This window comes from Anomaloglossus baeobatrachus, chromosome 4 (assembly GCF_048569485.1).
Source record: "Anomaloglossus baeobatrachus isolate aAnoBae1 chromosome 4, aAnoBae1.hap1, whole genome shotgun sequence".
Taxonomy (NCBI): domain Eukaryota; kingdom Metazoa; phylum Chordata; class Amphibia; order Anura; family Aromobatidae; genus Anomaloglossus; species Anomaloglossus baeobatrachus.
The window spans coordinates 648,637,482-648,781,660 of NC_134356.1; the positions used below are offsets into that span (position 1 = coordinate 648,637,482).

A 144,179-nucleotide genomic window follows, 5' to 3' on the forward strand; every position below is an offset into this window, starting at 1 on the left:
TTTTATTATGAAAACACATATCTGTTCTGGGTAGGACGACTATATAGACAATTACACTTGCTACCTCTGCACTGTCAAATGGTCACGTACAGTTTAAATCATAGAGGGACAGCGACACATGTTTGCATTGAATGTTGAATTTCAATATTTACATGACTGTGCTGCAAAGCTGTGTGGTTTGCATTCACACTGTTATCATCTGCCTTATCTGTGAGGCTTCAGCTAACAAGGGTATTCAGGGTGGGTGATATGTTTTGTCTATGTTTAGGTAGATAACTTGGAAGCTCTTGTGATGCGCCACTAGTAAGTTGTCTTCGCACACACACACACACACACAAACACACACACACACACAAACACACAATTACTGCTGCTACGCAGAGGGCTTAGGAAGCAGTAGGCAACTGAATAGATTGTTCTATTATTTCAATTTAATGCATGGTTCTTATTGTTTGTTTTGGGAAAGTGAAAGAATCATTTATGAACCCAACTGCAAACAGTGCTTTTCATGTTGCGTGGTTTTGCTGCATACTGTGGATCCCACCAAATACAAGACTTAAAATGAAGCATAAGTCGCAAAGGGAATTTCACTGTGCTACAATGCGGCCTAGCGGGGCTGTGCAACCACCGCCTGCCCCATCACGTGCATCTGCGTGCTCTTCATCCTCTGTGACTGTGGGGACAGCAGTCACACATGCTTTTTCACACTGAACTTTCACCCCGTTACCCGTAAGCGGAAGTGTGATTGGCAGGTCGTCACTTGTTTTTTAAGTGCAAACAGATGGTATTGTTGAGCTGTCAGACATCGAGAGAACCACCATTGGATGAAGGAAACATTATATCCACGCCTGCACCTTCGTCAAAGATTGGCTGGACTACCTGCAGTTAATTATTGCGTTCCAGAAATGAAAAGGAGTGTAGAATGCACAGGTGCTGTACCTTGCTTGGCAGCAAAGGAACAATATCTTAGTATTCCAGACAATTTTAGGATGGCAGAAAAAGTGTTAGCTCTTTGGGCAAATTAAATAGCGTGGCAAAAGTGGGCAGGTGGGTACAGTGGCCGTGTTCTGTGTGTACCAGGACAGTAAAGGAAGCCTCACTTTCTATCCCTCCTAATGACGAAATGCAGTAAGGAATTCCCTAAGTTTGCTACAAAAATAGCGTTGCAAAATGTGCATGAGGGTGTCATGCAGAGGTGCTAGAAATAGCTTGGCACCAGTGGGGCACAAATGGAGTACAACAGCCACTTTTTGTATGCCACTAAATGGCAGCATTTTTTGCTATTATTATAGCTTATTAAAAACAGAGCAGGAGGGTGTAATGCAGAGGTGCTGGAAATAGCTTGGCACCAGTGGGGAACAAATGGAGTACAAAAGCCACTTTTTGTATGCCACTAAATGGCAGCATTTTTTGCTATTATTATAGCTTATTAAAAACAGAGCAGGAGGGTGTCATGCAGAGGTGCTAGAAATAGCTTGGCACCAGTGGGGCACAAATGGAGTACAACAGCCACTTTTTGTATGCCACTAAATGGCAGCATTTTTTGCTATTATTATAGCTTATTAAAAAACGAGCAGGAGGGTGTCATGCAGAGGTGCTGGAAATAGCTTGGCACCAGTGGGGCACAAATGGAGTACAACAGCCACTTTTTGTATGCCACTAAATGGCAGCATTTTTTGCTATTATTATAGCTTATTAAAAACAGACCAGGAGGGTGTCATGCAGAGGTGCTGGAAATAGCTTGGCACCAGTGGGGCACAAATGGAGTACAACAGCCACTTTTTGGCATCCCACTAAATGGCAGCATTTTTTGCTATTATTATAGCTTATTAAAACAGAGCAGGAGGGTGTCATGCAGAGGTGCTGGAAATGGCTTGGCACCAGTGGGGCACAAATGGAGTACAACAGCCACTTTTTGTATGCCACTAAATGGCAGCATTTTTTGCTATTATTATAGCTTATTAAAAACAGAGCAGGAGGGTGTCATGCAGAAGTGCTGGAAATAGCTTGGCACCATTGGGGCACAAATGGAGTACAACAGCCACTTTTTGTATGCCACTAAATGGCAGCATTTTTTGCTATTCTTATAGCTTATTAAAAACAGAGCAGGAGGGTGTCATGCAGAGGTGCTAGAAATAGCTTGGCACCATTGGGGCACAAATGGAGTACAACAGCCACTTTTTGTATGCCACTAAATGGCAGCATTTTTTGCTATTATTATAGCTTATTAAAAACAGAGCAGGAGGGTGTAATGCAGAGGTGCTGGAAATAGCTTGGCACCAGTGGGGCACAAATGGAGTACAACAGCCACATTTAGGATGCCACTAAGTTTCCTCAGTGTTTGCTAGTATAATGGCTTAGTAACAATGAGTTTGAGTGTGCAATGCAGAAGTGCTGCACATTTGCACCAGTGGGACACTAATGGAAGTCCAACAGCCACTTTTAGGATGCCACTAAGTTTACTCAGTGTTTGAAAGTATAATAGCTTAGTAACAATGAGTTTGAGTGTGCAATGCAGAGGTGCTGCACATAGATTTGCACTAGTGGGACACTAATGGAAGTCCAACAGCCACTTTTAGGATGCCACTAAGTTTACTCAGTGTTTGCTAGTATAATGGCTTAGTAACAATGAGCTTGAGTGTGCAAAGGGCAGGAGGGTACAGTGGCAGGGTTGTGGGTCTGGGTAGAGGAAAGGAAGCCTCACTTTCTATCCCTCCTAATGATGAAATGCAGTAAGGAATTCCCTGAGTTTGCTATAAAAAATAGCGTTGCAAAATGTGCATGAGGGTGTCATGCAGAGGTGCTAGAAATAGCTTGGCACCAGTGGGGCACAAATGGAGTACAACAGCCACTTTTTGTATGCCACTAAATGGCAGCATTTTTTGCTATTATTATAGCTTATTAAAAACAGAGCAGGAGGGTGTAATGCAGAGGTGCTGGAAATAGCTTGGCACCAGTTGGGCACAAATGGAGTACAACAGCCACTTTTTGTATGCTACTAAATGGCAGCAATTTTTGCTATTATTATAGCTTATTAAAAACAGAGCAGGAGGGTGTCATGCAGAGGTGCTGGAAATAGCTTGGCACCAGTGGGGCACAAATGGAGTACAACAGCCACTTTTTGTATGCCACTAAACGGCAGCATTTTTTGCTATTATTATAGCTTATTAAAACAGAGCAGGAGGGTGTCATGCAGAGGTGCTGGAAATAGCTTGGCACCAGTGGGGCACAAATGGAGTACAACAGCCACTTTTTGTATGCCAATAAATGGCAGCATTTTTTGCTATTATTATAGCTTATTAAAAACAGAGCAGGAGGGTGTCATGCAGAGGTGCTAGAAATAGCTTGGCACCAGTGGGGCACAAATGGAGTACAACAGCCACTTTTTGTATGCCACTAAATGGCAGCATTTTTTGCTATTATTATAGCTTATTAAAAACAGAGCAGGAGGGTGTCTTGCAGAAGTGCTGGAAATAGCTTGGCACCATTGGGGCACAAATGGAGTACAACAGCCACTTTTTGTATGCCACTAAATGGCAGCATTTTTTGCTATTATTATAGCTTATTAAAAACAGAGCAGGAGGGTGTCATGCAGAGGTGCTAGAAATAGCTTGGCACCATTGGGGAACAAATGGAGTACAACAGCCACTTTTTGTATGCCACTAAATGGCAGCATTTTTTGCTATTATTATAGCTTATTAAAAACAGAGCAGGAGGGTGTAATGCAGAGGTGCTGGAAATAGCTTGGCACCAGTGGGGCACAAATGGAAGTCCATCAGCCACTTTTAGGATGCCACTAAGTTTACTCAGTGTTTGCTAGTATAATGGCTTAGTAACAACGAGTTTGAGTGTGCAATGCAGGGGTGCTGCACATTTGCACCAGTGGGACACTAATGGAAGTCCAACAGCCACTTTTAGGATGCCACTATGTTTACTCAGTGTTTGCTAGTATAATAGCTTAGTAACAATGAGTTTGAGTGTGCAATGCAGAGGTGCTGCACATAGATTTGCCCTAGTGGGACACTAATGGAAGTCCAACAGCCACTTTTAGGATGCCACTAAGTTTACTAAGTGTTTGCTAGTATAATGGCTTAGTAACAATGAGCTTGAGTGTGCAAAGGGCAGGAGGGTACAGTGGCAGGGTTGTGAGTCTGGGTAGAGGAAAGGAAGCCTCACTTTCTAGCCCTCCTAATGGGGAAATGAAGCGAGGAAATCCCTGACCTTAGCTACACAGGCGTCTGTGTCATCTGTCATCTTGTGCAGCTGTTTTTTTTTTTTATGCCTCTCATTTTTTCTGTGACTTTTTGGGTTATCCCATTTGACCAAGCAACCAGTATTCTTAGTTTACTGGTTCGATTCCTGCTATGGGATTGCCACTTTTTCTGTAATAATTCACGCATTGAAAGGTCGACAGAAGTCATGCATACAATCAGTCTAGCTTGGATTTGCTCTTTGCAGCAAAAAATGTTGCCCACAAAAGATTTTGGACATTCATTCCATTTTTTTGCTCAATAATCCATTTGAATTCATATCACAAATCATTTTTACTTTTGACTTTTAACTATTTGGTTTCAAAGGATCCAAACCCCCCTTCCTTTATATCTGACGTTTTTTGGTACTGAGTGGATACAGTTGTGGCTGTCTAGTCAAGATGGAGACAAAATATCTAAAGCATAGTGCCCTGTGTGAGGATCGAACTCACAACCTTCAGATTATGAGACTGACGCGCTATCTGCTGCGCTAACAAAGCAAGCTTCTAGCAAGGATGTGCCAAACTTACTTACTCAAAGCAATTAAGTTCTTTTTCCACATTGACAACGTCTTGCGAGAACAACAGTTTGCGTATGGTCTAGCGGTTAGGAGTCCTGGTTTTCACCCAGGCGTCCCAGGTTAAACTCACGGTATGGGAATGCTCCTTATTCTGTACTATCTCTCTAATAAGAACTGTCTCGTCAGGTTCGCAAGGTCGGCTGCTGGAGTATCTTGCTCTCTCGACTCAGCAGATATCCACAGTACCAGGTGGATTGGAAGTTTTGTCGAGGGCTCCTCAATCAGTGATAGTTGCACTTCCCTCTCATGTTGTAGCAGGTCCTGCCAACGTGGCCTCTCTGGCTTCTCACCTAGAGTGCGAGGCCCTGCACTGGCTCAATCCATTTCTGGAGAGGCTTAGTCCACTAGTCTCCAACCTGCCCCTCGTCCTGGAGACCTTCTGGAAAAGTATTTGATGAACCTGGCTGCATTGCATCCGCCAACAAAGTGCTGTTTGACCTGCAGCCAGGGGATCTCACTGTAGGTCAATATGCCATAAGATTCCACACCTTATCATCTGAGCTGCAGTGGTCCAATGAGCCATTGGTCGGGGCATTCTGGAAAGGCCAATCCGGTAAGATCAAAGACAAGTTGGCTGGCCATGCTGTCATGCTGGGTGTGGGGAGAGACACCCAGCAAGTGGACTTCAGGGAATAAGGGAAGCTGTAACACAAAGAAAAGGGGGGGAAACCAAGGACTCCTGCGCTGACCCTGACACTGGGGGGCCCTGCGCGTACCCTCAAACCACAGGCACCTATAATGGTTAAGAGGTGTGGCCCGCCAACATGCCCCTGTCTCCTAGCCAGACCCTAGGATTTAATCCCACCACCCACCAATCTACGGGGCTGCTGAGCCTACTGTGGCTTCAAAAACACTAACCAGTTGTAGTCTGGAGATCTGGATACATGCTCAGGTGGAGGTTACACCTGCCATGAAAGCTGTCTGGTTTCCATGCAACTTCCTCGGCCACCTATGAGACCCTCTGACATTTCAGGTCTGCCGTCCACTCACTGGGCCTATACAGATGTCTTTGACAAGAAAGAGGTAGAGACTCTGCCATCACACAGACAGTACGACTGCCCTATCAACCTACTCCCTGGACCCATTCCCCTCTCCATGTTCGTATTTACACTCTGTCTGAGGCCAAGACCCAAGCTATATCTGAACACAAAGAAGATTCTGGCAAGAGGTTTCATTCAAAAGTTTTCCTCACCGGCCAAGGGTGGTATCTTCTTTGTGAAGAAAAAGGACGGGTCTCTTTGTTTATGTATCGACTACAAAGGGCTCAACCAAATCATGATCAATCATAAGTACCCGTTAACACTTATACCGGAACTGTTCGACTGACTTCAAAGTTCCAGGATATTCTCCAAGCTCGACCTCCGTGGTGCATACAATCTGATCGGGCGACAAATGGAGGATGACTTTCATCACCTGTGATGGCCATTATGAGTATCAGGTGATGCCTGTCGGGCTTAGCAATGACCTGGCGGAATTAGTCAACAATATTTTCCGAGATCTGCTATACACAGGTAGTGGTAAACCTGGACGATATTCTCACTGGATCTACTAAAACACAGAACAAATGTTTGTCAGGTGTTGCAGAGGTTAAGGGAGAACCGTCTATATGCTAAATACGAGAAGTGTCTTTTCGAGCAGAAGTCTCTGTCTTTCTATAGCTACATCATCTTGGATTCAGGTCTGAGCATGAATCTGGACAAGTTGTCAGCAGTATTGAAGTGGCCTTCTACTGACAGTCTGAAAGCGATCCAGCAGTTCTTCGGGTTCACCAATTATTATAGGCAGTTCCTCTTGCGGTTCTCGTCCCTGGCTCTTTCCATCTCAGCCTAGAGGCAAATCCGAAAGCATGGACCCCAGAAGCAGAAGACATTTTTATTTCCTTCAAGCAGGCATTCACATCGGCTCTGGCGCGGCATAGACCAGAGAGTAGTAAGCAGTTAATCCTGGAAGTGGATGCTCAATCCTCTGGTGCCAGGGTGGTCCTCACACAGAAGTCAGCTACTAGTAAGACTGTAACCTGGGTATTATTTTCCAGAGCATTCTCCCCAGCCGAGTGTAACTACTCACACCAGGGGGCGGTACATAGGCCCTGAGGCAGGAAAAACAGTAGTTTACTTGTGACAGTGAAGTGGAGTGGAGTTCAAGTGCAGACCTGTGTCCAGGTCTGCCACAGTCTAACACCAGGTGTCTGGGTTGGAACCCAGTCACCTCTGGCAAGGAGGCAGACGGTGGTGGCCACCTGCAGGAGCTGGGATTAGAGCCGGTGGAACTGTAAGGGACCGGGACCGGGTAGTGGCCCGCCGGTACCGAACCGGGGAACCGATTGGAAACCGGAGCACCAGGAGGGGTACTCAGACCCAGTACAAGGCCCAGAAACAACTGGACCAAGTCGAATCAACTGATTGAGGACTGGACTTTAGGTCCTTTCCCATCTATGACCCGATTGAAGACAACAGCCCAACGATAGGGGTAGAAAGACACCGCCCAGGCATCGAGACCCCACGGGCCAGCGTCTGCGGGCACACGGGCTCTACCGGCGCACACAAAGCTGGGGAGTGGACTACCGTTGCTCAGGCATAGGAGTCATCATGTACTACCAAAGCGAGGTGCGGGAGAAAGGCGGAAACCACCAACCTGAAAAGGGGAGCAGCGCAGCCGGCTGCGGGCACCGTCCACCATCTTGTTTGGTTCACCAGAGACTCCAGTGTGTCTGTAATAGTGAGTACCACAGTGCCTTCGGCCCGCGCACCGCCCCGCACCGCACCGACACGTATCCATTACCCCGCCTCAGAAACCCCCTTGGGCCCCCGGGACCATCATCCCCCTACCCACGGAGGGGTCAACACCAAGCTGCGCAACACCGTCCCCGGGAGCCTAGTCAACGTCAGCGGTGGTGTCCATCCATTCGCCACAACCCGTGGGTGGCGTCACGGACTTAATCCCCAAACAACCACCACCCCTCACGTAGCGCCAGCAACTCCCTTTCAGAGCGACGTAACCCCCGGGTCCGTGAGGAGCTCGAGCCACCCACCGACGAGCACGGATTTGAGCGGCTCGGCAGCCGGCCGAGCCCCGGGGCAGTACATGTGCTTTTTTTCATGCCTTTACGCTGCGTTCTGCACCGCAGCATAAAAGCATATGTCCTGTGTCCCCAGCACAATCTATGAAGATTGTGTAAATTCCATCCGCACGTTGCGTTTTAGAACGCAGCATTTCGGCTGCTGAAATATTTTGCCAAAACGCTGCGTTCTAAAAAACAACATGTCACTTCTTTTGTGCGTTCCGAATGCTTTTTCCGCTCTGTCTATGGCAGAGCAAGCATTCAGAACGCATGAATTCCGCATGCACAATGCTTTCAAAACACAGCTTTTCGGCTGCGTTATGAAACGCACATGAAGTGACTTAAACGCTGCGGAATAGAATGCAGAGACGTGCGCACATACCCTTAGGCTGATAAACTGAAGGTGTAGGTGATGCACCCACAGGGTCTTGGGGGGGTTACTTGTCACCGGGCCGGTGTAGGAGAGGGGTTTGGGATGTCACAGTAGCCTGGCTCTATTCCGTGACCCTGGCGGTGACAATAAATGAGGGGATTGGGGATGTGGAGTATGTTTTCGTGACGCCACCTATGGTGTGCGGCTATAAGGGGAGCCACCGCTGCAGGATGTCTTCTCTCTGGGGCGGATGATAACGCAGCTCAGATGGTACAGCTCTCCACAGGCAGAGCTCATATCCCAGGGAGGATGTAGGTGGTAGTAGTCCACTCCGGCTGCTGTGCAGCTAAGGTGGGGGAAGGATTGGACGATACAGGGGTTGCAATCAAATTTCTTTACTCACTGAGATGTCACCGCCATAGGACTGCCAGACTCCACTGTGATGGGCTCCAGCCGATCCCGGATAGTTCGGGGGGGTCACAGCCGGTGTTTCTGTCGTGGGCGGAGGAGGGGACGCCGCGCTCTCCCACTGCTCGGGTCCGGCTGCCGCTGCGGCTGCTGCGGCCTGCTGCTGCTGCTCGGTGGCTCGAGCGATGGGCCGGATCCCGGGGACTCGAGCGGCGCTCCTCGCCCGTGAGTGAAAGGGGATTGGGATTTGGGATAGTTTATTGTCCGTGACGCCACCCACGGTTGTGGTGATTTGTTGACACCACCGCTGCTCTGTATGGGAATCCCGGGAGTGATGGTATGGAGCAGCTAGATGTTAGTCCTCCCCTCCGTGTGTAGGGGGTTGGTTGTCCCGGGACCCAGTGATGAGGTGGGTGATGCAGGGCTTGGTGGGGTGCAGGGACGCGGGGGCAGCGCTGTGCCTTGCGGCACTGTGGTACTCACTCAGCCTGAGACGATGACACAGTTCTCGGTAAAACACACGGCTGGAAAGACGGTTCCCACGGACGGCTGCACTTGCTTTCCCCAGTAGTTGACGGTCCCTTTTTTCTGCACCTAAGATGATGATGGTTGCGATGGGTTCCCACCGGTAACCCGCTCCCCGGCTTGGATAACAACAGATTTATTTACAATCCACTTAACGTTTGTGGTTGCCCTGCAAGTTCACGGGCTTGTCCATAGGAGTTCCTATGCAAACAACTTTTCAAGCGGTCCCCACGGGGACAACGGTGCCGGCAACGGCCGGTTTCCAATCACGGTAGACAATCAGGTAAATCTTCGGTTATCATTCTCATTTTTGCAAAACTTTTTCAAACACACTTAAAACACACATGTTTTCTGGTCCCAACGGGGACGGTGCAACGGTGCTCCGCTGCCATTACTCAGATTCTTCTGTTGAGACGGACCCATCCTCCGCCACCAGCATATCAAACATGCACTGACATGCCTGCTGTGATAGGGGTACCCGGTACCCATTTCCACCGGTACGCGGGGTATGGAAAACCACGGGGTCTCCTACATAGCGGGAACGCTCACTTGCCTCTTCAAACTGAGCAGCGGACCCGGGGCTGGGGCCGGAGTCATCATCTCTTGTTCCTGCGTCAGGCGGGTTACCGCCAGCTGCCGCGCCCTCCTCGCCTCCAGCATCTAGCACTTCAGACCCTTCTGTGGTAGCACGGAGCAACAGATCAGGCGAGTTCACACTGAGGCGCCCCATAAGTAATGGCAAGGGTGATGCATAGGCCGAGACTAGGCCGGGCCCCTCAGCCGCAGCGGCCGGTCCTGGTAGGACATAGGGACGTGGGTCTCCAGTCGACTCTGTTACATCTATCCCCCCCCCGTACATCGGGGCAGTTGCAATCAGCATTTCCACCTCGTTGGTCCACTGCTCCATCATCCTGAAGATCTGATCCTGCTGACGTTGGTGGAATTGAATCACCCGGGCTTTCATCCATGCCACGGTCCCGGGCTCGGGGTCTGGAAAAATCACTGCCGGGGCTTCTGGCACATTTTCATTACAGGGCCGCGGTTCCAGCGGTTCCCCCGGGAACGATTCGGGGATGTCCCAAGTGTCTGCAGCCGGTTGGTCCGCCGGAGCGGATTGGCAGGGTATCGCTACCGGTTGGGTAGGTAGCGGGCCTAGTGGCGGAGCGGCAGCAGCTAATGCGGGTAGCGGGGCGAGAGGCAGGGTGAGCGGAGGCAGGCCGGGCCCCTCAGCTTCAATGGCCGATCCCTTGGGAATACAGGGGCGTGGGTCTCTTACCCGCTCCTCCAAATCCTCTTCCACCTCGCGTCGCGGCATAGCAGCCACCACGTCCGCCATGTCGGTCTCCCACTCCTCCAGGAGGAGTTGCATGTAGGCCTGCAGACGGTTACTCAGCGGGACGGTCCAGTCCCTCAACCACGTCGCCGTGCCTGGACGGGACGGGACGTTCCTCGTCGGGAGTTGGGTTGTACATCTTGGTGACGAGGTCTTCCAGGAACCCAATATCGCTGCAGAGTCCTGGCGTCCCTGCTTTTATAGCCGCGGCTACATGCACTCAGTCGCCATTTCGTCCCCCTTAGCCTCTTTTCGGCCCCTCCTCTATCGGGGCGGGGTTTTGGCCTTCGCGCCTCTACTACTCGAGAAGACGCTCGAGCGGGAACTTTTCGCGCCAAAGATGGCGACTTCTGAAATTTTCCAGCCGGATACCTCCGGCGGTCACAAGGCGCACCTCTACCCAACGGCAGAGCGGTAAGATCCTGTTCATGACGCCAAGTTGTCGCGGGAGGAGGGGACGCCGCGCTCTTCCACTGCTCGGGTCCGGCTGCCGCTGCGGCTGCTGCGGCCTGCTGCTGCTGCTGCTCGGTGGCTCGAGCGATGGGCCGGATCCCGGGGACTCGAGCGGCGCTCCTCGCCCGTGAGTGAAAGGGGATTGGAATTTGGGATAGTTTATTGTCCGTGACGCCACCCACGGTTGTGGTGATTTGTTGACACCACTGCTGCTCTGTATGGGAATCCCGGGAGTGATGGTATGGAGCAGCTAGATGTTAGTCCTCCCCTCCGTGGGTAGGGGGTTGGTTGTCCCGGGGCCCAGTGATGAGGTGGGTGATGCAGGGCTTGGTGGGGTGCAGGGACGCGGGGGCAGCGCTGTGCCTTGCGGCACTGTGGTACTCACTCAGCCTGAGACGATGACACAGTTCTCGGTAAAACACACGGCTGGAAAGACGGTTCCCACTGACGGCTGCACTTGCTTTCCCCAGTAGTTGACGGTGACGGTCCCTTTTTCCTGCACCTAAGATGATGATGGTTGCGATGGGTTCCCACCGGTAACCCGCTCCCCGGCTTGGATATGGGCCAGAGGAGCCCTACTTTGCCCGCAGGCGCTGGCCCTGAGAAACTGGTGCCCTGGCGGTGGTGGTGTTTCTCTGTAACGGTTGGACTGTTGCCTTCAATTGGGACTTGCTTGTTGGGAGACCCAGAGGTCCCCTTCACTAACGGATTTGGCAAATTCACGGCGACTCCTAGCCTTGCCGGGATCCGAAAGGCCCCTGCCACTGGTGCTGACTGCTTTTCGTATACCGCTCCGGTACCGCTGGGCCACCACCCGTCCGCGGGGAGCGGACTACCGTTGGGAAGCCATTGGAGTCAACACAGTACACAAAGGTGCAGGGAGAGACAGCCACCATCACCTGTCCGGGGAGAGACACTGCAGCCGGCTGTGGGACCCGTCCATCCAGCCGTTTGGTTCACCGGAGACTTTGTGCCTCTTTTGCTGAGTGAGTACACCCGTGCCATCCGGCACCGCGCCGCGCTGTCCCTGCAACCCTGCACCTCACCGACCCTGCCTCCCCGTCACACCACCGGGCCCCGGGACCACCAACCCCTACCCACGGAGGGGGAAAAACAACATCCCAGCAGCTCCCTACCATCGCTCCTCGGATCCGGCCCACCGCTCGAGCCACCGAGCAGCAGCGCCGGACCCGAGCGTTAGCGAGCGCAGTGTCCCCTCCGCCCGCGACAACTTGGCGTCACAAACAGGATCCTACCCATCTACTTACCAGTAGAAGTGCGCCTTGTGGTCCGGCAGAAAAATTTGAAGCACCGCCATCTTTGGCGCGAAGATTTCCCGCTCAAGCATCTTCCCCGAGCAGGGAAGGCGCGAAAGCGAAGCCCCGCCCCCAACAAGCGGAAGTGCAAAAGAGAACCAAGGGGGGGGGGGCGGGTGAAAACCTGGCTAATGTAGCCGAAGGCATAAAAAGCAGGGACGCCAGGACTCTGCAAGCCATTTGGTTCCTGGAAGCAGCTTGCAACATGTCCGCACCACCTGAGAGGCCTGAGTCTCCGGAGCCTGCCACTGGGACGGCGGCGTGGCTGAAAACCCAAGTGATGCTGTTGTGCTGTCGTAACCGGGCCCAAGTACGGGACCTGCTGGATCGCTGGACTGCTGAGGTGGAGGAGCTGGCTGCGGTCATGCGGGCGCATGAAATAGAGGCCATGCTAGAGGAGCTGGTGAGTGAACCACGCCCTTGTGTCCCTGAAGGACCGGCCGCTGCGGCTGAAGGACTCCGTCTACCCCTGGCCCCAGCAGGGCCCGCTCCATCGCCTGTGCTGGCCGCCCGTACAGCCCCTCTCAGGCTGCCGTCCCCGATGGAGGTGGCGGAGTCCGTGCTGCCCCGCCAGGGCCCGGAGGCCCGAGAGGACACCAGCCAACCAATAGCTGGAGCGGTTGACTTAGAAGAACCGATGGCGGGCCTCCGTACACCGACTGATGACGGATCGCTTGCCACTGAGGAACCACAAGTCTGGGCTCAGTTAGAAACCGTTGCTGTCCTGCCGGGTCCCGTCGTCAGCCCCTTGGAGTCAGATGCCAGCGGCTCGGGGGCTGACACAGAGCCTGTCTCAGAGGAGGAGGGAATCTTCAGCTTGTATGACATGGAGGCCACTTACATCCCTCGGAGCGGAAATAATGGACATCGGGCGGCCCTTCCCCGTCGCGCCTGCCGTGCGCTGGAGGGGCTGGAACCCGTGTTTCTTCACCTGGAGCTGGGTGAGGAGTACGGAAGTGAACAGTAGAGGCAGCGGTCCACCGTTGCACCCTGTTGTCCCCCGTTGGGACCCTCAGTAAAATGAATCAATCCGAAAAATCACCTGATTACCGTCCGAGAAGAGAACCGTCCCCATTGGGACCGGAGTTGCCCTGTTGTTAAGTTCATTCCCATACCCACATGAGAAACTCCTCATGAACATGGCCGAGAACTAGCAGGCCACCCACGAACTTGTGGGCCTGTAAATAATGTTGTGGGATGGATACCGTTGCCACCTCCGGAGAGGCTGACTTGGAGGATGGGCCTGGAGGAAAATGATGGCCCAGGCCCGCCACCACCGTAACCGGTGGTGATCCTCCGGGGGTCAGGGGTCCCCCTGGACATGGGATCCCCTGAAGTGTGACAGTCGGGTGCGAGTTACCGTACCCGTTCCCGCTCGTGCAGCCTGAACCTGGACTGGGGTAAAGGGGTGCTGCCCACTTCTTAGGGGCAGCATCAGGGCTAGGTTGCTTGGGTGGGAGAGCGGAAGACATCCGTCCGTCCGTTATTAAAAATGTCTATATGTGTTGCAATGTTTAAGAAGACCTAAAGTATGCTCATGCTATGTTTTACCGTTTTTCCATGTTATTTATATTTTTTCAGTTTGAAAGAAAAATAAAACCGGTGATGGACAGCCAGCCCGCGGACGGTCTGCATTTTACCAAGGGGAAATGTGGCGCCCTGGACTAGCCAGGTAGCCACATACAAAACACACACCCCCACCCCCACCCCCGGACAGTTACATTAGTCAGACACAAAACCCTTGTTGCCTCCCTCCAGGGTCTGATGTCCACACCAGGTGGGGCGGAGCCAGGCGGTTGGCCCCACCCCCCGAGGAGTTCACAGGCCTGGAAGCGGGAAAAGTGACAGATCAGTCTTGGAGGTGAAAGTGAGAGGAGTAAAACACTTGAGGTGTCTGGGTAGGAGCCCAGGCACTGACAGCAAGGTTGGCAGACGGTGGTGGAACTCCGCAGAGCCGTAAGGACCGGGGCTGGGTGGTGGCCCACTGGTACCGGACCGAGGAACGGAGTGAAGCTAAGCACACCCAGGCAGGGCCATCGGACCCCGACCAGGCTTGGAGCCGCCGTTAATAGTCAAATCCGAATGTGACAGGAACCCCCGGGGTTCCCTAACAATCAAGTCCCGATTGAAGGCAACCACTCACACCGTGAGGATATACAGCCACCGCCACTGGCTAGAAGTCCAAGGGCCAGCGCCTGCGGGCAAAACGGGCTCCTCCCATATCTATACACCGGGGAGCGGACTACCGCTGGGAAGCCATTGGAGTCAACACAGTACACAAAGGTGCAGGGAGAGACAGCCACCATCACCTGTTCGGGGAGAGACACTGCAGCCGGCTGTGGGACCCGTCCATCCAGCCGTTTGGTTCACCAGAGACTTTGTGCCTCTTTTGCTGAGTGAGTACACCCGTGCCATCTGGCACCTCGCCGTGCTGTCCCTGCAACCCTGCACCTCACCGACCCTGCCTCCCCGTCACACCACCGGGCCCCGGGACCACCAACCCCTACCCACGGAGGGGGAAAACAACATCCCAGCTGCTCCCTACCATCGCTCCCGGGATCCCCGTCACCAGCAGCGGTGGTGCCCATCTTCACCACAACCCGTGGGTGGCGTCACGGACTAAATCCCCAAAACAAACCAACCCCCTTTTCACTCACGGGCGAGGAGCGCCGCTCGAGTCCCCGGATCCGGCCCATCGCTCGAGCCACCGAGCAGCAGCAGCAGCTCCGGACCCGAGCATTAGCGAGCGCAACGTCCCCTCCGCCCGCGACAAATGGTTCTTTTCCCGTCCCGTATAGCAGGCAGCGCGAGTCCGTAGGAGTGAGGACATGTCTGCGAAAAGAAAAAACAAACTGTTCAACATATGGTTGCTAAAAGACCTCCTGTGTCAAGTGTTTCACTACTATGTCTACGATGGGGACCGGCTGTGGGATGATGGGCACCACCCTGAAGAGAACAGTAAGTGCCACAAACCCCGCCCGAAGTGACCCACACACATGGACTCTTTCTGGCTAGCAGTGTGGAGCTGCCACGGCCCGCCGTCCACACCTTCCTACATGGTGACTGACCTGAGTTGCAGACGCGTTTCGCAATGTTCCAGTCAGAGACGCGGCGGAGAGTCACGTGAAAACTGCTGGAGCCAATCAGGAGATAGCCCATTTCAGTGGCACACAAGCTTCAAACATTTAGCAAAAAGTAAAAAAAAAAAATGTTTTTTTTTTCTCTTTTAACCTAATTTGCAGCTGTTTAGCAGAAAATAAAAGATATTCCAAAAAAAAAACAAAAAAAAAACAGGAGCAAAAGCAACACTAAATTGTGCAATGAGCGAGACCATATACAATTATTTATTTTACAAGTAATCGCTATTGTTAGAACACTTGTCATTTTTTTACTATAATTTACTTCAAAAATAGGCTTCAACCAAAATGTAGAGCTCAAAAAAACAAAAAAAAATAAATTCCCTGACCGGGAATCGAACCCGGGCCGCGGCGGTGAGAGCGCCGAATCCTAACCACTAGACCACCAGGGAAGCTGACACAGTGCTCTGCTTCGTGTAATATCAGCGGTCCGTCACTGACAGTGCGCAGTGCTTCGTTACCCTCCCCCTTTTCCCTCACACGTTCTGTCTGTGCACCGCTACATAACAAACCTTCTCATTGGCTCCAGTTCTCCCGCCCTTTGCTTCTTTCTCAGTCGTAACCACGTCCACCGCTCACGCAGCCGTAATAATCGGTCAGCGCCTCAGAGATGAACGCCCAATAGGGAACGCCGATCTAGCTGTGACGTCACAGTAGGCGGGGCACAGCCTAACGCAGCAAGTCAAGATGGCGGACGAAGAGAAGCTGCCGCCCGGGTGGGAGAAGCGGATGAGCCGCAGCTCTGGTAAATGGAGGAAGAGGTGGCGGTCTGGGTGGTGACCACGGCGGCCGCTCACATCTCTGCAGCCCGGTACTGCAGAGCGGGCATCATGCTGCCACCTCCGGGGCTCATTCATTTACCCTGCCGTGGACGGGACCTCATGGCTGCAGGTCGCCAGTGATCACCTCAGGGCCATTTTTCAAATGACTGACTATGGTGGCCCTTATATGCCTCGGCCAGGTCTGACCTTGTGTCTAAGGGGCTGAGAGGTGAAAGGCGAGGACCCCCACCTATGTGACACCTAGTTACCCCACAGCAATCAACACACCTAGTGACCCACCCCCTATTCGGTCACCCCACCTAGTGACCCCCCACCGATCCAATCCTCCCACCTAGGGACCCCCCCCACCTATTTGATCTCCCCACCTAGGGACCCTCCCCCCACCAATCTGATCGTCCCACCTAGGGACCCTCCCCCCACCAATCTGATCGTCCCACCTAGGGACCCTCCCCCCACCAATCTGATCGTCCCACCTAGGGACCCTCCCCCCACCGATCTGATCGTCCCACCTAGGGACCCTCCCCCCACCGATCTGATCGTCCCACCTAGGGACCCTCCCCCCACCGATCTGATCGTCCCACCTAGGGACCCTCCCCCCACCGATCTGATCGTCCCACCTAGGGACCCTCCCCCCACCGATCTGATCGTCCCACCTAGGGACCCTCCCCCCACCAATCTGATCGTCCCACCTAGGGACCCTCCCCCCACCAATCTGATCGTCCCACCTAGGGACCCTCCCCCCACCAATCTGATCGTCCCACCTAGGGACCCTCCCCCCACCAATCTGATCGTCCCACCTAGGGACCCTCCCCCCACCAATCTGATCGTCCCACCTAGGGACCCTCCCCCCCACCAATCTGATCGTCCCACCTAGGGACCCTCCCCCCACCAATCTGATCGTCCCACCTAGGGACCCCCCCCCCCCCCATTGATCTGATCGTCCCACCTAGGGACCCTCCTCCCCCCACCGATCTGATCGTCCCACCTAGGGACCCTCCTCCCCCCACCGATCTGATCGTCCCACCTAGGGACCTCCTCCCCCCACCGCTCTGATCGTCCCACCTAGGGACCTCCTCCCCCCACCGCTCTGATCGTCCCACCTAGGGACCTCCTCCCCCCACCGCTCTGATCGTCCCACCTAGGGACCTCCTCCCCCCACCGCTCTGATCGTCCCACCTAGGGACACCCCCCCCCCCCCCGATCTGATCGTCCCACCTAGGGACACCCCCCCCCCACCCGATCTGATCGTCCCACCTAGGGACACCCCCCCCCCCCCACCCGATCTGATCGTCCCACCTAGGGAGCATCCATCCTTCTGACCTGCTGCTCAGTCAAAATGCTCAATCAAACCTCGTTCCGTTTGACTTTACAGGAGGAACATAAATGATGATCAAGATCCCTTGATCATGTTGGAGGCAGAGGGATAAACCTTCACTGATCTGATAGGATTTATCTTTCAGGTTGGGGAGGGGGAGGTTGGGATCATTACTGCAGCTGGATAAGCCCCATAGATAGAATGGATCCTGAGGAGCCACAACCATGTGGACAAACGAACATCATCTGGGGGAGGGGGGACTCTGCTCTGCACCACCTACTGGAGCCCTCCTCTCACTCAGCCTGGTTTATGCCTTCTGTCAGTAGCAGCAAGATAGCAGATATGAAATAACTCAGTAGTGACGCGTGAGCGTGTTGTTACTCCATCGAGCATCCACGTTTAAAAAATGCTCGTTTCCCATTGACTAATATTATACTAAGTACTCGAGTGGCCCCCCCAGAACCCCGATGCTCAGTGGTAGTGAACTCAACCATCACTTTTAAGTGATACAATTAAGGAATACATAAAACAATGAAGCATACAGAGACTAATAAAAATAAGTATGTGAAATTCTGCCTATTTTCCACTAAAGTATTATTACCAATAGTCAGAAATACACCGGATTCAATAGGCAAATGTAAACTGGACATTATCGCTACGGCAGCTTCACATGGACTCGCGTGCCTTGCGACGTCGATCTGGCCGTCGACCCGCCTCCTTATTAAGGGGGCGGGTTGTGCGACGTCATAGCGACGTCACATGGCAGGCGGCCAATAGAAGCGGAGGGGTGGAGATGAGCGGGACGTAAACATCCCGCCCACCTCTGTCATTCCACATAGCCGGCGTGAGCTGCAGGACGCAGGTAGATGTTCCTCGCTCCTGCGGCTTCACACACAGCGATTGTGCTGCCGCAGGAACGAGGAACAACATCGTACCTGTCGCAGTCGCGTAATTATGGAATTCCCAGACACTACACCGATGATACGATTACGATGATTTTGCGCTCGGTAATCGTATTATCTAGGATTTACACACTACGATGTCGAATGCGACGCCGGAAGTGCGTCACTTTCGACATGACCCCTCCGACATCGCACCTGTGATGTCGTAGTGTACAAAGTGCCCCTAAGGCTATGTGCGCACGTAGCGTTGGTCCCTGCAAAAATTTCTGCAGCGATTTGAACAGCACACATGCGCTTCAAATCGCTTACGAAAAAGTCCGTAATGAAAAAAAAAAGCCGATTTCATGCGCTCTGAGTGCAGCCCCTCCCATAGACAGAGCAGGGACTGCATGCAGAGCGCAGGAAAGAAGTGACATGTCACTTCTTAGAACGCGCGCTTCGGCAGTAGCCGAAGCGCTGCGCTCTAATACGCAACGTGCACACGTCTCCTGCATAATCTTCATAGATTATGCTGGGGACGCAGGACGCATGCAGTTACGCTGCGGTGCAGATCGCAGCGTAACTGCATGCAAATACGCAACGTCCGCATATAGCCTTACCATTGTCACATGAAATATGCAAAAGTTAAAGAGGCTATCCACTACTTTTACATTGAAATCCTTACCGATACCTGCACCCCCACCGATCAGCTGCTCTCGGTACCTGCTGCAGCAGCTGGAAATGCTCCTTTCGGCCATCTTGGTCTTCCTTATTCTGAACCTGCGGTGCATGACGCATCCTACATCATACACACTCGTCAGCACTGAGGTCCTGCGCAGGCGCACTTTGATCTGCCCTACTCAGGGCAGATCAAAGTATTGTAGTGCGCCTGCGCAGGACCTCAATGCCGGCGCTTGTATATGACGTAGATGCGTCAATAAGGAAGACCAAGATGGCCGAAAGGGGAGGCGCCAGTCCCGGAGAACGGAGACACCCATTCGACTGTTGTGCACCAGAGCGACCTTCTAGGTGAGTATTATAAAACGTTTTTTAGGCTCTTCTATGCAACATGTTGGAATGCTGTATATAAGAGCCCAGTGGTGGTACCCGCAGCCTATAGGGCAAAAAAACTGGTGACAGGTTCCCTTTAACATGCTGGTTACACTAAAGCACTTAGTGATTCCTAGTGTGGATCAAGGGAAAGTAATTCTGGTCCTTAATGAATATCCAGTCTGAGTCTCCCAAGGAAAAGGCCGCTTACCACTGCATGGGCCTAATATTATTGTAGTCGGTGGCTAGGCTACTGTATTCACCCTCATTAGTCAAATTGGGAAACACGTCAGGAGACTTATAGACTGCTACATATAGGGTTAATTTGTCCTTGGGAGACTCAGACTGGATATTCATTGAGATTTGGATTTACTTCTTGATCTACAGTAGAAGCCAACAAGTAAGTTAATCGGTATAGTTCATTTGACAATGGTAAAACTGTTCTATTGCACATAATGCTTACCTTTGACTGAATGCAGTATATCACAAAAGTGAGTACACCCCTCGCATTTTTGTAAATATATCTTTTCATGGGACAACACTGAAGATCTGATCGTGTGATACAATGTACAGTGTCAGTGTGCTGGTTGTATAACGGTGTAAATTTGCTGTCCTCTAACTCGGCACACAGCCATTAATGTCTAAACTGCTGTCAACAAGGGAGTACACCCCCAAGTGAAAATGGCCAAATTGTGCCCAAAGTGTGACAATTTTGTGTAGCCACCATTGTTATCAAGCACCATCATACCTCTCTTGGGCATGGTGGTCTCTAGAGCTTCACAGGAGCCGCTGGATCCTCTTCCATCCTCCATGACGACATCACTGAGCTGGTGGTTACAGACCTTGCGCTCCTCTACCTTCTGTTTGTGGAGGCCCCACAGATGCTCCATAGGGTTTAGGTCTAGAGACGATTGGTTAGTCCAGCACCTTTACCCTCAGTTTCTTTAGTAAGGCAGTAATCGTGGAGGAGTTTGGGGTCGTTATGTTGGTATATGAAGGGAGGGATCATATTCTGCTTCAGCATTTCACAGGACATGTTAGCATTCATAGTTCCCTTGATTAACTGTAGGTCATCTCAAAAGAAACATTTTCCCCTTTGTGAGTCTTAAGCCCCCCATACACTATATATGTCTGTCGGCAACTGAGTCTCCCATACACAGCAGTGCTCAATAGGCTGAGCGCTCATGTGATCTCTGAGTGCGCCACTAATGAACATCAGGGGCCGGCTCGTCTCCTGGAGAACAAAAAGGTTGGCAGTGTGAAATACTAAATTATCTGTATGGGGACCCATACACGTTAGACTGTAGGCCGAACTCGATGATATTGATGGGTTCAACCAACATTAAAGGGAATCTGTTAACAGGTTTTTGCTATGTATGCTAAAGACATCATGCTTTACGGGTTAACAGAGAATTTAGGCATGCCTGTCTTGTCAATGTCCCAATGTTGTTTATTTGCTATGCTTGCTTAACCAGCAGGACTTCTCATTGCTTGGACTACAAAGTCAGGGGCACTTCAGTCCAGCACGCCCCCTGCTGTGATTAACACCTCACTGTCTATATATAATGTCTATAGAGAGCATGGTGTGGGGGCAGCTCTCTCAGCTCTGTTACAATCAGAATTTTTAGATTTAGTATTGTGTCAGAACGGCTGCACCCAGTAATCTAAGTGATACATTGTTGGATTCAGGATCTCTTTGCCTACATCATGCTGCTCTTGGATGAGGTAGCAAAAAGCTGCTGACAGATTCCCTTTAAAGGTTGCTGGATGTAAAGTGACCAGAAGAAGGTGTGTCGTCATTGCTTTACTATTCTCCAAGAGCAACGCCATCGTGCCACCTTTTTTTTCCCATGTGTGCAATCATTGCCCTTGCCCCTCCACAGAGTGCACTGGTAGATTCTAGAATATTGTTCCCGCTGCCAGGTACTACAGCTGAGCTCATATTCTTTTCAGTTTGTGCTGTTCTGCAGTGTTATATCACGTGACGGCTGCCACTGATCGGCCGCAGCTTTAAAATTTCTGTCAGAAGGAACTGCTCCGTTTGACAAAACTGTGAGCTTTGCACTGTAATGGTGGCCTCTAAGGCTACTTTCACACATCCGGTTTGAGCCCTGCGGCTCAATCCGGCTGTGAAAACTATGCAACGGATGCGGTGAAAACACCGCATCCTTTGCATACGTTTTTACATGCGGCCGGTCCGGTTTTTTCCGGTTGCGGCATGCTACTGAGCATGCGCAGTGGAAAATACCGCATGCGGCGACCGGATGCGGTTTTTTCCGCATCGCGCCGCATCCGGCCTCCATAGGGATGCATTGAAAAATGCGCCGCAGCGGCCGGATGCGGCGCGATGCGGTGTTTTTTGCCGGAGCAAAAAACGTTGCAGGGTACGTTCGATCCGGCCGCCGCATCGGCTAAATCTGCCGCATGCGGCAAAAACCGGACCGAACGCAAGCCCCTACGGCACAATGCGGCACTAATGTAAGTCAATGCAAAAAAAACCGCAATCGGCGTTACAAAAGCCGGTTGCGGTTTTTCTGCAGAACGCCGTATTGTGCTTTCACACATCCGGATTTTTGCTCTGCGGCACAATACGGCGTTCTGCAGAAAAACCGCAACCGGCTTTTGTAACGCCGATTGCGGTTTTTTTTTGCATTGACTTACATTAGTGCCGCATTGTGCCGTAGGGGCTTGCGTTCGGTCCGGTTTTTGCCGCATGCGGCAGATTTAGCCGATGCGGCGGCCGGATCGAACGTACCCTGCAACGTTTTTTGCTCCGGCAAAAAACACCGCATCGCGCCGCATCCGGCCGCTGCGGCGCATTTTTCAATGCATCCCTATGGAGGCCGGATGCGGCGCGATGCGGAAAAAACCGCATCCGGCCGCCGCATGCGGTATTTTCCACTGCGCATGCTCAGTAGCATGCCGCAACCGGAAAAAACCGGACCTGCCGCATGTAAAAACGTATGCAAAGGATGCGGTGTTTTCACCGCATCCGTTGCATAGTTTTCACAGCCGGATTGAGCCGCAGGGCTCAAACCGGATGTGTGAAAGTAGCCTAATTGACCATATCGATCACCTGACATAAGAAATATAGCAACCTACTGGAATTATGACTCGTACGTGGCTTTGAAAACATAAGGTCTGTATTGATATGCTGTCAAAAAGGGTGGCAGATATTGTCCCACATCACAGCACCTCCTGCTTCAGACTGCTGTCGGCTTCACCACAGATACCCTTGAAAAAGACAATTAGTAGGTGAAACGTTGGGACAGTCTGTCATCCTTTTTGCCAGTCCATCAATAAATACTTATTTTTTTGCAAAGCCACATAGTGTCATAATTCCAGTGCCAAAGGTGCTATATTTTCTACTGTATCACGTTCCTTTTGAGTTTTATACCTTATATTTGTTATTACTGACATAAGAAATGTCACATTTCTGCCAGGAATCACATTGCTGACATCGGAATGACGCCGGTCCAGGAGGTAGGTATATGGTTTTTAATGAAGTATGTAACCCCTGTAATATAAAGTAAAATCAATATGTCCCCAAAAATTGTGTCCTGGAAAAAAAAAAAGGGATAACACTTGATCGCTGAGACTTCCAATGGTCCTTCGAGCTGGACCTCTGAAGAACTGATGGATAGGGGCTAACTTTAGAACGCCCCTTTAAGAGCCAGGCTTGGTCGTTAAGAGTTAGTTTGATTTGCTTTTGTTTTACTTTAGGACGTGTATATTATTTCAACCACATGACTAATGCTAGCCAGTGGGAGCGACCTTCCGCAGCCGGGAAAAACGGACAAGGTGAGCCGGCAAAGGTGCGATGTTCTCACCTGCTAGTGAAGCATAACCAGTCCAGACGTCCTTCATCGTGGAGGCAGGAGAGAATCACACGCACCAAAGATGAGGCTCTGGAGCTCATTAATGGTAGGTAAGCACTGGAATAAGGGGGAGGATAGCCTAGTAATTCATCCAAAGATAGAAACTCGAATTACAAAGAAATCACGGAAATACACTTGGAGTTGTTTTCCCACTTAGTGTATCACATGATAAAATGAATAAGTAGTATTCAAAAGTACAACTTGTTCCACAAAAACAAACCAAAACATTTATTTTTGTTTTTCGATACTCAATTGTGGAACTTATTTTATTCTAACATCTGTTAATTAAAATCTTTGTTCATGGCAAAAACCCATTTACGTTTTTTTCCATAGGGAAAGGTTCATCATTATGGTTACTGATAAGGAAAAACTTCCTCAATTGTAGACTTTTTTTTTTTTTCTTTTAATAAACATAAAGTCTGGCCAGTGTCTATGTCCCACGTGTTTATTTTTGTCCCACTATGTATTAGAGCAGGGATGTCAAACTCAAAGTGCGTAGTGTTAAAAGGGAACCTGTCAGGTGCAATATGCACCCAGAGCCATGAGCAGTTCTGGGTGCATATTGCTAATAGCTGCCTAACCGTCCCTGTATACACTAGCATAGATAAAGGGATCTTTACAAAAAGTATTTCCAAAGATCATTTATATGCTAACGAGCACAGGGACTAGTCACAAGGGCGTGTGCGCAGGGACTAGTCACAAGGGCGTTATATCCCCCGACTAGCTGTCCTCTTAGCATGTTAGCACACCCATGGGGGTGTACTAACATGCAATACAATGCAGCGTCACAAGCGGTGCTACATGTACCTGTATTCGCTGTGACCGTGCTTCTGAAAGCCGGGCACTTCTGGTCATGCCCATGTTGCAAGTACGACCCTTAGTATGTGAAGGCTTATACTTAACATGAGTTTTTCTGGAATCCCAGGGAAATCTTACACAGGGCGACCATTATTCTTCTGTACAGTAAAGGGAGGGCTGGATCTTCAGGCACAGTTATCACGCAATTCAAAAGTGAAAGTAATTATTGCGATTTTTATTCAACTTGTTTCCAATACATGAAATTAGTTCTCTTCATACGACAACTCATCAACAACTCTATACAAAGCGTTTCTCCTCACAGATCAGTCCTCTTCAAAGTGTGTCTAGAACTGTGCAGTCTTTATTCGTCTCATATAATGGAGGTGTGGTAGGAAGAAAATAGTTTGTGCTGTCCTTCTACTCCTATCTTGAGAGATCATACAGAATCTTGTCTGTCCTGAGCCTCCTTATTTATATCGACTGTTTCTCAAGAAAAACACTGATCTAACCCGCTGGTCTGTTCCCTTAACATTTCTCTCACAGATCTTTTTCACCTGGATGTCATGGACACCACTCCATTTTTCCCAGCATTCCCTGTAGTGCCACAACTACTTCCTGTCTCCTTTTCATATTACAGTGGAACCTCTCTTTACGAGTAACCCAGTTAGCGAGTATTTTGCCTAACGAGCAAAGCTTGCTGTAAGTTTGTAACTGTTTACGAGAAAGCTCTGCTGTACGAGCAAAATACACACCGCACACACTTCCGGTTCCGTACATCCCCCGCCCTCTAACCCGCACTTGCAGTCCACACAAACGCACGCACGCACACACATACAGTATTATGCTCACCTTACCTTCTGTTCAATCGCCGGCCTCATGGTTCTTGTAGTTCGCCGATACGGCGAACTACAAGAACCATGAGACCGGCGATGGAACAGAAGGTAAGGTGAGCATAATATGTGTACCTTCCATTCCATCGCCGTCCTCCTGGGTCCTGTAGTTCGCCTGTATAGGATGTGTATTGGCATTCAGCTAGCATCGCGACGAGGCAGGAACTTCCCCTGTCAGCCGCTACTGAAAGGCAGCGCGCTGGCCAATCAGAGGCAAGCGGCTCCTGCCTCTGACGTCAGCGCTCTGGCAGCGGAAGTTCCTCCCTCGTCGTGATGGTTACCCGATACACATCCCGTACCAGCGAACAGCAAGTCCCAGGAGACTGGCGATGGAACGGAAGGTAAGGTGAGCATAATGTGTCTGTTTGTGTGTGTGTGTGTAGAATGGCACAATAGGGGACCAGGATGGGACATTTAACAAGTTGGAACGAATTGTCTGCATTGCAATGATTTCCTATGGGAAATCTTGCTTTGCTGAACGAGTAACTTGGTTAACAAGCACACTCCCAGAACGGATTGTTTTCGTTAACCAAGGTTCCACTGTATTATTCCCGCTAGTTGCTAACTGATTCTGTATCACAGTACAGCTTCTATGGGTCACACGCAGTATATAGGAGTGTACGCGTCCCTTCTTCAGAGAGGGGTCTACTGCGCATGACTGCAAATGCCGGGCATTCAGAAGCATGGACAGAGCGAATACACATACGTTCTGCACCTCTGGTGATGCTGCATCGAATAGCATGTCCCTGTGGGTGTGCTAACATGCTAAGAGAGCAACTAGTCGGGGGATATAACGCCCTTGGGACTAGTCCACGCGCTCATTAGCATAAGATACAAGATGTTTAGAAATACTTTTTCTAAAGATCCCGTTATCTAGGCTAGCGTATACATGGACGGTTAGGCAGGGATTGGCAATATGCACCCAAAACTGCTCGTTGTTCTGGGTGCATAGGGGACCTGACAGGTTCACTTTAAGGCCATGATCACATGTGATCATTGTGCATTTTTTTTCAAAATCTGGGTAAAACTTAATTTATTTTTTTTTTCATTTTCTTTCTTCAAAAGCCAGGGAAAAGTGATGATCTAGAACATAAGGCATCTTATAAACATGTGAGATCAACCATTATTACGCCTTTAAAGGATTTTATTCTATTCTTCTCAGGCTACATACAGAAAATCAAATCTGGATCCGATGACTTTGAAGCTTTAGCCTCACAGTTTAGTGACTGCAGCTCTGCTAAGGCCGGAGGTGACTTGGGAAATTTTGGTCGAGGTAAGTAGGTAACATTTTGTTTTTTCCTCCAAATGTTAATGTTCACTTTCTGCTTCCGTTTTGGCAGTAATATGCACAAAACATCAGGTGACCCGCATGTTTCTGCCACTGGAAAACCTCAAAGATTTTTTTTTTGTGTTCTGCCATAGAGTTCCCACCCTACGGTACTATATGGGCCCTATAAATTGTCTGGTTCTCCCCTCCTCATGTTCCTACCAGGTTCCCTGTGTAGTCACAGTCTGGCCTTGTCTTCTGCCATGACTTTAGTGCAGGAGTTGTACAAGCTGCTATCTTTGCTTCTGCCACAGGAGTGGTCTGTAATCGCATTGCGGGGAGAGATAAAGCTTGATAGTGTTGACTATCACATCCAGATCCATTCTTCCTCCTACGAGCTGCTGAATGCTTAGGGGTGCTTCACACATAGCGAGATCGCTACCGAAATCGCTGCTACGGCACGGTTTTGGTGATGCAACAGTGACCTCATTAGCGATCTCGCTGTGTGTGACACTGAGCAGCGATCTGGCCCCTGCTGCGAGATCGCTGCTCGTTACACACAGCCCTGGTTCGTTTTCTTCAAAGGCGCTCTCCCGCTGTGACACAGATCGCTGTGTGTGACAGCGAGAGAGCGACGAAATGAAGCGAGCAGGGAGCAGGAGCCGGCATCTGGCAGCTGTGGTAAGCTGTAACCAGGGTAAACATCGGGTAACCAAGGTGGTTACCCGATATTTACCTTAGTTACCAGCCTCCGCATCTCTCACGCTGCCTGTGCTGCCGGCTCCGGCTCTCTGCACATGTAGCTGCAGTACACATCGGGTTAATTAACCCGATGTGTACTGTAGCTAGGAGAGCAGGGAGCCAGCGCTAAGCAGTGTGTGCGGCTCCCTGCTCTCTGCACATGTAGCTGCAGTACACATCGGGTTAATTAACCCGATGTGTACTGTAGCTAGGAGAGCAAGGAGCCAGCGCTAAGCAGTGTGCGCGGCTCCCTGCTCTTGCGGTTATGATCGCTGCTTCGGCTGCTGTGTTTGACAGCTAAGCAGCGATCATAACAGCGACTTACAAGGTCGCTGTTACGTCACAGAAAATGGTGACGTAACAGCGACCTCGTTGTCGCTGTCGCTTAGTGTGAACTAGCCCTTAGGGGATATTCATACACTGCACATTGGTTGCAGACGTTTCTGTTTTGTTAAATTAAGCAGTATTGGCAGGAAGAACATGAACAGGTCTTACAAATTATCATATATACTCTAGCATAAGCTGCGTTTTTGAGCACTTTTTTTTTTTTTATGCTAAAAACGCCCTTCTCGGCTTATACTCGAGGGTCCCACAAAAAATTATTCTCACCTGTTCTCCGTTCCCGCGGTATCCTCTTACCTGCTTCTTGTGGACTGCAGGCACATAGACCTCTTGATGATTGCAATGCCACAAAGCATTCAACTGAAGTAAAGTGCAGACGACAACAGCGGCAACCCCATGTACCATCCTCGATCATCGAGGGGTCTATGTGCCTGCGGTCTGCAAGGAGCAGGTAAGAGGACACCGTGCGAATAGAGGATAGGTGAGAATGTTTTTTTGTTTGTTTTTTCTTTGGCGCTCCATTGGGAGACCCAGACGATTGGGTGTATAGCACCGCCTCCGGAGGCCACACAAAGCACTACACCAAAAAGTGTAAGGCCCCTCCCCTTCTGGCTATACACCCCCAGTGGGATCACTGGCTCACCAGTTTTCTGCTTTGTGCGAAGGAGGTCAGACATCCATGCATAAGCTCCACTGTTTAGTCAGCAGTAGCTGCTGACTATATCGGATGGAAGAAAAGAGGGCCCATACTAGGGCCCCCAGCATGCTCCCTTCTCACCCCACTTGCGGTTTGTAAGGTTGAGGTACCTATTGCTGGTACGGAGGCTGGAGCCCACATGCTGTTTTCCTTCCCCATCCCCCTGAGGGGCTCTGAGGAAGTGGGATCTTTCCGGCCACCAAGCCCTGAGGCCGGGCTCCATCCACAGACCCATAGAACCTGCTGGATGTGGAGCGGGAGTGCCGTTCGGGGACAAGGCCCTGCAACTTTCAGGTACTCTGTGTCCCCGTATGGCAGGCCACGCACACTCCAGGCTTGCTGGGTGTGCTAGTGCGCCGGGGACTGTAGCGCTGTGCGCTGGGCTTATAATCCCTGCAGATTACTGGGGGACTTTACGTGTGGGGACCGCCGCGCCGACCGCCCCTGGAGCGGCGGCGCAGCTGCGACTTGTAGTGCGCCGGGGACGCGCCGACCGCGCTTTTACGGCGGCGGCGCTTCTAACTTTAGTCCCCGGCTTTTGCGGCCTAGCGCCGCTTCGTTCCCGCCCCCAACCTGTCACTCAGGGAAAGGGGGAGACGCTGTTCTATAGCAGCGCCGAGGGCTGGAGCCTTATTTGCATTCTCCAGCCCCCTTCACTAGACACAGTGGGCGCCGGGTTCCCGCTCTTGTCTCGGGCACGCCCTCGGCCCGCCCCTCTCCTCTGGACGCCGGCAGCCATTCCGGCACGCAGAGCGGGAAAACGGAGACAAGCGCTGAGCTACAGCACAGGATTCCGGCGCCACACACCCGCTTTTGTGCGGGCGGTAAGCGGCAACTAAAGTGCTGACCCACTAATGCCGAAGTGTCCTGTTGTACTTTTGTACGGTCGCTATTCAGGATGCAGACCTAGAAACAGCAGCACAGGGGTGCTAAAGCACAGACTCTATATGCTGCTTGTCTTGCATGTGCTGCAGTGTCATGTTTCCGTTATGCTTGTATGCTTTACATTGCACTGTAAGGGCTATTCTTGGCTGTCTACCCGCCTAGATGGCTAGACAGCGGCAGCAAACAGCAATGGTGCTAAGGCACAAGCTTTCAATGCTGCTTGGATTGCATGTACTGCAGAGTTTATTTTCATGCTTGTACATTCACTGCATGTCGCTATTCTTGGCTAATGCTCCTTGATGACTAGACAACAGCAGCAGAAAAGCAAGGGTGCTAAGGCACAAGCTTTCAATGCTGCTTGGATTGCATGTGCTGCAGTGGTTATTTTCATGCTTGTATGCTATACATTCACTGTATGTAGCTATTCTTGGCTAATGCTCCTGAATAACTAGACAACGGCAGCTGAAAAGCAAAGGTGCCAAGGCACAGGCTTTCTATGCTCCTTGTACTGCATGTGCTGAAGTGTTTATTGTACTTCATGCTTGTATGCTATACATTGCACTGTACGGTCGCTATTCTTGGCTAATGCTCCTAGATGGCTAGACAGCAACAGCAAAAAAAAAAAAAAAGCATGGGTGCCAAGGCACAGGCTTTCTATGCTCCTTGTATTGCATGTGCTGAAGTGTTTATTGTACTTCATGCTTGTATGCTATACATTGCACTGTACGGTCGCTATTCTTGGCTAATGCTCCTAGATGGCTAGACAGCAACAACAAAAAAAAAAAAAAAAAAGCATGGGTGCCAAGGCACAGGCTTTCTATGCTCCTTGTACTGCATGTGCTGAAGTGTTTATTGTACTTCATGCTTGTATGCTATACATTGCACTGTACGGTCGCTATTCTTGGCTAATGCTCCTAGATGGCTAGACAGCAACAACAAAAAAAAAAAAAAAAAGCATGGGTGCCAAGGCACAGGCTTTCTATGCTGCTTGTACTGCATGCGATACTGTTCCAGGACCCCCAGTGTGTGCAATTACTCAACGGGGTCTCTGCTACAGGTGGCCAAAAGAACCACCTGTGATCCCTGTCCAGGGACAGGGACGGAGTTGCAGTTTTCGCTTAGTCCAGACAGACCTTGGGCAATGTTGATTCAATGCCCCTGGCCACCCTGATTTCGAAACAAATCATGGCTCCAGGAGGGTCCCATGCATCCCAGGGTGCAGGCTCTGACACGGACGACAGTCCCAGACGGCCTAAGCGAGCTCCCTAAGAACGGCCCTCGACTTCATCACAGTACTCTCTGTATGATGATGCAGACGTAGCTGTTCAGGACTCTGATCCTGACACCGCTCTCAATCCGGATACACCGGATGGTGACGCCATAGTGAATGATCTTATAGCGTCCATCAATGGAAGGTTGGATATTGCTCCCTCAGCTCCCCCAGTGGAGGAGTCAGCTTTACAGCAGGAGAAATCCTTTTTCAGTATCTCATGCGTATATTGAGTATTTTTCTGGCCACGCTGACTTCAGAGAAGCAGTTCAGAAACACCACGCTTACCAGATAAGCGTTTTCTCCAAACGTTTTTTAAGGATACACGTTATCCCTTTCCCCTGACGTGGTAAAGCGTTAGACCCAGGGTCCAAAGGTGGATCCCCCAATCTCCAGGCTTGCGGCTAGATCCATAGTTGCAGTGGAGATGGGACTTCACTTAAAGATGCCATTGACAGACAGATGGACCTCTGGTTGAAATCTGTCTGTGAAGCTATCAGTGTGCCGGTTGCTCCGGCATTCGCAGCCGTATGGGCACTCTATCCTATTTCAGCTGGGCTTGCGCAGCTGGTCTTGAGCACATGTACATCTGTGCCGCAGGTGGTGTCCTTAACCTCGCAATGTCTGCATTGCGACTTACCCTAGTAATGCTGTCCTGGAGGGACAGTCGAGGTTGGTCCTTCCCAGGCTCGGGCAGGTCCCAATTGTCCTCGTCCAAAAGGACTCAAAAGGCTCAGAGGGGCTCAGTTTCCGGCCGGGCTCAATCACGCCCAAGGAAGGCAGCAGGAGGAACCGCTACCAAGGCGGTCTCCTCAGGACTTTCAGCTCTCTCTCTCCGCATCCGCGGTTGGTGGCAGAATCTCCCGCTTGGCGACATTTAGCTGCCACAGGTCACAGACCGGTGGGTGAGAGACATTTTGTCTCACGTGTACAGGATAGAGCTCTGTTCTCGTCCTCCGACTCGATTCTTCAGAACTTCCCCCCCCCTCCCCCCACCGAGCCGATGCTCTTCTGCAGGCAGAAGAAGTGGTAATCCCTGTTCCTCTTCAGGAACAAGACACGTTTTTTTCCTCCAATCTGATTGGGGTGCCAAAAAAGGGGTGGCTCTTTCCGTTCCGTTCTGGACCTAAAACTGCTTACCAAGCACGTGAAGGCCAGGCGGTTCCGGATGTAACCTCCGCTCCGTCATTGCCTCAATGTCGCAAGGAGCTTTCCTAGCATCAATAGACATCAGGATGCTTTTCTCCACGTGCCGATTGCTCCAGAGCACCAGCGTTTGCTACGTTTTCGTTATTGAAGACGAGCATCTTCAGTGCGTAGCCCTGCCCTTCGGTCTGGCGACAGCCCTACGGGTTTTCACCAAGTTCAGGGCAGCAGTGGGAGCAGTCCTGCACTCTCAGGGTCACTCTGTGATCCTTACTGGGACGATCCACTTGTCAAGGCACCCTCTCAAGAGGCATGCCGACACAGCCTGAACGTGGCGCTGGAGACTCTCCAGAGTTTCGGGTGGATCATCAACTTTTCAAGGTTACATCGGGCACCGACCCAATCGCTGACATATCTGGGCATGGAGTTCACACTCCCTCAGCGATAGTGAAGCTTCCGCTGGACAAGCAGCGTTCACTACAGACGGGGGTGCAGTCTCTCCTTCAAGGCCAGTCACACCCCTTAAGACGCCTCATGCAGAGGCAGTCACTTTCGCGCAGTTTCATCTGCGTCCACTTCAATGGGGCATGCTTTGCCAATGGGTTGGGGAGTCGACGTCCCTAGACAGGAACGTTTCCCTTCTCAGACGGTCAAGGACTCTCTTCAGAGGAGTCCATCCTTCAGATCAATGTTCTGGAAATCTGGGAGTTGTATCTTGCCCTGCAAGCCTTCCAGCAGTGGCTGGAAGGAAAACAGATCCGACTTCAGTCGGACAATTCCACAGCGGTGGCAGACATCGCCCACCAAGGCGGAACACGCATCGCCAAGCCTACCAGGCAATCCGGCGGATTCTGATGTGGGTGGGGGACAGAGCATCCACCATATCCGCAGTTCACATCCCGGGAGTAGGAAATTGGGAAGCAGACTTCCTCAGTCGCCTGGGTATGGACGCAGGGGAATGGCCTCTGCACCCAGAATGGTGTCAGGAAATCTGTAGCCGCTGGGGGATGCCGGACGTCGACCTAATGGCGTCTCGGCACAACAACAAGGTCCCGATTTTCATGGCGCGGTCTCACGAGCAAAGTGCTCTGGCGGCAGGCGCCCTAGTTCAGGATTGGTCGCAGTTCCAGCTACCCTATGTGTTCTACCTCTGGCACTGTTGCCCAGAGTGCTACGCAAGCTCAGCTCCGCTTGCCGCCGCGCCATCCTCGTCGTCCCAGACTGGCCGAGGAGGTCGTGGTCCCGGATCTGTGGCATCTCACGGTCGGCCAACCGTGGGCACTCTCAGACCGGCCAGACTTACTGTCCCAAGGGCCGTTTTTTCCACTGAATTCTACGGCCCTGATCCTGACTGTGTGGCCATCGAGTCCGAGATCCTAGCGTCTTCAGGATTATCTCCAGACGTCATTGCCACCATGAGACGGGCTAGGAAGCCGGCGTCTGCCAAGATCTGCCACAAGACGTGGAAGATATTCTTATCTTAGCGCTCTGCTCAGTGAGTGTCTCCCTGGACATTTGCATTGCCTACTTTTCCTTCCTTCCTACAATTTGGTTTGGGAAAAGGTTTGTCGCTCGGCTCTCTTAACGGACGAGTCCCAGCGCTGTCTGTATTCTTTCAGAAGCGCATAGTACGACTTCCTCAGGTACGCACGTTCCTGCAGGGGGTTGGTAACATTGTCCCTCCGTACAAGAGGCCGTTAGACCCATGGGATCTGCACAGGGTACTACTTGCTCTCCAGGAGCCGCCCTTTGAGCCTCTGAGGGATGTCTTTTCACTTTCTCGACTGTCACAGAAAGTGGCCTTTTTTGGTAACGGTCACGTCTCTTCAGAGAGTGTCCGAGCTAGCAGCGCGGTCATCCAAAGCCCCTTTCCTGGTTTTTCACCAAGACAAGGTAGTGCTGCGCCTGATTCCGGGTTTTCTCCCTAAGGTGGTATCCCCCTTTCATCTCAGTCAGGATATCTCCTTACCTTCCTTTCGTCCTCATCCAGTTCATCGATATGAATTGGATTTGCATTTGTTGGATCTGATGAGAGCGCTCAGAATCTACTTTTCCCGCACGGCGCCCCTGCGCCGCTCGGATGCACTCTTTATACTTGTCGCTGGTCAGCGCAAAGGGTCGCAGGCTTCCAAAGCCACCCTGGCTCGATGGATCAAGGAACCAATTCTTGAACCCTACCGTTCTGCTGGGCTTCCGGTTCCATCAGGGCTGAAAGCCCTTTCTACCAGAGCCGTGGGTGCGTCCTGGGCATTACGACACCAGGCTACGGCTCAACAGGTGTGCCAGGCAGCTACCTGGTCAAGTCTGCACACTTTCACCAAACATTATCAGGTGCATACCTATGCTTCGGCGGACGCCAGCCTAGGTAGAAGAGTCCTGCAGGCGGCAGTTGCCTCCCCGTAGGGGAGGGCTGTCTTTGCAGCTCTAACATGAGGTATTTCTTTACCCACCCAGGGACAGCTTTTGGACGTCCCAATCGTCTGGGTCTCCCAATGGAGCGCCGAAGAAGAAGGGAATTTTGTTACTTACCGTAAATTCCTTTTCTTCTAGCTCATATTGGGAGACCCAGCACCCGCCCTGTTGTCCTTCGGGATTTTTGGTGGTTTTTCGGGTACACATGTTGTTCATGTTGAATGGTTTTCAGTTCTCCGATGTTACTTCGGAGTGAATTTGTTTAAACCAGTTATTGGCTTTCCTCCTTCTTGCTTTTGCACTAAAACTGGTGAGCCAGTGATCCCACTGGGGGTGTATAGCCAGAAGGGGAGGGGCCTTACACTTTTTGGTGTAGTGCTTTGTGTGGCCTCCGGAGGCGGTGCTATACACCCAATCGTCTGGGTCTCCCAATAGGAGCTAGAAGAAAAGGAATTTACGGTAAGTAACAAAATTCCCTTCTTTGTTTTTTTTTTTTTGTATGTGAACAACAGTATAGTAGGGGACTGGAATGAGGATATAATTAAAACATGGGCACATTACTACCGGACTCTTTACTACAGGAGACAATATGGGCACATTACTACAGGGGATGATATGGGCACATTACAACCAGTAGCTGCTGCAATTTCCACCCTAGGCTTATACTAGAGTCAGAAAGTTTTCCCAGTTTTTTTTGTGGTAAATTAAGGTGCCTCGGCTTATACTCGAGTATATACAGTAGCTCTCTCGCAAGTACCTTCTAGGAGAGGTAGCTTACCTGTTCATCTGACACTCTTGCTGCATGATCTGGGAACATTGCCAAATCAGAACCTTGTCAATAGACACATTGTTTCTGGGTGTTTGCTCGTCGCCAGTGAGACTCCATACTCGACTGGTCTATAAGATGATCTGTGCCGGCCCAGAGGCATCTGATGTCATGGCAGTGGCTCTGAGCGGTGATGTGGCTGTACCAGGCGCGAGCGACAGGCATTTTGTAATGGGGAATAAAAAAATTCAAAAATGGAGAAAAAAAATTAAAAGTTTGTGACGCCAGTTGGGATGTTCAGCTGTGGTGTGGCCGGGCACTGCTGGTGGGCCCCAGGAGTTAGGTGGTGAAGTGCAGTGCCAGAGGGTTGTCCTCTTGCCCCCCCCCAACTAGGTCTGGTTCCTGGGGGATGTGTTGAGGTAGGGATGGCGCAGCAGGGAATAAATCAGCCAGAGACAGGACAGGGAGCTTTTACTGAAGCTCTGCATAACAGTCCGGAACATTCTTTAGGGTATGTGCGCACTAGGCGTTTTTTTCACGCTGCGTTTTTATGTGCGTTTTTGTCTAAAAAACGCACCCGCGGCTAAAAAACGCGGCAAAAACGCATGCGTTTTTGCCGCGATTTGGTGCGTTTTTTGCTGCGTTTTTGCTCACTGCGTTTTTAATCAGTGCACAATGCCATTAAAGATTGTTGATGAAAAAAAAAAAAAAAGGTCTGATGTCATTTCCTTCTTGAAAATGTTCATTGTATGCAGGAGAGCAGACAGCTGCAGAACTAGTGTATGCAGGAGAGCAGACAGCAGCTGCAGAACTACAAGTCTCAGCATCCTCCATTCACTAGTGTATACAGGAGAGCAGACAGCAGCTGCAGAACTACAAGTCTCAGCATCCTCCATCCAGGACTGTATGCAGTTTTTTGCCCAAAAAGAAAAAAAAAATGACGTAGGCTTCGCCATATTTTTGTATGCTAGCCGGGTACAGCAGGCAGGTACGGGCTGCCCCCAACCCCCAGCTGCCTATTTGTACCCGGCTGGGAACCAAAAATATAGAGAATCCCTTTTTTTTTAATTATTTCATGAAATAATTAAAAAAAAAAATGACGTGGGCTTCGCCTAATTTTTGAGTCCAGCCGGGTACAACTAGGCAGCTGGGGATTGGAATCCACAGTGCAGGGTGCCCATGCTTTCTGGGCACCCCCACTGCGAATTGCAGTCCGCAGCCACCCCAGAAAATGGCGCTTTCATAGAAGCGCCATCTTCTGGCGCTGTATCCAACTCTTCCAGCTGCCCTGAAGCCGGGTGGCTAGCTAGGTAATAATGGGGTTAGGGCTAGCTGTATAGCTGGCCCTAAGCCCGAAATTCATGGTGTCACGCCAATATTAGACATGGCCACCATGAATTTCTAGTAATGATAAAAAAAAAACACAACACAGAGAAAAATATTTTTTTCTTCGGCGCTCTATTGGGAGACCCAGACGATTGGGTGTATAGCACTGCCTCCGGAGGCCACACAAAGCAATTACACTAAAAAGTGTAAGGCCCCTCCCCTTCTGGCTATACACCCCCAGTGGGATCACTGGCTCACCAGTTTTCTGCTTTGTGCGAAGGAGGTCAGACATCCACGCATAGCTCCACTGTTTAGTCAGCAGTAGCTGCTGACTATATCGGATGGAAGAAAAGAGGGCCCATATGGGGCCCCCAGCATGCTCCCTTCTTACCCCACTTGTGGTTTGTAAGGTTGAGGTACCCATTGCGGGTACGGAGGCTGGAGCCCACATGCTGTTTTCCTTCCCCATCCCCCTGGGGGGCTCTGAGGAAGTGGGATCTTACCGGCCACCAAGCCCTGAGGCCGGGCTCCATCCACAGACCCATAGAACCTGCTGGATGTGGAGCGGGAGTGCCGTTCAGGGACAAGGCCCTGCAACTTTCAGGTACTCTGTGTCCCCGTATGGCAGGCCACGCACACTCCAGGCTTGCTGGGTGTGCTAGTGCGCCGGGGACTGTAGCGCTGTGCGCTGGGCTTATAGTCCCCGCAGATTACTGGGGGACTTTATGTGTGTGGATCGCCGCGCCGACCGCCCCTGGAGCGGCGGCGCAGCTGCGACTTGTAGTGCGCCGGGGACGCGCCGACCGCGCTTTTACGGCGGCGGCGCTTCTAACTTTAGTCCCCGGTTTTTCTGCGGCCTAGCTCCGCTTCGTTAACGCCCCCCACCCTGTCAATCAGGGTAGGGGAGAAACGTTGTTCAATCGGCAGCGCCGAGGGCTAGAGCACGATTTACATGCTCCAGCCCTCTCACTGAGCACAGTAGGACACAGGCTTCGCGCTTTTTCTCTGTGCACGCCCTAGGCCCGCCCCCAGGCTTGCAGCTCCCCAGGACGCCGGCAGCCATTATACACATGCAGTCTGGCTGGAGAACGGACGCAGGCTCTGAGGGACCCAGGCTAAGGGTTTTCTGGCGACCACACACCCGCGCTAAGCGGGCGGTAAGCAGCACATACGTGCGGCCCCACTAGTGCCACAGTGTTATATTTGTGTAGGCACTGTAAGGTCGCTTCTTGGCTGTACACCCTATATTGCTTTCAGGAGACAACAGCATGTCATCCGCAAAACGCAAGGGTGCCAAGGCACGGGCTGTATACACTGCTTGTACAGCATGTGGGGCTAATCTACCAGCAGGCTCCAACGACTCTCATTGTGTGCAATGTTCAGTCCCAGTGGCACTTCGTCAGCCAGAGCCTATTGTGGTGGTAGCCCAGGCAGAGACGCCTGTGAACCCTACCCCGGTGACGGGGACAGAATTTGCAGTCTTTGCTGATAAAATGTCTGTGACTATGACAAAAATCCTGGAGACCTTGCAGTCCAGGCCAGTTGCTCAGACCATGGACAACGCTGTGTCTATGTTCCCCGGCCCCCCTCAGCTGGAATTAATCCGTAATTCAAGGGGGTCCCAGGCATCACAGGCTGAGGGCTCTGACTCGGATGACAGTCCCAGTCCGCCTAAGCGAGCTCGCTGGGAGAGACCCTCCACGTCATCACGCGGATCAGGGTCTCAGCGAGAGGGGTCTCTATATGATGGCTCAGAGGTGGGTGATCAGGAGTCTTGTCCTGACGCCGCACTCAATTTGGATACGCCAGATGGTGACGCCATGGTAAATGACCTTATAGCGGCCATCAATAGGCTGTTGGATATTTCTTCAGCGCTCTATTGGGAGACCCAGACGATTGGGGTATAGCTACTGCCTCCGGAGGCCACACAAAGCACTACACTAAAAAGTGTAAGGCCCCTCCCCTTCTGGCTATACCCCCCCGTGGTATCACGGGTTCTCCAGTTTTCAAGCTTTGTGCGAAGGAGGTCAGACATCCATGCATAGCTCCACAGATTTTAGTCAGCAGTAGCTGCTGACTATTTCGGATGGAAGAAAAGAGGGCCCATATAGGGCCCCCAGCATGCTCCCTTCTCACCCGTTGATGGTGTTGTAAGGTTGAGGTACCTATTGCTGGTACGGAGGCTGGAGCCCACATGCTGCTTTCCTTCCACATCCCCCTGAGGGGCTCTGAGGAAGTGGGATCCTGCCGGCCTCAAAGCTCTGACGCCGGGCTCCATCCACAGACCCATTTGAACCTGCTGGATACGGAGCTGGAGTACCGTTCAGGGACATGGCCCTGCACCATTACAGGTACTCTGTGTCCCCGGACACACAGACACAGCACACTCCAGACTTGCTGGGTGTGCTAGTGCGCCGGGGACAGTAAAGGGTTACAGTCACTGCAGCTTTGCTGAGTGACTTTGTGTATTGGAAACTACCGCGCCGGACGCTCCGGGAGCGGCGGCGCGGCTGGGACTTGTAGTTCGCCGGGGACTGGGCGCCGACCGCGCTTTTACGGCGGCGGCGCTTATAAATCCAGTCCCCGGCTTCTGCGGCCTAGTGCCGCTTCGTTCCCGCCCCCTCCCTGTCACTCAGGGAAGGGGACAGGCGCTGAGCAATCAGCAGCGCCGAGGGCTGGAGCCTTTTTACATGCTCCAGCCCTCTCACTGCACACTGTCGGACGCCGGATTCCCGCTCTGACTTGGGGCACGCCCACGGCCCGCCCCTCCTCACACGAGCTGGGGAAGACGCCGGCAGCCATTACCGCAGTCCGAGCTCGGACTTTCGGCAACCAGGCAGGACTATGGCGACCATACACCCGCTTATAGGCGGGCGGTAAGCGGCACACATAGTGCTGACCCCAATATATACTGCAGTGTGTACATGTGTATTTTAACTGCATAGGTCGCTATATGCCCGCTTGGAGAGCGACACATCAGCAGCAGGAAAGCAGGTGTGCTAAGGCACAGGCTTTCTATGCTGCTTGTATTGCACGTACTGAAGTGTTCATTTGTATTTATGCTTGTATGCTATACATTGCACTGTACAGTCGCTAGTCTTAGCTATATTCTCCTGGAATGGCTAGACTACAGCAGCAGAAAACCAAGGGTGCTGGGGCACAGGTTTTTTTCTATGCTGCTTGTATTGCATGGGCTGCAGTGTGCATTTGTACTTGTGCTTGTATGCTATACATCGCACTGTATGGTCACTCTTCTGGGCTATATTCCCCTAGATGACTTGTCTACAGCAGCAGAAGAGCAGGGGTGCCAGGGCATAGGCTTCTATGCTGCTTGTATTGCTTGTGCTGCAGTGTTCATTTGTACTTTATGCTTGTATGCTATACATTGCACTGTACGGTCACCATTCTTGGCTATATACTTCTAGATGGCTAGTCGGCAGCGGCAAAAAAGCAACACAGATTTTCAGTGCTGTTTTTACTACATGGGATGCTATTCATGACACCGTCCCATTGTGTGCATGCTCCCCTGTAGCACTTCGTCTGCCGGGGTCTCTAGCACTTCGTCTGCCGGGGTCTCTACTAGTCGTGGCCAAAGAAACCACCTGTCAACCCTGTCCAAGGACAGGGACGGAGTTGCAGTTTCGACAGATATATTGTCATAAGATAGAGACTTGCAGTCCAGACAGGCCATGGGCAATCTTCCTGACCAACCTCATTTGGAACGGGGGGGTCCCAGGAGGACTCTCTGTATGATAAGGCAGCTCTCCAGGACTTTGATCCTGACATCGCTCTCAATCCGGATACACCGGATGGTAACGCCATACGGAATGATCCTATAGCGTCCATCAATGGAAGGTTGGATCTTTCTCTCTCAGCTCCCCCAGTGGAGGAGTCAGCTTCACAGCAGGAGAAGTCCCTTTTCAGTATCTCAAACGGATATTGAGTATTTTTCTGGCCACGCTGACTTCAGAGAAGCAGTCCAGAAACACCACGCTTACCAGATAAGCGTTTTCTCCAAACGTTTTTTAAAGATACACGTTATCCCTTTTCCCCTGACGTGGTCAAGCGCTGGACCCAGGGTCCAAAGGTGGATTCTCCAATCTCCAGGCTTGCGTCTAGAGACATAGTTGCACTGGAGATGGGGCTTCACTTAAAGATGCCATTCACAGACAGATGGACTCTGGTTGAAATCTGTCTAGGAGGCTATCGGCGTGTCGGTTGCTCCGGCATTCACAGCCGTATAGGCAACCTAACCTGTTCAGCTGTTCTTGCGCAGCTGGCCTTGAGCACATGTACATCTGTACCGCAGAGGCGTCCGTAACCCCGCGATGTCTGCACTGCGACTTACCCTATTAATGCTGTCCTAAAAGTACAGTCGAGGTTTCGGCCCTTCCCAAGCTCGGGCAGGTCCCAATTGTCCTCGTGCAAAAGGGCTACAAAACCTCAGACGGGCTCAGATTCCGGCCGGGCTCAATCACGCCCAAGGAAGGCAGCCGGAGGAACCGCTACCAAGGCGGTCTCCTCATGACTCTCAGCTCTCTCTCTCTCTCTCCGCATCCGCGGTTGATGGCAGACTCCCCCGCCTTTGGCGACATTTAGCTGCCACAGGTCACAGACCGGTGGGTGACGGACATTGTGCTCACGTGCACAGGACAGTGTTCTGTTATCGTCCTCCGACTCCATTCTTCAGAACGGCCCCACCTCTCCACCGAGCAGATGCCCTGCTGCAGGCGGTGGACGCTCTAAGAGCAGAAGGAGTGGTGATCCCTGTCCCCCCTCAGGAACGAGGGCGAGGGTTTGTACTCCAATCTCTTTCTGGCTCCAAAACAGGACGGCTCCTTCCGTCCTGTTCTGGACCTAAAACTGCTCAACAATCATGTGCACGCCAGGCGGTTCCGGATGGAATCCCTCCGATCCGTCATTACCTCAATGTCTCGAGGAGACTTCCTTGCCTCAACAGACATCAAAGATGCCTATCTCCACGTGCCAATTGCTACGGAGCACCAACGTTTTCTACGTTTTGTGATAGGAGACGACCATTGTCACAAACCACCGGGGGGGTCACTCAGGAATCCCCCGCGCTGGCTACCAGTACGTCACGATCGGGGGGTAGCAAGCAGGAGTCACCCCTCCTTTATACCTCCCGACCGACAGACAGAGCACGTGACGCGCTCTCTAGCGCCCCTCTTATAGTCAGGCCAATTATGGAATTGCCCGACAATAAGCAAGGAGGCCGCTATACTACTTATGCCGATTATTGAAGGGTCCCCGGTGAGAGTAGGGTATATATTCCCCCGACCTCCGCGGGCGGAATATATAATATCTTCCCGAATCTCACTGGCCTCCCCACAATAATCCTTGGCACAACTCGCTGCCACCAACCGCTTCACGGTAACTATTAGCCGAACACACAGACGTGGGATTCAAGATCGAGATAACAGAACAGCCCAAGATTAATTATATAATTTAATCAGCCTAAAGCACACTAGAAACTACAATATATACAATAGGGAATCTACAGAATATACATATGTCAGAGTACAGTTACAGATAAAGCATGGTTTACAAACAGGTATGTAATTCAATCAGTTACCTTGTGCGTCTGGCCACAGGGGGGCGCTGTAGACCAGGTTTCTAGGAACTCCCACAGATGTTTCCTGCACGTGACCCCCAGCGAAAGAACACTGGAAAATGGCCGAAGTAGGGTTATCAACCTGGGCAAATCCAGGTCCCCTCCTACCTTAGTGACCTCAGAGGGAGCACTGCTCCACCCCTGGCTTGAGTTATGGACAATCCACAACATGGAATATGGGCCATAACTTTGCCTGGGAGCGTCGTAGGCGGACGCCAATGCTCTCATTGTGACAGTTATGAATTTAGCTACAGAACGAGGGGACTCATGACCTGTCTGCCAGTTCCCCATTGGCTGATATCACGCCTGGGGCAGTTCCCAATGTCCTGCTCCCATAAAAAGGGTGTGCCGGCATCGTCCGCATGCGGAGACACCATTTTTATGGTTGCCATATTTATCGGAAATATGGCTTGCGAGATGTGAACCATTTTTTACTGGAGTCGTTCTGTCTGGCTATTTCCATAGCCTTGCTAACTGCTAGCAGCCCCCACTACAGGGTCACGGCAGGGAGTCATCCTGTGTCCATTGTCCTCAAGCCACCTAATTTCCATATCACAGGACATGGCCATGGAGGTGTAAGTGGAACACTGAGAACAAGAAGGGAGGGGGCACTGCCAGGGAGTGATGAGGGATTATGACTGGAGTCATAATTCATCTTCATATCCCGGGATTTGCCTCACAACCATCTTCAGTTCGTAGCTCTGCCATTCGGTCTGGCGACAGCCCCACGGGTGTTCACCAAGGTCATGGCAGCAGTGGTAGCAGTCTTGCACTCTCAGGGACACTCGGTGATCCATTACTTGGACGATCTACTCGTCAAAGCACCCTCCCTCGAGGCATGCCAACGCAGCCTGAATGTTACGCTGGAGACTCTCCAGACTTTCGGGTGGATCATCAATTTGGCAAGGTCAAATCTGTCACCGACTCAATCACTAACGTATCTCGGCATGGAGTTTCACACTCTATCAGCGATAGTGAAGCTTCCGCTGAACAAGCAGCGTTCACTGCAGACAGAGGTGCAGTCTCTCCTTCAAGGCCAGTCGCACCCCTTAAGGCGCCTCATGCACTTCCTAGGGAAGATGGTGGCAGCCATGGAGGCAGTTCCCTTTGCGCAGTTTCATCTGCGCCAACTTCAATGGGACATTCTCCGCCAATGGGACGGGCAGTCAACCTCCCTGGACAGGAAAGTCTCCCTTTCCCAGACGGCCAAGGACTCTCTGCAATGGTGGCGTATTTCCACCTCATTGTCACAGTGAAGATCCTTCCTACCCCCATCCTGGGCAGTAGTCACGACAGATACGAGTCTGTCAGGGTGGGGAGCAGTTTGTCTCCGCCACAGGGCTCAGGGGACGTGGACTCAGCAGGAGTCCACCCTTCAGATCAATGTACTGGAAATCAGGGCAGGGTATCTTGCCCTACTAGCTTTCCAGCAGTGGCTAGAAAGAGAGCAGATCCGAATCCAGTCGGACAACTCCACAGTGGTGGCATACATCAACCACCAAGGAGAGACGCGCAGTCGGCAAGCCTTCCAGGAAGTCCGGCGAATCCTCATGTGGGTGGAGGACACAGCATCCACCATATCCGCAGTTCACATCCCGGGCGTAGAAAAATGGGAAGCAGACTTCCTCAGTCGCCAGGGTATGGACGCAGGGGAATGGTCCCTTCACCCGGACGTGTTTCAGGAAATCTGTCGCCGCTGGGGGGTGCCGGACGTCGACCTAATGGCGTCTCGGCACAACAACAAGGTCCCGGCATTTATGGCACGATCGCGCGATCACAGAGCTCTGGCGGCAGACGCCTTAGTGCAAGATTGGTCGCAGTTCCGGCTCCCATATGTGTTTCCACCTCTGGCAATCTTGCCCAGAGTACTGCGCAAAAATCAGATCCGATTGCAGCCGCGTCATACTCGTCGCCCCAGACTGGCCGAGGAGATCGTGGTACCCGGATCTGTGGCATCTCACGGTCGGCCGACCGTGGTCACTACCAGGCCGGCCAGACTTACTGTCCCAAGGGCCGTTTTTTCCATCGGAATTCTGCGGCCCTGAACCTGACTGTGTGGCCATTGAGTCCTGGATCCTAGCGTCTTCAGGATTATCCCAAGGGGTCGTTGCCACCATGAAACAGGCTAGGAAGTCCACCTCTGCTAAGATCTACCACAGAACGTGGAAGATTTTCTTAACCTGGTGCTCGGCTCAGGGAGGGTCTCCCTGGCCATTTGCATTGCCTACTTTTCTTTCCTTCCTGCAATCGGGGTTAGAAAAGGGCTTGTCGCTCGGCTCCCTTAAGGGGCAAGTCTCGGCACTATCCGTGTTCTTTCAGAAGCGTCTAGCACGTCTTTCTAAGGTGCGCACGTTCCTACAGGGGGTCTGTCATATCGTACCCCCGTACAAGCGGCCGTTAGATCCATGGGATCTCAACAGGGTACTAGTTGCTCTCCAGAAGCCGCTTTTCGAGCCTCTGAAGGAAGTTTCATTTTCTCGCCTGTCACAGAAGGTGGCGTTTCTCGTTGCGATCACATCGCTTCGGCGAGTGTCTGAGCTGGCAGCTCTGTCATCCAAGGCTCCCTTCCTGGTGTTCCACCAGGACAAGGTAGTGCTGCGCCCCATTCCGGAGTTTTCTCCCTAAGGTCGTATCCTCATTTCATCTTAATCAGGATATATCCTTGCCTTCCTTTTGTCCTCATCCGGTTCACCGGTATGGAAAGGACTTACGTTTGTTAGATCTGGTGAGAGCACTCAGAATCTACATTTCCCGCACGGCGCCCATGCGCCGTTCCGATGCATTTTTTGTCCTTGTCGCTGGTCCGCGCAAGGGGTTGCAGGCTTCTAAAGCCACCCTGGCTCGATGGATCAAAGAACCAATTCTAGAGGCCTACCGTTCTGCGGGGCTTCCGGTTCCTTCAGGGCTAAAAGCCCACTCACCCAGAGCCGTGGGTGCGTCCTGGGCATTACGACACCAGGCTTCGGCTCAACAAGTGTGCCAGGCAGCTACCTGGTCCAGTCTGCACACTTTCACCAAGCATTATCAGGTGCATACCTATGCTTCGGCGGACGCCAGCTTAGGTAGAAGAGTCCTGCAGGCGGCAGTGACACCCCCGTAGGGGAGGGCTGTTTTGCAGCTCTAACATGCGGTATTTCTTTACCCACCCAGGGACAGCTTTTGGACGTCCCAATCGTCTGGGTCTCCCAATAGAGCGCTGAAGAAGAAGGGAATTTTGTTACTTACCGTAAATTCCTTTTCTTCTAGCTCTTATTGGGAGACCCAGCACCCGCCCTGTTGTCCTTCGGGATTTTTTTGTTGTTTGCGGGTACACATGTTGTTCATGTTGAACGGTTTTTTCAGTTCTCCGATGTTACTCGGAGTTAATTTGTTTAAACCAGTTATTGGCTTTCCTCCTTCTTGCTTTGGCACTAAAACTGGAGAACCCGTGATACCACGGGGGGGTATAGCCAGAAGGGGAGGGGCCTTACACTTTTTAGTGTAGTGCTTTGTGTGGCCTCCGGAGGCAGTAGCTATACCCCAATCGTCTGGGTCTCCCAATAAGAGCTAGAAGAAAAGGAATTTACGGTAAGTAACAAAATTCCCTTCTTCTCCCCCAGCCCCTTCTGCAGAGGAGGCAGCTGCACAGCAGGAGAAATTCCATTTCCTGTATCCCAAGCGTAAATTGAGTACTTTTCTGGACCACTCTGATTTCAGAGAATCCATCCAGAAACACAATACTTATCCGGACAAGCGTTTTTCTAAACGCCTTAAGGATACACGTTATCCTTTTCCCCCTGACGTGGTCAAACACTGGACCCAGTGTCCAAAGGTGGACCCTCCAATATCCAGGCTTGCAGCTAGATCCATAGTTGCAGTGGAGGATGGGGCTTCACTTAAAGATGCCAATGACAGACAGATGGACCTTTGGTTGAAATCTGTCTATGAAGCTATCGGCGCGTCGTTTGCTCCAGCATTCGCGGCCGTGTGGGCGCTCCAAGCTATTTCAGCTGGTCTGGCACAGGTGGACTCTCTCTTACGTCCAGCAGTGCCGCAAGTGGCGTCCCTAACTACGCAAATGTCTGCGTTTGCGACCTACGCTATTAATGCGGTACTGGACTCTACGAGCCGTACCTCAATGGCATCCGCCAACTCTGTAGTTTTGCGCAGAGCCTTGTGGTTAAAGGAATGGAAAGCAGATTCTGCTTCTAAAAAATGTTTAACCAGCTTGCCATTATCTGGAGACAGACTGTTTGGTGAGCAATTGGCGGAAATCATTAAACAGTCCAAAGGTAAGGACTCCTCCTTACCCCAGCCCAGATCAAGCAAACCTCCACAGAGGAAGTGGCAGTCAAAGTTTCGGTCCTTTCGAGGCTCGGGCAAGCCCCAATTCTCCTCGTCCAAAGGGACTCAGAAAGAGCAAAGGAGCTCTGATTCCTGGCGGGCTCACTCACGCCCCAAGAAAGCAACCGGAGGTACCGCTTCCAAGGCGGCTGCCTCATGACTTTCGGCCGCCTCCCTCCGCATCCTCGGTCGGTGGCAGGCTCTCCCGCTTTTGCGACATTTGGCTGCCACAGGTCAAAGACCGGTGGGTAACAGACATTTTGTCTCACGGGTACAGGATAGAGTTCAGTTCTCGTCCTCCGCCTCGGTTCTTCAGAACTTCCCCACATCCCGACCGAGCAGATGCCCTTCTGCAGGCGGTGAATTCTCTAAGAGCAGAAGGAGTGGTGGTCCCTGTTCCTCTTCAGGAACGAGGTCAAGGTTTTTACTCCAATCTCTTTGTGGTGCCAAAAAAGGACGGCTCATTCCGTCCTGTTCTGGACCTAAAACTGCTCAACAAGCATGTGAACGCCAGGCGGTTCCGGATGGAATCCCTCCGCTCAGTCATTGCCTCAATGTCTCAAGGAGATTTCCTAGCATCAATAGACATCAAGGATGCTTATCTCCACGTGCCGATTGCTACAGAGCACCAACGCTTTCTCCGCTTCGTGATAGGAGACGACCATCTTCAGTTCGTAGCTCTGCCATTTGGTCTGGCGACAGCCCCACGGGTGTTCACCAAGATCATGGCGGCAGTGGTAGCAGTCTTGCACTCTCAGGGACACTCTGTGATCCCTTACTTGGACGATCTACTGGTCAAGGCACCCTCTCAAGAGGCATGCCAACTCAGCTTGACTGTTGCACTGGAGACTCTCCAGATGTTCGGGTGGATCATCAACTTCTCAAAGTCAAATCTGTCACCGACCCAATCACTAACGTATCTTGGCATGGAGTTTCATACTCTCTCAGCGATAGTGAAGCTTCCGCTGGACAAGCAGCGGTCTCTACAGACTGGGGTGCAGGCTCTCCTTCAAAGTCAGTCGCACTCCTTAAGACGCCTCATGCACTTCCTCGGGAAGATGGTGGCGGCAATGGAGGCGGTTCCGTTTGCGCAGTTTCATCTGCGCCCACTTCAATGGGACATTCTCCGCCAATGGGACGGGAAGTCAACATCCCTGGACAGGAAAGTCTCCCTTTCCCAGACGGCCAAGGACTCTCTGCAGTGGTGGCTTCTTCCCACCTCATTATCACAGGGAAGATCCTTCCTACCACCGTCTTGGGCGGTGGTCACGACAGACGCGAGTCTGTCAGGGTGGGGAGCAGTTTTTCTCCACCACAGGGCTCAGGGTACGTGGACTCAGCAGGAGTCCACCCTTCAGATCAATGTTCTGGAAATCAGAGCAGTGTATCTTGCCCTACTAGCCTTCCAGCAGTGGCTGGAAGGGAAACAGATCCGAATTCAGTCGGACAACTCCACAGCGGTGGCATACATCAACCACCAAGGGGGGACACGCAGTCGGCAAGCCTTCCAGGAAGTCCGGCGGATTCTGATGTGGGTGGAAGCCACGGCCTCCACCATATCCGCAGTTCACATCCCCGGCGTAGAAAACTGGGAAGCAGACTTCCTCAGTCGCCAGGGCATGGACGCAGGGGAATGGTCCCTTCACCCAGACGTGTTTCAGGAAATCTGTCACCGATGGGGAAGGCCGGACGTCGACCTCATGGCGTCCCGGCACAACAACAAGGTCCCAACCCTCATGGCACGGTCTCGCGATCAAAGAGCGCTGGCGGCAGACGCCCTAGTGCAAGATTGGTCGCAGTTCCGGCTCCCTTATGTGTTTCCACCTCTGGCACTCTTGCCCAGAGTGCTACGCAAGATCAGATCCGATTGCAGCCGCGTCATACTCGTCGCCCCAGACTGGCCGAGGAGGGCGTGGTATCCGGATCTGTGGCAGCTCACGGTCGGCCGACCGTGGGCACTACCAGACCGACCAGACTTACTGTCCCAAGGGCCGTTTTTCCATCGGAATTCTGCGGCCCTGAACCTGACTGTGTGGCCATTGAGTCCTGGATCCTAGCGTCTTCAGGATTATCCCAAGGGGTCGTTGCCACCATGAGACAGGCTAGGAAGCCCACGTCCGCTAAGATCTACCACAGAACGTGGAGGATATTCTTATCCTGGTGCTCTGCTCAGGGAGGGTCTCCCTGGCCATTTGCATTGCCTACCTTTCTTTCTTTCCTGCAATCTGGGTTAGAAAAAGGTTTGTCGCTCGGCTCCCTTAAAGGGCAGGTCTCGGCGCTATCCGTCTTTTTTCAGAGGCGTTTGGCACGCCTTCCTAAGGTGCGCACGTTCCTACAGGGGGTTTGCCATATCGTACCCCCGTACAAGCGGCCGTTAGATCCATGGGATCTGAACAGGGTACTAGTTGCCCTCCAGAAGCCGCCCTTCGAGCCTCTGAGGGAGGTTTCACTTTCTAGACTATCACAGAAAGTGGCTTTTCTGGTAGCGATCACATCTCTTCGGAGAGTGTCTGAGCTAGCAGCGCTGTCATCCAAGGCTCCCTTCCTGGTCTTCCACCAGGACAAGGTAGTGCTGCGCCCCATTCAGGAGTTTCTCCCGAAGGTGGTATCCTCTTTTCATCTTAATCAGGATATCTCTTTACCTTCGTTTTGTCCTCATGCAGTTCATCGGTATGAGAAGGATTTACATTTGTTAGATCTGGTGAGAGCACTCAGAATCTACATTTCCCGCACGGCGCCCTTGCGCCGTTCGGATGCACTCTTTGTCCTTGTCGCTGGTAAGCGCAAAGGGTCGCAGGCTTCTAAGGCCACCCTGGCTCGATGGATCAAAGAACCAATTCTTGAAGCCTACCGTTCTGCTGGGCTTCCGGTTCCATCAGGGCTGAAGGCCCATTCTACCAGAGCCGTGGGTGCGTCCTGGGCATTGCGACACCAGGCTACGGCTCAACAGGTGTGCCAGGCAGCTACCTGGTCGAGTCTGCACACTTTCACCAAACATTATCAGGTGCATACCTATTCTTCGGCGGACGCCAGCCTAGGTAGAAGAGTCCTGCAGGCGGCAGTTGCCTCCCTATAGGGGAGGGCTGTCTTGCAGCTCTAACATGAGGTATTCTTTACCCACCCAGGGACAGCTTTTGGACGTCCCAATCGTCTGGGTCTCCCAATAGAGCGCCGAAGAAGAAGGGAATTTTGTTACTTACCGTAAATTCCTTTTCTTCTAGCTCTTATTGGGAGACCCAGCACCCGCCCTGTTGTCCTTCGGGATTTTTAGTTTGTTTGCGGGTACACATGTTGTTCATGTTGAACGGTTTTCAGTTCTCCGATGTTACTCGGAGTGAATTTGTTTAAACCAGTTATTGGCTTTCCTCCTTCTTGCTTTTGCACTAAAACTGGTGAGCCAGTGATCCCACTGGGGGTGTATAGCCAGAAGGGGAGGGGCCTTACACTTTTTAGTGTAATTGCTTTGTGTGGCCTCCGGAGGCAGTGCTATACACCCAATCGTCTGGGTCTCCCAATAAGAGCTAGAAGAAAAGGAATTTACGGTAAGTAACAAAATTCCCTTCATTAGAAATAAAACACAACACAATTAGTGACTCCATCTTTATTGAAATAAACCCCCCTCCGCAGTAATCCTGGGTCAGGGTCCCGCGCCGTCCAATCAGGATCCAATATCATCTGATCGGTTTGCTGGAAGGCAAAGCGATCAGATGATGTGTCAGGATCAAGTGCCTGAATCACATCACACATCAGCTGATTGTATAAAAGCCGATTATACAATCAGCTGATGCATCAGTAGAAAAAAAAAAAATAAATAATACTCACTTATGTGCTGTGCTGATTACCGGCAGCTCCTGGAGCGATCGATTGGACAGGAGTCTGATCCTATACGATCGCTGCCGGAGCTGCCGGTAATCAGCTGATGAAGTCCCCTGACGGCAGGATCAGCTGATAGCCGGCCGGGCGCGAAAAAGCCGGCGACACTGCGATCAGCTGATGCGTCAGGTGACTGCATCAGGTGATCCACCGCCAGGTCCTGCAAGCAAGGTCCTGCCCCGGGGAGACTGCACACAGCCAGAGCGGCGGGACCGGGAGGAGCTGGGAGCGGGCATGGCACCGGGACCCTGCGGACAGGTGAGTATATATGACATTTTTTTTTTTTCTACTGTTCACTTTGGTTTTCGCCGCTGCCTCCACCTCCCGCCCAGACATGGCGCCGCACGGAGCTGACATGCACAGGACGGGAGGTGGAGGCAGCGGTGACGGTACCGGGAGGATTCATGCTTCTGTGTTTACCAACAGAAGGAATCCTCTTCCTGTACACGTCACTGTAGTACCCACCCCTTGCGTTTATAGCTGCGTTTTTAGTCATAGAAACGCGGCTATATGCGTTATTCATTGCGTTTTTAACATCTCATTGAATTCAATGAGTGAAAAACGCAGTGGAAAACGCAGAAATAATTGACATGCTGCGTTTTTGTGGTCACCACAAAAACGCAGCTAAAAAAAAACGCTGTGTGAGGACAGCACTTCTGAAAACCCATTGACATTGCTGGGGAAGCAATGTCACTGCGTTTTCAGCACAAAAACGCGGTAAAAAACGCCGCTACAAACGCGGCAAAAACGCCTAGTGCGCACATAGCCTTATAGTCTTCACAATGATGGTGATCTTTCCTGCCCTGATGAGTATTTGGCTTCTCTGCTGTGTGATGGTAATGCACTCTTCCTCCTACTATTTCCCTACCTGGGAATAGCTATCTTATCCTTGCACTTCCAAGACAACAATAATCTGGATTTGTAATCTCTTCTGGCAAGCAGGTGACTGGAATCCTCAGGGAAAGCTCTCTACTTCTAGAAGTTTCCAGACTCACACGTGCCACTGTGCTCCCAGGCAATTGTCACTTCTCCTTCTAAAAAGGCTGCAGTCTCTGTTTTGTCACCGACCATGAAGGCACCGGTCACCTAGGGACTGATACCCTGACAAATGTAGCTGGGCCCTCCAGAGGTTTCCGAAAATCAATCTCAGGACAGGACCTCTCCTCAGTACGCTCTTCACTTCACCTCACACCGGCTCAGACTGAAATTTTACCTCAGAGCTAAGCTCCTCCCCTTTCTCCTTCTAGGGCTCTCCCTCAAGCATTTGTTGTTGCTCAAGTGAAAAACCCCAGTAAAGGGAGTGTATTAATGTGTTTTGTTGTGAGCAGCAAAGAAAACCAAATTCTCACTAAGGCTTAGAATACATGTTATACAGATGGAAATATACATGTAGTTATCTGTGGCAACTAGGCAAGGGCTCCACTTTTCCATACTTTGCTCACGTTGCTTCAAAGGGTTGACAGCCAGCCAGTCTCTGCTCCACACCGATGAGGGGCAAATGCCCTGAAACACGCTGCCTGTACCTGAGCTTTGGTTTGGCTTTTTTTCATGTTGCCAAGATTGATTAAGGGAACATGTCTAAAGTTACATGGCGTGTAATGCTCAAATCTGATGGCTTATCTCCAATTCTACTACTCACATTGTTTAAAAGGGGCTGTCCACTACTAGGACAACCCAATCTCATTGCTCATATAGATTTCCTCCCATTAAAGTAAAAAATCCTGTACTCCTCTCACATCTCTGCGCCGTTTCAGCGGTGTTGGCCCTCTTGTTACCAGGGCTCACTTAATGTTTTGACATCTGAGGCACCCCCTTCTCCAATCACCACCGGCTTCTCTCTCCCCACCTTCGGGCGCAGGAGTAATCTACAAGAAATGAGTGGAGCCGCAGCGCTTACTTCCTTTTGATTAACTCCATTTATTTGAAATTGGGGAGAAAGAAGTGGGCAGTGAATGGGCTCGGGTGATGTCACTACCTCACTTGAGCCCCGGAAATGTGAGCACCGGCACAGGAGGTGAGTATGAGATTTTTTTCAATTTTAATTGGGGTAAACATTAGGCATAAGAGTGGGTTGTCTGAGTAGTGGACAACCCCTTTATTGCTGTTTTAGGCCTTCGACGTAAAATGATGTACATTTGGGTCATGGTGTAAAGCCTCATTCAGACACAAGTTTTTTGCATACACGGTTTTTTTTTGTGGATAGCATGCATATATAGTGATGTTTCCCTATTGCTTCATTGGGCACACAGGAAAGAATGCACTAATATTTATCCACAATACAACGGCCCTAAGGTAGACCACAGCACCCCCTAGCAGAGCCTGTGGCTCAACAACTAGGACTACTGTAATGGGTTTGAAAGTTTCTGGTTTGATCCAAAGGGGGTGAAAAATAAAAGGATTTTTTATTTTTTTTTTATCAGGTCACCGTATCCTCGGGCGAACTAAACATTTACTTTAGCCCCTGGCTTCACCGAGGCCTATTCCTTCAGGTAGCCACACCCCCGGCCAATAGTTCATATGCCCGCGTGCGGGCTTTTCAAACACATTCCCCGCTCTCTGTGTCCCATCCTTGTGCCATGTAGTATTGTGCTATCCTTGTCTCTTGTAGTAATGTGCCCATCCTTTAGTATTGCCCTCATTCTCGTCCTCTTGTCCCCTATTATGCTGTTGCTCACATACACACACACTTTTTTAGGACCGTTGGCACATAGACCCCTTGATGATCGCGACTCGTATACAGAGCAGCCGCTGCCATCATTGCTTTACTTCAGTTGAATGCTTTGCGCGACACCAAGAAGCATTCAATTGAAGTAAAGTGCCGACTAGTGGCTTAAAAAGTTCCTCCGTGTCCGCCATACATCTGCGCATAGGAGACACTGCCACAATTGGGGGTCTATGTGGCTATTAGATGATGCTCTGCCTTACACAAGTAGTGCCGTCTATTATATACAGTATGTGATCAAAGGCTCGGGTGCTCAAGTCTCCTTCGGAAAAATCAAATGTCTCTAAAAAGACATATCTGGTATGCATACGTAGTATTTAACTATTTCAATAATTATATCACACAACAAACACTGAAATAAAGAAGCAAAGCTGAAAAACAAAGCTTTCTTAATCATCCCACCTCACAAAAAATGAAAGAAAAAATAAACTGTATCCTACAAAAATTTACAGGGTTAGTGCAAAAGAAAAAAGTCCTTTTAGATCTCTTTACACGGAAAATTGAAAAGGGTAGCGGTCTCTGAATATCGCAACCCAAAAAATAAAAAGCTCTTTGTTGATGAAGAAAAAGTTAATTCGTCACCTATAGTAAACGGTCAATTTTTCAGTTCATTCCGTCTCCCAGACAATTGTAATAGAAAGATATCAAAAAGTCGCATGCGCCACAAAATGACACCTGAAAATGCAGCTTTTTACACCTAAAATTAGCTCTCACAGCCCCCTTGACGAAATATGGACAGCTAATGGCTCTGAGTATGATTGCCCTAAAGCAAAAACATTTTGCCCCTCAAATAGCTTAGGTATTGGAGAGAACTAATGAAACTATAAATGTATAGTTGCTGTATCCATCCCGTCCCACAGAATGAACTTACCACTATATTTGTGCAGCACAAAAAACAAACCCTCAAAATTCACAAATTCTTAAATCATGTAAAGGGGATTTCACTTCAGAACTTCACTCACAATGTAAATGTATGCTTGGAGAGGAGTAAGTGTTCGTTTACACAGACCGACTGGCAGTACAATACGGCCTCCAATCGGTAAATTTTTACTGATCGGTGCTTGCTTAAATGCCAGTTTAGGCGGGGTGCACACGCTGCATTTTTGCTGAGTTTTTTTTTTTTTCATGCAGATTTTAATCAATACTGCAAGGAAAAACGCATTCCAGCAAAGTCTGTCAGAATTCTGACTTCCTGTGCATGTTGCAGATCTTTTCCTTACAGATTTTGGTGCGTAAAAAAAAGATCTACACCATGTCAATTTTTTCTGTTTGTTCCTGCGTCTGATATAATCCAGTGCAGGATCACTCAGCGATCATGCAGCACTGACACTTTGCCTCACATACCACGCATCTAGCATGGTCTGTGAGGTTCTCCGTAGGTCAGTAACCCGGGGTCATCATGGTGACGACCCAGAGTTGCCATGGCAGTGATCAGGTTGCTGTGATCATATTACAGGGACCCGATCACCAGGTTGAGGTAAGCAATTTCTCTGCCTGCCTTCTGAATGCTGCAATCACGATTGATTGCAACACTTAGGGGGTTAAAATGCCAGGAGCAGCATGGGCACAGCTCTGGGCAATGAGAGCCGGGTCCTGGCTGTAGCATTGCAAGGGCACAGCGCAGGAACCCCACAATCGCCATGGAGTTAAATATGAAAAAAATGCTATATTCAACATGCATTTTTTTTCGGCTTTGTCTTTCCTGCCCAAAGATGTAGTTTTGTATGCTGAAAGTCATCATGCAAATCTGCTATGTGGGCACACACCACACACTGGCAGACCAAAGCAAACTGAGGGATCTTTACTGGATCGCTCAGTGCACAGAGGCTGCCATTATTCTCAGAAGTGCAAGTCCTGTTTACTCAGGACAATATACTGCCGAGAGTGATGATCTTTTAGGCCGGTTTCACACATCCGGCTTTTCGCCGGTTTGCCGGATCTGGCGCTCTCCCATACAGTGACTACAGTACAGTGACAGCGCAACAAGCGCCGGTCACATGCTGTCATGTGACCGGGCGCATGTGACCCGGAAGTTACAGCGCTGTCACTGTACTGTATTGTCTGTACGGGAGAGCGCCGGATCCGGCAAACCGGCGAAAAGCCGGATGTGTGAAACCGGCCTTATGCTACACAAAAGATCATTTCACCCGAAGAATGAACGTTTTGGACTTTTATTGGGCGATCGGTAGCTTGTTTAGGCCCCTTTCACACCAGTTTTTTGCCATCAGTCACAATCCGTCAGATTTAAAAAAAACTAAACAAAAAAAAACGGATCCAGCAACTGATGACGCTCGATCCATTTTTTTTCTCATTGACTTGTATTAGCGATGGATGGCCTCACGCTTCATTCGTCATTTTATGGATCCGTCAAATGTTTGTCCGGACGAGACGACGTCCACAGTGAAATTTTTTTGTGTACGTCGAAAAGGCACAGCGATGAGTCAGTCGGCGTCTATCGTTTTGTAGAATGGAAGCTTATGCGCTCAGGATCCATCGTCATCCGTCAAATGATGGAATCCGGCGACTGATTCCATTTTTTTTAACTCGGCATGCTCCAATTATTGTTTAGCTCACAGCTAGTCGGATCCATCAAAAATGGATTTGTCGCATCAGTTTATCCACAATCTGCGACAGATGCATCAATCCGGCGAGAAAACGTATTGTAACTGATGGCAAAAAACTGATGCGTGAAAGGAGCCTTACATGTCAAGATCTTCGCGAAATTGGTGTATTCAACAATGCTTGTTCATGATTATCTTGCAGAGTAAATTCCCTTTCAAGGCAATCTGTCACCAGGTTTTTGCTCCTCCATCTGAGAGCAGCATAATGTACAGACAGAGACCCCAATTCCAGCGTTGTCTCTTAGGCTAAGTTCACATTTCCGCTAAAATCTATCAGTCACAATCCGCTGCTCTTGTAAACAGCGGAATCAGTTTAGCGGATTCCGCTGCTCCCATAGACTTGTATGAGCAGCGGATTGTGACTGATGATGCTGCGTTGCACCCTCCGCCCGACTGATCAGTCGTGGAACGACTGACCGCCGGGCGGGGGGAACGCAGCATGTAACGTTTTTTGAGCAGCGAGATCCGTCGGATTTCGCTGCGCATGCTCTCTGGCTCCCTGCACACGTCACCAGCTTTGGTTGGTTACCCGATATTTACCCTGGTTACGGTGCAAGGAGCCAGCGCTAAGCGGTGTAGGCCCGTAACCAAGGTAAATATCGGGTAACCAAGGTAAACATCGGGTGCTTTGCTGTTACCCGATATTTAGGCTGGTTACGTGTGCAGGGAGGCCGACACTTCCCCGCTCGGCCCCGCCCCCTCCCGCACTCCGCACATGTATGCACACACACACACACACACACACACCTGTCCCCAGCCATGCAGACAAGCACTGCCACTGACACCCTCGTCTGGCCCCGCCCCCTGCTCGGCTCCGCCCCCTCCCGCACTTTGCATGTACACACACACATACATACTGGACCTGTCCTCTGCCTTCGACACAGTAGACCATTCCCTCCTACTACAGATTCTCTCATCTCTGGGCATCACAGACTTGGCCCTATCTTGGATCTCCTCATACCTAACCGACCGAACTTTCAGCGTCTCCCATTCTCACACCACTTCCTCAGCTCGCCCCCTATCTGTCGGTGTCCCTCAAGGCTCAGTTCTTGGACCCCTGCTGTTCTCCATCTATACCTTCGGCTTGGGACAGCTCATAGAGTCCCACGGCTTCCAGTATCATCTCTATGCCGATGACACACAGATCTACCTCTCTGGACCTGACATTACCTCTCTACTAACCAAAATACCACAATGTTTGTCTGCTATTTCATCCTTCTTCTCTGCACGATTCCTAAAACTTAACATGGACAAAACAGAGTTTATTGTCTTTCCTCCTCCTCACTCACCTCCTCCAACAAGCCTTTCCATCAAACTTGATGGTTGCTCACTCACCCCAGTCTCACAAGCTCGTTGCCTTGGAGTAACCCTCGACTCTGCTCTATCCTTCAAGCCACACATCCAAGCCCTCTTCAACTCATGCCGATTACAACTCAAAAATATCTCCCGGATCCGTGCTTTTCTTAACCAAGAATCTTCAAAAACATTAGTGCATGCCCTCATCATCTCCCGCCTCGACTACTGCAACCTCCTGCTCTCTGGCCTCCCTTCCAACACTCTTGCACCCCTCCAATCTATCCTAAACTCTGCAGCCCGCTTAATCCACCTCTCCCCTCGCTACTCCCCAGCCTCGCCACTCTGCCAATCCCTTCACTGGCTTCCCATCGCCCAACGACTCCAGTTCAAAACATTAACCATGACATACAAAGCCATGCACAACCTGTCTCCTCCCTACATCTGTGACCTAGTCTCCCAGTACCTACCTGCACGCAACCTTAGATCCTCACAAGATCTCCTTCTCTGCTCCTCTCTTATTTCCTCTTCCCACAATCGTGTACAAGATTTCTCCCGTGCATCCCCCATACTCTGGAACGCTCTACCTCAGCACATCAGACTCTCCCCTACCGTGGAAAGCTTCAAGAGGAACCTCAAGACCCACCTCTTCCAACAAGCCTACAACCTACAATAGCCCTCAGCCCAGTAGACCACTGCGCAACCAGCTCTGTCCTCACCTATTGTACCATCACCCATTCCCTGTAGACTGTGAGCCCTCGCGGGCAGGGTCCTCTCTCCTCCTATACCAGTCTGTCTTGTACTGTTAATGATTGTTGTACGTATACCCTCTTTCACTTGTAAAGCGCCATGGAATAAATGGCGCTATAATAATAAATAATAATAATAATAATAATAATACATACATACATACATACATACATACATACATACATACATACATACATACATACATACATACATGCACATACACATACACACACTCACTCACTCACAGATACACTCACCTGTCCCCAGCCATGCAGACCGCAGCACTTCCACTGACATCCTCAGCGCCTGGCCCCGCCCCCCGCTCGGCTCTGCCCCCGAACTCCGCCCCCCGCACACAACGGAATCCGACAAGGAATTCTGTTCTTTGTCATCCGTTGTACAGCGTTGAACAGCGCATCAGTCACATGCGTCAAGCGACGCATGTGACTGATACAAATCAACGGAAATGTGAACTTAGCCTTACTGAGCTGTTTGCGGTCATCTTCATAAAGTCAATGTTTTCTCTGCTGCATGTCTAGCAGTTAGGGCTCTTCACTTGCGTACTTCCGATGCGAGAGCATGGGAAGCGATATGCTAATGACCCCTTGCTGTGGGTGTCAGCTGAGGATCATGCGACTGTGATGCGATCCTGTGATCATATCACAGCTGCAAAGAAGAGGGAGGGAGCACTTTCTCTCATCTCCTCCGCTGTCTGTCTCTGCGTATATCGCACTGCAGTTGCATAACATGCGAGTGCAGTGCGATGTTTCACACGCTCCCATAGGCTTGTATGGGGGTGTGTAAGCCGGAACTCGTTGCAAAATGCACTAATGCAGCATGCTGCGATTGCACCGAGCGCACTATTTGTGTTGAGAAATAAAAAGCAAGAGGACACTGTCCCATAGATTAACACTGGTGCCAGTGCGATCCAATATTTTATCGGATTGCACTCGCACATGAAAATCGAAAGTGGAAGAGAGCCCTTATACAGAGCTCATAAATATACTGAACTACCTGCAGCATCCCAAGAAGTTCTGTAATGATAATCTGCTGCTGATTAAACAGTGATTTTATAAAAACTGCACTAAGCAGCCTAGTAAGTGAGACATCGCTAGAATCAGGGTGTCTGTCCCTACGTTATACTGCTTTCAGATTAGGTGGCAAAAGCCTGGTGACAAACTCCCTTTAAGTTGGCTTAAAAGTTTATCGCCTCCTCACAGGTCTTACAGATGGATGTAAGTAGATATGAGTGGACCTGTGGAAGTTTGAGTGCAGCCGGACTTTGGATAAAGTTCTGTTCTGGACCTAAATTTGATGCAGACGTCATTAGAAGTCACTGATTGGGCAGTGTGGGACTCCGCCCACATACAACTAGGTATAAATAGATCACTTCCGAGGGAGGGGTTATTTATTTTTTTTCTTTGTCGCTCTATTGGGAGACCCAGACAATTGGGTTGTATAGGCTATGCCTCCGGAGGCCGCACAAAGTATTACACTTAAAAGTGTTAAGCCCCTCCCCTTCTGCCTATACACCCCCCGTGCTCCCACGGGCTCCTCAGTTTTTTGCTTTGTGCGAAGGAGGTCAGACACGCACAGCACAGCTCCACAGATTGGTCAGCAGCAGCTGCTGACCATGTCGGATGGAAGAAAAGTGGGCCCATATAGGGCCCCCAGCATGCTCCCTTCTCACCCCACTCTTGTCGGCGGTGTTGTTAAGGTTGAGGTATCCATTGCGGGTACGGAGGCTGGAGCCCACATGCTGCTTTCCTTCCCCATCCCCCTCAGGGCTCTGGTGGAAGTGGGATCCTATCGGTCTCCAGGCACTGAGACCGTGCTTCATCCACAACTCCTGTGGAGACTGCTGGATAGGAGCCGGGTACCGTTCAGGGACATGGCCCTGCTACGTGAAGGTACTCTGTATCCCTGTGGGGACCGCGCACGGCAACACCTCAGCTTTGCTGGGTGTGCTAGTGCACCGGGGACCGCGGCACTGACCGGGTTAAACTGTGCCATTACACACTCAGCGTCGCTGAGTGTGTTTATATGTAGGGGCTACCGCGCTTACCGCCGCTGCCTTGGGAAACTGCGGCGCGGCTGGGACTTGTAGTTCGCCGGGGACTTCGGTGCCGGCCGCGCTTTTACGGCGGCAGGCTTATACTCGAGTCCCCAGGCTTTCTTGCGGCCTAGTTTCCCCTTCTCCCGCCCCCAGCCCTGACAGGCAGGGGAAGGGCGGGACGCTGCACGGAACGAGCAGCACTGAGGGCTGGAGTATGATTTGCATACTCCACCCCCCTCACTGTGCACAGTGTGAGCACCAGTTCCCGCACTTTCTCGGCCACGCCCACGGCTCCCTCCTCTCGTCAGGACGCCGCAGCCATTCCTGTCAGCTCCTCCGACGCTGCAGAGAGGGACAAACCCTGGGAGACCCAGACACGGTCTCTGGTGGCCTCACAACCGCTTTAGGCGGCTGGTAAGCAGCACCTGTGGTGCTAGCCCCATGGTGCTGTAGTGTATTGATACATTATTTGTTATAGTATATACTCTACACTGTATGAGCACAGTTCATTCTGACTATATACCCTATTGTGTTACTCAGGGAGAACAATAGCATGGCGCCCACAAAAGGCAGGGGTGCCAAAACACAGGCTTATTATGCTGCCTGCGCCGCATGTACGACCCCGCTACCGGCAGGTTCCACTGACCCTCATTGTGTGCAATGTTCGACCCCTGTGTCACTTCTTGAGCCAGAGCCTCTGCTAAGAGGGGCCCAGGGGGAGCCACCTGTTGACACTGTCCAGGTGACGGGGACTGAGTTTGCAAAACTCTCTGAGACTATGGCTAAGATACTAGAAGCCTTGCAGTCCAGGCCGGTATCTCAGCAAAGGGACTCTGTTGAATCATTGTTCCCTGACCCCCCTCAGTTGGTACAACATTGTCCTCCCGGGGTATCTCATACATCCCAGGCTGAGGGTTATGACTTAGACCCCAGCCCCAGACCGAATAAGCGGGCTCGCTTAGAATTTCCCTCGACATCATATTGTTCAGGGTCTCAGCGAGGGGAATCTCTGGTTGATGATGCGGAGACAGCTGATCAGGATTCTGATCCTGAGGGCGCTCTCAATCTTAATACTCCAGACGGGGACGCCATAGTGAACGATCTTATTGCGTCCATCAATCAAATGCTGGATATCTCTCCCTCAGCTCCTCCGGCGGAGGAGTCAGTGTTTCAGCAGGAGAAATTCCGTTTCAGGTTCCCCAAGCGTACACAGAGTATGTTTCTAGACCACTCTGATTTCAGAGAGGCAGTCCAGAATCACCATGCTTGTCCAGATAAGCGTTTTTCTAAGCGCCTTAAGGATACACGTTATCCTTTTCCCCCTGACGTGGTTAAAGGTTGGACTCAGTGTCCCAAAGTGGATCCTCCAATCTCCAGACTGGCGGCTAGATCCATACTTGCAGTGGAAGATGGGGCCTCGCTCAAAGATGCCACTGACAGGCAGATGGAGCTCTGGTTGAAATCCATCTATGAAGCTATCGGAGCTTCTTTTGCCCCAGCATTCGCAGCCGTATGGGCGCTACAAGCTATCTCAGCAGGTCAGGCGCAAATTGAAGCGGCCGCGCCACAAGTGGCATCCATTACCACCCAGACCTCGGCAATTGCGTCTTACGCTATTAATGCTGTCCTGGACTCTGCGAGCCGTACGGCGGTTGCGGCCGCCAATTCGGTGGTACTCCGCAGGGCCTTGTGGCTACGGGAATGGAAGGCAGATTCTGCTTCCAAAAAGCGCTTAACCAGTTTGCCAATTTCTGGCGACAGGCTGTTTGGCGAGCGTCTGGATGAAATCATCAAACAATCCAAGGGAAAGGATACATCCTTACCCCAGCCCAAACAGAACATACCCCAACAGAGGAGAGGGCAGTCGAGGTTTCGGTCCTTTCGGGGCGCGGGCAGGTCCCAATTCTCCTCGTCCAAAGGGTCTCAGAAGGAACAAAGGAACTCTGATGCATGGCGGTCTAAGTCACGTCCTAAAAAGACCACCGGAGGCGCCGCTAACAAAGCGGCTTCCTCATGACTTTCGACCTCCTCTAGTAGCATCCTCGGTCGGTGGCAGGCTCTCCCGCTTTTGCGACACCTGGCTGCCACAAATAAAAGACCGCTGGGTGAGAGACATTCTGTCTCACGGTTACAAGATAGAGTTCACCTCTCGTCCCCCGACTCGATTCTTTAGGTCATCCCCGCCTCCCGAGCGAGCCGAGGCTCTTCTGCAGGCGCTGGGCACTCTGAAGGCAGAAGGAGTGGTGGTCCCTGTTCCTCTTCAGCAACAGAGCCACGGTTTTTACTCCAACTTGTTTGTGGTCCCAAAGAAGGACGGGTCTTTCCGCCCGGTCCTGGACCTGAAACTGCTCAACAAACACGTAAAAACCCGACGGTTCAGGATGGAATCCCTCCGCTCCGTCATCGCCTCAATGTCCCAAGGAGATTTCCTTGCATCGATCGATATCAAAGATGCTTATCTCCACGTACCGATTGCTCCAGAGCACCAGCGCTTCTTGCGCTTCGCCATAGGAAACGAACACCTGCAATTTGTGGCACTGCCGTTCGGCCTGTCAACAGCCCCACGGGTTTTTACCAAGGTGATGGCTACTGTAGTAGCGCTCCTACACTCGCAGGGTCACTCGGTGATTCCGTATTTGGACGATCTGCTGATCAAGGCACCCTCTCAAGAGGCATGCCAACGCAGCCTCGACGCTACCCTGGAGACTCTCCAGGGTTTCGGGTGGATCATCAATTTTCCAAAGTCAAATCTGACACCGGCCCAATCGCTGACATATCTTGGCATGGAGTTTCATACCCTCTCAGCGATAGTGAAGCTTCCGCTGATCAAGCAGCAGTCACTACAGAAAGGGGTACAATCTCTCCTTCAAGGCCAGTCACACCCCTTGAGGCGCCTCATGCACTTCCTGGGGAAGATGGTGGCAGCAATGGAGGCAGTCCCTTTCGCGCAGTTTCACCTGCGTCCCCTTCAATGGGACATCTTACGCAAATGGGACAGGAAGCCGACGTCCCTCGACAGGACCGTCTCCCTCTCTCAGGCGACCAAAGCTTCCCTTCGGTGGTGGCTCCTTCCCACTTCATTATCGAAGGGGAAATCCTTCCTACCCCCATCCTGGGAAGTAGTCACGACGGACGCGAGTCTGTCAGGGTGGGGAGCGGTTTTTCTCCACCACAGGGCTCAGGGTACGTGGACCCAGCAAGAGTCCTCGCTTCAGATCAATGTTCTGGAAATATGGGCAGTGTATCTTGCCCTGAAAGCGTTCCAGCAGTGGTTGAAGGGCAAGCAGATCCGAATTCAGTCGGACAACTCCACAGCGGTGGCATACATCAACCACCAAGGCGGCACACGCAGCCGGCAAGCCTTCCAGGAAGTCCGGCGGATTTTGATGTGGGTGGAAGCCACGGCCTCCACCATATCCGCAGTTCACATCCCAGGCGTGGAAAACTGGGAAGCAGATTATCTCAGTCGCCAGGGCATGGACGCAGGGGAATGGTCCCTTCACCCGGACGTGTTTCAGGAGATCTGTTGCCGCTGGGGGGTGCCGGACGTCGACCTCATGGCGTCCCGGCACAACAACAAGGTACCAATGTTCATGGCACGGTCTCAAGATCCCAGAGCTCTGGCGGCAGACGCCTTAGTTCAGGATTGGTCGCAGTTTCAGCTCCCTTATGTGTTTCCTCCGCTGGCACTGTTGCCCAGAGTGTTACGCAAGATCAGGGCCGACTGCCGCCGCGTCATCCTCGTCGCTCCAGACTGGCCGAGGCGGTCGTGGTACCCGGATCTGTGGCATCTCACGGTCGGCCAACCGTGGGCACTACCAGACCGACCAGACTTGCTATCTCAAGGGCCGTTTTTCCATCTGAATTCTGCGGCCCTCAACCTGACTGTGTGGCCATTGAGTCCTGGATCCTAGCGTCTTCAGGGTTATCTCAAGACGTCATTGCCACTATGAGACAAGCTAGGAAACCAACGTCCGCTAAAATCTACCACAGGACGTGGAAAATTTTCCTGTCGTGGTGTTCTGCTCAGGGTATTTCTCCCTGGCCTTTTGCCTTGCCCACTTTTCTGTCCTTCCTTCAATCTGGACTGGAAAAGGGTTTGTCGCTCGGCTCTCTTAAGGGACAAGTCTCAGCGCTCTGTGTTTTTCCAGAAGAGCCTAGCCAGACTTCCACAGGTACGCACGTTCCTGCAGGGGGTTTGTCACATCGTCCCTCCTTACAAGCGGCCGTTAGAACCCTGGGATCTGAACAGGGTGCTGATGGTTCTTCAGAAACCACCATTCGAGCCAATGAGGGATATTCCTCTCTCACGCCTTTCGCAGAAAGTGGTTTTTCTAGTAGCAGTCACTTCACTTCGGAGAGTGTCTGAGCTAGCAGCGCTTTCATGCAAAACCCCTTTCCTGGTGTTTCACCAGGACAAGGTGGTTCTGCGTCCGGTTCCGGAATTTCTCCCTAAGGTGGTATCCCCCTTTCATCTCAATCAGGATATCTCCTTACCTTCTTTTTGTCCTCATCCAGTTCACCAATGTGAAAAGGATTTGCACTTGTTAGATCTGGTGAGAGCACTCAGAATCTACATTTCTCGTACGGCGCCCCTGCGCCGCTCGGATGCACTCTTTGTCCTTGTCGCTGGCCAGCGTAAAGGGTCACAGGCTTCCAAATCAACCCTGGCTCGGTGGATCAAGGAGCCAATTATCGAAGCTTACCGTTCGGCTGGGCTTCCGGTTCCCTCAGGGCTGAAGGCCCATTCTACCAGAGCCGTGGGCGCGTCCTGGGCTTTGAGGCACCAGGCTACGGCTCAGCAGGTGTGTCAGGCGGCTACCTGGTCGAGTCTGCACACTTTCACGAAGCACTATCAAGTGCATACCTATGCTTCGGCGGATGCCAGCCTAGGTAGACGAGTCCTTCAGGCGGCGGTTGCCCACCTGTAGGAAGAGGCCGTTTTACGGCTCTCTTACGAGGTATTATTTTACCCACCCAGGGACTGCTTTTGGACGTCCCAATTGTCTGGGTCTCCCAATAGAGCGACAAAGAAGAAGGGAATTTTGTTTACTTACCGTAAATTCCTTTTCTTCTAGCTCTAATTGGGAGACCCAGCGCCCGCCCCTGTTTTTTTGTGTACACATGATGTTCATGTTGAATGGTTTCAGTTCTCCGATATTCCTTCGGATTGAAGTTACTTTAAACCAGTTTATAATTCTTTTTCCTCCTTCTTGCTTTTGCACCAAAACTGAGGAGCCCGTGGGAGCACGGGGGGTGTATAGGCAGAAGGGGAGGGGCTTAACACTTTTAAGTGTAATACTTTGTGCGGCCTCCGGAGGCATAGCCTATACAACCCAATTGTCTGGGTCTCCCAATTAGAGCTAGAAGAAAAGGAATTTACGGTAAGTAAACAAAATTCCCTTCTTTGTGCACACTACATTCAATAACGCTGTATTTACCCCAGCGCAAGCAAACGGCTCTCACTGGGACGAGCACGGAGCGTACCCGAGCAGAACGATGCTGGTTCAAGTGGTCAGCATGCGTAAAGCACCCGAACTCGAATGATATATATTTTTTTTTTTTAAATATTTTTTTTGGGTGGGGGAGGGAGTCTGTTTGGTATGAACAATGAACTTTGTGTGCTCATCTCTAGATGTAAGTATTGAGCTGAGCTGAACAGGACGGCCCTGTTTAACCTCTTCACTCCCAGGGATACCGTATTTTTCGGACTATAAGACGCACCGGGCTATAAGACGCACCCTTGTTTTAGAGGAGGAAAAAATAGAAAAAAAAAATGAAAGTAAAAAAATGTGGTCATGACACACTGTTGTTTTACTGTTGACAGTGTTATGGAGGTAATAATATCCCCAAATTCTGTATTCATATCCCCCATTCTGGGTACCTTCCAGGTATATATCGCCCCCATCGTGGAATATGTACCCCATCATTACGTGTGTGTGTGTGTATAGTTATATACTGTGTATGTGTATATAGAGTTATATACTGTGTGTGTGTATACATAGATATATATAATGTGTGGTATGTGTGTGTGTGTGTGTGTATGTATGTGTATATAGAGTTATATACTGTGTGTGTGTGTGTATTCATAGATATATAAAATGTGTGTATGTATGTATAATATATATATATATATATATATATATATAATATGATCCAACCCCATACAGGTGTACAGTAATGCCTTTATATACTATATTGTTTATTGCTTTACTTTTACAGATGTGATGCTCACCATGCTTCAGTTTGGTCCTGGCACTAGAAGCAAAGTCTCCCATATCTCGAGGACCTGCAGTGATGCAATGAAGAGGCGGGGCACTGTGCTGCTCTGGCCCACCCCTCTTAATTACATCACTGCAGGTCCTGCTTTTACGGGAGACTTTGTTTCTAGTGCAGAAGCAGGAGCAAAGTGAAAGCAATGTGAGCACTCAGCACAGAGACTGCGGGCTGTGCTGTGACTGTATGCCGTGCTCTGGCCCGGACACTGCAGTGATCTACACTTCCTCCGGGCCAGACATGACTGCAGCGGCCCCCTGATCCTGCCTCATAAACAGCGGACACAGTCTCCCCAGCCGCTGCAGGAAGCCGGTGGCTGGAGCACTTGTGTTTGTCCTCTGTTGACATTAAACAAGTATTGATTTGCTGCTGCTCACACCCGCTTCTAGTCACTGACTGCAGAGAGAGGTGGGCGGGCAGCAGCTAATGAATATTCGTTTACTTTAAGCAGCGGGCACACATGGTTTCTCCAGGCGCCGGCTTCCTGCAGCAGCGACCCTCCCTGCCTCCTGTGATCCCACTGCATAGCGCTGACTCCCCACAGCTTCCTACCCCGCAGGTACCCTGCTTTGACATTGGGACTATAAGACGCAGCTGACACTTTCCTTCCAAATTTGGAGGAAAAAAAGTGCGTCTTATAGTCCGAAAAATACGGTATTTCATTTTTACTATAGCTTTTTTTTTCTTTGTTTTTTTTTTCCTCTCCTTCTTACAAAAGGCGCATTTTTCCGTCTACATAGGTTTTTGTTTTTTTGCAGGATAAGGTGCAGTTTTAAATGACACCAATCATACTTTGTATTAAATACACTTCTATTGAGCTCATCGGAAACCATCTAGTCGAATTCTGCATGGGAGTTTGCATAATGCATTCTCGCGGTCACGTCACTGCAGGTCCCAGCTCTGATGACGGAGAATCCTCACAGTGCGTACGATGTGAGTATTTACAAAAAACTGCATTCACACAGAGGAACTGCAGACTTGTATTTGTGGACTAGATAACCAGTTTACAGACCTGGCAGTATTTTGAGAAAAAAAGGCGAGTGATTCAATTTTTTTTTTCTTTTTTATTTGTAGTATTTTTTTTTTTTTTTTACTTTAGTCCCCTCAGAGAACTTGAATTTGTGATCTGATCGCTTGTAGTATATATAGCCAGAATATTGCAGTCAATAGTATAAATTGTGATCTATTATGAAGCTCAGCCTGTACTTGGGCTTCCCAGGAGTAACGATAAGGCTGGGGCCACACGGGGATTACTGCGATCCCCTTGCATGAGACTCGGCTCGTGCTGGCAGTACAGCAGAGCCGAGTCTCATGCTTGTGTCCTTGCAACTGAGGTCCGTTCGTGCGAGCAGACCTCAGCTGCGGGGGGCGGGCCGGCACTCAGGAGGGGAGGGAGGGATTTCTCTCCCTCTCTCCTGCGTAGTCAGCTATAGCCATTCTCGCATTGCACTGGCAGTACACCGGTGTACCGCGAGTGCAGTGCGATTTTTCTCTCGCCCCATTCACTTGAATGGGTGCGAGAGAAAGAGTCTCGGATTACAATCGCAGCATGCTGCGATTGTTTTCTCAGTCCGATTAGGGCTGAGAAAATAATCGCCCATGTGTGCTGACACACAGGCTAGAATTGGTCCGAGGGGAATGCGATGTTTTATCGCACTCCACTCGCACCGATTTTCTCGCCGTGTGGCTTAGCCCTAAGGCAACCAGATGGGTCTTTAGCCAGTCCTCTGAGTGCCATGATAACACATCGGTGCCCCAAGATCGCTGATGGGAGGTGCTGTGCAGATGCAGCAGCGAGCGTTCAATTTAATTGCCGCTGTCAGAGATTGGCAGCAGCAGCATCTAAATGTTTAATAGCAGCAATCAGAGCTCAGCCTCGGCTTCTGCTATTAATGACAGATGCTGAAATATGGCCAGCATCTACTTGGGGGGGTAAGAGAGGTCTTGAACCCCCTGCGCCAGTCCTATTTTACGCTTAAGGGTTAATATGTAGGAAGGGCTCCCGTTAAAGGAGTTGTCCGACATTAGCTTAACAAAAATTTTTGAGTTTATCTGTGCTGTATTGTCATATAAATCACACCTACATTGTTATTTTCTGTTTTCTAACTTTTGTTACTCTTGAATTATCCCTTTATTCTCTGCAGCTTCTTGTTTACATTCAGATCCAGCAAACATGACCACTTCCTGTGCAAAACCTCAGTCAGAGCTGTCACCGCCCAGCCTCAGTGTCCAGCCCCACCCCAGTGTCCAGCCTCGCCCCCTGCCCGCCCCCTGCACACACAGTCCCTGTCAGTATATTCTTCCCCAGCACCTGACCTGGTATCACTACAGCATTGCAAATAACAGCCTCACATCGGGGTCTGCACCGCACACATATGTCTCTGCACACGCACACACATGGCTCTGCACCGTACACATGGCTCTGCACACGCATGGCTCTGCACCGTACACATGGCTCTGCACACGCATGGCTCTGCACTGTACACGCACACACATGGCTCTGCACACGCACACACATGGCTTTGCACCGTACACATGGCTCTGCACACGCATGGCTCTGCACTGTACACGCACACACATGGCTCTGCACACGCACACACATGGCTTTGCACCGTACACATGGCTCTGCACACGCATGGCTCTGCACTGTACACGCACACACATGGCTCTGCACACGCACACACATGGCTTTGCACCGTACACATGGCTCTGCACACGCATGGCTCTGCACTGTACACGCACACACATGGCTCTGCACACGCACACACATGGCTTTGCACCGTACACATGGCTCTGCACACGCATGGCTCTGCACTGTACACGCACACACATGGCTCTGCACACGCACACACATGGCTCTGCAACCCCCCCCATCCCCATCGGGAACACATGTGGAGTATATACTCACCCGTCCTCGGTCCCCGCCGCTCCTGCACGTTCGTCCGCTGTCTGTGCTCTCTTCAGCACAGTAGTGACGTCACCGCTGTGCTGCAGAGCGCACAGACAGCGGGAGGGACAGTGACTTCTCATCAGCACATTCAAATGTACCGGCATCGGTGATCTGTGATGCCGGTACATTTGAATGTGCGATCCTGGGCAGGGGGCCCGGTGCTGGAGCTGACACTACGGCAGCTGCCGCCAGGCCCCGCCCCCAAATCACGGACCCCACAGCAGTGCAGGGGGAGGTTACTGGAGGTGCAGGGGAATGTGTGGGAGGGTGCAGGGAAGGGGGGCGGTGACTCCTCGCACTGTAGTCGCCCAGCAGGGAGGTGACATGCTGCTCCACATTTGCATGTCAACATGGCCCTGCCCATGTAGACGTGCAAAGACCGGAAGCAGCAAAATCGCGGCAGGAGCGGTCACATGACCGCTCTGAGCCGGGGGAGAGGGGGCTGACAGCGGGGCAGGTAAGTGGTCTCTATCTACTTACCTGCCCCAATGTAGCCCAATAGGGAAATAAAAAAAAAAGTCAAAGAAGCCGGATAACCCCTTTAAATGAAGTTCAAGTTCTCAAATTTACTTCATCTTTGCAAATGCCAAACGTTCCACTGTTTACAATAAAAAATATACTGCCATTACTAACGACTAAAGTCTGAGAATTATTCACCCCCCCCCCCCGAATAGAATCCCACATAACAGCAACATCTGCAAACCCAGAGCTGTCCCACCCATCAAGGGCGCTATTTACCGTACTTGCGTCAGGTGGGCTTGAGATAAAACACATAAATACCTGAACCGGCTGGGGAAGGGGTTTGTAGACTGTCGATGGATTGCAAGGTAGAATTATGGCTAAGTCACCTCATGCAAAAATATTTATTGGATGTGAAGAAGGTAGTTGCAACACAAAAAAAGAAGATTGGGATAAGATTCCTTAGAAGTTGGTGTCTGTTTATACATCACGTTCGCAGCAGGTTATAACAGCCTGGGGGGCTCTACTAAGGACCCTTGTTATGAAGAGGGCTGAATAATATTCAGACTGCAGTTGTCAGTAAAAGTGATATATTGCAATGGATTTGGAGAAATATTGAGATAAGCTATTTCCATTGTTCTTGTTTCATTGATTTATTACAAACCGCAGAAAGTTTGTACAGTTTGCTAATAAACTGAATTTGCAATAGGGGGGTGAATAATAACAGCTGATGTGTGGAAGTGTCAGACCCCCACCAATCTAATATTGATGACTTTTCTTAACTCCTTCCCACATAAGGATTTTGTATTCATGTCCTAAGAAGAGATTGATATGGAGGGGGCTGAGGAGCTGAGCTCCCTCCAAACTCAACAAATAGCGGATACTCTATAGCTGGCACCTATTTCTGAACAGACATGGCTGGCTGCCGCTGTTAAGCATTTACATGCTGCTGTGTGTGACGGCTGCATTTAAATAGAACGTGCTCTCATTAGGTCCCCAGGATGTCATCGCAGGGAGACCGATGGATTGCTATGGCAGCTGGGGGTTTGCTGAAAATCTTTGTTGGTCTTGTGAAGCTTTGCCATGCGAGCAAACACTCACCGCTTACACTTCCGGTTCCGTACTTTAACCGCTCTCTGACCCGCTCTTGCAGTCCACACAAACACGCACGCACACACACTTATTATGCTCACCTACCTTCTGTTCCATCGCTGGCCTCATGGTTTTTGTAGTTCGCAGCTACAGGATGTGTATTTGTCAAACTGGAATTTGTCAAACTACATGTTGACAAGCCACAAAGCTTCTGGGAGAATGTCCTATGGACAGATGAGACAAAAATATAACTTTTTGGCAAGGCACATCAGCTCTATGTTCACAGATGGAAAAATGAAGCATATCAAGAAAAGAACACTGTCCCTACTGTGAAACATGGTGGAGGCTCTGTTATGTTCTGGGGCTGATTTGCTGCATCTGGCACAGGGTGTCTTGAATCTGTGCAGGTTACAATGAAATCTCAAGACTATGAAGGGATTCTATAGAGAAATGTGCTGCCCATTGTCAGAAAGCTTGGTCTCAGTCACAGGTCATGGGTCTTGCAACAGGACAATGACCCAAAAGACACAGCTAAAAACACCGAAAAATAGATAAGAGGAAAACATTGGACTATTCTGAAGTGTCCTTTTATGAGCCCTGAGCTAAACCCTTTTGAGCATCAATGGAAAGAGCTGAAACATTTGGAAAAGGCAACCTTCAAACGCCAGACAACTGTAGCAGTTTGCTCTTGGGGAGCCGACAAAATACCTGTCGAGAGGTGCAGAAGTCTCATCGACCGTTACAGGAATCATTTGATTGCAGTGATTGCTTCAAAAGGTTGTGCAACCAAATATTAAGTTGAGGAGGAGGAGGGTGCCATCATTTTTGTCCAGGCCTGTTTCATGAGTTTTTTTATTTTTTAAATTCTGTGGAAGCAGAAAAGCATCAATGTCTGACCTTCATTTGTTCATTTTCATAGATTTTTTTTTATTTATTATTCTGTCAGATTCAAATTATTTCTGTGACTATTGTGGGCGTTTCTTACATTAAACGAGGGGTACCAACAATTTTTATCGTGTGTAATAAATATATATAATCTAACCTCTCTTCCCCCCCCATAAAAAAAAAAGCGAAAATAATCCTCTTTGGTATCGACACGTTGGTAAAACTTTGTCCAATTAAAATGGAATTGATAAACTTAATCTGTAAACGCTATAAAGAGAAAATAAATTAAAAAGCCAGAATTTTGTGTTTTGGGTTTTTTTCCAGACCACATCCCTAAAAATGTTATTGTTAAGCAATTAGTATTGTATCTTCACAAGATTGGGATCAATAAAAATGTCGGTTCATCATGTAAAAAAAACAAGCCCCATCAACAGAAAAATAAAAATGCTGTCGGTCTTAAAAAATGGCAACACAAAAAAATGAAAAATGTAGAATATTTTTGTCATCACTTAAATAGAAAGAGAAAAAAATCAATTCATGTGTCATCGCAGTAATCGGACAGACCTGGAAAGCTTTTGGATTACTGTATTTCTTCGGCGCTCCATTGGGAGACCCAGACGATTGGGTGTATAGCTACTGCCTCCGGAGGCCACACAAAGCATTACACTAAAAAGTGTAAGGCCCCTCCCCTTCTGGCTATACACCCCCAGTGGGATCACTGGCTCACCAGTTTTCTGCTTTGTGCGAAGGAGGTCAGACATCCACGCATAGCTCCACTGTTTAGTCAGCAGTAGCTGCTGACTATATCGGATGGAAGAAAAGAGGGCCCATATAGGGCCCCCAGCATGCTCCCTTCTCACCCCGCTGGTGGTTTGTAAGGTTCAGGTACCTATTGCTGGTACGGCGGCTGGAGCCCACATGCTGTTTTCCTTCCACATCCCCCTGAGGGGCTCTGAGGAAGTGGGATCTTACCGGCCCCAAAGCCCTGAGGCCGGGCTCCATCCACAGACCCATTGAACCTGCTGGATACGGAGCTGGGTACCGTTCAGGGACATGGCCCTGCACCATTCAGGTACTCTGTGTCCCCGTACACACAGGCACAGCACACTCCAGACTTGCTGGGTGTGCTAGTGCGCCGGGGACAGTAAAGGGTTACAGTCACTGCAGCCTAGCTGAGTGACTTTATGTATGGGGAACTACCGCGCCGGACGCTCCGGGAGCGGCGGCGCGGCTGGGACTTGTAGTGCGCCGGGGACTTGGCGCCGACCGCGCTTTTACGGCGGCGGCGCTTATAAATCCAGTCCCCGGCTTTTGCGGCCTAGCTCCGCTTCGTTCCCGCCCCCACCCTGTCAATCAGGGTAGGGGAGAGACGCTGTACAATCAGCAGCGCCGAGGGCTGGAGCCTTATTTACATGCTCCAGCCCTCTCACTGGACACTGTGGGACGCCGATTTCCCGCTCTGACTTGGGGGCACGCCCACGGCCCGCCCCTACTCACACGAGCTGGAGAAGGACGCCGGCAGCCATTCCTGCAGTCCGAGCTGAGAGATCGGACTCTGGGCAACCAGGCACAGGACTAGGGCGACCACACACCCGCTTATAGGCGGGCGGTAAGCGGCACCTGAAGTGCTGACCCCACTAAATACCGCAGTTGTCCATTTGTATTTTTATGCTTACACTGCATAGGTCGCTATTTTTGGCTATATGCCCTCTTAGATGGCGACACATCAGCAGCAGGAAAGCAGGGGTGCTAAGGCACAGGCTTTCTATGCTGCTTGTATTGCATGTGCTGCAGTGTTCATGTGTATTTATGCTTGTATGCTATACACTGCACTGTACGGTCGCTAGTCTGGGCTATTTTCGCCTAGAATGACTAGACTACAGCAGCAGAAAAGCAGGGGTGCTGAGGCACAGGTTTTTTCTATGCTGCTTGTATTGCAGGGGTTGCAGTGTTCATTTGTACTTATGCTTGTATGCTATACATTGCACTGTATGGTCGATATTCTGGGCTATATTCCCCTAGAAGTCTACAGCAGCAGAAAAGCAGGGGTGCCAAGGCACAGGCTTTCTATGCTGCTTGTATTGCATGTGCTGCAGTGTTCATTTGTACTTTATGCTTGTATGCTATACATTACATTGTACGGTCGCCATTCTTGGCTCTATATCCTAGATGGCTAGTCGGCAGCAGCATATAAGCAACACAGGCTTTCGAGGCTGTTTTTACTGCATGTGATACTGTTCCACGGCACTGAACCCCATTGTGTGCAATGCTCCCCTGGAGCACTTGGTCAGCCGGGGTCTCTACTAGACGTGGCCAAAGGACAACCCTGTCCAAGGACAGGGATGGAGTTGCAATGGGATAGAGACTTGCAGTCCGGACAGGCCATGGGCAATCTGGATCATTGCTCCCTGGCCACCCTCATTGGGAATAAAATCGGTGCTCCGGGGGGGAACCCAGGAGGCTCTCTGTATGATGAGGCAGACGTAGCTCATCAGGACTTTGATCCTGACAACGCTCTCAATCCGGATACACCGGATGGTGACGCCATAAGGAATGATCCTATAGCGTCCATCAATCGCATGTTGGATATTTCTCCCTCAGCTCCCCCAGCGGAGGAGTCAGCTTCACAGCAGAAGAAGTCCCATTTCAGTAGCTCAAACGTATATTGAGTATTTTTCTGGCCACGCTGACTTCAGAGAAGCAGTCCAGGAACACCACGCTTACCAGATAAGCGTTTTCTCCAAACGTATTAAGGATACACGTTATCCTTTTCCCCCTGACGTGGTCAAGCGCGGGACCCAGGGTCCAAAGGTGGATTCTCCAATCTCCAGGCTTGCGGCTAGAGCCATAGTTGCAGTGGAGATGGGACTTCACTTAAAGATGCCAGACAGATGGACTCTGGTTGAAATCTGTCTATGAGGCTATCGGCGTGTCGGTTGCTCCGGCATTTACAGCCGTATGGGCACCCTAAGCTTTTCAGCTGTTCTTGCACAGCTGGTCTTGAGCATATGTACATTTGTGCCGCAGGGGCGTCCGTAACCTCGCAATGTCTGCATTGCGACTTACCCTATTAATGCTGTCCTGGAAGGACAGTCGAGGTTTCGGTCCTTCCCAAGCTCGGGCAGGTCCCAATTGTCCTCGTCCAAAAGGGCTGAAAAGCCTCAGAGGGGCTCAGCTTCCGGGGGCTCAATCACGCCCAAGGAAGGCAGCCGGAGGAACCGCTACCAAGACGGTCTCCTCATGACTCTCAGCTCTCTCATCTCTCCGCATCCGCGGTTGATGGCAGACTCGCTCGCCTTTGGCGACATTTAGCTGCCACAGGTCACAGACCGGTGGGTGAGGGACATTGTGCCCACGGGCACAGGACAGAGTTCTGTTCTCGTCCTCCGACTTGATTCTTCAGAACGTCCCCACCTCCCCACCGAGCCGATGCTCTTCTGCAGGCAGAAGGAGTGGTAATCCCTGTTCCTCTTCAGGAACAAGACACGGTTTTCCTCCAATCTGGTTGTGGTGCCAAAAAAGGATGGCTCTTTCCGTTCCGTTCTGGACCTAAAACTGCTCAACAAGCACGTGGAGGCCAGGCGGTTCCGGATGAAACCCTCCGCTCCGTCATTGCCTCAATGTCTCAAGGATATTTCCTAGCATCAATAGACATCAAAGATGCTTATCTCCACGTGCCGATTGCTACAGAGCACCAATGTTTTCTACGTTTCGTGATGGGAGACGACCATCTTCAGTTCGTAGCTCTGCCATTCGGTCTGGCGACAGCCCCACGGGTGTTCACCAAGGTCATGGCGGCAGTGGTAGCAGTCTTGCACTCACAGGGACACTCTGTGATCCCTTACTTGGACGATCTACTTGTCAAGGCACCCTCTCAAGAGGCATGCCAATTCAGCCTGAATGTTGCGCTGGAGACTCTCCAGACGTTCGGGTGGATCATCGACTTCTCAAAGTCAAACCTGTCACCGACCCAATCACTAACGTATCTGGGCATGGAGTTTCATACCCTCTCAGCGCTAGTGAAGCTTCCGCTGGACAAGCAGCGGTCACTACAGAGGGGTGCAGACTCTCCGTCAGGGTCAGTCGCACTCCTTAAGACGCCTCATGCACTTCCTCGGGAAGATGGTGGCGGCAATGGAGGCGGTTCCGTTTGCGCAGTTTCATCTGCGTCCTCTTTATTGGGACATTCTCCGCCAATGGGACGGGAAGTCAACATCCCTGAACAGGAAAGTATCCCTTTCACAGAAGGACTCTCTGCAATGGTGGCTTCTTCCCACCTCATTATCACAGGGAAGATCCTTCCTACCACCGTCTTGGGCGGTAGTCACGACAGACGCGTGTCTGTCAGGGTGGGGAGCAGTTTTTCTCCACCACAGGGCTCAGGGTACGTGGACTCAGCAGGAGTCCACCCTTCAGATCCATGTTCTGGAAATCAGAGCAGTGTATCTTGCCCTACTAGCCTTCCAGCAGTGGCTGGAAGGAAAGCAGATCCGAATTCAGTCGGACAACTCCACAGCGGTGGCATACATCAATCACCAAGGAGGGACACGCAGTCGGCAAGCCTTCCAGGAAGTCCGGCGGATTCTGATGTGGGTGGAAGCCATGGCCTCCACCGTATCCGCAGTTCACATCCCCGGCGTAGAAAACTGGGAAGCAGACTTCCTCAGCCGCCAGGGCATGGACGCAGGGGAATGGTCCCTTCACCCGGACGTGTTTCAGGAAATCTGTAGCCGCTGGGGAAGGCCGGACGTCGACCTAATGGCGTCCAGGCACAACAACAAGGTCCCAACCTTCATAGCACGGTCTCGCGATCACAGAGCTCTGGCGGCAGACGCCTTAGTGCAAGATTGGTCGCAGTTCCGGCTCCCTTATGTGTTTCCACCTCTGGCACTCTTGCCCAGAGTGCTACGCAAGATCAGATCCGACTGCAGCCGCGTCATACTCGTCGCCCCAGACTGGCCAAGGAGGGCGTGGTATCCGGATCTGTGGCATCTCACGGTCGGCCAACCGTGGGCACTACCAGACCGACCAGACTTACTGTCCCAAGGGCCGTTTTTCCATCGGAATTCTGCGGCCCTGAACCTGACTGTGTGGCCATTGAGTCCTGGATCCTAGGGTCTTCAGGATTATCCCAAGGGGTCGTTGCCACCATGAGACAGGCTAGGAAGCCCACGTCCGCTAAGATCTACCACAGAACGTGGAGGATATTCTTATCCTGGTGCTCTGCTCAGGGAGTGTCTCCCTGGCCTTTTGCATTGCCTACCTTTCTTTCTTTCCTGCAATCTGGGTTAGAAAAAGGTTTGTCGCTCGGCTCCCTTAAAGGGCAAGTCTCGGCGCTATCCGTCTTTTTTCAAAAGCGTCTAGCACGACTTCCTAAGGTGCGCACGTTCCTGCAGGGGGTTTGTCATATTGTACCCCCGTACAAGCGGCCGTTAGATCCATGGGATCTGAACAGGGTACTAGTTGCCCTCCAGAAGCCGCCCTTCGAGCCTCTGAGGGAGGTTTCACTTTCTAGACTGTCACAGAAAGTGGCTTTTCTGGTAGCGATCACATCTCTTCGGAGAGTGTCTGAGCTAGCAGCGCTGTCATCCAACGCTCCTTTCCTGGTCTTCCACCAGGACAAGGTAGTGCTGCGCCCCATTCAGGAGTTTCTCCCGAAGGTGGTATCCTCTTTTCATCTTAATCAGGATATCTCTTTGCCTTCTTTTTGTCCTCATGCAGTTCATCGGTATGAGAAGGATTTACATTTGTTAGATCTGGTGAGAGCACTCAGAATCTACTTTTCCCGCACGGCGCCCCTGCGCCGCTCCGATGCACTCTTTGTCCTTGTCGCTGGTAAGCGCAAAGGGTCGCAGGCTTCCAAAGCCACCCTGGCTCGATGGATCAAAGAACCAATTCTTGAAGCCTACCGTTCTGCTGGGCTTCCGGTTCCATCAGGGCTGAAGGCCCATTCTACCAGAGCCGTGGGTGCGTCCTGGGCATTACGACACCAGGCTACGGCTCAACAGGTGTGCCAGGCAGCTACCTGGTCGAGTCTGCACACTTTCACCAAACATTATCAGGTGCATACCTATGCTTCGGCGGACGCCAGCCTAGGTAGAAGAGTCCTGCAGGCGGCAGTTGCCTCCCCGTAGGGGAGGGCCGTCTTCGCAGCTCTAACATGAGGTATTTCTTTACCCACCCAGGGACAGCTTTTGGACGTCCCAATCGTCTGGGTCTCCCAATAGAGCGCTGAAGAAGAAGGGAATTTTGTTACTTACCGTAAATTCCTTTTCTTCTAGCTCCTATTGGGAGACCCAGCACCCGCCCTGTTGTCCTTCGGGATTTTTGGGTTTTTTCGGGTACACATGTTGTTCATGTTGAACGGTTTTTCAGTTCTCCGATGTTACTCGGAGTGAATTTGTTTAACCAAGTTATTGGCTTTCCTCCTTCTTGCTTTTGCACTAAAACTGGTGAGCCAGTGATCCCACTGGGGGTGTATAGCCAGAAGGGGAGGGGCCTTACACTTTTTAGTGTAATGCTTTGTGTGGCCTCCGGAGGCAGTAGCTATACACCCAATCGTCTGGGTCTCCCAATAGGAGCTAGAAGAAAAGGAATTTACGGTAAGTAACAAAATTCCCTTCTTTTCGCTTTATAAGACGCACCTGATTATAAGACGCACCCCCAAATTTAATGAAGGAAAAGAGATTTTTTTTTTAATGTTAAATGGGGTCCGTCTTATAATGCCAGTGTCCATCTAACAAATCAGATAGGGTATATGTCCCTCATAGCCCCCCCCATCCTAAAATTAGCCCCCTTAATCTGGATATGGCCCCCTTATATTGAATATAGCCCCCTTGTGCTGGCACATGTCCCCCAGTGATGCCACATGTCCCCTATTGCTGGCACACATGCCCTATTGCTGGCACACGTCCCCCTGTGCTGGAACACGTCCCCCTGTGCTGGAACACGTCCCCCTGTGCTGGAACACGTCCCCTATTGCTGGCACATATCCCCCACAGCTAGCACAGGTCTCCTATGGATGGCACACATCCCCCTGTGCTGCCTATTGCCCCCTATGGATGGATATGTCCCCCTGTGCTGCCCATGGCCCCCCTATAGATGGCAGATGTCCCCCTGTGTTAGATATGGCCCCCTATGGATGGCACACCTCCCCCTTTGTTAGATATGGCCCCCATGCTCTTGCCCATAGTAAAATAAAACCCTCTTTCCTTACCTTCTCTATTGCTGTCCTCCCTCGTGTCTCCCTCTGTGCTGCTGATCTCCTGCACTTCCTGGTTCTCGGTGCCGGTCGTGTGATCGGCACAGCAGAGTGATATCATCTCTGCGTGCCTGATCACAGCGGCAGCAGAGAGACCGGGAGATCAGCGGTGGATGAGGTAAGTAAAGAGTTTATTTTACTACGGGCAGCAGCATGGGGGCCATATCTAACACGGGGGGGCGGCATGTGCCATTAAAGGGGGGCGCAGGCAGATATAATATGCGCCGCTGCCCCAGCCCATCACCACGGTGTTGGACAGCAGCAGTGTACTGTGTTCCAAATTATGCAAAAAATATTTTTTCATATTTTCCTAAATTAACTTTATGAATTGCAGTCATTGTTATTTTCCAGTCATCTACTATTCGAGTATAATTGAAATGTTTTTCATCAAACTGCCTATGAAAACAGTACATTTTTAAAAATAATAACACTCAAAATGCATGTTACAAATTATTATGCACAGCAGAGTTTTCAACTTTTTTTATTTTATTTTGAAAAACAAAATGGTCAATTGTGAAATTCTAAGCATTATCAGCTTATTACAAAATGAAATCAAACAGTTTTCAAGTCAAAACTTAATTCCAGGAGATGTTACATTTACACATAGGACCCCTTGTTTGAAAGAAGCTTCTGAACTCTCTCGTCCATTGAATTTGTCAGTTTTTGGATGGTTTGTGCTTCAATTGTTTTGCATGTGGACAGAATACCCTCCCAGAGCTGTTGCTTTGATGTGAACTGCCTCCCGCCATCATAGACACTCCTTTCGATGATGCTCCAGAGGTTCTCAATGGGGTTGAGGTCAGGGGAAGATGGTGGCCACACCATAAGTTTGTCCTCTTTTATGCCCATAGCAGCCAGAGATGCAGATGTGTTATTTGCAGCATGAGACGGTGCATTATCATGCATGAAAATGATCTTGCTGCGGAATGCACGGTTCTTCCTCCTGAACCATGGCAGGAAGTGTTGTTTTAGAAACTCCACATAGATTATGGAGTTCAGCTTTACCCCTTCAGGGATCCTAAAGGGACCGACAATCTCTCTCCCCATGATTCCAGCCCAAAACATTACTGCACCTCCTCCTTGTTGGAGCCTTAGCCGTGTTTTCATGGGGTGTCCATCAACCAGCCATCCTCCACTCCATCCATCTGGACCATCGAGCGTTGCACGGCACTCATCGGTGAACAAAACAGTTTGGAAGTCAGTCTTCATGTATCGTTTGGCCCGCAAGAGCAGTTTCTGCTTGTGTGCAGTGGATAGAGGTGGTCGTCAAGATGGCATACGCACAGCTGCAAACCTCTGAAGGACCCTGCATCTTGTTGTTCGGGGGATGTTGGAGGCACCAGCAGCTTCAAAAACTAGTCTGCTGCTATGACAAGGCGCAGCTGCTCTTTTAACCTGACGCAATTGCCTGTTGGAAAGAGTCCTCAATTTCTCCTTATCAGCACGCTCACGTGTGTGCTGTGAACCAGCTACATACTTCTTGATTGTACGATGATCACGATGAAGTGTCTTGGCAATGTTGATTGTAGTCATGCCTTGACCTAAATACTCCACAATTTGTTGCTTCTCAGCAGCCGACACATCCTTTCTCTTTCCCTTTTTGGCAAAAATGTAGGCTGCTTACTAATGTGGAACAGCCTTCTTTAGTCTTGCCTTTTATTTGGACACACCTTCCAAACTAATTTGTACAGGTATCTGCAATTGCTGTCAGTGATAAAAAGAGCCTGGACACACATCACTATCAATGAGTTTAAATGACAAACAAAAAATTTCTAACCTTCTCACTCCTAAACTCTTTTTGATTAATAATTTGGAACACTGTGTGTGTGTGTGTGTGTGTGTGTGTGTGTGTGTGTGTGTGTGTATGTGTATATAATATAATATATTATACTAGCTGTACTGCCCGGGTTAATAACCGCTGTTAACAAAATAGAATTTATTAACAAAAATGTATTCTGCACACAAAAACCACAAAACAGATAGAAATGTAATTATTAAATTGTTGCCTATATTAACCAATCAGAGCTCAGATTAATTAACTGTAGCAAAATAGAAGCTAAGCTGTGATTGGTTGCTATTGGCAGCCTGAAAAATCTCCAGGCAACAGAAAGCCCTCCCCCTGACAGTATATATTAGCTCACACATACACATAATAGACAGGTCATGTGACTGACAGCTGCCGTATTTCCTATGTGGTACATTTGTTGTTCTTGTAGTTTGGCTGCTTATTAATCAGATTTTTATTTTTGAAGGATAATACCAGACTTGTGTGTGTTTTAGGGTGATTATGTGGCGAGGTTGGTGTATGTGTGGTGAGATGTGTGCTGAGGGTGGTGTATGTGTTCAAGCACGTGGTTGTGTGTGGCGCATTTTGTTTGTGTGTTCATATCCCCGAGTGTGGTGAATATCCCATGTTGGGGCCCAACCTTAGCAACTGTACGGTATATACTCTTTGGCGCCATCGCTCTCATTCTTTAAGTCCCCCTTGTTCACATCTGGCAGCTGTCAACTTGCCCCCAACACTTTTCGTTTCACTTTTTCCCCATTATGTAGATGGGGGCAAAATTGATTGGTAAATTGGAACGCGCGGGGTTAAAATTTCGCCTCACAACATAGCACCCGGCGCTGCCCGGGATAGTAACTGTATATATCTCTGTCTCTCTCTTTCTCAGTCTGTCTCAATCTCTTTCCCTGTGTCTGCCTCTTTCCCTGTGTCTGCCTCTTTCCCTGTCTCAATCTCTTTCCCTGTGTCTGCCTCTTTCCCTGTGTCTGCCTCTTTCCCTGTGTCTGCCTCTTTCCCTGTGTCTGCCTCTTTCCCTGTGTCTGCCTCTTTCCCTGTGTCTGCCTCTTTCCCTGTGTCTGCCTCTTTCCCTGTGTCTGCCTCTTTCCCTGTGTCTGCCTCTTTCCCTGTGTCTGCCTCTTTCCCTGTGTCTGCCTCTTTCCCTGTGTCTGCCTCTTTCCCTGTGTCTGCCTCTTTCCCTGTGTCTGCCTCTTTCCCTGTGTCTGCCTCTTTCCCTGGGTGCATTGTGACACGCCAACATTCCATGTAAGGGCGTGGCTGCGCATTCTTCTGAAGTTCTGGCTGCACTGTGGCTCCCAGCTCCATTCGCTTTAATGGAGGCAGGTTTTTTGGTGAATAACTGTAAAGAGCGGGGTTAACATTTCCCCTCCAAAACATAGCCTATGACGCTCTCGGGGTCCAGAAGTGTGAGTGAGTGTGCAAAATTTTGTGATTGTAGCTGCGACGGTGCGGATGCCAATCCCGGACACACACAGCTATATATATATATATTTATATATATATCTATCTAATATATATATATATATATATATATATATATATATATATATATATATATATATATATATATATATATATATATATATATATATATATATATATATATATATATATATATATATATATATATATTTCTTTATCGTTCCTATGGGAGACCCAGACCATGGGTGTATAGCTACTGCCCCCAGAGGACACACAAAGTTACTACACTCAAAACGTGTAGCTCCTCCCTCCTAGCATATACACCCCCTGCTAGCCAGACCTAGCCAGTTTCATGCCTTGTGTCAGGAGGATCACACACACACATGCATCCTTTTTTGATTTTTCATTTTTTCTAAAGATTTGGAAGAAAAGCGGGTCCACTGGACTCCCGGCATGTCCCTTCTCACCCCCCTGGCGGCGGTGCTGTTAAGGTTGACTTCAGGGCAGGAGCCCTTCATGCCGCGCTCCTTCACCATCCCTTAGGGGCTCTGGCTTGAAGTTAGAGCCAACACGGTTCTCACTGCCTTGCAGGAGACCGGCCTCCATCCGCAGCCCTTTTGCAGGACCCTGCTGGACGGAGCACTGAACCCCCACCCCACCCAGGGACTGGGCCCTGCGTCTCAAAGCTAAGTATAGAGACGTTATTCAAGGGTCCTTCTGCAATGTGGGGCACTTTTATTGGGGGGGACAGTGATTTACTTTGATAATGCTGCTTTTTACTGTGTTTCCGGCCGGTTCCACAGTTTTTACTGAGAACCGCGCCGATGATGCCTGATTGTCGGCCGCATGCATAACTCTAGGCCCCGGCTTCAGCCGCGGCCTAGTTTCGTTTCGTTCCCCTGCATGTCAGTCATGCAGGGGGACACTGCAGCGCCGCCCGCCGGCCGCTCTGCACAGGGGAGGACACTCCTTTTTGAGGAGATGATTCCCTCCCCTGTACATCTCCTTAGCCCTCCGATTCCCGCTCCTGGGTTAACCCCCGCCCCCCTCCCTCACTCTGGCGCCATTTTCTCAGCGTTCTTAGTACACTGGTCGGCGCTGGCTGCTCTGCAGTGCAGAGGGAGTGAATATCTGGCTGGGGGTCCAGGCTTGGAATCCGGAGGGCACTCATAATAGCGGCCTGATAAGTCACAACCTCTGGTTGTGCACTTTTATACACTCTCAGGGCATTCTGAAGGAGTTAATTCTTTATTATAGAACCTCCTCCTCAGCAGCATGCCTCACACTAGGAGCAAAGCTCCAAGGCTGTACACTACATGTTCTGCATGTAAGCTCATATTGCCTGAACCGGCACAGACCCACACTGTAATGGTTCTTATGTGGTGGTGCCTCAGCCTGGAGTCTCCCCAGGCTGAACCCCTGTCTTGGGTATTCTAGACATTCTAGACAGAGCCCCCACCTCTGCAGCATGTCTCACAGAGCGAGGCTGCAGGCTGTTTTTATTATCCACTGCAGGTAGTCTCGTACGGCTGTACCGAGCTCATAACCACTGTGGCCCCTCAGCTTGGAGGCTCATTAATGGTCCCTCCAGCTGCTCCGGTTTCGGTGGCTGACCCCTGGGGGAATCCTATTTCCAGGGGTCGGCTGTCCCGGCATCTGCTGAGCATGCAGCCCCCTTCTCAGGGCGTTTTCTGCTTCAGCTCGCTCAGCAAAGCTCACAAGGGACTCTCCTTCTGGGCTCAGACCCCGTCCTCCTGACAGGGAGACGCAGGGTCCCCTGTCCTCCCCGTCCCGCAGCTCCGATTACGAGCTGACTCACTGGACGAGGAGGATGTCTCTACCAGGGGCTCGGACGCTACTTTATGTACATTGATCCGTCCGTAGGTGACGCAGATGCGAATGATTGGATTGCGTCCATTATACTTGTACTGGGCCTCCATCCGCCTGTATCAGGGGAGTATTCCCCGCTGGCAGAAAGGCATCAGTATACCTTTAACAGGACAAGGAGTGTGTTCCTTAACCACTCCAGTTTTCAGCCCGCTGCGTCCAAGCCCACAGCCTATCCTGCAGACCCCACAGCGGGGTTCTGCTGCCTGTCTCCCCCTCCCATCAGAGGTGGTCAAGGAGTGTACTCATTCGTCAAGGGTGGCCACTCCGGTGTTTAGACTTTCAACCCGGATAGTTGTATCAGTGGCTGACGGCACCTCTATAAGGATCCCACGGTACATTAATTTTGTACTGGACCTCAATCCGCCGGAGTTACCTTATCTAGGTGAACACAACGTGTGTTCCTTAACCACTCCAGTTTTCAGGCCCCTGTGACCAGCCCAGGGTCCGCTCTGACAGTCGCTTCCCATGAAGCGTGATTCTGAGGACTGTGTTTCCCCTGTCCACCAATGGTGGTCAAGAAGTGGGCTCATTCACCTCAGGTGGCTCAGCCCGGACCGTTATGTCAGTGGCTGATGGCTCCTCACTTAAGGTTTTGCGGTCCGCCCGGTTGTCCTTTTGGCCAAGTCGGTATGGGGGCGGCAGGAGCTTCGTTCTCCTCAGCTTTACAGCAGTGCGGTTTTTTTTGTACCTTCTCTGCTTCTCTGGAGGAGATGCATTCCCTCACAGGGACTCTATGCCCAAAACGGTTGCCTGAACTTCCAGACTTCAGTCTTTTCATCCTCTGCCAGGTCTGCCATGCTGGACACCGCACGGCGGTGGTCTTGGCTACTTTCCTCGCTATCCGCAGGCTCCTGTGGCTTCGGAGGGACCAGTTTCCTCGGAACCAACTGGATGAAATTAAGGAAGCTCTCGGCGGGGAGTGTTCTTCCTTGCCACAAACCTAAACCAGGGAACCTGTCCAGGGCAGGAATCAGTTGAGGTTTCGGTGGTTTCCGTTCCTCCATCTGATCGTCCTCTAGCTCGGCCTAGGTTCATAGAACCAAATGGCTCGAAGCTGCGTCTTCAGAAGACCGCAGGAGATGCTGCCACTGAGTCAGCTTCCTCCGAGCTATCTAGCCACGCCAACAACCTCCTTGGTCGGTGGCAGGCTCTCTCCACTTGGCGACGTAGGGTTCTAACACGTCTCCGTTCAGTGGGGGCGGAATTATATCTCCCATGGCTACAGGATGGAATTCTGTCCACCCGCCAAACAGATTTTTTCTGTCAACTCCTCCCGGCTCCAAGGCCGCCGCCTTCTCACAGGCCGTGGCATTTCTTGCAGGCCAATGGAGTAATTGTACCGGTTCCCGACTGGGAACGGTTCTGAGATTTTTGCTTAAATCTATTCCTAGTCCCCGAAGAGGGCGGTGCCTTCCGATCTGGATCTTTAGCTTTTCAAGCATAGTCAGGTGTGGCGTTTTCACATGGAGTCTCGGTTTTGTTCCGTGTGTTTTTCACCGGATCAATCAAGAACCCAAGGAGATTCCCTAGCAGCCATCGGCATCAGAGATGCCTATCTGCAGGAGTCAATCGCAGTTTCACACCAGCGTTGACTACGTTTTGACAATCGGAGTGGTCCAATTCGTGGCTCTTCCCTTGGGGTTAGCCACGGCCCCTCGAGTATTCTCATTGGGGCAGCTGTGATTAGGGTCCTGCACCCCTAGGGATTGGCAGTGATCTTTTGCCCTGGACGGCCTTCTTGTCGGGGCTTCATCCAGTGCTGACTCTTAGCAGAGTGCTTCGCTCACTCTCGCCACTCTAACCTATTCGGGTGGCTTGTCTTTCTGTCCAAGTCCACTCTGACTTCGAACCAGAGGTTCTCAGGGCGTCAATGGAAGCGATTCCTTGCCCAGTTTCTCCTGCGTCCTCTGAGACTGGATGTTTTCCGCTGTACAAGCGAACTCCCTCCTCCCACGGGGTGGTGGCTTCGCCACTGACCAGGGGCTCGTTTCAGTGGTGGCTTCGGCCACTCTGTCTCAGGGGCGCTCCTTCCTGGCCCCGTCCCGGGTGATCCTCACCAGGATGCTAGCCTATCCGCCTTGGGAGCAGTATATCTCCACCGTGGAGCGCAGGGCGCTTGGACTCTGTCCGAATCAGCCCTCTGGATCAATGTGCTGGAAATCAGAGCTGTATTTCTAGCTCTCTAAGCCTTCACCATCTGTTGGCGGCTAGGCACATTCGAGTCCAGTCGGACAACGTGACAGCGTTTTCCTACATCAGCTTCCAGGGCGGGACACTCAGCCGCCTGGCAATCTTGGCGGCTCAACATTCTTCAGTGGACAAGGGACTCCTAGTCCACCGTATCCTCAGCCCACATCCTAGATGTGAAAACTGCGAGGCAGACTATTTCAGCTGTCCAACCGTGGTCCACAATCCTCAGGTTTTGCGGTAGACACACTGGTTCATGTTTGATCCCAGCTTCGTCTCTTTACGTATTTCACCCTCTACCTCTTGTCCAGAGTCCTGCGCAAGATCAGTAAAGGGGGCCGTCGGGTCATTCTTCCAGACTGACCCAGGCAGGCTTGGTACTCTCACCTGCTCCTTCTGTCCGTTGGGTTGCCATGGCATCTTCCGGACCGTTCAGACCTTTTCTCAAAAGGTCCGTTTTTTCCGTCAGAATTCTGGATTCTCAGATTGACGGCGTAGCTCTTGAGTCCTGGATCTTGGCGACTTCTGATATCCTTCCTAAAGTCATCTCCGCTATGACTCGAGCTCCAAAGTGTCCTTTGACCTTTTTGGCCTTGCCGACCCTCCTGTCCCTTCCATAGTCCGGTCTACAGCTAGGACTATCCCTCATTAAGGGACAGGTCTCGGCTCTGTCAGTATGTGCCAGCGGCGTATCGTCCGGCTGGCTCCGGTGCGCTCCTTTAAGGGCGCATCTCACATCATTCCGCCTTTCCGGCGGCCTATGGAGCCCTGGGACCTTAATCCGGTCCTCCCGGTTCCCGGAAACCCCCCTTTGCGCCTCTTGGGGAGGTTTCTTTGTTTCATCTTTCACAGAAAGTAGTCTTTCTAGTGGCTATAATTTCCCGCCAGAGAGTTCTGGCTGCACTCTCTCGGAGTCACCCCCTTTTTTGGTCTTTTGTATCAAGACAAGGTGGTCTTCGTCCGACTCCGGACTTTTTTCCCTAAGGTGGTTACTGCTTCCACCTTATCCGGGGCAATTTTCCTGCCTTCCTTTTGTCCGGCTCCTGTTCATCGCTTGAGGAAGCGTTGCATATCCTGGATCTGGTGCGGGCGCTCCGGATCTATGTGTCTCGCATCGCCGTTATTAGGCGGTGCACCTCTCTCTGGTGCTGACTGCTAGTCAGCGTAGCGGTCTCTCGGCATCTAAGCCGACCCTGGTTCGTTGGCTTAGGTCGGCCATTTCCGAGACGTACAAGTGTACTCAAGTGCCTTCCCCGCCGGGGATCAGAGCACATTTGATCAGACCTGTCGGCGCCTTTTTGGGCTTTCAGGCACCAGGTTACGGCTCAGTAGGTCTGTCAGACTGCAGCTCGAATTAGTCTGCATACTTTTTCGAAGCGCTACCCAAGGCATGCTCATGCTTTGGCAGACGCGGGCTTGGGCAGACGCATTTTTCCGGCGTCTGTCGCCCATTTGTGAAGTTAGGTTTGCCTGCTTCTCAGTTGTCTGTTTATTCCCACCCATGGACTGCTTTTGAACGTCCCATGGTCTGGGTCTCCCATAGGAACGATAAAGAAAAAGAGAATTTTGTTACTTACCGTAAATTCTTTTTCTTATAGTTCCGTCATGGGAGACCCAGCACCCTCCCTATTGCCTGTTGGCAGGTTTCTTGTTCCGTGTGTCTTCACCGGCTGTTGTTGTTGTAGACAGAGGTTCCGGTCCTTCCGGATTTTACTCTCTCTTCTTGTGGGTGGATGTCCTCCTTCAGCTTTTGCACTAAACTGGCTAGGTCTGGCTAGCAGGGGGTGTATATGCTAGGAGGGAGGAGCTACACGTTTTGAGTGTAGTAACTTTGTGTGTCCTCCGGGGGCAGTAGCTATACACCCATGGTCTGGGTCTCCCATGACGGAACTATAAGAAAAAGAATTTACGGTAAGTAACAAAATTCTCTTTATATATATATATATATATATATATATATGTTCGTATTATAAGACGCACCCCCTACGTTCCCCTAAGATCTAAAATTTGGGGGAACAAAAGTGTGTCTTATAAAGCGAAAAATACGGTATCTCTTACAAATGGCTAAGCCTCAGAAGCAAAACATCTGTACCTCACCACTGGACACCAAGCCACTTTTTTTTTTTTTTTTTCAGTCAGATCATTTACCTCCCAATGAACGTTATAAATACAAAACCTTAAAAACAATGTCAGAATTAAGTCACGTATAGAATTCTTTTCATCTGTTTCAGTACATTATATGGTTATCAATGTTTTGCATGTTACATTCTTTGTAACCGCTAGAGGTCACTGTTCTTTCCTCTTTCTGTTTTCTAATGTGTCAGGTGTGTACCATTAGAAATGAATTAAGTGAGATTACCAGAGCGTAATGACTATTGTGAGAGTATTCCTTACATTCTGGTAATCGCACAATAATCGTAACGCTCTGCTAATCGCACAGTAATCGTTACACTCTGTTAATGTGCAATTACCAGAGCGTGACGATACTGTGAGGTTACCTGAGCGTGACGATACTGTGAGGTTACCTGAGCGTGACGATACTGTGAGGTTACCTGAGCGTAATGACTACTATGAGAATATCAAGGAAAGTAGAGAATCAACGGCACATACCATCCGGTTTCCAGAAAAACAGATTATTTTATTGGTTCCATAGGTGGACACGTAGAAGTGCTGTATAGCACGAAACGGCCGTCGTCCTGAGGAGACCCGCAGCCAGCTCTCCTCTTGCCTTTTATATGCACTTTTGGAACCAATAAAAGAATCTGTTTTTCTGGAAACCGGATGGTATGTGCCGTTGATTCTCTACTTTCCTTGATGATGTAATGAGACTTTGATTCTTATATTAACGTGCAACCACGACCAGTGCTATATGTGAAAATAACCTGATCTGACCTCCTCCTTTCCGGCATTAATGCGGGGCGCAGTGTGGTCGTGCGAGGCCTTTTCTTCTTTTTGTGCTTGTAGTACTGTGAGATTACCTGAGCGTTGCCGGCTACTGTGAGATTGGTAGAATGCGACAATTACTGTGTAATTACCAAAGCGTAATGACTGCTGTGAGATTAGCAGAATGAGACGACTGTGAGATTAGTTAAATGCAACGTCTACTGTGAGATTAGCACATCGCAATGATTCTTGTATCATGTACATAACTCAAACCTTGATGTTAAACTTGATGGCAAACTATTCTCTGGACCACTGCTCACTGTGTTTGCTTTCTGTCCCGCAGGTGACATGCAGAAAGCCTTCGAAGACGCTTCTTTCGCCCTGAGGCCTGGAGAGATGAGTGGCCCCGTATTCACAGATTCTGGCATCCACATTATACTTCGCACCGAGTGAATCCCTTGTTCTAGGGGAACCCTGGCCCTTTAGTAGAAGGGATCTGGGGCTTTTGGAGACCATGATGTCCTTGGATGTAGAAGAGGGCAGGTGGGGCAGGAGATAGTCTAGACTTTACAATACCTTGGGGATTCCGTTTGTCTTTATGGAAGATTTCAGAGAGCCATTATTTTTTTTTTTCTTTTTCCTTTTTTATCCAGCGTTCCATGCAATGGGTTTCAGCAGTTTTGGGCAATATAGTATCAATGTTGCAAATTACATTTTACAGCAAGGGATCTGCATGAAGGGTTAGGGTGCTACATCTTAAATTATGGGCCACGTGCATACTCCCCAATGTGTCAGAGCTAGTTAGAATGATCGTCCTTCTACACATCAGTGGCATTGCTTACCATCCTGCATGCCGGTCGCTCTGGTTTACGCATCTACCACAATGGATCAAAGAGCCAGATCACTCATTGCTGGAGGTCTTGCTCTATTGCATGTGATTTCTGTGTTAATGAAGCCATTCCATTAAAGAGCTCCTGTCACCGACTTGCTGTGGAATAGGCTATTTTCTTCATCAACAGACATTGAAGCTTTGGCCACTTTTATAGGTATTGACTATAGAGTTATAATTGGATTAACTGTAAACATGGTTGATTAATCAATATATACATCATAGATACTAAATCTAGTGATGAGCGGGCACTACCATGCTCGGGTGCTCTGTACTCGTAACTAGTGATGAGCGGGCACTACCATGCTCGGGTGCTCTGTACTCGTAACTAGTGATGAGCGGGCACTACCATGCTTGGGTACTCATAACAAGCAGTTGGATGCTCAGATGGGTGCGATTAGTGTACTGGGTATAATGGAAGTCAATGGGGAACAACAGCATTTTTCCAGAAGATCTTCCAGCAAAATACTCGAATTCCCATGTACTTTCATTATACTCTGTACACGAGTCGAACCCGTCCGATTGTCCCAACCGCTTGTTACGTGTACCCAAGCATGGTAGTGCTCGCTTGTCACTAAATCCATTTGAAAAAGGTTTTCCGGGTTTAGAACGAAAGATAGCGCCATTCTGGACCATGGTCTTTGTTTGATGTTGCACCTTAACTCCATAGAGAATGGGATTGAGCTACAATATGAGACAGTCCAGTCAAGAGGGGCATTGGTTTTTTGAAAACGTGCAGATTCATGTGAGGTATCTTGGACAACTCCTCAAAAAGGTTAACAGCTCAGACATTTGTGGCTTATCCATAGGCTTGGCCGGCTATTTACAGAAGTCCCATAAAAGTGAGGGCGCCGTATTCACAATATTAATTTTTTTTGGCATAGCTCGAGTTTGTGGTGTTATATGTAGGTCCCACCCCTGCCCATAATCTCTATCTTTCCATCCACTTCTACGGGAGTTCTGAAACCTTGGTTGATTATTTTTGGAAATCCTATTGAAATCAATGGAGAGAGGTTGCCACTCGCTGCCATCTCTACATTTGCAGTGGTTCCAGGCAGAATCTGCAATATTCTTTGGTCTAGACTCCTCAGAACCTCAGCCATGTATATGCAGGCCACAATCGTTTTTTCCGGACCCACATGGAAATTGGTACAACAGTTTCTGTAGTGTCTTCAAGTAATATCTTGAGGAAAAGAAAATAGAGACAAGTGCACATAGGGTGATAAAGTGTAGGGTAGGGGGAGGTGAGGAGTTCATGTAACAACCCCTTTTTATGCCTGTAGAGAATAGAGCTCCTGCAGTCATACTCGCGGATAGAAAAAAATCTTCGTTTGCAAGCATATTGAGGAGTAAAAAGAGATGGACGTTTTCTGGTTGACCACACTACTGCTGGAAAATTAGATGTTCCTCGCTGGGGTAGTACTTTTGCATTTCAAGTTCGTACCGAATAGATAATATACGCGTAATAAAGCTACTATTAAATACTACTTTTCCAGGAGCAGCTTGGTCAACCAGAAAACATCCATCTCCTTTTACTGTTAAGTAATATCTGAAATTCTTCCTCTTTTATATTTAATACATCTCTGTCCTCGATACCCTGATTTGTAATTGGATGCCAAGAAATGGCCGAAGTTCCTGCTGTGTTTCAGACGGCTTCAGTATATGTGCATGTGGAGTCGCGGTATTAGCTTATTCATGAAGCCGTGCAGGAAACTAGAATTTCCTTCTTAGGCTACACATTGACATCCAAGACTCAGAATCTGAACTCGTGGCTGTAAAAGTAAAACTCACCATCTTCCATGGCAATAACTGCGATTTAATGCATAACCTATAAATGAGCGCCAGTCACCAACCTTCGTCAATGAACACCACTATAGATTGCTATAGGGACCTAATTGATTAAAAAGGGGTCTGACAAAGACCATTTTAAATAACAGATCTTGGAACAATAATAAATTCCACAATTGAACTTGTTTAAAAAAAAAAAAAACGGGCTGGAAACCGTTTTCTAAGGGAACATGTTTCCCTGCCTATTTTATCACAGGTGTGTTTCTACCTCGTCACCAGTCCTGTGAGCTCATAAATCAAGTCTGATTTGAGACATGAGCTCCTGAGACAGCTGGAGAGTCGCTGACTTGATTTATGAAGTGCTCAGCGGGCTTGAGATATGGCAGAAACCCCCACTCCTGTGATAACATAGGCAGGGAAAAGATTTACTTCAGAAACTAGCAACTGCGAACCTCTGCTGTTTCACCTGTATACTCACTTATATGTGAGTTATGCTTTCGCCCTCCTTCCCGCCCATTCAATTGTGGAACTTACTATTATTCCAAGATCTAGTGATGAAAATGTACTTTGTCCACTCCTGTGGTAAAATAGGCAGGGAAATGTTACCTGAGAAAATAGCAGCTGTGAGCTTCTGCTGTTTCATCTGTATACTCGCTTATCATAAGTGTCTTATGCCTTCGCTCCCGCTTCCCGACCATTCAATTGTGGATTTTACTATTATTCCAAGATCTAGTGGTGAAAATGTACTTTGTGGGGAAAACCCCTTTATTTTCAATATATGAGGGGATCTTCGTTTATACATGTGAATACACCTTGTACATTGCTCCCGCTAGTGAAATGATTGGGTTATCCACTTGTCGTTAGCACTCGTCTATATGGATTTTCCTAATCCTATTTGTATGATTGTACCTGCTCATTACAAAGACCGTCTTCACCTTGGATTCCTACAGTCGCTCTTCAACCTCCTGTTTATTCCCAAAAATAAACTTTCTTAGTCAGAAATCTTGATGAGGGTCACAAAATCTTGTTGTCTGTATGAGACCTCCACAAAGTATGACTACATCTCAAAAATGAGCCAAAGGGACAAGAAACCTGTTGTCATCCTTTGTTACAAAATGGTTTGCAATGTCATTCTGAATGCTGCCCATAGATTTACCAACAAAACCTATATGGACGCAATACTGTACATCGTCTGAAATAGAAGCATTGGAGAAAGTTATGTCAGGATTATTTTTTTTGCTGTTGGGTATCAGATATTTCTCCCTTCCCCTCTAGAATGACATAAGAGCTGTCATCTCTACCAACAGTCGAAGAACAAACTGGTAAGTTTTAGTGACTCCTTCATCACAAGGTCCATTATGATCGGAATTTACTGCCCTCAACAAATTTTAATGGGTCCTGTAGCGTGCTTTAGAGTATGTTCATGTTCACACCCTGTTTTTGTATATGGATTTTAGAGCGGAGTCTGCTTCAAAATCCACATGAAAATGAAAACGGTTTGAATAAGTTTCCTATTGATAGTAATAGTCCATCATGGTACTGTTTTTTTTTTCCACATGGAAAGATAATCTGTCAATTTTTCAACACTCCGAAGTTTTATTACTGAACCAATTGAAGTAGGTAAAAAGCCCATAGGGCTGAAAAACGCAGCAAAACAAGGATTATTTTTTTTTTGTAATTTAGTGAAAAAAATGTTTAGTTAATCTGTCCAAAATGGAAAGTTCTGAAACTTTGCAAGTCACTCTCTATTAAGGAAATTGTCTTAATTCCTATAAAAAAAAATTGCTTAGGTCTTGCAAAAACTGTCTTTTTTCCAGTCTATTTTCCTTTTTTGTGGTGCATTGATATCAGAACATAATCATTTGGAGTACAGATACTGGCAATGAAAGGGTCCGCTCAGCACTGTCTCACTAAGGGCTCATTGCAGATGTCGGTCATTTTTGCGTATGAGAAAGTTTGTCCGTGTTTGATCTGAGTTTCATTAGTATTTAATCAGTGTCATCAGAGTTTGGTTCGTATTCTATCCATTTTTTCCACATACACCTATTAATCCATGAAAGACAGCCACACGTATTGCATCCAAGTGCTTGTCTGATTTTTTTTTCACTAACTAATAGACTTTCATTCCAAGTTTGGAACACGGATCAACGTTGGACGTATCTCCACGATTTTGCAGCGACCACTTAGTCCGTTAAAAATCATGAACAGCCTCATAGGTATAAGTGCTATTCTTGAAAACTAATGTGTGAATGAGGCCTAATTCTGTTAAACTGCATATTTGAACAGAGGTCACCATCACTGCCAGCATCTGTACTCCAAATGAGTACGTTCTATCAGTACAGGCATATAGATAAGATAAAAGGAGTTTGGAGGCTAATTACATGAAATAATTTTTATGGGAATGAAAACAAATCCTCTAATAAACTGACTTGCAAAGTGAATATTCACTCCTTCCCACAGCCACCCCTCTATGCCTGTGTTAGTGATTGGGTTACCCATTTAATGCCAAGAGAATTTTCACCCCTTCCCCCTGTCCACCGCTCTGTGGCGGCGACATCAATGATTGGGTCGTCTATTAATGTCAAATGAATATTAACCCATCCGTGCTGACATCAGTGATTGAGTGCAGACAAATTGTTATATTACTCACATGAAATCTTCGGACGAGTCGGCGGCTCTCCTGACCTCAGCATGACAGCTGCATATAAATACATACTATCGCGCTCGGGTTAGGAGATCTGCCGGTCTTCCGGCGAGTAATACTGCAGTCTTGACTACACCCAATCACTGAAACTGGCACAAGGGTGGGCGGGAGAAGGGGTGAATATTCATTTGGCATTAAGGAGCAACCCAAGCACTGACGCCAGCACAAAGTGGTGAATATTCATTTGGCATTAACATAAGTTTACCTAGCCGGCTTTCCACAATCAATTTTCCAAGGCTTACAGCAACACAACAGGGCTGCGTAGAGCAATAACAGTTACATATCCTAAAAGGGCTGCCCAAGTCCTATTTTAGGATACTATTAGCATGATAAATTTCAACTACTTTTTTTAAAGTAGGGCTTCTATTTTAAGCACACTCCAAAAGGGCCATAAAATCCTGCTAGGGCTTATTTTCGGAGAAACACAAATGTGCATGTGTGGCCACGGAAAAAAATAATTTTCACTACTGCTCCATTGACCGGATAAGACTTGAGCTACAAGACAATTGTGGTCATGCAAATGTTGGGGCTATAGGGCACCCATTTGTCATGCGTGACTTTCCGTGGCAACATTTTTTAGAGCTGCACATGTCTGACATGTCGCACGCAAGCTGCAGTCACGTGTCTGTTGCTTTGAAGAATTGAAGACCAGGTCCTTCACGTACATTTGGGCGCTAGTGTAAACCAAGCCTAAGAGCTGTTGCGTCTTTGCTCGATCCTCCCCCCACCTCAGTTATCATAATGGTTGTCTCTGATGTCAGAATACAAGTTTAGGTGGAATTCCCCTTTTAATGTGAAGTGAAGCTGCTGACTAGTATCCTACATATAAATACCTGGTCGGTCTATACAAAAAACATCTATTTCTTTTAGCCAAGGATAGTTAGGTTGATACGGTGTCGAGTGCATGTAATTAAACCTCCATCTGTGTCTGCTGACACAAGCGGAGAGCGCACCCCTCTATCATCTACCAGTGTATAAACATGACTGTGGGGGGTGTCTGCAAATGCCTTTTGAGTTCTTCCAGCATAAGACGTACGCAACAAAATATTTATTATGCTACTGTTGTGGTTTGGCTAATATTTGTTCAGCTGTGGTGTGAAACTTTTTTTTTTTTATTCTTTTCTTCCCTTTTTCTACTGGTTTTGTTGAGAACTTGTATGACAATAAAAGTTCAGTATGTACACAACTAACCTTGGTATTCATGTATTTAATCACGTGGACATACCACCAAAAGTACAGTATCCAATTAGCTCTGGAACTTACCACCAAATGTACAGCAGCCAATCAGCTCTGGAAACAAAGCAAAGTTTTTTAGGCATAATTGTGGTAAACCTTCATGATGGCCGCCGTAAGACCTCCTAATTCATCTTGTTTTGCTCATTGGGGCCTATCTAGAAATGGTGTCCCCTGAGTCCTCTATCAGATGCCACTGTGGTTTTAGATTCATAAGCATCCTATGTACTAAAGACCTGTCACGGGTGACAGTCATGTGATTTGGGCCATAAAAGGTCACTGCTTTTGGCTGTGCAATATACTCCCTGACTTTCCATTGTTCCTGCTGTCAGTATTCATTGGTATAGGTAAGTTTACTGCTGGATTCATCTCTCCCCCTTTTGGATCCAGCAGGAGCTCGAATTCCACCCTGCCGCTGTTAATCAGCATTCTCTTGGTGCTTATATACCCCTTCCTCTGGACTGAGCTGGTGATATTTTCAGTTCCTTCAAGCCGAGGTTGCAAGCAGGTGGTTTGTTCTCTGTGGTATTGTTGCAGAAAGCTTTGCTGAATCTCTACCTGAGTCATCTGTAGATAAGTAGTTCATACTTTCCCCGTCTGTCCTCCTTGTGTCGTCTATAATGGTTAGTGGGGTTGACGAAGAGCTAATCACATCTGTTGCTTATTTAGGGCTCAGCACTAGATACCTAGGCTGCAGTATCCGGCTCAGCGCATAGGTGTGGAGCCTATCTAGGGTGGTGAGGGACCCCAGGGACTAGTATTTGGTTTTGTCAGGAGTCACCAACTTCCTTTTCCCTAGACACAGGGTTTCCCTTCCCTTTCGCCGTCTGCTTGGTACTCTTCAGTACCTAGCGTGACAGGATCTGGAGCAGGGAGAAGGAAGGGACTTTGGCCTTCATCTGTTAGATCAAGCCTATTGTTGATGGCCCCCCATCAAGCTTCCGTTCCACATGCCATGGCAGCACCATCCTCTTTCTTTTGATGTGCCTGGTATTGCAGCTTTTGTACAACCTAGGCGCTTGTTCAGACTAGGGTATTATATGTATGTGAGATTTAGTTTTTTTTAAAAAAAGGATTTTTCATGGAAAGCACACTTGACCAGGGCTATTCAGATGATTTTTTTTATTTTTTTTCCACGCGGACCAAGTGTCTGTATGAAAGAAATTGCGTGCAATTCCTTTTTTGGGATGAGACTTGATTGTTCAAGCCTATTGGTGCACAAACAAAATCAGATATGATAGCTATCGTATAGCATCCGCTTTTAGAGACATTGCTATTAACATAGGAAACTATTTGATCTTTATACATTTTATTTACTGCTGATGTATAAAAACATAGCATAATGATGTAAAACATGGCACAAAGAAAAAAAGGAAAGCGCTTCATAGGGTAACAGTGCTAATAGTGATGAGAGAGCGTGCTCATTACTAATAATGTATAGCAGTGAAACAAAGAAGTTCGTAGCTTTCTGAGATGCTGGAAGCAGAACATCCATAAAAACCTCTCCGAAAACAAAGTGATCGGCAACCTCCTCTTTTTTCAATCCAGGATGAGTTTGGACGTGATGAAATGCAAGTATGTGGCGAAAATATCCCTGCTAGTTTGTTTTTACCTTGAGAAAGGCATCCATCCGGCACCAAAGTACGTTGGTACTAAAACCTTATTTAAATCTCCAAGGATCTTCATTTACAGTAGTGCTAACGCATCTAACGTGATTCTATTCTGATAAATACGCATGTCCAAGATATCGCCGCCAGCCACAGGGCTGCATCAGCGAATATTCACACTTAAAGGGAACCTGTCAGGTACAATATGCACTCAGGACCACGAGCAGTTCTGGGTGCATATTGCTATTCCTTACCTAACCGTCCCTGTATACACTACACTGTGTGCAGACTTATTAGGCAAATGAGTATTTTGATCACATGATCATTTTTATACATGTCCTACTCCAAGCTGTAGCTGTGGCTTGAGCCAACTACCAATTAAATAAATCTGTTGATGTGCATCGCTGTAATGAGGAGGGGTGTGGTGTAATGACATCAACACCTTATATAAGGGGTGCATACTTATTAGGCAACTTCCTTTTCTTTATCGTTCCTATGGGAGACCCAGACATTGGGTGTATAGCTTTTGCCTCCGGAGGACACACAAAGTACTACACTCAAAAGTGTAGCTCCTCCCTCTGAGCTTATACACCCCCTGGAGAACCAGATCTAGCCAGTTTATCGCTTTGTGTTCAGGAGGCATACATCCACACATGCATTCTCATCTGATTTTTCATTTTTGAAAAGAGTTTGAAGAAAAGCATGTCCAAGCCTGGACCCCCGGCATGTCCCTTCTCACCCCACTGTGTCGGCGGTGCTGTTAAGGTTGATTCCAAGGCTGGAGCCTTACATGCCGTGCTCCTTCACCATCCCTCCGGGCTCTGGCTTGAAGTGGGAGCCAGCACGGTTCTCCATGCTTGGCAGGAGACCGGTCTCCATCCGCAGCCCTTCAGGATCCTGCTGGACCGGAGAACTCGCCCCCAGGGACTTGGAACCCTGCGTCTCAGCAAGCTAAGTACCTGAGACGTTTATATATGGGGGTCCCTTGTACTTTATTGTTGGGGGAGAGTGTGCTGAGTGATTTTTGTGACATTTCCGGCGGGTTCTCTGGCTGTCGCCTGAGAACCGCGCCGATGGTGCCTGCGCGCCGGCCGCACCGCTCAAATTTAGGCCCCGGCTTCGCCGGAGGCCTACTTTCGGTTTCACTGCCCTCGCATGTCATTCATGCAGAGGGACAGTGCGGCTCCGCCCAGCGGCCGTTCTGCACAGGGGAGGGACACTCCTCACTGAGTACATGTCTCCTCCCCTGTAGGTCTCTTTGGCCCTCCAGATCCCGCTCTCAGAGTGAGTCCCGCCCCCTCTCTTCGCTCCGGCGCCAGTTTCTCAGTGTTCTTCCCTGCGATCAGTGCTGGCTGCAGCATCCCTGCTGAGGTGCTTGGGGGTCCGGGCTTTGGGATCTGGAGGGCACACAAACCGCTCCAGCGGTCTGGTAAGCCACAACCTGCGGTTGTGGACCTTCTGTATATACTCTCTGGGGGTCATTCTGGCAGAGCCCCCACTTCAGCAGCATGTCTCACACGAGGAGCAAGGCTCCAAAGCTGTATTCAGTATGCACTGCATGTAAGCTCCTACTGTCTGAACCGAGCACCTATCCACATTGTGATGCCTGCTCTAACCTGACGATGCCTCAGCCTGGAGTCGCATCCCCAGTGGTCTCTCCGGCTGCTCCGGCTCCTGTGGCTGAACCCCCGGCTTGAGTAGAATCCTTATCTAGGTCTATCTCCCAGTCTTTCTTTTGCGCTCCATTGGGAGACCCAGACAATTGGGTGTATAGCTATGCCTCCGGAGGCCACACAAAGTATTACACTAAAAGTGTAAAGCCCCTCCCCTTCAGCCTATACACCCCCCGTGCTGCCACGGGCTCCTCAGTTTTTATGCTTTGTGCGAAGGAGGCAGACATCCACGCATAGCTCCACAGCTTAGTCAGCAGCAGCTGCTGACTATGTCGGATGGAAGAAAAGAGGGCCCATAACAGGGCCCCCGGCATGCTCCCTTCTCACCCCACTCTTGTCGGCGGTGTTGTTAAGGTTGAGGTATCCATTGCGGGTACGGAGGCTGGAGCCCACATGCTGTTTTCCTTCCCCATCCCCCTTAGGGCTCTGGGTGAAGTGGGATCCTATCGGTCTCCAGGCACATGAGACCGTGCTCCATCCACAGCTCCTGAGGACTCTGCTGGATAGGAGCCGAGTATCGTTCAGGGACATGGCCCTGCTACTTTGAGGTACTCTGTGTCCCCGTGGGGACCGCGCACAGCAACACTCCAGCATTGCTGGGTGTGCTAGTGCACCGGGGACCGCGGCGCTGACTGCGTTTGTGCCTTTTACACACGGCAGCGTCGCTGAGTGTGTTAGTGTATGGGGACTGCCGCGCTGACCGCCGCTGCCATTGTTATCACTGCGGCGCGGCTGGGACTGTTAGTGCGCCGGGGACTTCCGCGCCGACCGCGCTTATACGGCGGCCGCGCTTATAACTTTAGCCCCCGGCTTTTGCGGCCTAGTCTCATTCTTTTCCCGCCCCCAGGCCTGCCAGTCAGGGGAAGGGCGGGACGCTGTAAAGGACGTCAGCAACTGAGGCTGGAGCATGCTTTGCATACTCCACCCCCCTCACTGTGCACAGTGGGGCACCAGATTCCCGCACTTTCTAGGGCACGCCCACGGCCCCCTCCTCTCCTCAGGACGCCGGCAGCCATTCCTGTCAGCTCTGCTAACGCTGGAGAAGGGAGACAAGCTCAGGGAGACCCAGGCAGGAATTCTGGTGACCACACAACCGCATTGCGCGGGCGGTAAGCAGCACCTAGGTGCTGGCCCCACTGGTGCAGAAGTGTACTTATAGATTATATGATTATAGGCTATACTTTACACTGTATGGTGCACGGTTGTTTTTGGCTATATACCCTCCTGTATTGCTCAGAGGAGACAACAGCATGTCGTCCACAAATAGCAAGGGTGCCAAAGCACAGACTTACTATGCTGCCTGTGCAGCATGTACGGCTATACTGCCGGCAGGTTCCACTGACCCTCATTGTGTGCAATGCTCGGCCCCTGTGGCACTTTTTCAGCCGGAGCCTCTGCTAAGGGCGGCCCAGGGAGAACCACCTGTTAACACTGTGACAGGGACGGAGTTTGCAGTTTTTACTGAAAGACTTTCTGAGACTATGGCTAAGATATTAGAAGCCTTGCAGTCCAGGCCGGCATCTCAAGCCATGGGCACTGTGGAATCATTGCCCCCTGGTCCCCCTCAGTTGGAACAACAATGTTCTCCCGGGGTGTCTCATAGATCCCAGGGTGAGGTCTCTGACATAGAACGCAGTCCCAGACCGACTAAGCGAGCTCGCTATGAAATCCCCTCGATATCATCACATTGTTCAGAGTCTCAGCGAGAGGACTCTCTGTATGATGATGCGGAGGTAGCTGATCAGGATTCTGATCCTGAAGCCGCTCTCAACCTTGATACTCCTGATGGGGACGCCATAGTGAATGATCTTATTGCGTCCATCAATCAAATGTTGGATATTTCTCCCTCAGCTCCTCCAGTGGAGGAGTCAGCTTCTCAGCAGGAGAAATTCCGTTTCAGGTTTCCTAAGCGTACAATGAGTATGTTTCTGGACCACTCTGACTTCAGAGAGGCAGTCCAGAAACACCGAGCTTGTCCAGATAAGCGTTTTTCCAAGCGCCTTAAGGATACACGTTACCCCTTACCCCCTGACGTGGTCAAGAGCTGGACTCAGTGTCCCAAGGTGGATCCTCCAATCTCCAGACTGGCGGCTAGATCCATAGTTGCAGTGGAAGATGGAGCTTCACTCAAGGATGCCACTGACAGACAGATGGAGCTCTGGTTGAAATCCATCTATGAAGCTATCGGCGCGTCTTTTGCTCCAGCATTCGCAGCCGTATGGGCACTCCAAGCTATCTCAGCTGGTCAGGCGCAAATTGACGCACTCACACGTACGTCTGCGCCGCAGGTGGCGTCCATAACCTCTCAAACGTCGGCATTTGCGTCCTACGCTATTAATGCTGTCCTGGACTCTGCGAGCCGTACCGCGGTTGCAGCCGACAATTCGGTGGCAATACGCAGGGCCTTGTGGCTACGGGAATGGAAGGCAGATTCGGCTTCCAAAAAGTGCTTAACTGGTTTGCCATTTTCTGGCGACCGCTTGTTTGGTGAGAGATTGGACGAAATCATCAAACAATCCAAGGGAAAGGAAACATCCTTACCCCAGGCCAAACCAAAAACACCCCAACAGAGGAGGGGACAGTCGAGGTTTCGGTCCTTTCTGGGGGCGGGCAGGTCCCAATTCTCCTCGTCCAAAAGGCCTCAGAAGGATCAGAGGAACTCCGACGCATGGCGGTCCAAATCACGCCCTAAAAAGACCGCCGGAGGTGCCGCTACCAAAGCGGCTTCCTCATGACTTACGGCCTCCTCACACCGCATCCTCGGTCGGTGGCAGGCTCTCCCGCTTTTGCGACACCTGGCTGCCACAAGTAAAAGACCGTTGGGTGAGAGACATTTTGTCTCACGGTTACAGGATAGAGTTCAGCTCTCGTCCTCCGACTCGATTCTTCAGAACATCTCCGCCTCCCGAGCGAGCCGAGGCTCTTCTGCAGGCGGTGGGCATTCTGAAGGCAGAAGGAGTGGTGGTCCCGGTTCCTCTTCAGCAACAGGGTCACGGTTTCTACTCCAACCTGTTTGTGGTTCCAAAGAAGGACGGGTCTTTCCGTCCTGTTTTGGATCTAAAACTGCTCAACAAACACGTAATGACCAGGCGGTTCCGGATGGAATCCCTCCGCTCCGTCATCGCCTCAATGTCGCAAGGAGATTTCCTAGCATCGATCGATATCAAAGATGCTTATCTCCACGTACCGATTGCTCCAGAGCATCAGCGTTTCCTGCGCTTCGCCATAGGAGACGAACACCTTCAGTTCGCGGCACTGCCATTCGGCCTGGCGACAGCCCCAAGGGTTTTCACCAAGGTCATGGCTACAGTAGTTGCGGTCCTCCACTCTCAGGGTCACTCGGTGATACCTTACTTAGACGATCTGCTGGTCAAGGCACCCTCTCAAGAGGCATGCCAACACAGCCTCAACGTTACTCTGGAGACTCTCCAGAGTTTCGGGTGGATCATCAATTTTCCAAAGTCAAATCTGACACCGGTCCAATCGCTGACATATCTTGGCATGGAGTTCCATACTCTTCCAGCGATAGTGAAGCTTCCGCTGGACAAACAGCGTTCACTTCAGACAGGGGTGCAATCTCTCCTTCAAGGTCTGTCACACCCCTTGAGGCGCCTCATGCACTTCCTGGGGAAGATGGTGGCAGCAATGGAGGCAGTTCCTTTCGCGCAGTTTCACCTGCGTCCTCTTCAATGGGACATCCTACGCAAATGGGACAGGATGCCGACGTCCCTAGACAGGAACGTCTCCCTCTCTCAGGCAACCAAAGCTTCCCTTCGGTGGTGGCTTCTTCCCACCTCATTATCAAAGGGGAAATCCTTCCTACCCCCATCCTGGGCGGTGGTCACGACGGACGCGAGTCTGTCAGGGTGGGGAGCAGTCTTTCTCCACCACAGGGCTCAGGGTACGTGGACTCAGCAAGAGTCCTCACTTCAGATCAATGTTCTGGAGATCAGGGCAGTGTATCTTGCCCTAAAAGCGTTCCAGCAGTGGCTGGAAGGCAAGCAGATCCGAATTCAGTCGGACAACTCCACAGCGGTGGCTTACATCAACCACCAAGGTGGAACACGCAGTCGGCAAGCCTTCCAAGAAGTCCGGCGGATTTTGATGTGGGTGGAAGCCACGGCCTCCACCATCTCCGCAGTTCACATCCCGGGCGTAGAAAACTTAGAAGCAGACTTTCTCAGTCGCCAGGGCATGGACGCAGGGGAATGGTCCCTTCACCCGGACGTGTTTCAGGAGATCTGTTGCCGCTGGGGGATGCCGGACGTCGACCTAATGGCGTCACGGCACAACAACAAGGTCCCAACATTCATGGCTCGATCTCAAGATCACAGAGCTCTGGCGGCAGACGCCTTAGTTCAGGATTGGTCGCAGTTTCAGCTTCCTTATGTGTTTCCTCCTCTGGCACTGTTGCCCAGAGTGTTACGCAAGATCAGGGCCGACTGCCGCCGCGCCATCCTCGTCGCTCCAGACTGGCCGAGGAGGTCGTGGTACCCGGATCTGAGGCATCTCACGGTCGGACAACCGTGGGCACTGCCAGACCGACCAGACTTGCTGTCTCAAGGGCCGTTTTTCCATCTGAATTCTGCGGCCCTCAACCTGACTGTGTGGCCATTGAGTCCTGGATCTTAGCGTCTTCAGGATTATCTCAAGAGGTCATTGCCACCATGAGACAGGCTAGGAAACCAACGTCCGCCAAGATCTACCACAGGACGTGGAAAATATTCCTGTCGTGGTGCTCTACTCAGGGTTTCTCTCCCTGGCCATTTGCCTTGCCCACTTTTCTGTCCTTTCTTCAATCCGGATTGGAAAAGGGTTTGTCGCTAGGCTCCCTTAAGGGACAAGTCTCTGCGCTCTGTGTTTTTTCAGAAGCGCCTGGCCAGACTCCCACAGGTACGCACGTTCCTGCAAGGGGTTTGTCACATCGTCCCTCCTTACAAGCGTCCGTTAGAACCCTGGGATCTGAACAGGGTGCTGATGGTTCTTCAGAAACCACCGTTCGAGCCAATGAGCGATATTTCGCTCGCACGCCTTTCGCAGAAAGTGGTTTTTCTAGTAGCAGTCACTTCACTTCGGAGAGTGTCTGAGCTAGCAGCGTTGTCATGCAAAGCTCCTTTCCTGGTGTTTCACCAGGACAAGGTGGTTCTGCGTCCGGTTCCGGAATTCCTCCCTAAGGTGGTATCCCCCTTTCATCTCAATCAGGATATCTCCTTACCTTCTTTTTGCCCTCATCCAGTTCACCAGTGTGAAAAGGATTTGCACTTGTTAGATCTGGTGAGAGCACTCAGAGTCTACATTTCTCGTACGGCGCCCCTGCGCCGCTCGGATGCACTCTTTGTCCTTGTCGCTGGCCAGCGTAAAGGGACACAAGCTTCCAAATCAACCCTGGCTCGGTGGATCAAGGAACCAATTCTCGAAGCTTATCGTTCCTCGGGGCTTCCGGTTCCCTCAGGGCTGAAGGCCCATTCTACCAGGGCCGTGGGAGCGTCCTGGGCCTTGCGACACCAGGCTACGGCTCAGCAGGTGTGTCAGGCAGCTACCTGGTCGAGCCTGCACACTTTCACGAAACACTATCAGGTGCATACCTATGCTTCGGCAGATGCCAGCCTAGGTAGGCAAGTCCTTCAGGCGGCGGTTGCCCACCTGTAGGACGGAGCCGTTACGGCTCTATTATGAGGTATTATTTACCCACCCAGGGACTGCTTTTGGACGTCCCAATTGTCTGGGTCTCCCAATGGAGCGACAAAGAAGGGAATTTTGTTTACTTACCGTAAATTCCTTTTCTTCTAGCTCCAATTGGGAGACCCAGCACCCGCCCCTGTTTTTGTGTACACATGTTGTTCACGTTGAACGGTTTCAGTTCTCCGATATTCCTTCGGATTGAATTTACTTTAAACCAGTTTATAATTTTTTCCTCCTTCTTGCTTTTGCACCAAAACTGAGGAGCCCGTGGCAGCACGGGGGGTGTATAGGCTGAAGGGGAGGGGCTTTACACTTTTAGTGTAATACTTTGTGTGGCCTCCGGAGGCATAGCTATACACCCAATTGTCTGGGTCTCCCAATTGGAGCTAGAAGAAAAGGAATTTACGGTAAGTAAACAAAATTCCCTTCTTTGCCGACTCCATGGGACAGCTGTCCAGGACTTTGCTGAGCATGCATCAGCCCCCTTCACAGGGTGCCTCTGCTGCTAGGGCTCTCAGCGGAGCTCACAGAGGATTCATCATCTGGTCCCAGACCCCGTCCTCCTAAAAGGAGATGCAGGGCTCCCTCTCCTTCCTCGTCCCGCGGCTCTGTTTCAGACGCTGACTCGCGGGACGAGGAGGATGCCTTTACAGGGGGCTCGGAGGCTAACTCCATGTGCCCCGTTGATCTGTCCGAAAGTGACTCAGATGTTAGTGATTTGATTGCGTCCATTAATTCTGTACTGGATCTCAATCCGCCAGTATCAGAGGAGCAACCCTCTCTGGCAGAAAAGCACCAGTTTACCTCGCATAAGAGGACAAAGAGTGTGTTCTTTAACCACTCCAGTTTTCAGGCCGCTGTGTCCAAGCCTTAGGGCCTGTCCTGACAAACGCTTCCCAAAGCGTGGTTCTGATGACCGGTTTCCATTTCCACCTGAGGTGGTCAAGGAGTGAGCTCATTCACCAAAGGTAGACCCTCCGGTGTCTAGGCTATCAGCCCGGACCATTGTATCAGTGGCTGATGGCACCTCTCTTAAGGATTCCACTGAACGCCAGGTCGACCTTCTGGCCAAATCTGTATATGAGGCGGCAGGGGCCTCGTTCTCCCCAACGTTTGCAGCAGTGTGGGCTCTTAAAGCCATCTCTGCTTCTCTAGAGGAGATGCATTCCCTCGCCAGGGAATCTATGCCTGAAATGGTTGCTTTAACTTCCCAAGCTTCAGCTTTTTCGTCCTATGCCATGTCTGCCATGCTGGAGGCTTCTCACCGCACTGCGGTGGCTTCGGCTAATTCCCTCGCTATCCGCAGGATCCTGTGGCTTCGAGAGTGGAAGGCAGATGCTTCCTCGAAGAAGTTCCTTGCTGGACTCCCTTTTGCTGGGTCCAGGCTGTTCGGTGAACAACTGGATGAAATTATTAAGGAAGCTACTGGCGGGAAGAGTACTTCCATGCCACAAACCAAACCCAGGAAACCTGTCCAGGGTAGGAATCAGTCGAGGTTTCGTTCCTTTCGTTCCTCCAACTGGTCGTCCTCTAAGCCCTCGGCCTCGTCCTCTAACTCAGCCAAGGACCAAAAATCCAGCTGGCGCACAAAAGCGCGTCCGAAGAAGTCCGCAGGAGCTGCTGCCACTAAGGCAGCCTCCTCTTGACTATCTGTCCGCACCAGCAACGTCCTTAGTCGGTGGCAGGCTCTCCCACTTTGGCGACGTGTGGTTTCAACACGTCTCCGATCAGTGGGTGCGGGATATCATCTCCCACGGCTACAGGATAGAATTCTCTTCCAGCCCGCCAAACAGATTTTTTCTGTCAACTCCCCCCTGCTCCAAGGCCGCCGCCTTCTCTCAGGCCGTGGCATCCTTGCAGGCCAACGGAGTAATTGTACCGGTTCCCGCCTGGGAACGGTTCAGAGGTTTCTACTCAAATCTCTTCCTAGTCCCCAAAAAGGACGGTTCCTTCCGGCCCATCCTGGATCTCAAGCTTCTCAACAAGCATGTTCAGGTGCGGCATTTTCGCATGGAGTCTCTGCGGTCAGTCATTGCCTCAATGACCCAAGGGGATTTCCTGGCATCCATCGACATCAGAGATGCCTATCTGCATGTGCCAATTGCAGTTTCACACCAGCGTTGGCTACGTTTTGCAATCGGAGAGGAACATTTCCAATTCGTGGCTCTCCCCTTCGGGTTAGCCACGGCCCCTCGGGTATTCACCAAGGTCATGGCAGCAGTGGTTGCGGTTCTGCACCTCCAGGGGTTGGCAGTGATTCCTTACCTGGACGACCTTCTAGTCAAGGCTTCATCCAGCGCAGACTGTCAGCGGAGTGTCTCGCTCACTCTCGCCACTCTAGCCCAATTCGGGTGGCTTGTCAATCTTCCCAAATCCACCCTGACTCCGACCCAGAGGCTCACGTACCTAGGGATGCAGTTCGAGACTCTGCCGGCACTTGTGAAGCTGCCCTTAGTCAAACAGCAGTCCCTCCAACTGGCGGTGCGCTCTCTGCTGAGGCCCCACCGTTATTCCATCAGGCACTTGATGCAGGTGCTGGGTCAGATGGTGGCGTCAATGGAGGCCGTTCCCTTTGCCCAGTTCCATCTGCGTCCTCTGCAGCTGGACATTCTCCGCTGTTGGGACAAGCGGCCTTCCTCCTTGCACAGGCTAGTGGCTCTGTCGCCACAGACCAGGAGCTCTCTTCAGTGGTGGCTTAGGCCCCTCTCTCTGTCTCAGGGGCGCTCCTTCCTGGCCCCGTCCTGGGTGATCCTCACCACGGATGCCAGTCTATCCGGCTGGGGAGCGGTATGTCTCCACCACCGAGCGCAGGGCACTTGGACTCCGTCCGAGTCAGCCCTCTCGATCAATGTGCTGGAATCCAGAGCTGTGTTTCTAGCTCTCCTAGCCTTTCATCACCTGTTGGCGGGCAAGCACATCCGAGTCCAGTCAGACAACGCGACAGCGGTTGCCTACATCAATCACCAAGGCGGGACACGCAGCCGCCTGGCAATGTTGGAGGTTCAACGCATCCTTCAATGGACGGAGGACTCCAAGTCCACCATATCCGCAGTCCACATCCCAGGCGTGGAAAACTGGGAAGCAGATTATCTCAGCCGTCAAACCGTGGACAGTGGCGAGTGGTCCCTGCATCCGGCAGTGTTTCAGTCAATCTGCCGCAAGTGGGGCACTCCGGAAGTGGACCTAATGGCATCCCGTCACAACAACAAGGTTCCGGTTTACGTGGCTCGCTCCCACGATCCTCAGGCCTTTGCAGCAGACGCTCTGGTTCAAGACTGGTCCCAGTTTCGTCTGTCCTACGTGTTTCCCCCTCTAGCTCTCTTGCCCAGAGTCCTGCGCAAGATCAGAATGGAGGGCCGTCGAGTCATCTTCATTGCTCCGGACTGGCCCAGGCGAGCTTGGTACCCAGACCTGCTCCATCTGTCCGTAGAGGTGCCGTGGCATCTTCCGGACCGTCCAGACCTTCTCTCACAAGGTCCGTTTTTCCGCCAGAATTCTGCGGCTCTCAGATTGACGGTGTGGCTCTTGAGTCCTGGATCTTGACTGCTTCTGGTATCCCCCCTGAAGTCATCTCCACTATGACTCGGGCCCGTAAGTCTTCCTCTGCCAAGATCTATCACAAAACTTGGAAGATTTTCCTGTCCTGGTGTCGCTCTTCCGGCCATTCTCCTTGGCCTTTTTCCTTGCCGACCCTTCTGTCTTTTCTACAGTCCGGTCTGCAGCTAGGACTGTCCCTCAACTCTCTCAAGGGACAAGTCTCAGCTTTGTCAGTTCTGTTCCAGTGGCGTATCGCCCGGCTGGCTCAGGTCCGCACCTTCATGCAAGGTGCGTCTCACATCATCCCGCCTTACCGGCGGCCCTTGGATCCCTGGGACCTCAATTTGGTTCTCACGGTTTTGCAGAAACCCCCCTTTGAGCCTCTTAGGGAGGATTCTTTGTTTCGTCTTTCACAGAAAGTGGTCTTTCTAGTGGCCATAACTTCCCTCAGGAGAGTCTCTGATTTAGCTGCGCTCTCTTCGGAGTCAACTTTTTTGGTTTTTCATCAAGACAAGGTGGTTCTCCGTCCGACTCCGGACTTTCTCCCTAAGGTGGTTTCTCCTTTCCACCTTAACCAGGACATTACCCTGCCTTCCTTTTGTCCGGCTCCTGTTCATCGCTTTGAAAAAGCGTTGCATACTCTGAATCTGGTGCGGGCGCTCCGGATCTATGTATCTCGCACCGCTGCTCTTAGGCGGTGCACCTCTCTTTTTGTGCTAACCACAGGTCGGCGTAAGGGCCTCTCTGCTTCTAAGCCGACCTTAGCCCGTTGGATTAGGTCGACCATTTCGGATGCCTACCAGTGTTCTCAGGTGCCTCCCCCGCCGGGGATCAAGGCACACTCGACCAGAGCTGTCGGTGCCTTTTGGGCTTTTAGGCACCAGGCTACGGCTCAGCAGGTCTGTCAGGCTGCCACTTGGACTAGCCTGCATACCTTTTCAAAGCACTACCAAGTGCATGCTCATGCTTCGGCAGATGCGAGCTTGGGCAGATGCATCCTTCAGGCGGCTGTCGCCCACTTGTGAAGTTAGGCTCCGCCTACTTCTCAGTTTTTCTGTTTATTCCCACCCATGGACTGCTTTGAGACGTCCCAATGTCTCCCATAGGAACGATAAAGAGAATTTTGTTTACTTACCGTAAATTATTTTTCTTATAGTTCCGTATTGGGAGACCCAGCACCCTCCCTGTTGCTTGTTGGCTGTTTCTTGTTCCGCGTGTTATCACCGGCTGTTGTCGTAGACAGAGGCTCCGGTTGTTCCGGTTCTTGCTCTGTTTTTACTTGTGGGTGGCTATTCTCCTTCAGCTTTTGCACTAAACTGGCTAGATCTGGTTCTCCAGGGGGTGTATAAGCTCAGAGGGAGGAGCTACACTTTTGAGTGTAGTACTTTGTGTGTCCTCCGGAGGCAGAAGCTATACACCCAATGTCTGGGTCTCCCAATACGGAACTATAAGAAAAAGAATTTACGGTAAGTAAACAAAATTCTCTTTTTCCTTTGGTAAAATGGGTCAGAAGAGAGATTTGACGGACTCTGAAAAGTCAAATTGTGAAATGTCTTGCAGAGGGATGCAGTAGTCTTGAAATTGCCAAACTTTTGAAGTGTGATTACCAAACAAACAAGCGTTTCATGGCAAATAACCAACAGGGTCACAAGAAGCGTGTTGGGCAAAAAAGGCGCAAAATAACGGCCCATGAATTGAGGAAAATCAAGCGTGAAGCTGCCAAGATGCCATTTTCCACCAATTTGGCCATATTTCAGAGCTGTAACGTTACTGGAGTATCAAAAAGCACAAGGTGTGCCATACTCAGGGACATGGCCAAGGTAAGGAAGGCTGAAAAACGACCACCTTTGAACAAGAAACATAAGATAAAACGTCAAGACTGGGCCAAGAAATATCTTTAAAGATTTTTCAAAGGTTTTATGAACTGATGAAATGAGTGACTCTTGATGGGCCAGATTGATGGGCCAGAGGCTGGTTCAGTAAAGGGCAGAGAGTTCCACTTTGACTCAGACGCCAACAAGGTGGAGGTGGGGTACTGGTATCATCAAAGATGAATTTGTGGGACCTTTTCAGGTTGAGGTTGGAGTGAAGCTCAACTCCAGACCTACTGCCAGTTTCTGGAAGACAACTTCTTCAAGCAGTGATACAGGAAGAAGTCGCTATCGTTAAAAAAAAAAAAAACAGGACAATGCTCCATCACATGCATGCAACTACTCCACAGCGTGGCTGCCCATTAAAGGTCTAAAAGATGAAAAAATAATGACATGGCCCCTTGTTCACCTGATCTGAGCCCCATAGAGAACCTGTGGTCCCTCATAAAATGTGAGATCTACGGGAGGGAAAACAGTACACCTCTCGGAACAGTGTCTGGGAGGCTGTGGTGCCTGCTGCACGCAATGTTGATCGTAAACAGATCAAGCAACTGACAGAATTTATGGATGGTAGGCTGTTGAGTGTCATCATAAAGAAAGGTGGCTATATTGGTCACTAATTTTTTGGGGTTTTGTTTTTGCATGTCAGAAATGTTTATTTCTAAATTTTGTGCAGTTATATTGGATTACCTGGTGAAAATAAGTGAGATGGGAATATATTTGTTTTTTATTAAGTTGCCTAATAATTCTGTACAGTAATAGTTACCTGCACAAACAGATATCCTCCTAAGATAGCCAAATCTAAAGAAACCCTCCAACTTCCAAACATATTAAGCTTTGATATGTATGAGTCTTTTGGGTTGATTGAGAACATGGTTGTTGATCAATAATAAAAAAAACCCCGCTAAAATACAACTTGCCTAATAAGTCTGCACCCAGTGTATCATAGATACTTTTTCTAAAGATAACTATTTCTAAAGATCTTTTATCTTATGCTAATCAGCAAGGGCAGTAGTCCCCTGAGCCTTAAGCTGGGTTTACACACTGCAACATCGCAAAGGACATCGCTGTAACGTCACCGGTTTTGTGACGTAACAGCGACCTCCCTAAGTCTCTGTTGAGTCGCTGGTGAGCTGTCAAACAGGCAAACCTGGCCAACAACGCAACAGCGATCCGGACCTGCAGAGCGACCTAGCTGGTTGTTGGGGACGTTGATAAGCAGCTTTTTGAAAGGGAAGTTGCTAACAAAGTCGCTGCAAAGTCTTTCACACACTGAAACTTTGTAGCGATGCATGCTGCACAGCGGGAAACAAAGGACCTAGGAATGGTCCTGAACGATTTGTAGCGATCAGCAACTTCACAGCAGGGGTCAGGTCGCTGATGTGTTTCACACACTGCAACATCGCAAACGACATCGCTATTGCGTCACAAAACCTGTGACGTTACAGCGATGTCGTTTGAGATGTTGCAGTGTGTAAACCCAGCTTTAGTTCCCTGGCCAATCTCCTCCATTAGCATGTTAGCACACCCCCAGGGGTGTACTATCATGCTAATGAATACGCAGCATCACAGGATGATCTTACCTCTCTGCTGCCATCGCGTCTGACACTTGATTTCGGCTCAGTGCACACGACCCCGGAGTTAGGGTAATGCACACTACTTAGTTTGAAGCCAGGATGCGTACACCTGGCTAGTGCGCATGACAGAAACTCCGGGGTCATGCGCACTGAGCCGAAATCCTCCGTTGGACGCCATGGCGGCGGAGAGGTGAGTGATATCATCCTGTGACACTGCACATTCATGAGCATGATAGCACGCCCACAAGGGCATACTAACATGCTAATGGGGGCCACTGGCTGGGGAACTAACGCCCTCGCTCATTAGCATATGATAAAAGATCTTTAAAAATACTTTTCTAAAGATCTCTTTCTCTATGCTACTAGAAACCGGGATGGTTAGGCAGGGATTAGTAATATGCACCCAGAACTGCTTGTGGTCCTGGTTGCATAGGGGACCTAACAGGTTCCCTTTAAACAGATGTTGTGTCTTCATATAACACCACCAGATGGGCGCAACTACCCTCTAAGTTTTTTTTGTTTGCTTTTGCTCGTCTAAAGTTCTCTGATATTAAAGAAATTATCTCTGGTGTTTATTTAATCCATACTTTGTGGATGGCAAAGAGGCACCAACCCTGTTACAAGTGAGTCTAAAAAGATGAGATACAGTGGTCTGTTGATTACAGAGCTCATTTCCCTTAATGTCCGTGGATGAATGCCATCTGGCCCACGGATTTGTCAATGTTTAATTACCGAGACGCAGGCGTACTTCTTTTTGTGTTAAATTAATTATATTGTGTGGTGAACTTTGATTTTTGACTTGTTGAATGATCCCTTGTACAGTCAGTTCCATGGTGAACACAGATGAGAAATGCCTATTTAATATCTCAGTCTTTTGTTTATCCTCTATAACTAACTTGTTATATTTTAAAGGGCCAATACTATCCTTTTGTTTTCCTTTTGGCATTAATGTATTTATAAAAGATTTTGGGATATATTTTAATGTCATTGGCGATTTTTGTTTCAGTAGCTAATTTTGCTTGCTTGATTTCTTTTTACATTTCCTATTGATATCTTTATACTTCTGAAATGCTATTTCTGTATTCTCAGCCTTCAAGATTTTAAACGCCCCTTTGTTTTTGTTTTATTATACTTTGTACAGTCTTATTTATCCATAGTGGTTTCTTTTTATTCCTGGACATATTATTACCTGAGGGTATAAGTTTTTTACAGGACTCTAGTAGTATATCCTTAAACTTACCCCATTTATGTTCGGTATCCCCAGTTATCATGACTTTGTCTCAATCTACACATTTAAGCTCTTCCTTTAATTTGATGAAAATCCGCTTTCCTAATATTCCAGGTTTTAGCATTTCCCCTTTGAAATGTTCTATTGAATATTACGTTGAAGCTTACCATATTATGATCGCTGGTGTCCAAGTGCTCCCGGACCTGTAGATCTGAAATTGTATCCAGTCTATTTGACAGGACCAGATCTAGCAAATTATCTCCCCTTGTCGGTTCATCTACCATCTGAGAGAGGAAATTGTCTTGAATGGTAGATAAGAACTTACAGCTTTTAGCACAACCAGAAGATTCTATGTCCCACTGTATAGTTGAAATCCCCCATAATAAGAACCCGATTATTATTATTATTATTATTATTATTATTAATAATAATATTAGCTGCCTTTTCAATTTGTTGCAGCATTTCACTCTCTACCTGTTCAGGCATGTTAGGAGGCTTATAGCACACTCCAACTAGCATTTTTCCATTATTCCCCTCCCCATGTACATTTACCCAAACTGACTCTACATTGTTGCAGTTCTCCCCAATGTCATCATTCAACACAGGTTTTTGGTTAGATTTGATAAATTTACACACCCCACCACCTTTTTTGTCTTTCCTGTCCTTCCTGAATGTAGTATAACCCTGTATGTTTGTCACCCAGTCATGGCTTTCATCCAGCCAGGTTTCCGTAATGCCCACCACATCATAATCCATGGTTGACATAAAAGTCTCCAATTCATTCATTTTGTTTGCAAGACTTCTTGCATTTGCAAGTAGACATTTAATACTATTAACACATTTATTACTCCTAACCTCCCTACTTTCCTTGCATGTCCCATTCTCCCCTAATCCTTCATTGACCCCTACCATCTCACTTTCTCTATCTGCTCTATCTATCCCCTTATTTGCTCCACTACCCTCCCTCCCCCCCCCAGATCCTAGTTTAAAAGCTCCTCCATCCGTCTGACCATTTACTCCCCCAGCACAGCGGCACCCTCCCTATTGAGGTGCAGCCCGTCCCTACCGTAGAGCCTATAGCCGACTGAGAAGTCAGCCCAGTTCTCCATGAACCTGAACCCTTCCTTCCTGCACCAATTTGTAAGCCACGTATTTATCTCCCTAAGCTCCCGCTGTCTTTCTAGTGACGCTCGTGGCAGCAGTAGTATTTCTGAAAACACCACCTTGGAGGTTCTGGACTTCAGCTTCTCTCCTAGTTCCCTGTAATCATTTTTAAGGACCTTCCACCTGCCTCTAACTTTGTCATTAGTACCAATGTGCACCGTGACCGCTGGGTTTTCCCCAGCCCAATCCAGCAATCTGTACCAATCCGCAATATGCCGAACCCGAGCACCCGGCAGACAACACACTATTCGGCATCCACGGTCTCGGTGACAGATGACCCTGTCTGTCCGCATAATTATAGAGTCCTCTACCACCAACATCTGTCTGGGCTTTGCTGCACTCCTATTTCCCTCCTTCCTACAGCAGTCGTTTTCCTGGTTGCTAGGAGCAACGTCCTGCTGTAGTGATCCTAGTCCTGGCCCTTCATTCCTAATATCAACCAAACAGGCATATTTACTAGGTTGTGCCAGATCAGGACTAGGCTCCCTGGCACTTTTCCCCCTACCTCTTCTTCTGTTACCCAGCTACCTACCTCTAAGTCCTGATCTTCCCCACCTCCATCCTCCTCCATATCACTGGCACCAGCCAGAGAAAGCTCAGTGAGCTCTAAACTCCTCTCCAGGTTTGCAATGCCCCTGAGTGTTGCAAGCTGCTTATTTAGATCAGTTACCTGGGCTTCCAAATATGCAACTTGCTTGCATTGAGTGCAGACATATTCACCCTCGAACGGCTGCTCAAGGCATGCATACATCTGACAAGATACACACCTGATAGCATTGTCCATGGAGCTGCTATTAAATGGGGATCAAATGTAAAGTAGAAAAACAAAGAAAAAGAAAACAAGGGAAACGTATAAGGATAAATTCAAACTATGTTCTTGTGTCAAACTATGAGATTGTGTTTAAACTATGCACTTAACTGTAACCCCGCACTTGAGAAGCTCCCAGAAGCTTCTAGAAACAGGTGTGGCTAATACTACTAATTATATCACAAGACTTTTTTTTTTTTTTTTGCTTTTTCACAGTGTCACAGACAAACAGACACACACTTCCCTAATGAAATTAAACAATTACAGTTATCACCACTATGAGATTGTGTTTAAACTATGCACTTATCTGTAACCCCGCACTTTGCTGCAGAACCTCGCACGCATATGTGGCACTAGAGTTCATCAACTTCCTCACTGAAGAGGCAATTTGCCTTTTTAAAGGTACATCCAAACTACCCATCAAATATGCCATGGACTGACCAACCTAGGAACTAGTATAAAATATGCAAGTATGCAAAATTTGGGAGAGGGCGTAGAAAATGGTCATTTAGGTATGTTTGAAACTAGAGTTGAGCGGATCTTTTGAAATTCATTTGCCATCTCTGGTTTTTCCACTGAAAATTAATGTTGCAGGAAATTGATTTCAGTACTGCAAAGCCTCTTATTGTCCAAAAATACTTATCAAACACACTGAGGACTCCCAGGATGATCTTTTTTTTTAGCTGGTTAATGCAAACCGCTTTATTCGCATCTGTGATCTCTGCCTAAGTGGCTAGGGAAAACATATGATTACCAGTGATAGCCAACAGCTAATCAAACCACACACTACAGTAAGACTTTTAAGGCTACCTAAATTGTATCAAGTGTTAAAAAATTATCCCTATTTGCGGGTGTACATACAGACAATTCTGTAATGTTTTTTTTTTATTATTTTACATGAGTTGATGCAAAAATTAGCCCTGTTTGGATTGTATCAAAGGCTTCTTTTGTTTACAGAAGAAATGATGGCTTTTTCACAAGCTGTCCAAAAATTATCTGCTGTTCGACTGGGAGGGGACTTCTGAATTTAAGGAAATTTGATTCAAAGTCAAGTGGCAGTGGATCAATAGTCTCTAGTTGAACGATCTGTACAGGAAGAGTTCCAATAGAGGAAAGCTGGAAAAGCTTTTACCTTCCATGTTTTCCAAAACGTAGCATACATGAGAAAGAGTTGGTCAATAAAATACTGATAATGGAGTTTCCATCACCATCCTTGCTGGGAGTTACTTTAAAAATGCTGTTCGTAATAGGTCATTGGGGGATGTCAAGAACCTACAAGTTTAATATTGTGTTAAAAGTTTCCATACTTATGGGAAGAGTGGCCTCGGCGGTCACAAGCCTACATTCTACTTGAATATTATTTATTGGAGAACTTGAAAGCCTTCGTGTATCAGTATTCCCCACTGTATCTCCCCATTATGAGCCATAACACACAGTAGCTCCTTGAGCGGACTTGAGCTGTCCATTTATCACATGGTTGACTAGTATTTTCTTCATTTACGTGGACTTTTGAATCCCCGTGGAGGTGGATGCATATCACAATTCACCAAATAATATACGTCATGGTTTATAGTATAGTTCCATTAATCCATCATCTGCCAATATCTTAAAATCTTAGTAATTCCTTTCCTGACACCAGTTACGGCTTGAGGAAATCTCCAGGCTGTCTGGCATTTTTAGGAGTTGAACAAGAAAGTGATTTATGAGACCCTTATATCATTGGACAGAATCATTTGAAACCAGCTGAATAAAAGTTAGAAATATCGGGCTCGCCTGTTGAAATTCCGAACTGTGTTTTCACAACAGAAATTTTTTTTAATTAAATTTGCATTGCCTCTATCCACATGAGCATTAGCCCTATTGTCATTCAAATCAAGTAGCATATCATTTATTTCTGCACTTGAACAAAAGTTTATTAGGGATATTAACCTTAAGGTTATCGTAGGAGTCTCCCAGAGTAAAGCCTTTAAAAGTGCAGCTGCTTTTTCTTTAGTCTTGTTCTGTGACAAACGCAGAAAGCAGTCAGAAGGTCATTAAATCTCCTTATTTATGTAAAGCTGGCCATGTATGTTAGATGTCTGTCAGCTGAACGATGCTTCAGCCAATGGTCCAATAGGCACCTCGCCAACACTCCCATTCAGAGGAGCACTCACTCAGCCGAGTGCTCCAGTGTTTGCTATGAGAAAGCCGCCAACTGACGCGTTTGCCGGCAACTTATGTCCAGGAGAACAAAGTGATCATCATTCTGAAATCGAAAATGCGCATTGGATATTACTTTGAACCATTAGTCAGATGGCAGACCCAACCCGTCAATATTGTCAAGTTCAATCAATTTTAGGCTAATGTATATAAGGCCTTTAGTTTAATTTTTTGCTAGGCCATGTGTTACACGCCTAACTCGGGTCTTGACTCTCCTCTTGTCTTCCTGGTCCTCTAAACTTTCTTGTGCTGCTACTTTGCAAATCGCTCCTGGACCCCATGCAGCGGCGTAACTTGAAGCTCATGGATCCCAATGCAAAACTTCCAATAGGACCTTCAATTAATGTAAGTTTTTACTAGCATTGGTCATTTTGCATAGGCCAAAGGGACTTTTCTTGGCACCTTAGGCTGCAGGACGGGGTGGAATTGAAACCCTTGCATCTATTGTAGTTATACCCCTTGTCCCATGTAATGAGCTTTCTAGGCCTATGTAGGACCTACCAGGACACACACTTGTATCTTCATATTAAGACTTTGTCTATGAATGTCCCGTGTCTGCCTGCGGCATTCAGTACCTCTGCAACCCGTCTGATTTCCAAGACATCTCCTGGCTGTTTGCGACTTCCAGTAACCCATGTACTCATCTGACTGCTGCTTTCATTACTTCTTCAACAAGGCTGCGGTCTCCAGGACATCTCCTGTGTGACTGCGGCTTCCAGTATGTCAGCCACATGTCTGCCTGCCGTTTTCAGTACCTCTACAACCTGTCTGCCTGTGGCTTCCAGTACATCTGCTATCTGTGTGGGTTTCCTGTATGCCTCAACTCCCTGCTGCACCAATGCCCATGTGCCCACCCAGACCTTAGGCTCACTAAGTTAGGAGGATCCTCAAAGCCCAACACCATGATACTACTAGTTGTCTATATTTCTCTGTATACTTCGATATTGGATGTGCCCCATTCTCAATTGTCCCAACCATTGCATGTAAAATTAATTTACCTCCATCCTTGTGTGTCGCCCAGGGTTATGGGGTACTTGGTCCAAGGCAGTGTACAACTGGTGAATGTCACTTTGGTGGCCGTTGCCTGGTTCCGTGCCCTGGGTGCTTTTTTAAAAGGGGAATTATTTATAGGGGATTATTGAATAAAGTTTATACATGATGCCACTTGCGGTTTGCGGCTATGTGGATGGAGCCGTCAATGCACAGTTTTCACTACCGGAGCTAGTGTTTGTGGCAGACTGGATGTTAGGCCCTCCGCAAGCAGGGCTAGGCCCCAGAGGATAGGTGAGGTAGACAGGTGTTGAAAGAAGGTAGGCCACACAAGGAGTTGCAGTGTAACTGGATCCTTTACTCACGGTAAGCTGGTAACTGGTCACCTGAGGCTGGCTGGTCTTAACCGCAGGTCCCCTTTGTTCCAGTGCCGGTTTAGTGACCTGGTGGCTTCTTTCCCTTGCATCTGTCTTTGGTTGGTGGGTCCCCGTGGCTTGGAGCAGCTGGGGGTCCCCTCCTGGTTGTTTTCTTCAGCAGTCCGTATGACGGTAGCATGAACCCTGTGGAGTTGGAGTCTCTGGTCCTGTCCCCGATTCTCCCATTGCTACTGTGTCCCGAACTTTAAAGTCAGTGAGGAACTTGATGGTCCCCTCACTGTGCAGATTTCATCAGGTCTGCCTGGAGATTTTGCCTGACCTACGAATCTGTACCCCGTTGGTGCGTAGTTCCGGGAGTACTCCACCGACAACTAACCGCCTGGACCCTCAGGTCACTGTTCACTCCTGTCAGTCCATCTACTCACTTTCACTGTCTCTCCTCCACTGTCTGACTCTCCACTGTCTGCCCCTCCCGCCTGGTTGTCTAGTGGACCGAATTTACTCCACCTCTAAGCGGCTATCCATTGGTCCAACCCTAGCCTGGCACCTTTCTATGGGGGATTTGGGGAAAAACAGGTATTATCTGGAGTGTTTGTGTGTTACCGACACTGGTCTTCTGGGTCCCTAGGGGGTAGGCCCTGCATCCTGGTGGAGATGCAGTATCTTGTAGCTCCCTGATGGCTTCAGGGGCGCTACACTTGCACAACCTAATATCTGCTTTCTTATAGCTAATATATTTAGCCATTAATGATTCTGAGTAAATTGCCCTTTATGGGACCTGCGGGTCCAGTATCCTGCTTCCCCTGTCCGATCTCTATTCATTTGATAAATAAAACATCCTTCTTCTCAAAACTTGTTAGGCTATGTGCACACGGTGCGTTTTTCTCGGCGTTTTTGCGCGTTTTTTCGGGTGCGTTTTTGGCCTCAAAACTGCATGACTTTGCTTCCCCAGCAAAGTCTGAGTTTTCATTTTTGCTGTCCCCACACAGCGTTTTTTTTCAGCTGCGTTTTTGTGGTGACCACAAAAACGCAGCATGTCAATTATTCCCGCGTTTTTCACTGCGCTTTTCATCCATTGAGTTCAATGGGATGTTGAAAGACGCAATGAGAAACGCAAATAGCTGCGTTTTGGTGCGTTTCTAAGACCAAAAACGCAGCTATAAACGCAGGAGGTGGGTAGTAAAGTGACGTGTACAGGAAGAGGATTCCTTCTGTCAGTATACACAGAAGCGTGAATCCTCCCGGTACCGTCACCACCGCGTCCACCTCCCGTCCTGTGCATGTATGCTGCCGTGCGGCGCCATGTACAAGCGGCTGCGAAAACAAAAGTTAACAGTAGAAAAAAAAAAGTTATACTCACCTGTCTGCAGCCTCCCGGTGCCATGCCCGCTCCCAGATCCTCTCACGGTATCGCCACCCCCCGCTCCGGCTGTGTGCAGACGGCCGGGAAAGCTCCGATGGATGCAGGACCTTGCTTACAGGACCTGGCGATGGATCACCTGATGCAGTCACCTGACGCATCAGCTGATCGAGTCTCGGGCTGACGCGGGCGCCCGGCCGGTATCAGCGGATGCGTCAGGAGACTTCATCCTACCGGCAGCTGCTGCAGCGATCGGACGGGATCAGACTCCCGCCCCATCGCTGCAGGAGCTGCCGGTAATCGGTAATCAGCACATAAGTGAGTATTATTATTTTTTTTTTTCTACTGATGCATCAGCTGATTGTATAATCGGCGTTTATGCAATCAGCTGATGTATGATGTGATTCAGGCACTTGATCCTGACACATCATCTGATCGCTTTGCCTTCCAGCAAACCGATCAGATGATATTGGATCCGGATTGGACGGCGTGGGACCCTAACCCAGGATTACTGCGGAGGGGGGTTTATTTCAATAAAGATGGAGTCACTAATTGTGTTGTGTTTTATTTCTAATAAAAATATTTTTCTGTGTGTTGTGTTTTTTTTTTATCTTTACTAGAAATTCATGGTGGCCATGTCTAATATTGGCGTGACACCATGAATTTCGGGCTTAGGGCTAGCTGATAATATACAGCTAGCCCTAACCCCATTATTACCCGGCGAGCCACCCGTCACCAGGGCAGCCGGAAGAGTTGGATACAGCGCCAGAAGATGGCGCTTCTATGAAAGCGCCATTTTCTGGGGTGGCTGCGGACTGCAATTCACAGCGGGGGTGCCCAGAAAGCATGGGCACCCTGCACTGTGGATTCCAATCCCCAGCTGCCTAGTTGTACCCGGCTGGACTCAAAAATGAGGCGAAGCCCACGTCATTTTTTTTTTAAATTATTTCATGAAATTCATGAAATAATTTAAAAAAAAGGGCTTCCCTATATTTTTGGTTCCCAGCCGGGTACAAATAGGCAGCTGGGGGTTGGGGGCAGCCCGTACCTGCCTGCTGTACCCGGCTAGCATACAAAAATATGGTGAAGCCCACGTCATTTTTTTTTTTTGGGGGGGGGGGGGGCAAAGAAATCCTGCATACAGTCCTGGAAGGAGGATGCTGAGCCTTGTAGTTCGACAGCTGCTGTCTGCTCTCCTGCATACACTATTGGATCGAGGATGCTGAGCCTTGTAGTTCTACAGCTGTCTGCTCTTCTGCATACACTAGTGGAGAATGAAGAACACATTGAAGGAAATGACATCAGACCTTTTTTTTTTTGTTCACTGATAAAAAACGCATAAGGACGCAGTGAGCAAAAACGCAGCAAAACGCAGCAAAAAAACGCACCAAATCGCGGCAAAACGCGTGCGTTTTTTGCCGCGTTTTTTCGACGCAGGTGCGTTTCTGTGCGTTTTTAGCGGCCAAAAACGCACAAAAACGCAGCGTCAAAAAAACGCAGCGTGTGCACATAGCCTTACAGTGACTGAGTATTAGAGAAGAGACAGTTGATGCTTATGTTTGCTTGCCTGTGGCCTGTTCAACTTTATCTCTAGTGTCCATTCATTCAATGAGATGCTCTTAGATTAATGTCCCAAAACAGAGCATAGTGCTTATCATCTTTGGTACTGATCCGTAACTACCAATACCTACACAGCAGGAGATGACTACACGTCAGTTGCTGCCGATTTGCTGTGTACCTGTAAATTCATGTTAAAAGAACAAGGAGAAGCCGAGGATCATGGAGGAGATTCTGTGTTTTCTTGATCGAAAGGAAAAAGATGACTACAGCATTAAGACTGCGTGAATAGAAATGAGCGAACACGGACTTTGCAAAAAAATAACTCAGTGTTTGGAGTTCAGGTGGTTTATGTATGCAAACCACTCGTGCGATCGTCGCTGTGCTCTGATACGCTCGGTGCTTGGCCCAGCACGAGCTGCTTGCAGTGTTTGAATGGCTCGCACTGGGGGCAAAATCAGTATTCTCAAATGTAGTTTCCCCAAAAATCTCTCCCTCCTCTGAAAGGGCTCTATTTATTCCTGGCTGTATGTGGGCGGCAAGCCAAACAACCCATTCATTGAGCTGAAATGGGGTTCAGGTCAAGGCCGGGTCCTGAACAGAACGTTATCTAAAGTGCGGCTAAACCGGCCGAACCCAAACTTTAATGCGTCCGCTCATCCCTATGCATGAGAAAAACTTGCTTGAAAAAGGAGCAAAGGTATCCAACTTTGGAACAAGAGAACGTTAATTTCTGTATTACTGTAGAAGTGACACTGGCTTTGTGTATTGTCATAACATACATGTTTTAATTGATAAAATTGTGAATTTCAATCTATAGCTCAAATGAATGGCGACTGTTCATTGATGACTCAAAGCGGAACTTAAAGAAGTTGTCCAGTTACCAAAACTGATTTTTTTTTTCTGATAAATCTTGCTAATATGTTCCCCTCAACACATCTATTATGTTTTTTCAGCAAAATTACCTTTCATTGTGCACTAGCAGCACATGCTCATTGCTGGCTCCAGCTCTGATGGGGTTAATCTCTCCTCTGACTTCCTGTGTTCAGTTCCTACAAGTCCCAGAATTCTTTGTGGCTCTAGGGCGGTGTCTAGCTTATCTAACACACCCATTGTGTCTAATACACCCACTCTGCTCCCACCCAAACCCTCCTCCCTGCCTCTTCCCAGTGGATGCACTGAGATCAATTACACAGAGACAGCAGCAGCTCTACACAGCCAGGGGAAGAAAGTGTGTGTGTGCGCGTATATACAGTGTATGTGTATGTGTGTGTGTATATACAGTGTGTGTGCGTATATACAGTATGTGTGCGTATATACAGTGTGTGTGCGTATATACAGTTTGTGTGTATATACAGTGTGTGTGCGCGTATATACAGTGTATGTGTGTATACAGTGTGTGTGTGAGTGTGTATGTGTGTGTGTATGTCATACTCACCTGTCTGCAGGGTCCCGGTGCCATGCCCGCTCCCAGCCCCTGTCTCGGTCCCGCCGCTCTGGCTGTGTGCAGTCTCCCCGGGGCACGTACGAAGCTTGCAGGACCTGGCGGTGGATCACCTGATGCAGTCACCTGACGCATCAGCTGATCGTACTCTCGCCGGCTTTTTCGCGCCCGGCCGGCTATCAGCTGATCCTGCCGTCAGGGGACTTCATCAGCTGATTACCGGCCGCTCCTGCAGTGATGGGCCAGGATCAGACTCCGCTGCAAGAGCTGCCGGTAATCAGCACAGACGTGAGTATTTATTTATTTATTTTTTTTTTCTACTGATGCATCAGCTGATTGTATAATCGGCTTTTATACAATCAGCTGCTGTGTGATGTGATTCACGTAGTTTAACCTGACACATCATCTGATCGCTTTGCCTTCCAGCAAACCGATCAGATGATATTGGATCCGGATTGGACGACGCGGGACCCTAACCCAGGATTACTGCGGAGGGGGGTTTATTTCAATAAAGATGGAGTCACTAATTGTGTTGTGTTTTATTTCTAATAAAAATATTTTTCTGTGTGTTGTGTTTTTGTTTTTTTTTATCATTACTAGAAATTCATGTTGGCCATGTCTAATATTGGCGTGACACTATGAATTTCGGGCTTAGGGCTAGCTGATAATATACAGCTAGCCCTAACTCCATTATTACCCGGCTAGCCACCCGGCATCAGGGCAGCTGGAAGAGTTGGATACAGCGCCAGAAGATGGCGCTTCTATGAAAGCGCCATTTTCTGGGGTGGCTGCGGACTGCAATTCGCAGTGGGGGTGCCCAGAAAGATGGGGCACCCTTCACTGTGGATTCCAATCCCCAGCTGCCTAGTTGTACCCGGCTGGACACCAAAATTAGGCGAAGCTCACGTCATTTTTTTTTAAAATTATTTCATGAAATTCATGAAATAATTAAAAAAAAAAAAAAGGGCTTCTCTATATTTTTGGTTCCCAGCCGGGTACAACTAGGCAGCGGGGGTTGGGGGCAGCCCGTACCTGCCTGCTGTACCCGGCTAGCATACAAAAATATGGCGAAGCCCACGTCATTTTTTTTTTCTTTTTGGGTAAAAAACTGCATACAGTCCTGGATGGAGGATGCTGAGCCTTGTAGTTCTGCAGCTGCTGTCTGCTCTCCTGCATACAATGAACATTTTGAATAAGGAAATGACATCAGACTAGTGATGAGCGAGCATGCTTGTCACTACTCGGTACTCGCACGAGTATCGCTGTACTCGGGCTGCTCGGCGGGGACCGAGTAATCTCGCGATACTCGTGCTGTACTCGTGGTCTTCATTTCTGCATGTTGGCGCTCTTTTGAGAGCCAGCCCTCATGCAGGGATTGGCTGGCAGACCACTGCAATGCCACAGCCCTGTTAGTTGTGGAATTGCAGTGATTGGCCGGCCTGCACAGCGTGACCGAGCCTTTATATCGGCCGGCGCGCTGTGCTCTGCTCACAGCTATTCAGACATTCAGTGTAGGGAGAGTGTCGCTGATTCAGGGAAAGCTTTGCGGCCCTTTATAGTTAGTTCCGGAGCAGGGCTGCAAACAGTGTGACCAGAAGTCCTTCTCAGGACTATTCTAGTTGTATACAGTGAGTTAAGTGAAAAGTACATAATCACATATATACCATTATGATAATTATGGATTAGACAAATATTTGTTGGACATTCGCTGGAAACCACGAAAAGAAAAGAGAGAACAAGGCGAACAAGGTCCAATATATGTAAAAAAGTATATTTATTTATGACAATTTAATCAGAACAATGGTACAATCGAGAGCAGCGAATGAGGGCACAAAATAAATTTAAGTGGTGAACAAGTGTCAAAACCTGCAGAAAACACACCAATCATTAAGGATAAAAGAAGGGATACAGTACAAGGACAAATATACACATATATAGCTGTAGTAACATTATCATATAGCATTACATATAAGAGATAAATCATATACCAAGCCAATTGATAATGGCCACTCATATATGAAATATAATGCTAGCCCAATTGGAAGTTACATATGTATCACACATGCATTAAAGCCGCAGAAAAATAGCAGGAGACCCAATAAGGGCTCACCCAAAAGGTGGGCAAAAAATACCCAAAACCGCACACATACGCGGCATACAGTGCAACTTCCAATGGGAAGATCATATATGTGGCATATAATGCAACTCACAATGGGAACCACATATATATAAGCCTCGTGTGCTGAGCGGCTAACCAATGGTGGAAAACCCCAATAGGGACTAATCCATAAAAAATAAAACATGGACTGACAATGAAAACCGCATATATAGCGTTACACTAGGTATAAAGTGCACATATATCCCTCATATCCTACATAAACTGTAGACAGCAAAGCAGCTGAATAGTATGGGAAGCACAATCAAGGCTCACCCACTAATACATCCTTACTATTATGGTGGAAAATCCAGAATGTGACATGGAAATGAGCATGCCAAGGCAGCTGCTACTTGTATAGCAAGACTGCTACAGAAACCAACCGCAGCTGAATAATAATGGGGAACACGAGCAGGGCTCACCCACTAATACATCCTTACTGATATAATGGAAAATCCAGAATTGGACATGACAAATAAACATACCAGAGCAGCTGACTGATCGCGTGGCAGGATTACTGCAGGAGACAGCCCGACGGCCGTTTCGAAAACCTTCGTCACGGGGCAGTGTACCATTGTTCTGATTAAATTGTCATAAATAAATATACTTGTATACAGGCAGGCAGGGTATAGCCAGGTCGGAGTACAGTAGCAGAGTCCTTCTCAGGACTATTGTTGCTATATACAGGCAGGGTATAGCCAGGTCGGAATACAGGCTAGTGACCAGAAGAGTCCTTGTCAGGACTATTGTAGCAGTATACAGGCAGGCAGGCAGGGTATATAGCCATTCCTAGTGGTGACCGTATACCAGCCTTCATCATATCTGGGGCTGGTGTACACAGTGTAAAACAGTCCAGATAGTGTCAGACTTCTCAGTAATTGTCGCTCCTAAAAACCAGTTAGGTTCTTATTGCGTCCGTGCTTGCATTTAAAAACAGCACGTGTGTGGCAGTCGGTGGCAGGGTACAGGTGCGCGTTTTGCACAAACTATTATATAACGCACAAGTCTAGTGTATAATACACGTCAGTCAGCAGTGTCTGATAGTGTCAGACTTCTCAGTAATTGTCGCTCCTAAAAACCAGTTAGGTTCTTATTGCGTCCGTGCTTGCATTTAAAAACAGCACGTGTGTGGCAGTCGGTGGCAGGGTACAGGTGCGCGTTTTGCACAAACTATTATATAACGCACAAGTCTAGTGTATAATACACGTCAGTCAGCAGTGTCTGATAGTGTCAGACTTCTCAGTAATTGTCGCTCCTAAAAACCAGTTAGGTTCTTATTGCGTCCGTGCTTGCATTTAAAAACAGCACGTGTGTGGCAGTCGGTGGCAGGGTACAGGTGCGCGTTTTGCACAAACTATTATATAACGCACAAGTCTAGTGTATAATACACGTCAGTCAGCAGTGTCTGATAGTGTCAGACTTCTCAGTAATTGTCGCTCCTAAAAACCAGTTAGGTTCTTATTGCGTCCGTGCTTGCATTTAAAAACAGCACGTGTGTGGCAGTCGGTGGCAGCGTACAGGTGCGCGTTTTGCACAAACTATTATATAACGCACAAGTCTAGTGTATAATACACGTCAGTCAGCAGTGTCTGATAGTGTCAGACTTCTCAGTAATTGTCGCTCCTAAAAACCAGTTAGGTTCTTATTGCGTCCGTGCTTGCATTTAAAAACAGCACGTGTGTGGCAGTCAGTGGCAGCGTACAGGTGCGCGTTTTGCACAAACTATTATATAACGCACAAGTCTAGTGTATAATACACGTCAGTCAGCAGTGTCTGATAGTGTCAGACTTCTCAGTAATTGTCGCTCCTAAAAACCAGTTAGGTTCTTATTGCGTCCGTGCTTGCATTTAAAAACAGCACGTGTGTGGCAGTCGGTGGCAGCGTACAGGTGCGCGTTTTGCACAAACTATTATATAACGCACAAGTCTAGTGTATAATACACGTCAGTCAGCAGTGTCTGATAGTGTCAGACTTCTCAGTAATTGTCGCTCCTAAAAACCAGTTAGGTTCTTATTGCGTCCGTGCTTGCATTTAAAAACAGCACGTGTGTGGCAGTCGGTGGCAGGGGACAGGTGCGCGTTTTGCACAAACTATTATATAACGCACAAGTCTAGTGTATAATACACGTCAGTCAGCAGTGTCTGATAGTGTCAGACTTCTCAGTAATTGTCGCTCCTAAAAACCAGTTAGGTTCTTATTGCGTCCGTGCTTGCATTTAAAAACAGCACGTGTGTGGCAGTCGGTGGCAGGGGACAGGTGCGCGTTTTGCACAAACTATTATATAACGCACAAGTCTAGTGTATAATAATACACGTCAGTCAGCAGTGTCTGATAGTGTCAGACTTCTCAGTAATTGTCGCTCCTAAAAACCAGTTAGGTTCTTATTGCGTCCGTGCTTGCATTTAAAAACCGCATGTGTGTGGCAGTCGGTGGCAGCGTCAGGCTCCATATTGTCCCTGGATAGAGACGTGCATGATGGCCTGTAAACATGAAGTGCCCATTGTAAGGAAGTGGGTCTATTGTAGTATAGCCCTTAGGCAGGGCAGCCAAAAATTGGGAGGCTCCACGTTGTCCCTGGGTAGAGACGTGCATGAGGGCCTCAAAACATTGTTCCCATTGCAAAGGAGCGGGTCTCCTGTCGTTGTAATGTCCATTCTGCAAAGAATGGGCGAAAAATTTTTACCACTGGGGGTATACCTGAAACAAAGGCCTAAGTATTGCAATTTGTAACGGTCATCATCATGGTGGCGCATGAGGAGAAGGAGGAGCAGTCCAGCGATTATCCAAAGTCCAGAAGTGTGTACCCATGGGTGAGTGGAGGTACATGGCAAACTTTAAATTCCGCTCTCATTTGCTGGTGGTGTGGTGAAGTCTGGCCCAATCCAACCCTTGTTCATCTTGATCAGAGTCAGCCTGTCAGCATTTTCAGTTGACAGGCGGGTGCGTTTATCTGTAATGATTCCACCTGCGGCACTAAAAACACGCTCTGACAAAACGCTAGCAGCAGGGCAGGCCAGGACTTCCAAGGCGTAGAGAGCCAATTCATGTCACGTGTCCAGCTTGGATACCCAATAATTGTAAGGCACAGAGGAATGTCGGAGTACAGTTGTTTGATCTGCAAGGTACTCCTTCAGCATCTGGGCAAACTTAGGATTTCTTGTGGCACTACCCCTCACCTCAGGGACTGTGGTATGTGAGGGGCTGAGAAAACTGTCCCACATTTAAAGACTGTTCCCCTACCTCTGGCGGATTGGACTTGTGCCCCTCTCGGCTGTACGCCTTGGTTGTCCACTGATTCCTGACCTATGCCGCTAGCGTTTTGTGAGGGGAATGCTTTGCCTACTTCCGTGACTATGGCCTTCTGGAACTGCTGCATTTTGCCTGACCTCTCCGCCTCGGGAATAAGAGACATAAAGTTCTCCTTTTAGCGTGGGTCTAACAGTGTTACCAACCAGTAATGATTGTCGGCCAAGATGTTCTTAACGCGAGGGTCACGAGACAGGCAGCTTACCATAAAGTCAGCCATGTGTGCCAGACTCTTAACAGCCATCACTTCAGTATCCTGACCAACACGATGACTGAACATGCTGTCCTCCTCCTCCTCCTCCTCATCATCTACCCTGTCCTCTGGCCAGCCACGCTGAACCGAGGATATGACTGCATGTCATATCCTCAATTTGGCCAGAGAGTTGCTCCATGTCTTCATCCTCCTCCTCGTCATAGTCCTCCACTGCACGTTGTGATGAGACGAGGCTGGGCTGTGTGTTATCATCACCCACACCCACTACTGTTTCTTGCTCAAACTCATCGCGCTCCGCCTGCAATGCATCATGGTTGTTTTTTGAGCAGAGACCATTTTAGAAGGCAGAGAAGCGGTATGGTGACGCTAATAATGTTGTCATCGCCGCTCACTATCTTGGTGGAGTCCTCAAAGTTTTGGCGGATGGTGCATAGGTCGGACATCCATCTCCACTCCTCAGGTGTTATGTGTGTAGTTTGACCCATTTCCCGACGGCTTAGGTGATGCAGGTACTCAACAACTGCCCTCTTCTGCTCACATATCCTGACCAACTTGTGCAGAGTTGAATTCCAACGCGTGGGGACATCACACACCAGTCTGTGTGCCGGAAGATGCAAACGGCGTCTTAAGCCGGCAAGGCCGGCTGAAGCAGTAGGTGACTTTCGAAAATGTGCAGACAGGCGGCGAACTTTTACCAGCAGATCAGACAGCTCTGAGTATGACTTTAGAAACCGCTGAACGACGAGGTTGAGCACATGGGCCATGCATGGAACATGTGTCAGCTGGCCTCGCCTCAAAGCCGCCACCAGGTTCCGGCCATTGTCACACACGACCTTTCCTGGCTTTAGGTTCAGAGTTGTGAGCCAGTGATCTGCCTGCTGTTTCAGAGCTGTCCACACCTCTTCTGCATTGTGGGGTTTGTCACCTATGCAGATTAGCTTCAGCACTGCCTGTTGCCGCTTCGCCGAGGCAGTGCTGCAGTGCTTCTGTGTCGCCCTGGACAAGCCAGGGGCCACAGAGCACAACACTTAAACACCCCACACTCCCTGCAGGCATATCATAGTCAAAACACAAAATCCTTGTTGCCTTCCCCAGGGGCTGTTGTCCACACCAGGGTGTGGAGCCAGGCGGTTGGTCTCCACCCACCGAGGAGGAGGGAAAACACAGGCAGTGAGAGTTAAGCTAAGGAAGTGGAAGGAGGAAAGTAGTAGAGAGGAGAAAAGTGACAGCAAAGAGCCTGAAGTTGGTCCGGGTGTGTGGACCGGACAGGACAGCAAGGTTGGCAGGATGTGGTGACCGTCTGCAGTTGAGGCCGATTGGAGTCTGCCGTAAGGACCGTGGACGGGTGGTGACCCGGCCGTACCGGACCGGTATACAAAGAGAAGCCAGCACCATTGGCAGAGGACTTTCGGATCCCGGCAAGGCTTGGTGTCGCCGTGAATTTGCCAAATCCGTTAGTGAAGGGAACCTCAGGGTTTCCAAACAGCCAAGTCCAGATAGAAGGCAACCGTACAACCGTGAAGGGGAGACACCGCCACCGCCAAGGGCAACCGTCTCCCAGGGCCAGCGCCTGTGGGCAAAAGGGGCTCCTCCGGCCCATATCCAGGTCGGGGAGCGGGTTACCGTTGGGAAACCATCACTACCAACACTTAACTTAGGTGCAGGGAGAGACAGTCATCACTAACCTGCAGGGAGGAACAACCGCAGCCGTCCGAGTGACCCGTCCATCCAGCCACTTGTTTTACCGTGAACTGTGTCATCATCATTGGGCTGAGTGAGTACCTCCATGCCGTGCGGCACAGCGCTGCCCCTGCGACCCTGCACCTCATCAGGCCCCGCAACCCGCCTGTCATCCATCTCTACCCCATCACCAGGCCCCGGGACAACCAACCCCCCTACCCACGGAGGGGAGAAATAACAACAAAGCTGCTCCCTGTCACAGGCTCCCGGGATCCCCGTCCAGAGCAGCGGTGGTGTCCACACAATCACCACAACCGTGGGTGGCGTCACGGACAATATCCCCAAAACCCAAACCACCCCTTTTCACTCACGGGCGAGTAGCGCCGCTCGAGTCCCCGGGATCCGGCCATCGCTCGAGCCAACGAGCGATAGCAGCAGCCGTAGAGCAGCGTCAGCCGGACCCGAGCAGTGGGAGAGCGCACTGTCCCCTCCTCCGCCCGCGACACTTCCAGCTTGGGACTGGTGTGGAGGGTAAAGTGGATGAGGATGCGCAGGAGGAGGAGGAGGCTGAGGAGCATGACATTCCGGAGCTGTAGAGTGTGTGTGAAACCCTGACTGAGGTAGGGCCTGCAAAACTTGGTGTGTGAAGGACGTGTTCCGTCCCTCGCTCAGACTGGGTCCCAGCTTGCACAATATTAACCCAGTGTGACGTCAACGAGATGTAGCGGCCTTGCCCACATGCACTTGTCCACGTGTCTGTGGTTAGGTGGACTTTGGCTGAAACAGCGTTGTTCAGGGCACGTGTGATGTTTTGTGACACGTGGTGGTTATGCAATGCGGGGACGGCACACCGGGAGAAATAGTGGCGGCTGTGGACCGAGTAACGTGGGACAGCTGCCACCATCAGGTCGCGGAATGCTTCTGTCTCAACCAGCCTAAAAGGCAACATTTCCAGCGCAAGCAGTCGCGAAATGTTAGCATTTAGAACTGTGGCATGTGGGGTGTTGGCAGTGTATTTGCGCCTGCGTTCAAAGGTTTGCTGAATGGATAACTGAACGTTGCGCTGGGACAAGGACGTGCTTGATGATGGTGTTCTTTCTGCGTAGGCAACTGCAGGTGCAGGAGTGGAGGAGGCTTGTTCGCAGGCAGCATGGACAGGGGATTGGCTCGCATGCACAACCAGCGAAGACGTAGCAGTGACATCAGCAAGCACTGCTCCTCGACTCTGTTGTACTTCCCACAAAGTCGGGTGCTTGGCTGACATGTGCCTGATCATGCTGGTGGTGGTCAGGCTGCTAGTTTTGGTACCCCTGCTGATGCTGGCATGGCAGGTGTTGCAAATGGCCTTTTTAGAATCATCTGGAGCCAACTTAAAAAACTGCCAGTGTCAGAGTTCCGGGTTTTCCAGTTTTCTTTTGAAAGAGCTTGCCCTTTGTTAACATGGAGTTTTCTGTTCTGTTGCCCTACTTCCTGTCCATCTGTTTAAAAGCCGCCCCTAAAGCTTAGTCCAGTGCCTGAGTATACTGCTTCCTGTGTGCTCCTGCCCTGCTGCTTTTGGTTCCTGATTGTTATTCGGATCCTCTTGGAAAACAACCGACACCGACTCTGGACTTCATCTGGTATCATCTAGCTGTGCCCGGACTCCGTTTGCCGTCTTTGGTCGGCACTTCTGCCCGGTTCCTTCCGTTTAATACCACTCTGGACTCACATCACGTACGGACATTTTTGGACTTACCTATTGCCCTTTTGTGTCCCGGCTGCTGCGCATTTAGGGCTTCTGGGGTGATTGCCAGACAGTCCCTGTATAGGGGTTCGCTCTTGGTGGTCTCCCTGGGGGAGTCCGGTGCGCGGTCCCGGGAATTCCCTTTCGCTCCGTCCCTGGAAGGTATTTCCTGTATTTATGTTCTACTGTGTTTTTGTTCCGTTTATGTACATATTTGCTGGTTGCATATTATAAACGTCTTGCACCAAGAACTCGTCTCTGGTTGTCATTGCCCTAACGCAATCGAAATCCTCAATACATACAATAGTATTACAGCCAGACTCGGGAAGACCTAACATTTGTACAGGCACCTTGTGTCGTGTTGTTCCGGGGAACAGTTGCCTGACGTCTGCCTGGGGCCACCACTCTGCTTCTTACTGCCTGTTGGGATGCTACGCCTCCCTATCCCTGTGCACTGCTGTCCTCGCTCTGCATATCCTCCTGCCAGGTTGGGTCAGTTACTGGATCATCCACCACGTCGTCTTCCTCTTCCGCACCCTGCTCCTCCTCCTGACTTCCTGACAATTGTGTCTCATCATCGTTCACCCCTTGTTGAGACACGTTGCCAACTTCGTGAGAACGTGGCTGCTCAAATATTTGGGCATCTGTACATACAATCTCGTCATGGCCCACTTCAACAGCAGCTGGCGAGAGGCCAGAATTTGTGAATGGAAACGTGAACGAACAGCTCTTCCGAGTGTACAAGTGTGGGATCAGTAATGTCCGTGGACGTGTACTCGGCCTGGTGGTAGGAAGGAGGATCAGGTTCTGAAATGTGCGGTGCAGTATCACGGCTACTGACACTTGACCGTGTGGAAGACAGAGTGTTTGTGGTGGTGCCAATCTGACTAGAAGCATTATCCGCTATCCAACTAACAACCTGTTGACACTGGTCTTGGTTCAAGAGCGGTGTACTGCTGCGGTCCCCAAGAATTTGGGACAGGACGTGCGAGCGACTAGATGTGGCCCTTTGTTGTGGCGAAATTAGAGCTTGCACACAACCTCGGTCTCTGCCTGCACCACCATCACGTCCACTTCCTTGTTCGTTGACAACGCCCTTGCGCATTTTGCAATGCTGTGCTGATGTGTATTATTCACTAGACTTGTGCGTTATATCCAAGTTTTTGCAAAACTCACACAAATGCAGCGGAAAGCTGCCACCAACAGGCACACACGTGCGGTTTTTAAATGCAAGCACGGAGGCTCTAAGAACCTAACAGGTCTCTATCCAGGGACAACGTGGAGCCTCCCAATTTTTGGCTGCCCTGCCTAAGGGCTATACTATAATACACCCACTTCCTTCCAATGGGCACTTCAGGTTTACAGGCCCTCATGCACGTCTCTATCCAGGGACAACGTGGAGCCTCCCAATTTTTGGCTGCCCTGCCTAAGGGCTATACTACAATAGACCCACTTCCTTCCAATGGGCACTTCAGGTTTACAGGCCCTCATGCACGTCTCTATCCAGGGACAACGTGGAGCCTCCCAATTTTTGGCTGCCCTGCCTAAGGGCTATACTACAATAGACCCACTTCCTTCCAATGGGCACTTCAGGTTTACAGGCCCTCATGCACGTCTCTATCCAGGGACAACGTGGAGCCTCCCAATTTTTGGCTGCCCTGCCTAAGGGCTATACTATAATACACCCACTTCCTTCCAATGGGCACTTCAGGTTTACAGGCCCTCATGCACGTCTCTATCCAGGGACAACGTGGAGCCTCCCAATTTTTGGCTGCCCTGCCTAAGGGCTATACTACAATAGACCCACTTCCTTCCAATGGGCACTTCAGGTTTACAGGCCCTCATGCACGTCTGTATGCAGGGGCATTGGTGAACCTCACAATTTTGGACTGCCCTGGCAAAGGAAAATACTACAAAGACTCACTTCCTCAAAATGGGCACATTAGACTCAAGAGGCCTTCATGTACGTCTCTTCTCAGGGACATCGGAGTGCCACACAATGTTTTCACGTAAAATCTTTCATGTATTAATCTCAAAAAGTAACATACACCAGCTCTATCTCACTATTGCGTATGTGCCCTTAACATTTCTGCCATGAAAAATCATTTTGGGGTCATTTTGGAAGGTTTTCTGGTGAGTCCGTAAAAATGGCGTAAAACGCGGACAAAATTGTTCACAGCTGTGACTTTTCAGTGATAAATGCTTCAAGGGGTCTTCCCCATGCTGTTGCCATGTCATTTGAGCACTCTTCTGAGACTTTTGTGACATTTTTAGGGTTTCTCCATGCTGCCGGGGGGTCATTTCACAAAAATACTCGGGTCTCCCATAGGATAACATTGGGCTCGTTGCTCGGCCCGAGTACACGAGTATCTTGGGAGGCTCGGCCCGAGCTTCGAGCACCCGAGCTTTTTAGTACTCGCTCATCACTACATCAGACCTTTTTTATTTTTTTCATCAACAATCTTTAATGCCATTGTGCACTGATTAAAAACGCAGTGAGCAAAAACGCAGCAAAAAAGGCACCAAATCGCGGCAAAAACGTTACATGCAGCACCGCAGGTGACAGAGCAGAGCAAGTTGGTGACATGCTCTGCTCTGACACATAGTGTGCTGCATGTCACTGTATCCACTCTGGGACTTGTTGTGCAGGTGACCGGATGATACATGTCACTAACTGCCCCACTCTGATTTCTGCTGCATAGTACCAACTGTATACACTCTCACCTGCACAACAAGTCCCATAGTGGAGACAGTTAGTGACATGTAGCATCCGGTCACCTGCACAACAAGTACCAGAGTGGAGAAAGATAGTGACATGCAGCACACTATGTGTCAGAGCAGAGCATGTCACTGTCTCCACTCCGCTGACCTCACAGCCCGTACACGCTGCGATGGATGCAGGGGAACACAGAACAAGTAATCGGCCGACACTGGAGTCATCTGATTACTTGGGATGAATTGAGCAGTAAAATGCTCTGGTGCTCGATGGGCGAAGCCCATGCCGATTTGTTTTAAAAATAAATCATTAAAAATAAAAAAACAAAAAAATCACATTGTTTGTGGGCTCCCGCTGCATTTTCTGTTGCTAAGGGTAACCAAAGCAGCTACTGGCTGCTAGCCCCCGCTGCTTGGTGTTACTTTCACTGGCAATAGAAATGCAGGGAAGCATTTTTTTTTTTATAAAGGTTTTTCCCTGAAAACGTTTTTAAGAAAATGACGTGGGCTTCGCCATATTTTTGTATGCTAGCCAGGTACAGCAGGCTGCCCCCAACCCCCAGCTGCCTAGTTGTACCCGGCTGGGAACCAAAAATATAGAGAAGCCCTTTTTTTTTATTTTTTTTATTTCATGAATTTCATGAAATAATTAAAAAAAAAATGACATGGGCTTCGCCGAATTTTTGAGTCCAGCCAGGTACAACTAGGCAGCTGGGGATTGGAATCCGCAGTGAAGGGTGCCCAAACTTTCTGGGCCCCCCGCTGCGAATTGCAGTCCACAGCCGCCCCAGAAAATGGCGCTTTCATAGAAGCGCCATCTTCTGGCGCTGTATCCAACTCTTCCAGTGGCCCTGGTGGCACGCTGGGTAATAAGGGGTTAATACCAGCTATGTTTTACCCGCTGGTATAAAGCCCGAGATTCTTAATGTCAGGCCAAGGTTGACCTGGCCATTAAGAATCTCCAATAAAGGGTTTAAAAAAAAAAGACCACACAGAGAAAAATACTTTATTAGAAATAAATACACAGACACAGTAGGGACTCCATGTTTATTACTCCCTCTCACCCCTCCACGATGGAGAGATTTCTGTACTGACCATGCCAGGAGAGAGCGAGGGAAAAGAGAGAGAGCGAGGGGGGGGGGGAAAGAGAGCGAGCGGGGAGGAAAAGAGAGCGAGGGGGGAGGAAAAGAAAGCAAGGGGGGAGGAAAAGAAAGCGAGGGGGGAGGAAAAGAAAGCGAGGGGGGGGAGGAAAAGAGAGCGAGGGGGGAGGAAAAGAGAGCGAGGGGGGAGGAAAAGAGAGCGAGGGGGGAGGAAAAGAGAGCGAGGGGGGGAGGAAAAGAGAGCGAGCGGGGGGGAAAGAGAGCGAGCGAGGGGGAGAACAGAGCGAGCGGGGGGGAGAAGAGAGCGAGGTGGGAGGAAAAGAGAGCGAGGGGGGAGGAAAAGAGAGCGAGGGGGGAGGAAAAGAGAGCGAGGGGGGGAGGAAAAGAGAGCGAGGGGGGGAGGAAAAGAGAGCGAGGGGGGAAGAGAGCGAGGGAAAAGAGAGGGGAGAGGAGAGAGGGATAAGAGGGGGGCAGAGAAGATGGGGAAGAGGGGAGGGGGAGAAGAGTGGGGGGGAAGAGAGTGGGGAAAGAACGGGGGGGGGGAAAGAGAGAGAGGGGGGGAGAAGAGAGAGAGGGGGGGAAAAGAGGGGGGGCAGAGGTGCTCTGTCACCAACTGTCTCCACTCTGTGACTTGTGGTGCAAGTGACAGAGTGCAGACAGTTGGTCCCATTCAGCAGGACAGATGGCAGAGCACAGCGGTGACATGCCTGTCAGTGTCTTGCTGCTGGGAGGAGCAGATGATCACACTGCCCGACACCGGCCGCTCTCCTGACATCGCAGCAGAGCGGGCGGGTGGACAGTGTGATCACATACTTACGTGCAGGGGGGGGATTCAGCTGAAGACCCCCCCCTGCACTGCACACTGGCGCCCCGTGCCTCAGCCTCACCATGCAGGACGCTAGCCGGCTCCACACAAACGTCCTCCGGATCCTCCCCTCGATGCTGAGCTGTGACGTGCGGTAGTCACCGCCCACAGCCCTGTCACTCAATCTGAGTGGCGCCGGCATCCTGTGACGTACCGTCTTGTTTGAGAGCCCGGAAATGCCGGGACGTCAGAGGATGCCGGCGGCCACAGCTCCAGGGGGTCATGTGACCGGCACTGAGCGTGCAGGATAGCGCCGCTCAGTGCCAGAACTGGAAACAGAAGCCAATGGAGAAGACGCCTAGAAAGGTAAGTAGAGCTCATACAGAAAATAAAAAAAATGGGTGAACCACATTAACTTTCCATTGTGGAGAACATACTGTTAGGGATGTGATTATCATTATTATGAGTATATAGGAGTTACATGGAGATATCCATAAAGAACAAGATTTAAGATGTTGTTTGAACTGTACCCCACATATCTCTTGGCATAAGACTCAGACAGACAGTCTGGGCTATTCTTGTGACAAGTGAATAATGCTGACATTGCTTAATATAAATGAGGAACCAAGCACATTACAGTAAATTGTATATCACAGAATAAGCTGTTCTACTTTATCCAATAGGAGACGTGTTACGTATTCTTGGCACCTAGCCAATAAGGTTATATATATTTGTAACACTTCCGGAAATAAATCAGTCTTACTTTCTATTCATATCTGAGTACGTCTCTCTGGTGTGAGCGAAAGAGAGGGTAATGCATGCTACCACGAGTGACTCATAATTTGGACTGCAGACAGTTTAAGAGGGATGCATGATTAGATTGCATCAACCTAAATTACGGCCTTATCATTTGGCGCCCAACGAACCTTAGGACGGAGCTCTGGATGGCGGACAGCCATGCTGACACCTTCAGTCGATAGGCAACTACACGGGAGGTGGAGGTGCACACTCCAAACGCAGGTGAGAAAATTTGTATGATCTCACCTTGCAAACCTCATGCGTGTACTTGCATTTCGAAGGGGGGGTTGGGCTGTCCCAGTCTAGACACCTAATGACCGCCATCTCGCATGAGATAAGCCGTCCTAAGAGATCTCACACCAAGGTGGTCAGGTTCACCTTAAGCTGTCTGTAATTTATGTAATGTAATTGTAAATCACATGAAATGTAATGTGGTTTTTGTCTGCTCTAGGAGAAAAGCAGAAGTTCTGTGTTTTATTTTTCTCTGACTTAACGGCAAGGGAAAATGAGGAAGTTGTTATATACGCTGCATATATGAATATATATGGTTATATCTGCAGGTGAGATCAGCCACCTGGATGGTGTATATAGTGTCCTTATTGTTATGTCATTGTGTTGACCTGTGTCTACCTGTTGAAATGTCTGTCTATTTGCAGCAGGTGGAGTACTTGCTGGTTTACGGGAAAAAGAGGAAGTGTCACGTAATGTAGTGAGAGCTGTCTTTGAGTGAAGAAAAAAAAAAAAGGAAAAATGTACCTTTGAAGTATTCTGTTTGAGTATATAGAGTATACACGGGTGTGTAACGTAACGTGTCCGGTTGATAGTCAGTAATTGATAAGACTGAAGGGCAGGTACAGGTGTCATGGTAAGAGTCCTGACTGTATCCTGGTGGTCTTCCACAGAGAGGAGACGATAGGGGGATTGGTTTTGGCCGGTACAGCGTCATGGTGAGACCCTGACTGTATCCGGTGGAATTTGATGTTCTCTACGATCCTAGGTAGGAGGAACATTGGCAGAATCCCGTGACTTTGGTTTTAAACAGTATTATTGATGTTCTGGACGGACCGTTAGAATAAGGTGTATATAGTGTGAACAGAGGTTACTAGTACATGAAGTAAGAGATAGTGAGGGTGAATTTAGTATCGATCACCCACGTGACACCTCTTCCTGGTAGGACAGCCCGTTGTTTTTGTGGTGTGTGGACTGAGGTGGAAATTCTGTGTATTCTGTGGATGTGTATAGTCGCTGGTCCAAAAGAGGAAGTGGATTACGGCATAGCAGACATCCAGATTGACGTGTTAGTTTTGGGTTGTATACCCTTGAAGCATGGGGTCTAATCAGTCCACACCTGTCAAGTTTTGTTAAATAAGCGAGGGATCTTGAAAGATAAAGATCTCCTTATGGATGCTGAGGCATGGTATAGAACGTCAAAAGATGATAGAAAATTGGCATAGTAGATATTTCTATATTGCACCAGATCAGAAAATGAGATCAGAAAATGGCATCTCAGGAAGTGGCCAAGCCCATTAGGAAACAACGCCCCCCTCCTTATAAGTCGTCCCCAGAGGGTTGGACTTGTGTAGTTGCTCCCCCTGCCCACCAAACGCCCTCCCTAGCCTGCCCAGACGTCATTTCAGGTTGGGCCGCACCTAGTTCCCTTTTCCAGCCATCTTCAGTCCCAAGGCCACTGGCCTATTTGTTGCTGGGGCAACAGAAGACACCGAGGGGGGGGCAGGAAGATGACAATGATTTAACAATGATCCACCCCACCACCAACACTGTCCCTAGTAGAGGTAAACCACAGGTGCTGTCCTTATTTGAGGACGTCAGGCCACACATGGCATCGCACCATTATTCCGATAGTCCCAGACAAGAACGCCCTAAATATGTGACATGGAAGCCCCAAGGGGCTGCAGTCCTTGTGAAGGAACACTGAGATATATACACCTATGAGTGACGTGTCATCAATAATTGATGTTTGATACCTTGGACCTGATGTACAGGTGCAGTGTTAAGGAAAAAGTGGGTGAAAGAGCCCTGACTGTTAGACTGTTACCTGGTACGGTTTTCCTGCTAAGCAGTGAGTTGAACGTTGTATGCGTATTCACTGGTCTTGTTTTAGTAGATGTCAATGTATTCTTACCTAGAATTGAATACATTGGGGAAGACCCCTAAACTTTGGTCTTAATCGGAATTATTGAGTAGTCGATAGACCGTTCTCATGGAGGTGTATGTATATCGTGAATTCTCTCTCTGACATAATATCTCATATATAGTTTTCCCTGAAAGATGTTTTCACCCAGATTAAAGCTGGGGATTCTTTCTGGCCAGTAATGTAGCCAGGTTTGCAGGTTTACAGTGAGGGTGCGTGTACCTTATCACCCAAGTGACACTGGAAGATGTTTTATGTATAATGTACGCAGTTTTTGGGGTGAAACACCGTAGGAGAGTTGAAAGGAAAGAAAAAAAAAAAAAAAAAAAAACAGGGAAGTGTTAGTTTCTATTTCAGTGTCCTGTGAATGTACGTATGTTGAAATGGAGAATTCTCCCAAAAGGGGGGAGGTTAGATGACACTGAATACACTATGTGTATTTTACCTGTCTGTGGAGCACTGTGTCCACGTAAGCCCACCCCATTATTTTCTGTTCTGAATGTAGATTTCTTTCTGTCACTCAGTGTTTTACTCAGCCCTGGGTGGGGTATGGTATGGGGATAGTTGTCAGGGGCTGACAGGAGATAGGGATACGCTGGAGGCTCGGCCCTGACCACCATCAGGTCTATCGTCGAGATGAGGGCGAGTACAGGGTCCCTAGTTACAGGGTCAGCCCAGGGGTCCCTATATAATCCATATTCCCGGTGACAGATTGAATACCTCCTGAATGTAGATGTCACAATACATGACATCTTTCTTTTCACTCCCTCCCAGGACTCTTCAGACGCCATTTTTGGCCAACACCTACTTCCTCTTTTAGCGGCTGTTTCTTATCGGTAATTATCTTTAGTGGACGTTTTAACTCAGACACTACATAGTTCATCTTTAGACGCCATTTTAGTCCAGCCGACACCCAGTTCCCCATTTTTGTTTATGCAGCCACAGTCACTGCTCTGTTTATTGCTGACATAGCAGGGACTGCAGAGGGGGGAGACAGGGACCTGGAACACACACACCTTCCATTTTTGGTCATATATGCAGTTTTTCCCACTAATGAACCTTAGCAGAGGACATTGCTGATAGTCCTGTGGAAACCTTTTCCCTTCACTTTTGCATGTTTGTTTTTTTCTGTATGTTATACAATTTAGTAGACCATATAGACTGCTCACTATTAGTCCTGGTGGACGGTGAATATTTTTCTGCCTATGGCAGTTGTTACTTAGCCTAGTTTTGAGATATTTTCACTTGTATGTTATCCTGCCTGGTGTCTTGCACAAGAGTTCCCTGATAGAGAGGGTGGAGGTTCATGTGGTCCCAAGGGGACATTGATCATCAGGAGTTGACATATATTAAAGTTTTCGTTGGCAGCACCCAGTAATCCTTTGTGTCTTAGTTTGCAGGGTCTGACAGGAGATAGGGATACGCTGGAGGCTCGGCCCTGACCACCATCAGGTCTACCGTCGGGATGAGGGAGAGTGCAGGGCCCCCAGTTACAGGGTCAGCACAGGAGAGGTAGAGTAGATACGCTCCACTGCTTTTCCTAGTTGTGTAGATGTAGTCAGGGGGTGCTGCTTGGTAGTTTCCAAACCCTCTTGTGCTCTTTTCTCTTTCCCCGGGATTTTAGGGGATTTTAGTTTTTAGAATTTCAATGTTCTCCTGACCCCAAAGTTACACCCATTGCTCTTTCTTACAAACCTGGGTATAGTCCTTTGTATCAGGTCTCCGAGAGCCCATATGCAAACAACTACAGCTGGTAACACCTAAGTTACAGTCAGTCATCTGAGCTACAGTCACAGTCACCTGAGTTACAGTTACAGTCACCTGAAGAGTATCATCATGTCATCTCCAGCCCAGAAGTCATTCTACATGTTTGCCATGGAAGAAGATAGCAGTCCTTTGAACACTACTCAGCCAGATTGAACACCTACCTAAAGCACCAGTTGAAGATCAGTGCCCGTATGACATCACTGCTCCCTGACAAAGTCACCAACTCCCGGTGTGCGGTCCTTAATCCTGCTGAACTTCTCCCTCTTCCAAGGGGGGAGTGTCCCACCTCTGACACCTTGGTGGAAGAGGTAGTCGACTCTGGCATAGCTGAAACTCTGGATTCGATACCGTGACGGATACACCTTTGGACCCTGACTTAACATCTTTGCGGATGGATCAAGATGTGCATCAAGAAGACGCTGTGCTGATAGAGCAGTCGCTACCCGCATGCCTGTCTGTGAAGAAGCAGATGTATGTGCTCTCGCTGAAGCCTGCAAGATGGCAGCCAGCATCTACTCTGTGGAGGATAAGAGACTTGATCACTGACAATGGAACTGTACGCCGCCATGAGGCCATAGAAGAACGGATGGAAGCTTTGCTATTGCCAGACAGAGTCGCGGTGAGCAGGGTTGAGGCCTACATTGGAGGAGTCAAGGGAAGGGAATAGCACCAGTGAGATAATATTAAAATTTAACCTTTATTTTATTCCTTAAAACACACAAAAAGCAATATTAAAACCGAAGGTTTGACCATGCAGGTCACAAATCACACACTGCCCAGAGCTGTATATAAAGCTCAAAAGGGCCACAGATACGTCCCTTGGGCAAGATAGACAATGGGACAACTAAATCATGTGTTGAGAGCTGGTTAACACTATCAGTGGATAGCACATAGTCATAACGACAATAGTTCCATTATGCTCAGGTCAGAGTCATAAAATAACACAGGCAAAAGGATATATATTTTTCCTTCACTGAAGGTACGAAAAATACATATAAACACCTATTGGCTGTAATCAACACACAGATTAGGCAAAAAAACAGGGAAGATCTCACCCATTCAGATGATCTTCTGTTGCTTATCACAGCATCTCTTGCTGACAGGGCCAAAATGGGGCTTGGATTCCAGGTTGATGTAACTCACCCTAAACCCCATTGACTCCCGTCCTAACAAGGACGGTCCACAACTGAACCTATTGTTGTCCTTGTTCAAAACAAGGGCCAGTGATTTGCAGCATTTGGTGTGTGTGGACCTTGCAGGCATTACACCATCACTGGCCCTGATACTTTTAACCCATGTTTGGTCCCCTGAGGAGTCACTAAAACGTGACGAAACGCGTCGGGAGGCATGTGGGGCTGTTTTGAACAAGGACAACAATAGGTTCAGTTGTGGACCGTCCTTGTTAGGACGGGAGTCAATGGGGTTTAGGGTGAGTTACATCAACCTGGAATCCAAGCCCCATTTTGGCCCTGTCAGCAAGAGATGCTGTGATAAGCAACAGAAGATCATCTGAATGGGTGAGATCTTCCCTGTTTTTTTGCCTAATCTGTGTGTTGATTACAGCCAATAGGTGTTTATATGTATTTTTCGTACCTTCAGTGAAGGAAAAATATATATCCTTTTGCCTGTGTTATTTTATGACTCTGACCTGAGCATAATGGAACTATTGTCGTTATGACTATGTGCTATCCACTGATAGTGTTAACCAGCTCTCAACACATGATTTAGTTGTCCCATTGTCTATCTTGCCCAAGGGACGTATCTGTGGCCCTTTTGAGCTTTATATACAGCTCTGGGCAGTGTGTGATTTGTGACCTGCATGGTCAAACCTTCGGTTTTAATATTGCTTTTTGTGTGTTTTAAGGAATAAAATAAAGGTTAAATTTTAATATTATCTCACTGGTGCTATTCCCTAACAAATTGTGAGCCCTTGTCCTGGAAGGAACACCAATCTTTGGTTCCTTTGCTTACTTGCAGGAGTCAAGGGAAGCAGTAAGAAGTGCCCTCACTGACAGAACATCCAAAGAAGCCCCAAGACCACTTACGAGAGAAACAGTCAGTCAATCTGTGCTTTTCGAATGACCCAGATGTGAAGAAGAAAGGAAGGATGGAAAGTCTTGAGAAAACGTTGTCCTGACCCTACAAGAGCAAGTCCCAGAAGAAGAGGACTGAGATAGGGTGCAGCTGTGGGCTCCCGGAGACCATGGAAAGTGGCTAGTGACCTGCTTTCACTGCCAGCCAAAGAGATATGGCAGGCCTTAGACACAGAACTGACTCTACACACCCCATACCAGCCACAGAATAGAGGGAAGGTTGGGAGGATGGGGCAGTGTAGAAGGCAAGGGCATGAGAGTCTTCACTTGAATTGTTCAGTGTCAGACACACCTCAGCAGGGATCACTAGGTTGAGACCCTATGAAATCCTGTTTAGAAGTACCCCCAGATACTTCAACTAAGCTTGTTGTTTGTTTAAACATTTGCCTAATACACGTTTTTGAAGTTTTCTCCTCCAGATCCAACCAGATCTAGATTTCTCTCTCTTTTCTTTTTCTCTCTCCTCTTTTCCTCTCTCTTTTCCTCTCTCTTTTCTCTTTTCCTCTCTCTCTCCCTCTCTTCTCAATCTTTCTCTCTCTCTTTCTCTCTCTCTTCCCTCACTCTTTTTCTTTCGGACGAAGATCCATGCATTCCACTACAAAGAGATGTCGGACCTGCCTGAGACCAGGAGATGGCTGTCTTCCCTCTTCTACCCGATACTTTGTGCCAGGATGATGATATCTAAGCATGTGGACTGGAAGACGACTCTACATCCCACCTTTGATGTCCCACCATTACCGCCTGAGGACTGAGGAGCATGAGACTCTGAGTGAACCCAACCCTGATAAATATTAGCCAATTAAAGGACTAGTGCCACGTTCCCCCTTCCTGAATAACGTGGGCCAGGGGAACATAGCCATGAGGACAGTCTAGAGAACACGGTCAGGATCTGGCTTCCTATGCATAGTCTGTTGGGTGGGGAGATTCATCCACAAGGGATGGGGTATCTCGTATGTGAGTGAGGTAACCATCAGCATTAGGACAGATCAATAGACCTGGAAACGTAAGGAAAGACTTTTTGGCTATCTCCAAAGGGGGGACTGTTAGGGATGTGATTATCATTATTATGAGTATATAGGAGTTACATGGAGATATCCATAAAGAACAAGATTTAAGATGTTGTTTGAACTGTACCCCACATATCTCTTGGCATAAGACTCAGACAGACAGTCTGGGCTATTCTTGTGACAAGTGAATAATGCTGACATTGCTTAATATAAATGAGGAACCAAGCACATTACAGTAAATTGTATATCACAGAATAAGCTGTTCTACTTTATCCAATAGGAGACGTGTTACGTATTCTTGGCACCTAGCCAATAAGGTTATATATATTTGTAACACTTCCGGAAATAAATCAGTCTTACTTTCTATTCATATCTGAGTACGTCTCTCTGGTGTGAGCGAAAGAGAGGGTAATGCATGCTACCACGAGTGACTCATAATTTGGACTGCAGACAGTTTAAGAGGGATGCATGATTAGATTGCATCAACCTAAATTACGGCCTTATCAATACTTTATTTGGTGTAGTCACAATTGGTATTAATTTTCTCTTTGTGAAGAATACGGAGAAATAAAGAAAGTCATTGCATTGTCGCCAGATCACAAAACAGTTGGATAATCGGTGTTGACTTTAAAATGGTATGCTTATTTTTTGGTCAACCATACAAATACACCAAGTATCATTGTTTTCTGTGCATGTAAAATAGCAGAGCGCTTGAAAA

General features: G+C 49.5%; 1 protein-coding gene and 1 non-coding gene across 2 annotated transcripts; one reads left to right on the forward strand and one right to left on the reverse strand.

Annotated features, from left to right (window-relative positions):
• Nucleotides 1–15,756: 15,756 nt before the first annotated feature.
• On the reverse strand, nt 15,757–15,828 carry TRNAE-CUC (transfer RNA glutamic acid (anticodon CUC)). Its single transcript has one exon. It is a non-coding gene; the product is annotated as a tRNA-Glu (tRNA).
• Nucleotides 15,829–16,073: 245 nt separating this feature from the next.
• On the forward strand, nt 16,074–89,242 carry PIN1 (peptidylprolyl cis/trans isomerase, NIMA-interacting 1). Its single transcript, XM_075346474.1, has 4 exons — nt 16,074–16,181; nt 23,188–23,388; nt 26,193–26,303; nt 88,602–89,242. The coding sequence occupies exons 1-4, from the start codon at nt 16,124–16,126 to the stop codon at nt 88,709–88,711; spliced, it is 480 nt and encodes a 159-aa protein (XP_075202589.1). The 5' UTR covers nt 16,074–16,123; the 3' UTR covers nt 88,712–89,242.
• Nucleotides 89,243–144,179: the final 54,937 nt, after the last annotated feature.

What these genes read in the sequence shown, in the direction of transcription:
- PIN1 (XM_075346474.1), top strand. Translation starts at nt 16,124, where the DNA reads ATGGCGGACGAAGAGAAGCTGCCGCCCGGGTGGGAGAAGCGGATGAGC. An exon ending in GGCTCTGGAGCTCATTAATG is followed by an intron (nt 23,389 to 26,192) that starts GTAGGTAAGCAC and finishes TATTCTTCTCAG; the next exon opens with GCTACATACAGAAAATCAAA. An exon ending in CTTGGGAAATTTTGGTCGAG is followed by an intron (nt 26,304 to 88,601) that starts GTAAGTAGGTAA and finishes TCTGTCCCGCAG; the next exon opens with GTGACATGCAGAAAGCCTTC.